Here is a 118,654-nt window from a genome sequence, read left to right on the forward strand (position 1 = left end):
ACGAAATGAGATATTGCCGTATTATGATTTTGTGTTTTATGTCTGGTGGAGAAAAAAAAAAAAAAAAGAGAAAAGAGAAGAAAAGAAAACGAAGTGCAATGTGGGCAACTAGCTCGAGAGAGGGCGACGTCACATTTCAACTTTGTAGCCGATAGTGCAGCTCGCTCTCGAGTGGTGGTGCACTATTGTATCACTGTCTGTACAATAAAGTGCCGGTATGCTGTGAATGGTATGGTGTGTAAAGTGTATGGAGTTGGAGCTGTATATATTGTGTGGGGAGACGTAACAAAAACAGGTCAGCCGGCGATCCAGATCTCGTGACAATGGTAAACACAATTGTTTGTTTAGAAATTGTGTAAGTCGAGAATTCCTCGTGAGGAGGGTAGGCGGCGACACACGATGAAAACGAAGTACAAGAAATTACCAGAAGACTGCAACGACGATTCAGTGGACAAACCAAAGACGAGGAGCTGCCTTAGAAAGATGTTCAAGTGTGGAGCTGTCATCGTCATAACTGCCATCTTTGTGGCATTATGCAGTAGCCTGTTCGTGGACGGTTTTACGCTAACTTACCCCCTTCATGCATCATGTAAAATTGACTGGTAAGTAATGGGAGTTAATCAACATTACTGTAGAACACTCGAAGCAAGTAGGGCGGATCCTTCACTTGTCAGCGTGTGCACAGCGGTGAATGCTACAAGTATGAGTGATGCAATTTGCTCGTGTTTTTGTCTGAGTAACAAAGTTAGGACGTTTGGTCTGCTGCAGCTCGTGATTCCAAATCAACAAGGCCAATTAACGGTTATCACTAACGTTAGGGTTAGAGTTCAGGGATGTATCCAGGATTTTTTCGGGGGGGGGGGGGGGCTCGTAATCACAATTTTCAGTATCTGTTTTTGCCTTTGCGAGGGAGCGGAGCGACCGAGAGAGGCCGGGGGAGGGTGTGGGAGGGGGGTGTCCCCCTCCCTCCCACAGTAAACTGTTAGGGAGTTTTTGAATTCTAGTGGTTATATCTTAAAATGGGGCCATTTGGTGCATACAACAGTGACTTTTTCGGCATACTCGTGAAATAAGCCCCACCACTGCGTGTCCGTACTAATACTACGGCGGCTCGCCTATTTATATGGTAGGGGTCCAACCCACCGGCCGGGTCCATAACGACCGGCCGCGCATTATAATGGCATTGCGCGTACAGAAAGAAAATGTACGCATGGGACTACGCGCAACGGTGTTCGATTCTTCACTGGGCTACGCTACCGAGTAAAATGTGGCGAAAACAACTAAGTATTCCCTCTAAATTACCGAAATTTAGCAAAATCGAATAAGGTTTATCGTGTAACTACATATAACTAGGCCTACCTTTGCTGACTCGTTGTTAGATGTAGAGGCGTATCCTTCCGTAATAAATTTGACGATTTTGACCGCAAAATTGTCACCGCCGCTTGTACGATCGTGCACAGTACGTTACACATACACATGACATAAACATTTTGTCGCCTGCTTGCGCTACGACCGTACGAGTTGATGCAGAAACGAGAAATGAATACCGTGAAAAAACAAACCGACTCATCTAATTTATTTCAATTACGATGAAAAGTTTCCTAATGAAAGTCAAGTCAAATTCATCAAACAGTCCTTCAAAAGTAATATCGAAGGATTCAAAATGTATTCAAATATTATTGGGGAAAAAATTACGACTAGAAAAAAACAGCAGCTTGTCGAAAAAACGCGTTTTAAGTACGCTTTATACGTATTGTCAATAGAGGGCGGGGTGGTCGGTCGATATGAGCCGGGCAACTGAGTGCGGAAAAAATGACACCCCACGCGTTCGAAGCCGCCATCTAGAGCGCGTACCTCAGATCGCATTTTCAGTGCGCGCTTGTGAATCCGGAGTATTTTCTCCACATGTGAGTAAAATTTCAGGCAAATTGTGAGATTTTTCACGTTTCTATTGATAGAAAAACGTTAGGTGTCCGATATTATGGACACCCAACCATACTCGTGAATTCAGCCCCACCGTCCGTGTGGCATTCATCGGTAGGTAAGCACGGCGGTGGGGCTTCCTTCCACAGTATAATACTCGTGAATGCGGCCCCACCAAACGGCGTTTACGCGAAATTGATAGTAGCGGTGGGGCCGATTTCCACAGCATAGCATCTTTCGTCCTCCCTTTCTTCTCAAAAGGACTCCCTAATGTCCCTTGACTAATTTAACGGCCAATTTAACCATAAATACAACCCTACCTAACCCTAAACCCTAACCCTAACCCTAACCCTAACCCTAGGACCTACCCTTGCTTGCTGACGCACGGGTGCACGCGCACTGCGGTGGGGCCTATTTCACGATTTCATCATAACATGTTACTTTATTTAAAAAAAAAAACCGTTATGTTAATTAAAATTGGTGATAAAACCTGTGTTTGGTCACTGACAAGTTCGTTAATCGGTAAGTAAGTTGAAAACTGCATGGAAGTGCATTTAAAAAGAGTTGCTGACTACAGACTAGATTCTATAGCTAGCTGAGACCTTACACCTTCCTAAAGTACTCTAGACCCCAGGGTAAAAAGCCCTCGGAAAAACAAAAATTGTCTTACAAAAAGTGGACCTTTTGAAAATTTGGGGGGTCGTACGACCCTCCCGACCCCCCCTTGGCCTGCCCTTGCATACACCCATGGAGTTTCGCCTTCCACTGTGACCAAGTAAAATTTAAAGCACAAATCTAACAATACATGTTGCAGGAAAAAAAAAAAAGGAAGAAAAGGGTAAGCCCTTTAAAAGATGTCCCACTCCTCCCACTGAGTCCTACTCTTACTAGAAGAAAGCTAGTCCAGGTGAACGAACCCAGTTAACCCTAACTGTGTTTTAATCAGGCTGGGCTTTTTCGGCCATGCCAATAAATCCCAGAGCAGAGGGGAGTTGGGGGGGGGGGGGGAATTCCACGAGGGCCATAGTGCATCACGCACCAGCAAAAATCTCCGCTGAAAATATTGAGTTGCATGCGTGGTTTCAATTACATGTACTTTCATGTACGTTGCACAACCGATTGCCCTCCGTACGGCCGTGCGAGGGGTCACCCCTCGCACGGCCGTACAGAGGGCTGGCAATCGGTTGTGCAACGTACATGAAAGTAATTGAAACCGTGCATGCAACTCATATTTTCGGCGGAGATTTATTTAGTATTTGCAAACTCATTTTCAGACAATTTTATAGTATTTGGAAGGTAAGAAAATGCTTTGATATTGATGTACTTTGTACAAACCTTGCTGAGCTCGAGTGTGAGATTGATGAGAGTTTACACTGTATTCCAATTGTCGATCGCTGAGCTAGCATACTAGAATTCTGTTCCATCATGCCTTGTGACGCAAGAACCGTAAATGCATGTATTGTGCACTTTATACGGCCCTACCTCATTTCACTGTACGCCAAGGTGATATCCCATGAACCACCACACACTTAGAAGCAGCTGCCGAGCTTCTCTTGCTGTATGGAACGCCGTTTGACGAGTGATAAGGTCACTAAAAGAAAGCCCACCTCACTCACACAGTGCTTCTGCGGTACGGTACATAAAGAGATCAATATGGATATTGGCAGTAACAATTATTGATGATTTGACTAACTATGTGATTAAATGTCCAGGTACCGGTATTTAACTTTGTTGACAAGTCATTGTGATCACTTGTTCTTCAGTACTTGTCCCACTTTCTGCATTTTAATTATCCTTCCTCATTTTCTTTCAGGACCTTTGATGTGAACTGTTCAACAGTGGGAGAGGATCTCGTGAAACAAATGAAAATATGGGAATCTGAGGCAAATTGCCAGGATGGGGGTGAAAAATGTCTTTATAGCGTAAGTGTACAATGCAGTTCTGTAAGTTGAAATAAGATATATAAATTTATCTATTGAAGTACCGGTACCGGTACCGAGGCCATATATTAAAAAAAAAAAAAAAAATATGTTAGGGAAGAGAAGCTTAAAGAAATCTAATGGCCAGTATTTAGATATCTCTGACTTAAACAATTATGTTCTTGTTGGTGATTGTCATGAACATGAAGATTCGATTTCATGGTCAAAGGAAGAGAATCAGTGTGTGCTCATACATCTAGCAACAAGTTGCATAGAACTTGCCTTTGGGGTCTAAATGTTTTCAAAGCAACGTTTGCATCATGCAACAACGTACAGGCTCTGCTATTTTCTACATTTTCAGTCTTGCAAATTTCTGACTCTTCTGAGCCAGTAACTTATGGAATGGTACCTAAATGCCAAAAATCTGCAAACACATTATCAGAATTTTGATGTTGAGAAGTTAGTGAGATACGTCGCAAGTGTAGACAAGGCGTAAACTATTAGTACAATGTAATTTGCGGGTACAGTGTATGATAATAATGAGCAATACAGCATTGCCATCAATCTGATGGGCTATTCAGTATTCGTAGGTGTAGAGAGATATTTGATTTTAGTAAGCATCTAAAAATCATTCAACTGATTTTAATTTCCTTTCAGGTGATATATCAGAATGAGACGTATATCAATGGCACGCACATGACCCCCGTGAAGCATTACGTAGATGACATCTCATTTCAGCTCACATCGAAAAAGTCTGGTTGTGCAGTATTTGTAAGTACACACCACACTTGATATCATTTCAGACTCTTACTTACTGTATACGCCATATACTGTATATGCCATATATTTCACGAGTTGAAATTTTCGCTAATCGGAACTTCCCGACAATATTGCGAGTGGTTAAATTTGCAATTGTGAAATACTGTACTGAACGGAGAAATGCGTCACATTCATATTGGGATCACAGTCATTATTTTTGCGTGTCTTTAATTTCGCGAATACAATGTAGCACCTGACTCGCAAAATTCATGAAAATAAAAACCTTGCAAAATATTTGGTGTATACAGTAATGACCCTATTGTGTGAAAGTGTGCAATATATGTTTTTTCCACTTAGCAATACACTTTGATAAAAGATGTCATTTGAGGTACAGGTTAATGTGTGTGTAGGAATGTGTTTCTTTTTTCTGAATTTGTGTCACTGGCTGTGAGAATATGAAGCTTCTTTTTAGTAGTGTAAAACCTAGGTTTATGTAAATGTCAGTTCATTTGTTTGTAAATACACATTTGGATTTCACCCCTGAATGACATGGTTTGTTGGGTGTCTTCTTATAATCTTTAATGAAAAGCATCATATACCACTGTGCTACCGTAGTACTATTCCAGTAACAAATCTCATTATACATGCCCATGATAATGTTACAAAATTCAGTCACAAAGGCAGGCACTATAAAAGCCAATGTGTGGTCTTGAGTGAACCAACAGTCAAGGCACTTTTTTGTTGTTTCTCCATTTTTCTTTTGTCCTTGTATGTGTTAAAATATCTAATCAAAAGTTATTATAAGTTCTGTGGGACGACGTTCCAGTGATTATTGCAGACTGCTCCAAGTTAGTTTGTCCATTCTGTCAATGCATAATTGTAACCAAATGAATGTAGCAATAAATGCAAATTTGAAACAGGAACATACATTAGATTAAGTCATCATCTTGTGTGAACTGCAAATTTAAGGATTAAACTGTAGTTGTAAACTTAGCAATTACGATGATTTTGAAGAGTATGTGACCGTGACTGAGACAAATATTAGTTAAGTACTCAGACAATACTAGAGCTTTTTTTTTTTTTTTTTTTTACCTTCTACAAAATACTAACAAACAGAAATAAGGTTTCTGGGAATTAGTATGGATTGAATAGTAGATATTTGTTTCTCCTGTAATTCAACCAACTTTACCTCTACAACTCGTAGGGCTTCTCCACTTCGGAAACCTGGTATGCGTACTTGGACTACGGCACCAACTACTGCAATCTTCACAACCTTATCACTGGTAAGACAACCTTGAACTACCACTTCATTCAAACCTTTCAGCATTTTCACATTTTGTTGATGCTTGGATGATACTTGCCTGGCATGTTTTAATTATCTTCAGTTTCTGTGAATGTGGTGCATGCTGCCTGTCATAGAAAAGAAAAAGAAAAAATGCAGCAATGAGAAAATTGCTAACAAATATACTTTTTACAGGCATATATTATTTCCTTTTTCAATAAGTCCAATTTATCATAACATTATCTACTAAATATCAACTTTTTTTGACCAACCGGAATTCCATTCCCCCGTAGCCAATGTTTTGCTATTGCTCGTTATTCCTTAGAGCACAAAAGCGTATTGTTTTTGTAACCCAGTTCATTCTGATTCCATCTGCATTGCAGTTTGTGCTATACATTTTATCTCCAAAAGATGAAAGCATGCATGCGCCTTAAAACAAGACGGTTGACGAGATGAAATATTTTTTGATGCAAGTTGTTCTGGGAATGGTGTTCATATGGTCAAATACACAGATTGATATGTTAGAATCAGTTTATTGAGGTATGAGTATATATGAGAGTATTTTGTCCTAAACAGGTGTTTTTTTTTTTTTTTTTTTTTTTTGTAAATCAAAATATAGTTATATTGTGTCATGGAGCCCATGAAGCAATACAGCCTTCCAAGGATTAATAAAGCAAGTTTAATAGGCACGTTGGTAGGGAGGGGAGGGGAGAGGGGTATGGTGGCATTTTTGTGAATTAGTTTCAAGCCTGTTATCATTTATTGAGGAAAAATGAAATGTTACCGTGTAATTTCATTTTGATTGAAATCCAGGGAGTGGACTTGACAAGGCCCCGGGCTATTCCGAGAAAACCGACGACAGCATATGCACCCAGTATACCTCGGCCGATTGTGAGAAGTACTGACTAACCACATAAAGTGACTGGCAAGTCTGCCCTCAACTATAGTTTAATTTCTGAATAATGTTGGCAGAGTCCTAGGCTAAGTCCTCACATATTATCCTTGAAGAAGAGCATTCTTGGATTCTCTATGAAGGTTCAAATGTAGATAGTAGCAGCTGCTTGAAGCTACTTGTATTTTTAAGTTTTAAGCATTGATCGAAATGAAATGATAAGTTGAGAAATCATATGAAGATGCATAATATCCTCAAAGGAATTCAAAGTAAGATTACACTCCCATTAGTTTGAAACATTTGTGATGATTCAAACAGTTGTCCTAGTGTAAAAATGTGTAATAGTCTGCTGAAAGGTGTTTCATCAACTGTCAAATTCAAAGTTATTATAGTTATAGTGACACATGTAGCTGCTCTTATATTTCATACACAGTATGCGGTTCAAAGTTAATGGGCTGATATTATCTTGATATGCATTATAAATACAATAGACTGTGTATATGACATCAAAATCTGTTTTATGATTGTACGACTGTTCTCACTTGATAAATTTATTTTCAGATGATACTGTAGTAGGTATTTGAATAGAAGATGAAAGAATCCAAGGAACCACTTGTTTGTTCATTACGACTGTGAGGTGAAATTGAAGTATCATGTAAACTTGGATCATAACCCATTGTTGGTCAGGAATGCTATGAATTCCAATGTAAAGGCTTGCAAGAGAAAACTACCTGTACTATGCAAGATAGAGTGTGAGAATCATTATTCAAACATCTGACTGTAGAGTAACGTAGTGACTGTACTTAATATCAAGAAGAGAAGTGTGTCTAGAACACTGTGTTGTTGTGTGCAGGATGCTTCTTGGAAAACACCAAAAAGTAGCTTATTTATGAAGATGATATCCATTATTTATACTTTCATATTCTGCTTTGAATCCTAGTATGTGTACAGTCTTCCAGTGATGCAATGCAAACGTGCAGAAAATGTATCATGGTCCTATTTCACAAAGGCATTTAAACCCAGGGTACATGATTATGAGTGAAGGTAGTATCAAACAGCTAAAATTCTTTTAAAAGATAAGTCGTGACCTTGCACAGTGAGATCAGGAAGGAAAACTCATTGAGTTATCTATGACGGTGTTCTTGCCAGTGATCACTTTCTGGTAATGCTGCACATTTTGCATAATTGTGAGCTGTAGCTATGTTTGATAATGACATTGTTAAAAGACAATGGTTTTGCATGGTAAGAAATTGTCTCTTGGCAATAAAAATTGCCATTTGATTATGAGAAAAAGGCATGTACGACTAAACATTCACGTATCACACTTGCATAGATATCGATAACCTTATCTAAACGAGTATTTGGCAATTGCTCATTCTCCATTCTCAAACACTTCACCAACAGGATTTTAACTGTAACTGTGTCAAAAGAAAAAAAAAAATCTGAAACAAACAAAAACCACAAACAAATCAGGTTGCGCACAAAGAGAATTTATGCATTTATCATTCCATCTTTTTTTTTTTCTGGGTATCATTTATTGTGCAGACGCCCATAATGACGATGTAAGTTAAGTTTATCTTGTTTACTATAATTATCAAAGTCAATCTGAAATTTTGATTGTGAGAGAGATAAAGAGTGAGAGAGGGAAATAGAAATGTATCGTATAGATTATTGTGCAATGCAAGAAAATGATGTGAGATGGCTTTACCTGTATCTGCATATTATATGTGGGGTTTCCTGGGTTGTCAGTGATGGTCAGATTTCATAGTTTTACTGGTATTGTCCAAGGTAGGGTAATCCCCATTGGTTTTTTACATGGTACATCTAGTTCCCAGAAGTAATGCATTTAAATACAGTATTTGAATGGGATTAGATGAAGCATCATATATAGGCCTAATACAGTTAGGATTCAGTGTTGGAACATCACATCAAACTCTAAATTCAGTATGGGAACATACAAAGTACCTCCAGCAGGCAATATGACCAAGGCTAATAAATCAGCCCAAAGTGGTATGCTGCGACTATGACATTACATGCATAACAATTACCAGTGATGTTGTAGAATGGCATTCCTCATGTTATGCCTTGACCACCCGACCTTTAGACGGGGCGTACTCTGTTGTGTGGCTTCATGGTCTCATCCTTGGCCTCTTTGATCATGTGATCGCGGTTGTTCCGCCCATGTGCTAAGACAATCTCCCACTGGCAAAGTACTGTATTTGCTACGATTAGAGTCGGACTGGACTAATATTGCACCCTTGTCATTCATTTGTATTAAAGCCTTGCTTGCTGGTTTGTCAGATAACGGTCAAGACCCTAGTGATACGCCAACCATTTAAGTAGATGACTGCCATGTGTATGTTATCTTTATGAACTTTGAGCTTGTGTTCTGACTGACATGCCTTTGTTGTTGTTGTTTTTTTTTTATAGCAACATTGTATGCATGGCAAGCTTATTGTTACTTGTAGAGAAAATACTGCAGGCAATGATAGCCATCTTGCTTTGATTTACGGTATTATACAAGGACACAGGGTAGTGAATATAACAGCAATTTGAATACTGTTTGATGGTAGGCAAGTTGGTTGTGCCACGTGGTGACCGAGTGGATGCTGTGCAAAGTCCAAGAATTAAAGGAGTCTTGAGAGAAAAATTTTAAGGAGACCTCCGGATGATTTTCAGACTTTCACATTTGAACAACTATAAATTGATTATGAGTACATGTACAGAGTTTCTGAATTTATAGTGTTCGGGATGAGAAATAAGAATGTTTTCAAAATTTTTAACAAATCACAATGAACAATGATGACATGGCAGGTTCACAGTAAAAATGTGTAAGTTGGGGCTCAAGGAAGCAGAACAAAAGAAGAAAGCATGCATGAATTCTACACCGCCTGACAGGTGAAGTTGTAAGTAAGTGGTATTGTAATGAATTACGTTGCTACATTTTGGAAATATGTGAGCCTCCTACATGTATGTCATCATCCTTGTTCAGTGTGATTTGTTCAAGGTTTTTCAGAGTACTGTATCGGTTTCTGCGCTCAAGGACCACAATAAATTCGACAAATCTATACATGGCACTATCGATTTATGTGTTACACGTACATGATGTGAAATTCTGAAAGTCGTCTGGAATGCCCCTTTAACCCTTTGTGCACTTTGAGTGTGACTTCACTAAGAAAACCCTGTAATGTTTATACTTATGTTTATGTAATACTGTCCAAAGTTCCAGATTCAGAAAGCCAGTTTCATGATTTTTGTGTGATGATCATCGTATTGATTCTTGTTGTCTATACTCTCCGTATTGCATACACTGTATCATGATATGTAATAAAACGGCTATCGATTCCTTGCGCAGTTGAATTTTAGGTTATCAATGGTGTATGTATGCAATAGAATAGAGTTACAGTGTATATGCATTACATTTCTGGTATGTTTCTATATTAAAGGCAACGAGTGTACATTGTTTTGATATCAACTGAAATTAATGCTCACCAGCTAACGCACACTTCCATGTTTATGCATTACTTTACACACACTGAATATTGTCATTTGTATCTTAAAGGGTATTTCATCACTATAAAGAATATGTCTAGTGTGTTCACTTTTATACCCAATAGTGGATAAACTGGTTTCTTCATGAAGATGTGATTGAACATCAATGCTATCAACTTGTGGAAAAGCCTACCACACTTCATAGGGAATGTGAAATTCCCTTTTAAATTAGAACATAATTTCTAGTCAATTCACTTATCTCATGCTGAAAAGTGTATTTGATTCTACTGTGGAAGTTGATAAATCAGTCATTGACTCTAGCAAACCATACATATTTGCCAGATATTGCTTTGTACATGTGGGATATGGCTGTCCATTATACATGTATTGACTTTGTAAGTTTGTAAAACAGAATGTATGTACTTAATGAATTATATGAAGAATAAAAACTTTCACATAGTGAAACATAAGTGCAACAAAAGCGTTTGCTTGGTTGTTTGTTTGTTTTTTTGTCTTATAATATAACATTCACTAATGCAATTTATGTTGTACATAAACAAATGAATGCTGGCAGTGGCTTTTGATGATAGCGTATCTTACAGTTGACTGTTGATGTATGGAATTTTGGTAGTACAGTATAAAAGGCTTGTCAAAACAAAATACCTCTTGCTTACAAAGTGCAAATTTTTTTTGTATTTTTCATTTTTTTTTTAAATCCCAGATATAATTCCTCTTGATGCGAAAAAAGTGCTTTTATTAGCCATATGGAGTTTCATATTTTGATATTCCACTGTTATCAAACTCTTGTTCTGCTCGTCTGTACTGGTAGCATGAACACAAAATTTCACTTATCAAACTCAGCACGCCATGTTGTGTCTACCTAGGGAATATCGAGGCATTTGTGCATACATTGTCGAAGCCATCAAAACGTTTTCCACAGGATGAGGGTCAAAAGTCACACGCGACATTATGTGACACTGAGAAGCATGTTGATTTTCCTGTAGACATAGCATTGATTAAACCAATCTTTGAGGTATGTATTCGGGTAACTTCAAAATGGTTCAAGTGCGTAAATAGCAACAGTCTCAGTGGAGAGCGGTGGGGGGACAAAAAAAAATCTCTGAATTCAGAAATACAACTTGTAGATTTAGGCATAGCTTTGGTAATTTTCTGTCCACTATGCACTACTTGCCATGGAAACCTCCCGAGAATACTAGGTACAGACATTAACAAACAAAGTGAAGAACAAAAAGAACAGGCACAAAGTTATACAACAGAATCTTACAACCATTATCATAGGCCACATAACCAGACAAGATTAGATGAAAAAGAGGTGTGTCAAGAAATAATGAAGAAAAGGGGAATTTGCTGATAATTTATTATGTGTACTGTATTCATTATTTTGGGGGTCTTAACCCATTGACGACAGACTGATTTTGTTACAACATGCTTTACTCATAGACATCTGCCTGAATATTCTCGGGAATCATCTTCAACGGGTTAATAACATGGATGTGCAACTTTACATAAGAAATTTGGAAAGCATTCCACATATTCCATAGACAAAACTTTTACACTTTGCTGCATTATTTTAATGCAAATCTCATGGTAGTAACCCATAGAATTCTTGCCCCAAAACAACAAAAACAAGAACAACAACAAAAACATTCTCTGATCCTTTGTTCACTTCATTTTATTCATTATTTTCATTCTTTACACTTGATGAACCCTATATCTCTGGCCTTGAAGGAAAATTCTATCAGAAATATAGCCAATTCTGATTAACAAAACAGACTAACTCTGCAACATTTTCTTTCCAAACATATTCAGAGTAACGGAATGACCCTCTGGACACATACATCGTGTAGAATTTGAATATACGGTGTAATGGGTTTCTGGCATTTTATGGATCACGGGTGACAATGTTTGGTCCAGTCAGCCATATGCCTGGATGAGTTGGAAAGGATCATAGATAAATATAAATCCACAGCATTCCTCACAGTATATTCCTGGTATTATAACAATATCTCCTTGAAAACTGAGTTGCATGTGATTAGTTTATCATGAAACATTTTAGTTACGTTCACATGCCATTGGCAAACTTGAAGTTTAGGTCGAAAAACTTAACTGTCGATGATTAGTTCCACTCGTGAATTCACGACACAGGTTCACACACACACGTCAACTTTAAGATACAACTTACCAGCGAATCCCACTTGATGATTACACCGGAAGTGCAGAGTCTTTTCTTGATGACTTTATGCCCATACAAAATAGCACAACTGGGGGTTGACCCGGATGCGAACGAGAAGCGAGGTTCACACTAACTCACAAGCTCATTGATTATTGTGTCCACACAGAGCGAAACTATGAGTGGGGACCCCCTGTGGCTCGTGGAGAGCATAAACCCTAAGATGTTTTGTGGTTCTAATCATCAACTAAACTTTAAGATTGCTAACTTTTGAGTGTGTCCACACAGTGCTAAAATTACAAGTTATTCATTGAGAGTTCAGTTTTTGACCTAAACTTAAAGTTTAGGAACAGCGTGTGAACCTAACTTTTGGTGCTAGCTTTGGGTTAACAGATGCACTGGCAATAATTTGTGTGACATCCTATGAGATACTAGTACCAGGAGAGTTAGTCTTGGTGCCGTTTCACTTAACATTTATGAGGAGAATGTATACTACATGTAGTACCACAGAATGAAATGCATATTGCAAGTATCAGACATGGTCAGTTTAGTTTTAGCCATGGCATGGTCTTGCAAAAATACGACACAATTCACTAAAACTTCACAAAATTTATTCCAGGCTGCTGTAGGGGTCATGTCCACTCATTTCCATTCAAACAAATCTTACACAAATGAGATTTTATGATTATTGCTGCACTACTATTTGGATCAAACACTGAATTGTCTTTATTTCAGTCCCTTTGTACTTAGCTTTCTATCTACTTGTCCATCAACCTACTTTAAAATGTGTTCATTACATGGAACAGCACCATTTATCTCTTTGTCTAGTACAGTGCACTCCCGTTATAACGAACACGGTTATAACGAAATTCTGCTTACAATGAAGTAAAATTCGGGTCCCAATGTTATCCACTCAATGTATTTTTATTGTTTATTTGTTTGATTATAACGAAATTTTGATATACAGTATACACCTAGCAAAAGAAAACTGCTGGTCCTGAGAACTTTGTTATTACGGGAGTCCACTGTATCTGCTCACACTCATGCTATCAATATTGTAAAGAGCATAGGGACTTCAGTTCTTTTGTGCAAAAAAAAAAAAAGGAAAAACAGACCTTGACCATGTATGTCAGAAGTATTATCATCATGAGTAAATATGTTTGCACAATTGAGAGTCATGGAGTCGGCCTACTTGGATGAAAATTGCACATTTTCACTCTGCCAGCTGTCCATGTTCTCCTTGAATGCATGAATTCAAGTCAACAAAACAAAATAACAAAATATCTACATGCTCTCTACCTCTGCACATATATCCCACAGAGCAAAAGTTTCTTCATGTACTTGGAAAAATATCATATTTTTTATCTACCTTTCTTTCTCTTTCATTTCCAAGAGAGATAGAACTATTTGATTGACCTGGGTTTTGAGCTTGGATGTGACTGGAACCGGCCTCTACAAAACTACTGCATAAGCTGGTATTTTTCGTGAGGGTTTCATTTTCAAAAATTTTGCAAATCACTGTTGAGCCACAAGTACAATAACACACTTAAATAATGCCCCATGACTATGATCGTACAAAATTTACGGACAGGCATTAGTGCACTTACGATAGCCTCAGAGTCAAATCGCGAAAACACCATCTTATGAAAATGTCTGTAACCTCCTCATTTGTGAAAATATCCGTATGCAAAAATAACAGCTTTTACAGTAACTGCAAATTGAAGAGTCTTAGTGGATGAAGCCTTTTTACATGTCACATTCAAATGAAAAGCCAGATTGCCACCAAATTTGAAAGTAGTAGTTCTTTCATCACCGTCAAGGCAAAAGGCACTGTTCTAGACTTTGAAAATTATGTAACCTATCATGGAAGAGACTTAGGGTGAATCAATATCGAGGGTAGTAACCATCTTTTGCAACTTCCCTTCACTCTGTTTCTTTTGCCACAGTCTCACAGATCATTTGATCCGCAGTGTAGAACAGCAATGCAGTGGGGTAATGACCACATCATCACATACTGATTACTCGGTGATGAAGTGAACTCCCAGCTGTGCTGTGCAAACAGATTTGCCTCACTCTAAGATGTACACGCCAACAGTGATGCAACTGCCGAACAAATGAAAATACAGAGAGTCTTCAATGTTTCGGTAATCTCCAATTCTCCACTGTTGCTTGAACGGCAATCGTGTGTCACACGACAAGAAGGAATGCTGCCTTTGAAGGAGATCATCGTCGCAAAATCGTGCAACATGTGGCATTCCATAATTATGTCCTTTTGCACTGAAGTGTCCGTACAATGAGAAATGCTGTGGCTATAATAGCGTGTCCTCGTTCCTGAGGTACTCCCCGATGTCGGACTGGTGGAAGACCACGATGCCCATGGGATCTGCATGCCGACATTCCTGGGTTGACTTTGCAGCCACTCCAAAGCCCTTGGAAGATATCAGGAAATAAAAAGAGCGTGTCAAATTTGACATTGCCAGGTCTGAAGAAGCATACAGTACACTTGATTATGGGATGATCTAAATCTGACTCTTTCTAATCAATTTGTTGCTGTGTTTATCTAAAATGATAACTGTTAGCTTTGTGATAGAGGAGTGGCATCATCTACAAAGTACTCTTTTGTATGCATATATGCAATTTCTTTTTCGCTGCCAATTACACAGTCACACAAGTCAAATTACAGTCAACTTACAGCATCATTTTGCAGTATGTAGTAATATGCTTCCACCACTTCATATTTTTTTTTTTTTTTTTTGCAGTGCTGATATACTTATGACCATCCCACATTTATAGCTGAGCTAATAGATATCTTAATTTTCATTAATTAACCAAAAGCAGTTTGAGGAAGCAACTGCCATCAAGGCCATAGGGTAAACTATTACATGCTAAAAAACTGTACATGCAAACTCGAAAAAAACAAAAACAAAATTGGAATCATGATCAAGGTCCTAGTAAGCATCCACAACTCCTCTTCAATAATGATTCCTGCCACAGTGAAAAATCACTATCCTTACATCATCATCAAAATTCCATTACTACAACTTGCAAACAAATGCTGGCAAAAACATTACCTCCTTGGTCGAGTCAACAAATCATTTCCAAGAGAAATGGCTGATACTCACCAGTGGAACATCACTCATGGAGTAGATGATGACTCCTTGGTATTTCTCCGTATTCTCTGTGATCCTACCCAGCCCAGACTTGAGGACGTGGTTGCCATAGAGGAAGGACTGCTCCGCACCAGGCTTCACCCATACTTTACACTGTTGGGATGTGTGGGAAGGCAATATTATGAAATCAGGACAGACGTTTGATCAGAAGCACAAAAACAAGCAAAAAAAAAAAACCAAACAAACCCCAAATACCAACAAGAACAACAAAACAAACAACAGATTATACAGACAGTCAAGATGTAATGCTGCAAGCTATTGCTTGTTTACAGAAAAATAAATGTGTCAACAACTTTGTAGCTTTTACAGTGAACTAAAACACACTATGAACAAATACACACAACTTTCCATACACTGTTCATTATGAAACCAATATCTGAATTCCACAAATCTAGATCATCCCTCAAAAACATACAGTCAACCTTGTTTAAGTCAACCTCGCATAAGTCGAATAGTCACCTAAGTCAAAGGTCTTTTTAAGTCCTCTTCTCTTTATATTCTATATTGATTTCAATCCTTCATAAGTTGATTTTTCTCAAAGTCGAAGCTATTTCTTAGTCCAAATAGATTTTGACTGCATCTGCATTAAATAAAGGAGTGATCCATGCTTTGTAAAAATGAAACATACTTTGGCATAGGGAGCAAGATAATCCAGAGCAGTGATGTGCAGTCGGAACTTCTTGGTCTTGGTGAACTTCCCAAAGCAAGTGCCAAAACTGATGAGGTGGTCCCTGCCCACACTGGCTGCTCTTCTCATGATCTCCTCACTTTGAAGAGAATGTACAGACATCAGAGGTGAAAAGGAATTAAAGTTAAAGGCATAATTTACCATTTGCAGATGAAACAAACACCCAGCATTAGTGCTTTAAAATACAATGTACTTCTAAAATGTGAGTTAGAATTAACCACTGTAAAAATTTGTATCCGAATAATCAATGTTAAGTACACGTATTTCAATACACAAAATGTGAACAATAGTTATAATAAAATTTTTCCAGATTAAACCGTATAGCGTTATGGTTTATTGAGAAAGTCAATCTCCTTATATTTTAGGCTTTATTGCGAAAATCTATATCGTCGCTGGGGTGACAAGACCTTGTATCTCAAATTTTGGTGAAAATGACTTTTTTGCATTAGTGGTCAAATAATCGGTTAAGTGATGTCCTGTCCAAATCCCAGCTGTCTTACCCCAAAAATGAAGCCGCCACGGCATGTCAAAGGAACGGCTATCCCATTCAGTATAGTGCTTTGGCCGCCATGTTTTTTGGCTCTCCTGAACATTTGACATTTTTGAGATACGAGGTCTTGTCGCCCCAGCGACGATATGGTAGGATGTTTTGTGATACAACAGACCTACACATAATGCATCAAAAGTGATACCTTGAACATTTTCTAAATCACTGCTCCCAAAGGTAAACAAGACCTTTAAGTAATTTGGAGCCTCAAACTTTTGGTGTCATGCTTGGCTTTCTTTAGTAATCAGATAATCAGTAAGCAGTTGACGCAGATATCCTACTTACCATAATAGCAGATGTTGAGGACAGGCTGATTTTGCTATAACACATATTTCCTACAGACACTTGCCTGAGTATACTTGGGACTCGTCCTCAACGGGTTAATCACATTCTGGGGCTTTAGTAAGATCATTGATGAATTCTGTTGAGCTAGTGATTTCATTGACTCATGGTATCCTGTAATACTTGCGATCTTTGGGTATCATGCTTGGGTATCACACTTGGCTTTCTTTACTAATCAGATACAAGGTGATGCATATGTCTTATTTACCATAAAAGTAGAAGCTTCTGTGTGATTACATTCTGGTGCTCTAGTGAGTTAGATCATAGATTAATGCTGTTATGTTTTTATTTCATTGACTGTTAAAGGACAAGTTCACCTTCATAGACACATGGGTTGAGAGAATGCAACAATATTACTAGAACACATCAGTGAGAGTTTGAGGAAACTTGGACAATCCATTCAAATGATACAAATTTTTGAAGTTCCTGCTAAGTCACGTCTGGATGAGAAGACTACTATAGCTTGTGATATCACATGTGTACAACGATATAAAGAAAGAATAAAGAAAATTCAACATATTTTCACTTTTCTCACATAATAAAAGAATACTCAAACTTCTCTCTTTCAGAAGGCAAGGGGGAATTTAATATTACCCTTAACATATGTCAGTAACAAGTCGAAGAAATGTGCACTTTACCAAAAAAGTAAAGTTTTGTGAAATTCTTTTTTTTCCCTTATGAAATTCTTTTTTTTCCCTTATCATTGTATGCATGTGACATCATACACTGTTGTAGTCTTCTCATCCAGCAGTGACTGCGCAGATACTTTAAAAATTCATAACTTTTGAACACATTGTCTGATTTTCCCCAAACTTTCACTGATGTGTTCTACTAATATTGTTGCATTCACTCAAACCACATGTATGTGAAGGTGGACTTGTCCTTTAATATCAATGCTGTAATACTGGTAATCTCTAATAATCTGCAATCTCACCAAAATTTTGCATGTTCACATTCTGCACTTCAAACTGTGCAGAAAATTTTCCATCACAGTGAAATATCCAACATTTACGGTAAATGCATATCATTTCCTTCATGTTTTGTGGGTATCGTACTGCCATCATCTGTATTGTAGCATCATCAATCATCAATCATCACAGCCACTACAGCTATTTCTCAGTCTATCACGGTTATTTCATTCAAAGGTAACAAGTCGGAATTTGACCAATGCCCAGACACTGATTATTTTAGGGGCATATAAAATTCTTACTTGTGCTAGTATACTGGGTCGATTCTATCATATATACTTCATGAAACATGCATGCAAGTACCTTTGAAACACCATTTAGTGACATTATTTTAGCCAATACATGGGTAAGGCAGTAATTTATTAAATCTGTAGACATAAGTACAGTGTAAACATGCATACACTCTAAAATTCAAAGTTGAAGTAAAGGTCACTATGTTTGGCAGATAATAATTCCAGATTGAGAAATTAACAAATCTTAAAAAAAAAAAAAAAAAAATAACTAACCCAATATTAAACAAAAGCTGGTTATTTGGCAAACTACAGGATGCATAATTTCTTTCTTTCTGGATTTTCTGAGCACTTAAAGGCATAATTTACCATTTGCAGACGAAACAAAAACCCAGCATTAGTGCTAAAATGTGAGTACCTGTTAGGGATAGAAACAACCACTGTAAAAATTTGACTCAGTAAAATCGATGTGAAGTATTGTTAAATATACAAAATGTGAACAATAGTTGTAATAAAAATGTTTCCAGACTAAACCGTCTAGTGTTACGGTTTATTGAGAAAAATACAGATATCTCCTTACATTTTAGGCGTTATCGCGAAAATGTTATATGATAGGATGTTTTGTGGTACAACAGACCTACACATACATGTATGCATCAAATGCCGTATCTTGAACATTTTTTGTAAAATCACTGTTCCCAAAGGTAAACAGGACCTTTAACTGAATACACTTTGTTCCAGAATGACCATAAAGATTAAAAGGAGGCCCACAAGGCAGACAGGTCTTACCTGACATAGAACACTCTGTCCTTGTGGTATCTGAAGCAGTACATGCCATCTGATCTGTCAATCAGGAGCTTGATGTTCTCACCAATACTGAGAGAGTAAGAATATCAAAAAACAAAACAAAACAAAATTACAGTCATCTGAGGTATGACATAATTTGAAGTCACAAATCATCATAAACTCTTCAAATACCCTTTTAAAAATGCATGCTTTCTGGTTATTGCTGTTGGGGTTGTTATTGTTGTCGTTTTGTTTTGTTTTGTTGTTTTTTTTTTTTTTTGGGGGGGGGGGCGGTTGTTTGTTTGCCTTCAATTTGCCCATGGACATGCTCCACACGAGACAAAGGTACTATTTAAAACAAAAACATAAGGTCTCCAGCGACACTTCGTGGCGGAGGCATAAAAAGATGAAGAGGTAGCTTACTTCTACTGTAAATTTCATATGACTCACAAGGCTGAGAAAACAAGTGAGGGTGTACGTAGTCAATTGATCAGTAGAATACTAGCTACAAGTATTCTAATTAATTCTGACTTGACTGATCATGGCTACTGTCTACAGACTATTACACAGAATTATGAGCTAGGCAGCCTGTGGGGGTTTGCTGAGCTGCAGCCCACCTCTGCACTTCACAGCCCCCACCACACTTTTTGGCTTTAAAAAATGAATGAAATAAGGTGGGGGGGGGGGCACTACCAGTGACCCCCATCGGCCTGAAGGAAATATGCAGCTGCATGCGCATACCTGTGTTGTCAGAGTTGGCATAGTTATGCTTTCTGGCATGATTTTAGACGCTTCAGCATCTAGCATTTATATGCTAGGCATAATTTGTCTGGGTTTAGCATAATTACAGCAAAATCTCTCTGAGTATGTGTTTGTGTACTGTGGTGGTACTTTTTTTTGCTTGTTAATTTTTCAGCTGATTTGAGGACAAACTTGACAATAAAAAGTTATGAAGACCTGTGTTTGGAGACCATTTTTGTTTTGTTTTTGTTTTTGTTTTTTGTTCTGATTGCCAGCTGATATGAGAGCGCCAATAGTTTGGCATGTAGTATTTGAGGACCCTTTTTCCTGAACTTTCTTTCATTTGCATTTCAGCTGCTTGGGAATTGGGCTCCATAATTTGTAATTGAAATAATTTGCACAATTGTAGCAAAAAAAAAAAAAAAATGCGAGGACAATTGGGCACCACAATATGATTGCTGCACAATTTATTATTATCATAATTATCATTATTAAGATTATTTTGCATTTCTAAATAGCCATTTAATTGGTACCACAATTTGTGTCAAAAAAAGAAAGAAAGAAACAAACACGATTTTCTTTTTATTTGCTTGTCAGCTGATGATGTGACACAATTTCATGGCAATTCAGAATGATTTTAGGTCGCCTCAAGCACAATCCCATTTTCTACGCTGGTCATCGTGGTCATACGGCATACTGCAGCTGGCCTGGCGCATACACATCTACAGACTGCATCGACCATGTCGACTGTAGTGAAAGTGAAAAACGTTCTGCTGCATCTACGAAAATTATTCTATAAACCCTTGTAAATTTAAAACTAGAGATTGTATCATTAAAAGTTCAATTTAATTTACATTAGCAGTAGGCATAAAACTTACTAACTTAACGTTACACTTCAATTGTAAATTTTATGTCTGATGAACGTTAACCGTTATTGATATTAAAACGTAAAATTTTTATGCGTGCCGTTAACCGTTAGTGGTTAGGCAGTTCCACATCCAGCCTGGTTTGTTTCAGTCTCATACTTAAAATACATTGTGGTAATGACGTTAGTTTTAACATAATCATAAAGTCAGCCTGCCGACCGTCGTTAAATATTAGATCTATGTATCATCTAGAGGTCTAAGGTTAAAACTTTACATGTTTATTTTGTTGACGTGCACGTGTACGGTGTAGGGTGTGTAGGCCTAACTGTTAGGGATTTTATTAGGTGATCTGAGTATTCTCTCGGATCACCTTCTGTTTCTGTACGGATTCTTTCTTCTTCTTTTTCTTATTTCTCCCCAAAAATTGTGTATCGATTAGCTCAGAAAGTCCTCTTCCTATCAATTTCAAACTTATACCATATATGTATCGTCTCCCAAAGACGGCAATCGAACTAAAATCAAAGTGATCAGTCGACCGTGACGTCACTATGACGTCATTATATGAAAACACATTCTCAATCATATCTCATCAATGGAATGGAATTTTTCAATGAAATTTACGTCACATATATTTCAAGTCAAGGGCATTCTACTCATATTCTCAAAATTCATCTATACCTTAAAACATGCGCGTACGCGCGCGTTGAAATATTTGTATGCTTAAATCGAGCTCAAATTTTTTTTGCACACGTTTCAGACCATTTAGAGCATTTTTTGAAAAATTGAAAAAAAATTGCAGAAGCGTACGCGCACGCGCATATATGCACGCACAGCTCATATGCAATAGAAATTTCCCGTTTTTTCACACTTATCGGCTGCCTGAAATGTCAAGGAATATGTCTACCAAGTTTCAAGTCAATCCGACTCAATATGACGTCATACGGGCCCGTCAAAGTTGAAATTCCGCGCGCGCGTCAATGGCGATATACAGTGCAACAATGCCAAAAAACCGCCAATTTTAAATCCGATTTTACTCGTCAGGATGGACGGTGACCCCCAATTTTCTTTACATATTCTGAAAGCTGATGAGTTGTACATGTCATTTCATGGATTGGCGATGCTGGAAAAATGATTAAAAGATATCAAATTTCTTAATAAAATAAAAAGAGTAAATTTTCAAAATGACGTCATCAAATTACAAGTTCACTCGAGCGTATCTCACTTATCCTTTGCCCATTTTCACCCAGATTTCGATATGTTGTAGCTTATTAAATGTTCTTTCATTAATGTTCAAACAACATTTTAATTGGATGACGTTATCGCCTCGTAAAAATGGATTGAAAGTATCCTTGTAAGATTTGACCAGTTTACGTGTTATCTCTATGGGAGAGCAGTTTTTCTGGCAGTGAAAATTGACATGACTCTCTTTTTCGAGCACTAGCTCACTTATGCTTCGGTGAATTTCTCCCAGATTTTAGTATGTTGTAGCTGAGACTTTGGGCTATCGTAAATGTGCCCTCCATTTCTTCATACAATGTCGGCATCACGTCAAAAAACTTGGTTGAAAATGGCACGAGGCTTCGATGCAGCGTCATTTTGCTTAATACACAGGGCCTATGGAGAATGAAATAGGTCATTGCGTAGCGCATTCGACTCGTAATCCTAAGGTCCCTGGTTCGAGGCTCACCCCTGCCAATATTCTTTTTTTAATCTTTTTTAACACTTTTTTCTTCTTTTTCTTTAGTTAATCTTAATCTCCCTTTCCTTACTTTATCTTTTTCTGATTTTTTTCTGCTTCTCCTTCAAATTTCTATAAAATAACATAATTTTTGCTTTATTTTTCTTTCTTTCTACTACTTTTTGTGCAATAGATGAACAACAACAATGGCTATCAATCCCATATTTTGCACATGTTTAGTACATGTCACGTACATTATTTCATAAAATAACAACTACTTGATCGGACACCACCTTGGGTATGTAAATTAGGGTCAAAGGTCATAAATGTTTCATCCTGTATCTTGGTGAATACGTGTCCTATCTTTCCCATATTTTGCACACGCAAAAACCATGTTACAAGAATCATTTCATAAAATAATTACTTTTTGCTTAGACGCCATCTTGGGTGTGCAAAGTGAGGTCAAAGGTCAAATATACTTCATTCTGTATTTCCGTTAGTGTATACGGAATTCGGTACCAAAGATGACAGGTCTCACTCCCTTTTCTAAATGAGAATCCAAACATCACACGGCCAATGTCCCGTCAACACAGATGAAACCTGTATGGTCATGAATATTGATGGCAGACCTGACTCCCTTTTCAAAATCATTATCCAAACATCACACAGCCAATATCCCTAAACACACATGAAACATGTATAGTCATGCCTATATTGGGATCAAAACTCAAATCATTGATTTTCAAAAGATCGGATCACCTAATTTGTCAGTCTTGACAAATTCCGGGTCTAGTTTTATTTTTTATCTGGCAAACACAGAAAATAAGGTATGGGACCGAAAAGAAACAAGCATGTTTCACTTTGACATCAAACAACGCAACACTTTTGAATTACTTTGGAGATATGAATACTTACTATTTTGACATCTTTTCGAACAGTAATTTTGTCTCTTCTTCTGTCAACGGACGCATATTGCTGTTTTGGACGTGTAATGCTGCTGAAGAAGTTTGTTTATTACCGATACCCCGTGCTCGGTTCGTGATGCCTCGAGAGTCGCGTGTTGCAAATTCGTGACCTTTGGCAGAATGCTTACTTCCGTTTCCGGTGTGCACTTATGTTGCCCAGCGACGCTACGCTTGTTTCCGGTAAATCATATGCGCTGCGCTGCATTGCATATAGCATGCATGCTGCTAGCTGCATGCTAGCAAGGTGGATACTGTACAAACTTCGAACGGGCCAGAGGTCGCCCGGGATGCTGGCGCTGAACAGGGTGCAGTGTGGTGGTGGGGGTGCAGGCTAGCGAACCAACATCTAAACATCTATCAGTGGGGAAAATCGCATGCCTGCGTGACGACACGTAGGCAGCAGTCTGTGCTAGATTGCAGAGAGCTGTCCTTTTATTCCCCCTTTTTACACCTTGGCAGGGAGCACAAAACATTCAAGATGAAACCCATATAGGTTCTAAATAAACAGGAAGATATTTACGACGAGTCAACCGCGTGATCTCGACATTTTGATACATATTTCGTGCCGACACAGGGCGGGTAAGCGAAGCCGTGTTTTTCCAATTTCGGATTGAATGTTTGTACAAAACCATTACTCAATTTACTGTTAGCATTTTGATACTCTGAAACAAAGCACTTAAAAAAAAAAAAAAAACCAAACCCAGGAGATCTGATATCTTAGGTTTTATACATGGACCTACCACTGGTAGGGTTGGACCTACTACTAATCGACCGCGTAATGTTTATTTGCTTGATAAGAATATTTAACACTGAAATTCACGTAAAAAACTTGACCTACGTGATTGAGAAAATCCAGCTCTATCAAATGCCGTTATTCCCTTTTCGATTCGAAGTTTCAGCGCAAAAATATCGCCGACGAACTTGCGTGGCCTCGTTTCGGCTCCCCGCGGTAAATCGCGTTTTTAGGATCGACCGCTGATTTTGCATTGACAATGCACGTAAACCGAGTTGTATTGAACACCGTGTTGTACCAAGCTTTTTAGAAGCCTTTTAGAAACTTCCATAGACATTACATTGTGCTGTCATTACGATTCGGTGAAAATATTCATTCGAAATTTTGTCCTTGATTAAAACCATTAATGAACAGTGAATTATCGCGTTTTCCCACACCATCCTAATCTACATTCAAAGCCAATCCATTTTTATGTACTTTGCGCGCAGAGAAGTGCGTACTAAGTGTTCAGTGCGCGAATTATACGCGGTCGGTTTCAATAAGGGTGGTCGATATGTAGTAGGGCTACTATACCACTCATTGACTACTTTTTGAATGAATTTTAATCTGAATACCGTATCTTGTATCTTTGATTTTAATTGAAAATATCCCTCATTTTCACCTTAATTTCATTCGTCCACTCGAGGCAGAAAATACCGCAGATTCATATCCCGGGATCAGATTGCTGACTTGTTGTACCGTACGCGCAGAGTTCTCGGCAGCAAACGCAAGTGATATTTTTCACTGTAGATATCTACACCAGTGCAAGCTCATCATTTTAATTGACTGCATTAAAAGCATGTAACGTTAGGCCTAAATCCAGTGGATGGGCAGATATGTGTTAACATTAAAAAAAATAATTAGGCCCTACGTGTATTACTATTACTAATGAGGATTTTCTTCAATTCTTTTTCCTCCTGTTTCCTCAGGTTACTACCTGTATATCCCCGCCCCTAATTTTTCTTTATTTATATTCATGTTCAAATGTTCCAGCATATTGCGCCCTGTCCTACGCATAGTTTTGATTTTATAGTTATACACGAGAAAGCTTTTGCGCGAGGGTGGTCGATCCAAAAATAGGTGGTCGATGAGTAGTAGACTTACAACTATACAAGGCGAGGTATCCTCTATTTTCTTTAGGATGTATGTTTATGACTGCCCTACAACATGTGTGTCACCAACCCCGGGGCGCTCCTTCAGTACCTTGTACACAGTTTAACTGTGGGAGCTTTGCGTTCCGCGTTCGGGCTGTGTTTCGCAGTTAGTGTGTCACATACAGTGTACGTGTATTATTAATTGCAGTCGCAGACTTCAAGAGTGCTCTTATTTTGATTCCCTTATGCATGCATATTCACTTTGAGTAACATCTCCTATTTTTGTGTGTGTGCTTTAATACAGCATTGGACTGAGGTATATAACCATGATGAAGGAACCTACAATGTAGTTCTATATGATGTCAGCAACACTCGTCCAGCAGAACTCTACCCTCACAGATGTTTTGACCCCTGGTTCCCCATCGGTCAGCATCATTTCCCCGGTCATGGCCGTGTCCGTCTGCCGTCCAGCCCTGGCAGAAGGACTCCCTTCTCATCGAGGGGGCAGTGGCTCTCAGCGATCCAGAGCGTCTTCGGCCAGATCCCTCCCGAGCCACATCCACTTCAAGGGGCACAACAACGAGGCCGAACAGACGTCGCTCAGTCTTTCATCTTCCGTCCTGCAACCGTATCCGCCCATTAACTGCCTCCCCAGCGGGAAGGATATCCTGACGCTTCCCAAGATTGCAAGTTCGTCCAAGATATACAGCTCAGAGTCCCTGGGTGGCACCACTACCATCGATGCAGCTGATGCCAGTCACGCGGGAGGCTCCGCCCTTCTAGACACACCCAACCCTCCAAGCATCTTCCCAAACTTCCGCGCCCTCCAGCGCCTGGCTGCAAGTGCGAAGCTGAGAATCAGCAGCCTCAAGTCCAAGGAGGCAAAGGCAGTCACTGCGATGCTGATCCAAGAGAAAAACACTGGTATGAGTAGCGAGGATGCATCCCCCGGTGATCAGTCACATGGATGCATTCTTCAGGACAGTGCAGCCCAGAGCAAATTGCATGATTTATCACGGTCTTCACAACAGGAAGATTCCGTCCAGTACACATTGAGCGATATCAATTCTACAGCTCAGAATGACAATGATAGTCCAAGTAAGTATATTTGGTATAAAAATATTACTCTGTTTACCCTTAATTCTGACCATAACCTTATTAGTGTTTCCTGTCTTGTTAGCTTATAGTAGTATGTGACAGTCACTAATTACAACAGTGGCTTTTGAATAAAAAGAAAACATTCAGACTTGAACGAATCCAAATTCATATCTATACTTATGCTCAACTTGTTGGGAAAAGAAACCTCAGCAAGCTTCAACAGAATGGACAGCTCTAGGGATGTGTCATGCAATGGTTGAAAAATATGTGAGGAAAGTAAGTTTAGAAAAAAAAGAGAAAAAAATCATGAGAGAAAAGACATGTACATACCTACAATGTCCCACGTATTGTTGAACTATAATGCGCTGGCCATCAGTTAAAGACTTTAGTGGCCTTTTGTAGTTTTAAAATGCTCTTTTGAAAATGTATGTTGTTCATAGACATGTGCCATCTCATATGTTTCTCCATGCGTATTAATAGCATATTCCTTCTCTTTAAAGGACTTTTACGTACATCAAGTCTGATAATACATTGACATAAATAACTATTGTGGATTATATGCATTATGAAGTCCTACAAAATATTCCTCCAGACAAATAGCAAAATTATATTGCATTTGTACCATTACACAGGCATCTCGGGAACTAAAGTCACACGCTTTAAGAGGAGTAGATCTCGAAGGAGAGGTAGGAAAACCCCCGCAAGAAAGAAGAAATCCTCGCCTTCTCCAGTACACGACGAAGACGATGTGTTGGGAAACTTCAACATGGTTTCGACTGTCACCCTGAACAATCGTTGGGAGAACAAGAAATTTCAGACATTTAGTACAAAGTACAACAAGAAATTCACCAGCAAGGCCAAGGTGAAGAATCATGCGAAGAATTCCAATAAGAGTGGCAAAGGAATGGCTCCAGTTGAAGTGGCCGAGATGACAAATGTGATAGACTCCAAAACCACCCCTTCTAATGAGCAGCAAAAATCGGCTAACAATGGATTTGTTGTCGGAGGAGCTCCAACCACCAGGATGGTCTTGGAACAAGCAGCTTCCATCTACAGCTCTAAAAACCATGTGAGCATGCGGTTGAGCAACCCCAAGAATTCCGGTGCAGACAATCTCATCAAGAAGGTGTTCCTCTCGGAAAAGCAGTCGGGGACGCTGAGGGATTGTGGGAGGCTTGTTCCCTGTGCCCCGCCCACCTCCCCCACCCAGGAGCAGTTGGAGCAGTATGAGTATGTGCCGTCACTTACTGATTTAAGGGTAAGAGAAGTTTTTGGGTCACACCTATCCTTTTCCTCTTTCAATTGCTCTTCACCATAAAGCCATAATGAAGATCATATGTTTCTATCAAATGAAAATCGTAATAAACTTTTGCAAATGATAAACTTATAACAGCACAATTGCTAGGTAATTTTAGTACTTCTGTGAATTGTTTGCCATTAAAAACCTGATAGACAATTCAAATGTGCACATCACAAATATTTAACAAGGTAGATTCAAAGGATCCGACATATGTATAAACACTTCACAGAAGTGCTTATAGCCTAAGAAACTTGTGCACTACAACTGTGTACATTTCACTGACTCAAATTGGACACATATATATGAGCCTCCGTACACATCCCAGGTATATAAATTGATCTTTTGACGTAACGTAAAATTCCAAATCAAGTAATCATTCAGTTTAGATGAAAGATATTTCAAGATTAGCTCTGTTTTATCTCACTTGGGAAGGGTCATTGCAAAGCTTTGGATCTGCATATGACAGAGATTGTTTTCTTATCATACTTGAATCACTTTTGACTACTGTAAAAGTGGAAATTTTTGTGGTGTTGAAATTTTTGCGCATTTTGCATGAGCAGAAACAAACGCAAAAATAGCTAGCATGTGAATATTTTTGCTTGCCATCTGTTCCAGCAGCTGATGTCTTGATTCCTCGGAATTAAAAACATGTGTAACTCTTTTCTTTTTTTTGCCCGGCTGAGCGTGAAAAATTAGTCACGCGAAAATATCCACTTTTACAGTATGTGGTATTTAAAGGTTCTGTTTATGGTAAAAAGTTCTCCCCCTGTCATGTGCCACCCACAGAGTCAGCGATCCCTCAAGGAGAAGCTGACGGTGATGGACTCGGAGGAGAAGAAGAAGCGTCAGAAGCAGCGGGAGGAGCGAGCGAGGCAGGAGAAGCAGATGATGCGCTCCAACATCTGCGCCCTGAGGCAGCGGCAGCGGCTGGAGATCTACGCCCTCAACAAGGTCATGACCCAGCTGGAGCACAGCCAGTTTGAGAAGTTCTGCGAGAGCATGAAGAAGGACAAGAAGTGAGCCATGCCAACCTCACGGTTCAGGGAGCGCCTCATCATCTCCGTCGGAAGAGAGATTTGTGATACTGCCGCGTGTGTCCTCGAGAGTTCAGATACGTACATATATGTTTATGTCGATCATGATGTCAATCAATCTGTAAACAGACAGATCTGCAGGTCAGTCTGTCGACGAAGGACACATTTTGGATAGCATGAAATGTGTCATTTTGGATACAATATATATGCCTCAGTTGCCAATGTTTTAATTTCATATATATTCCTAGTATCATTTCCCCTTTCAAAAGTTTGTGTACACCAAACTCTCCTATAAAGTAGTATCAAGTCCATGCTCAAAATTGGCTGTTAAAATAAAGAATAAAAATGCCATTTCCTCTGCTTCCCTTTATAGTTCTTCCTTGTCCCTCATCTCCCCCCCCCCCCCAAAAAAAAAGAAAGAAAGAAAGAAAGAAAGAAAGAAAATAGTGTGTATTAGCACAGAATACTTTGAATTTAAATGGTAGATTTTTTTTTCCCAGCCCATTGCAGTTATTCTACACTTTCTTGTTGCATATTCTAGCAATTTTGTATCATAGAAAGGGTTTTTGTGTAGTTTCCAAGCAAATGGGCATCCACACTACAGACAGACTCATCAAACACACATTCATTGAAATTGTCTCCATAGAGCATGCCTTAGAGAAAGTGCTATCATATGGCACCTCAATAATTGATTAATGTCTGAAATGTGAGTAGAATTAGTAGAATCAATAATTGATTAATGTCTGAAATGTGAGTAAAATTAGTGAAAATGCTTTATTAGAAATGTTTGAATACCTTTTTCTTTGTATGTTTAGTTTTTATGGTCCCAGAGAATTTTGTAGAATTCTGTATACCCCACCCCTTGAAACGTATAGGCTTACTACACTGCCGACGCCAGCGCCACTTCTGGGTTTCATCAGCTAACAACCAAAAAAACAAAAACAAAAAAGGCTTCAGCGCTAAAACAAAGCCTTGCCACACTCAAGCAAACCCGGTAAGGTAACACACAAAGGCTGTTTGCTGTAACTTTGGTTCATGATGTCATAATCTATTATGGATGCTGGCACTCCTGTGCTTTGTTTCTGTGTTTAGAAGAGAAGAAAATTCTAAATTCTAGATGGTTGAAAACTTTGACCGTCATAAAATTTCTTTATACGTAAATATATGTCATATCATGTTAGAAACAAATTCTTCAGATACATCTACTGCACATTTTTCTGTCTTTGGCCTGTTTTATATACTTCGTGTGAAATGATCAAATATCAATATGCATTGTATTTGTATCATATTAACAGTACTTCACAGTTTTTGTGGTATATACTGACCAAGCTAATTAATATTTGGCGTATACAGTATACACAATAATTGTGTACCATTCTGGTACTCATATACTGCTGCCTCAGATGGTGCAAGTGTATTCTTAAATATTAGAATCATGTTCACTGTAGCAGGTGGTTGATAACTAAGACAAGATACAAACTGAGCAGAAATAAGATGGTAAGGATGAGTCCGCATTCTGAATCTCTAATTTTCTATACTGCTTACTGACAAAATGTATTCTTTGCTGTAGAACTTATTTTGCTTTCATAGATTGTGGTGCTGTTTGTATAGAGAAAAAATGTAAACATTTTTATATATGAAAATCACTATTTTTCATCATGTTTGCCAAATTCCAATGCCATCATTCTGATTCTTTGCACTTTATACTGGTTTCAATCGCTTAATTGGATGTGATGCATAAGAAAAAAAAAATAGACTAGATAAACCATGAGTCTGGAATTTGAGAGAATTTTTTATTTTTTTTTTCTGCAGGTACATTATACCAAATACATCCTATTGTATACAACATATATTTTATCAGCACTATCATTTATCATTTCAGAAAATGCACGGGACTTACAGACACTTCGAAAGTGGTTGAATTTGCTATTGAGAACAAAAGTGACAGAATAATAAATATGTATTATCCCTTTTTAACCAGCAAAACTAGCAGCTGCTCACCTTGGAGAAGATATTCATTATGGCATTCAAGGGAGGCAATATTTTCTTGTATTAATGTTTATCACCTTGCTACAGCCAGTTGACTCAAAAGCTTCATGAAAATAGACCCATTATTATGATAGAAGTCACATACAGTATTGTGAACTTGAAAAATATCAGATTTTTATTTTCATAAAAACTTCTGCAAGCAATATTCATTATCCTGGAAAATTCTGTGAACAGATACAGGAATGGTATTTCCACTATTAAAAGCCAGGGCAGCATACAAACCTACTGCACCTATAGTTGATAAAGATGAAAAATTATACCTACATCTGTACTGTTCAGCAGCTAACTTTAAAATATGAATTTTACACATGCACTTGATTATTTGCTGCCTGTTCATGCTCCTTTAATTGAACAAGCAAAATAAACATTACTCAATTTCAAGGATTGAACAAAAAAAAAAAGAGAAAAAGATTCAAAGGTCAACCCAATTGAATGGTGAGAATCAAATGCAATATTGCAATAAAAAGGCAAGAAATCATAGTTGTGACTTGATTATAAGACAAACTTACTATGCATACTTAATATTTAAATTACTCATTGCATACACTGTACTATTGATGGAATGCATCAACACCGTAATGGCGTTTGTTTTTACACAGTGCAATAGATATTAGATTTGCTACGGATTATCTCCCTCTGTCTGTGTTCCTAAAATCGTGTTAAAATCTCATATCACGTAACAGTTGTACATTTCTTTGTGTGCTTGAAAACAAAATGATCTCTTTAAATAATCTCTTTTTCAATCCACTAGAGGTACAAAATCCTTTAAAGACTGTTATTTCTGATGAGAACTGTGTCTGTTTCCAAAAATGAAGTATGCTGTGGTAATAAGTATTGTACACATGAACAATTGACAAATTGGTATGATTTTTTATTTATTTATTAATTTTTTGTTGTTGTTGAAAGGGACCTTCAAGAGGTGGGAGTTTTGACCAGTATTTGCACTCCTTCCAGTCATTGAGCTATGATTTTTTCCCCCTGGAATGGTATTAAAGTGAACGTTTTAGAATACCAAATGTCTACGTAGATTGAAATTCTTGCTACACTTAAATGGGTTGTCTAGTGTTATTACATTTAGAGGTGTTTTTTTTTTTTTCCCTAATACCATAACTTTTTTTTTTCAATAAAAATTTAATCTTTTAACATCTAATATGATGGTCTGGCAAATGACAGCTAAAAGCAGACAAAATGAGTATGTAGGCAACAACTTGAATGAGTGGTCTAACTTCCATGCCAGTCAAGGATAAAATTAATTTACAAAACTCTAATATGATGGCCTATGAGTGCATTATGAATTAGAAATGAAGTGGTGAATGATGGATTGTTCTCATACATATCTATTATCCTCAATGTCACACAGAACCAGTTTCCTTTCTCTGGGGGCCTTTGCAATTATTGTGACATTCAATTATGGCTGCTGCTATCATGACAAGTGATTGTGTCCTGGCTGCTGCCATGGCAACCGCTATTGTTAATACTTTGCAGTTATGCTATTACCATTTTTATGATCAGAAATGAGCTTTCGAGCCATCGTTGATATTTTGCAAACTTTATATACACATATAAGCTGCTGTATACAATGTATACTGTTGGAATTTAGATGATCAGTATTTTTTTTCTGTGTGCTAGGTCAGATTCAGATGAATTTTGCATTTTTTTAATTTGCCTGTTGACATAATGTTACTACCAATTCAGTGTGTAGATTCATGTGGATAAGTGGACAAAATATTAGTATGTGTGTATTTCTGTGATAGTAGCATTTGTGCAAATATTTGAACGCTATTAAGCATAAAAAAAATGTTTTAATGGCTTGTAGATTCGATGCTTCAGAAGAATCTTCCAGTTTCAACCTTAATCCTTTTCACAGGACTCCTGCTTATGTGGGCCAATTGTTGTACTGTAAAAGTGGAAATTTTCGCGTATTTCATGCAACCAGAAACATGTGCGTGATGTCTTGATTCCGTGGAATTAAAAACAAGCGAAACTCTTCTTATCTAGCCAAGTGCGAAAAATTAGTCGCGTGAAAATATCCACTTTCACAGTATTCCCACGTGAAATTTTGCTGCTTGCAAAAATAAAGCTCAGTTAAATCTGGACTAAGATGTTTCTGTGGTAATCATGCATGATTAAAGAGAACAAAATTAATGTATTTTGAAATCGATGAGGAAAGACATGACATGGACCTTAGAAATCACTTGTTCTAAGAACTGATGCTGAACAATAAACCACTCGAAGCATACTGTTGGTGTTCTGTCCTGAGGATGCATGGGTCTTCCGTGACAGATTGGCGATGTGGAAATATGCTCTCTTGATACATTATTCTGTTTTCTTTTTATGTTTGCTATCAAAGGGAACTCACAGCCAGAAAGTATTCATTCACATTTTCACAATTGTCTGCCCTCCATTGTATGCCATGAAAGATACATGTAGGTGAAATTTTCATTTTACTGTATAAGGTGTTATTTTCATGAGGGCTTAATTTTCGCAAACTTCGCAAATCACTATTGGATCACGATTTTAACAGCACACAAAAATGTTGCCATGCATTTATGATAGCTTCGGTGTTGCTTCGCGAAAACAACATGTCACGAAAATGTCTGTGACCTCCTAATTCGTGAAAATATTTGTATGCCAAAATAACAGCTTATACAGTAGCTTATTAGTGCCAACATCAGTAGGCATACAAACTACTGATTCAGAAGTTAACACAGTAAGCCTACTTCTTCCTGTAAGTTACGCTCCTCCATGACAGTTATGGAATCATGAAAATTATATACAAGTGAATATGATTTCTCTTTTGTTATTGCAGCGCAATATTTCAGCGATTTACTTTGAATATCAGAGATTGGCCAAATGTTTGTTTTTCCAGCAAGTTTTATCACACATTGTCAATGTATGTGTTCCTGACACGAAGCTGCCATCTTGAATGGACATTTCATAGTTTCTGCATACCCATTTGTCTTTCATGTTGGCCTTGTTTGAACACTATATGCAGCTTTTTTTTTTCTCCTTTGTTTCCTTTTTTAAATGTGGTGATGTGTCATGAAATAAATACATCATTAATCTAAATAAAAACCAAAATAAACAAAGCTGCCATTCTTCTGGTGTCTATATTGTGTGTTTGTGGGTGTCTTGAGCTTGTAAGTTTTGAAGTTTGAAACTTCAAATATGTCATGGAAAAATTTTTCCAACATGCTACTGTAGCATCAGTCATTCTGATCAGGATTCAAACTTGCGATTTGACAAAATTTCACACACTCTCCCGCAGTAAAGACATACACAAAAGGTCTTTTGTATGTTTGTGTGTGAGACACAACTCATGTACCACTTACACAAATAAAGGTCCCACTTTGGATCTTGCACAGATCAAGTTGTAAAACCCAGTGAATTGTTCAGCCCCGGAATGGTGACCGTGTGTGTGCACACTGTATGTATAAGTGTGTGTGTGTGTGGGGGGGGGGGGGGGTATTGCCTCTTACATGATATACAGTGTATGATATATCAATAAATACACAAGACATCAATTTAACATTGAATTTTATTTTAGTCATTTATTAGATTCAACAGATATCAGCATACCATGTTGGAAAGATGTGATTTAGTTACATATTTTTGCAGCAGTTACAAACTCGCATAATATCGTCAGTATCTGTCAGCACCAGAACAGCTCACAGTGAGTTGCCCTTCTCTAAAATCATCAATCTGCCTACAGCCACTTCACTTGTGCATAGTGTGTATGTGTGTGTGTGTGGGGGGGGGGGGGAGGGGGAGGGAGGGGTGTTGGTGTGCAGAAATAATGTGTGATTCCTCACCTGGATAATGTGATCCCTGTTCCTCCCTACTATAGAATTTAATCTCAAATAATACATGAAGTGTGCAAAAATTGCTCATGCCACACCAGCACCTTGGAACTCCCTACCAAATCCACAAAGAGGTTAGACGACACTTGACGGTTTTAAAGGGACTGTACAGTACTGGTTGAGGTAGGGATTCATGTTTTGAACATTCCTAGGTGAGATAATGAAAAGCCTTCTATGAAATATGAAAGAGCATGTAATTTTAAGAAGGATTCAACGTTTATTTGATGAAAATTGGTTTTCAAATGGCTGAGATATCCAAAAAAGTGCTAATAATAAAAGGCGACATGCCCCAACTTTATTAGTATCTCTTTGTTTCACCTTGTTTTTGGATATCTCAGCCATTTCAAAACCAATTTTCATCGAATAAACTTTTGATACCCCTTGGAACTGCATGCTCTTTGACATCTCATAGAGTGATTTCTGAATATCTCACAAAATGTTAAAAGCTAAATCTTCACTTCGACCAGAACTGTACACACCCTTTAATGTACAAAATTTCATATATGTATTCACTAAATTTGAATAAACCCACATAGATATGCTGACATATTAAAAATTCTAAGCTGTCATGAACACGCAGAGTAATCATTGTAAGTCTTTATATTGTAAGTGCATTATAATTTTCACTGATCTACTTTGTATCATTTCATAATTTGCGTTTGTCATGTGCATTGCAATTCTTTACAAGTGTAAAATGCGCTATACAACATACGAAGTACCGGTACTTGCAATAATCATTACTGTAAATTTTACTCTTTCCGACAGTGATTAGAGATCGGGATCGTATAAAACCTCTAGGAGCCAAAGAATCTAAACAACTCTTTATTGTCATAATACTGTTTTGCATGAACACATTATTGCATCATATTTAAAACTAGAGCATTTGAAAGCTGAACAATACTAACGCATCTTGATAATCATTTCTTGAGTCTTTGTGCACAAGAAGTAGGTTTCACTGTGTGTAATGTGGTTACGTAAACTGAGCTATTTTAACATACTTTGAATGATTGTGCTTGGCTTTAGAATTATGCTCAGTTATACACAACATGAAGTCATTATCATAGTGAGTAAATATTCTTTTTTTTTTTTTTTTTTTTTTTGTCAGTGCCTCTTGAAGTACCAGAAATATGTACCGTATTTTGTAAAATATGGGCTACAGTGTAGGCAATGTGATACACATTGAAAGCATGTACACCCTGGCCATATCGTATTCACACACAAAAGTCATCAACCCGACATTTTGTTGAAAGCACACAGCTGGAATATTTACGACTTGAGTGACACAGAGTGTATCACGACATACAACATTAAATATTCTTCATCTCACTTGAAACATATGCAATGAAATCAGCACAATATTGTATACTTCACTGTATCTCGCAAGGTCTTCATTTTCGCCAATTTCGCTAGTCAGGTGATAAACACAAATTGATATCCCAACACGCTATTTATATGGGCTCTGAACCTGACATGAACGTGAATGCACACATAGATTTCTCTGTTCATTACTGCATTCCATGATCGCAAATTTAACCACTACCAAAGGTAGCAAAATTGTTGGGAAGTCTCGATTTGCGAAAAACTAGACTCGCTAGATATATGCAGTATACAGTAATCATCGTATCACTACTATCATTATCATCATCATCATCTGGAATGCAAGCTGCAACATAAAATTAAAATAATGCGTATAAAATAATCTTTACATGATTGTACAAATGTAGACAATACAAAAATATAGAATATATAAAAGTCCCCTTCGAAAGGGAGCGCACACTTAATGTATGCCTGCATCTTTCTTTGGCGAAGCTATCAAGGCTTGACGTACAGATAGATTGTACCCTCAGCTTTCACTTGGCCTCTCTGGTGAAGATTCACGACGATGGAGTTCCTCCACCTTCTCCTCCAAGAATTCCTCCGTCAAATTGTGTCTTGTGATGATGCCAAGGATCTTGGATAAAACATGACGAACAAAAAATGATAAAAACACCACAAATATTCTAACTTTGGGCACTTTCTAAAACTGCTCTTTGGTACTAGTACCGGAAACAGAAAATCATTAGAAAAAAAGAAATGCGTAAGTAGCAGGTAACTATTTGATGTCAATGTTTAACTTGGCATGACAGCACACTGGATGAACTTGATAGATCTCGGCCCTGTTTTATCAAGTGAGAGTTATCATTGATTTACATGTTCAGTGGACTCCTGTTATAACTAAGTCCTCGGGACCAGCAGTTTTCTTTTGTTACATAGAAATTTCGTTATAACCGAACAAATAACCAATGAAAAACTAGAGCTGATAATGTTGCGGTCTGAAATTTTACTTCGTTGTAACCGGAATTTCATTATAACCGTGTTCGTTATAATGGGAGTGCATTGTATGGATTAACAACTGATTTGAGAATGTTATCACTGATTTCCGGGGACTTATAATCAATTATAGGTTTTAATGAAATGGGGCCCTGATTCAGTTTAGCATTTCTGTAGTGGCTTCTATTATTCAAAAGGCAAAAGTAAAGGCACAGGAATTCATTTTTGTGCCTGAAGTCCAGCATGATTACTGAGCTAGAACTATCATCAAGAAGGATATCTATAGTAGCAAAGTATGCATTACATATTTGCACACTGCTAAATGTAAAGCAGGGGATGGGTTAAACTCACCTCTCCTAGGCAGTTGACCACAGGCAAGTGCCTCAGACCCATTGTACGGAAGAGGTTGAAGACTTTTGGTGCAGGAGTGTCGGGGAAGACGGTGTAAGGACATGGCGTCATGTACTTAGTCACATCCTAAAAGAAAGGAAGAAAGAAAACAAACGATGCAAGCAGTCAACATAAACATTCGATACTTCCTGATGAAATTAGTTGCACAAATCTGGAGCACAGGAGACGTGGCAGATACATTCAATGTATTTTGACAGTACACCTTGGGGGCAGATAATGCAAGAACGCAATGTCACATACTTTTTCATATACTACCACAGATGCTAACTAGAAATGTCGCTACAGCGACTGGTTATACCCCCGCCAAACAACATTTCATAAGCTTTGGTCAAAAAACTGAGGAAGTAGTTAAATCCGCAAGATCTTTCCTTGATCTTCTGCCATTAATATGCCGTTACCATGGCAACTTTCGGGTACTGTCGAAAAATGCGTCTTGCACATCTACAACCAAAGGCACACATCTGTACCAAGTTTCATGGAAATTGGGCAAAAACTGAGGAAATAGTTTGCAACACAAAATTTTCCATCATTTTGGCTCATAATATGTGAGCTGTTACCATGGCAACATACTTTTTGTCACCGTCAAGAAATGTGTCATGCTGACCTATATCCTAAGACAAACATTCAATATGAATTCCATGAGAATTGGAAGAACACTGATGAAGCAGTTTTGCCATGAAGCATTTTGCCCTATATTTTACCAATAACATGCCGTTACCATGGCAACGCACTTTTTGCCACTGCGGAAATATGTGTCTTGCACATTAACATATTCAGATGAACATCTGTACCTAATTTCATAAAAATTGATCAAAAATTGTGGGAGGAGTTCGGGACGCAAGATTTGTACCCATTTTTGCCCATAATATGCCGTTACCATGGCAACGTATTTTTGGGTACTGTCAAAAAATACGTCTTGCACATCTACAACCCAAGGCACACATCTGTGCAAAGTTTTATGGGAATCGGTTCAAAACTGAGGAAGTAGTTCGCGACGCAAGATTTGCAACGGACCGACCGCCCAACCGACCGACCGCCCGCCTGACCGACCGCCCGACCGCCCGCCCGACCGCCCGACCGTCCGCTGATTCCTATATACCCCCTTCAAACTTCATTTGGCGGGGGTATAATAAATACCGTACAAAAAGTGACAAATTCTGCTTGATCATAAATTTGTGTTCAATGTTCTCCTCCATTAACCAAAAAAGGAAAAAATAAATGAATGTAAATTTTGGTGTCTGTCACATCAAGAAATACCAGCTTTGGTGAACAAAACTACAATGTAATCAATGTAATCACCACAGTATTTTACAAACCAAGGATGACAAAAACTAGGACAGGTATGTGCAGAGGATGACAGAACATATATCTGATATCTGCTCCATGATAGTGCAACTCACCATAATCATGCTTCCATCAATATCAGCGCAGCTGATGTCATAGATGTCCGGATATCTTGGGTAGTCAGCCACCAACTTCTCATAGGACACATGAGGTTGTGAGAAACCCTGAAGATGTAAACATACCACACCAGCATGTTAATGTCATAGTCAAGAGGAGGAGAGGGGGAGGAGAGATCAAGATGAAGAAAGAAGAAGAAGAAGAAGAAGAAGAAGAAGAAGAAGAAGAAGAAGAAGAAGAAGAAGAAGAAGAAGAAGAAGAAGAAGAAGAAGAAGAAGAAGAAGAGGAAGAAGGAGGAGGAGGAGGAGGAAAAAAAGAAGATGATGAAATAAGAAGAATTGAAGATGACAACGAAGAAGGACGAGGAGGAGAATAAGATGAAGAAGAAAAAGATTTAAGAAGATAACGAAGAGAAGAAAGAGGAGAGGAGTAGAAGCAGAGAAAGGAAAAAAAAAATTGAGAGGAGGAAGGGAAGGAGGAGGAGAAAGAAGGACAAGATTAACATGGAGTGGACAGAGAGCTGAAGGAAGCAATAAAAGCAATCTTATGTCAAAAACAAAAGAATACTGCACAAAGTTTGCTACCCTAAAGAGCACTCACTTGTAAGTTTTCAGGGTAACAGGCCTTGTGTCTCAGCAGAGTCACCAGGTTGTCTCTCATGAGCAGGCCATGAAAGGTCAAAGGTCGGTCTTCATCCCGTACCTCCTCGTCCGAGTCAGGGGGTGTCTCGCCATCTCGTACGGGTCCATTGATACTTGCTGCGTGACTGTAATCGTGGAAACATGTAATGAGGTGCAAGTAATCACGCAACTTGAAATGTTGGAAAGAGAGTGAAGGAGTGTTCCATCCTTATCCTTTAACAAGTACCACAAAAGCCAATAAGTACCACGCTCCTCCAGAAATTGAGAAGAATTGTTGTAGTGCATCCCATGCTACAGACATCCAAGTCATGGTGATGTGGGACAGTTGGTGTTCGTTGCATACAATAGAGTAGTAAGATATGTCTATATGTCTAGAAGTCTATCATTCATTTGTATAGTACACAAATGAGTGAGAAGTTAAAGGGTTAGTACAGTATTGGTGGAGATGAAAATTGGGCTTTTAACTTTTTGCAAGTACCAAGAAAACACTTACGATATAATACAGAGCATACCATTTTAAGAGGAATTCAAAGTTTATTTGATGAAAATTGGGTTTGGAATGACTGAAACATCCAAAAACAAAGTAAAACAAAGCGATCGTAATAAAGTGTGGGTCCCACACTTTATTACAATCGCTCCTTTTTGGATATCTTAGCCATTTCAAAAACAATTTTCATCAAATAAACTTTGAATTCCTCACAGAATTACATGCTCTTTCATATTTCATAAGAGGTTTTTCATTATCTCACCCAAAAATGTTAGAAACCTGAAATTAGGTCTCAACCAAAACTATACGATCCCTTTAATATAACAGTCTGTCAGTTACACACCATGCACGTAGCCTACCTCTGAAGATGCTGGTAAATGAAAGCTTTAACTACCTGGGTGCGTGACTCGCTGATTCGGAGTGATGACGTTGCTGGGTGTGACTACCAGACATGAGACTCGAGGCCTCGGCGTCGCTGAGCAGCACAGACTGTCCTCTCAGTTTCCTCTCCTCTGCTCTCGTTAAGGTAGAGGCCTGTAAGGAGGAGGGAGTGGACACGTCTGAAACAGCACCACCACATGAGGAACACACAAAACAGATGCACTGTTTATGCACCAAAAACTACATGAGTTTAAATACTGAACATTCCATAAATTCCACAAGTGTAATACTTTGCACCATAGGACTTTATACATGTATGAGACAATTTTGCATGTAGTTGAATTCACCATGGAGAAACACACTGGTGATATGAGAAAGCAGTATCTTCATTTTTTTTTCCCAGCTTAGTACAATGCACAACGCTGCACACTGGCACTGGTCTGACAGTCCCGGACCAGTAGAAATCACCACTGGACCAGTAACTTTTTCAGGAATTCACCAGTACAAAATGGATAGACTGGATACCTACTGGTACAACAAACATGTCGGACCGGTAGAAGAAATGGGTTAGTGTGCAGCCCTGCAATGCATATGCAGTGTAGGAGGCAACATTTTTGTGAGTTGCCAATTTGGCAAATATTGATCTTCTGGCCAAATTTGTGAGACCAAAAGCACTGTGAAACATGCAGCATATGAAATCTACAAACTCATCTAAAAATACCTTGAACATCATATTCTTGCTGGTGACTGCATCGATGGGCCGCCTGGGCTTCTGCCGTGGTGCGGTTTCCGTGACGACGGGAAAGGCGTGGTGGGTGGTGGTTCGGAGGATGTTGATGAGCGAGAGGACGCGGGTGTGAGGGTAGATATATACAAGGTCTGTTTCCATCACATCATGAGCTCTAAGCCTGAGAGGACATATGAAATGGGGTAAGAAGGAGGAGGGGATAGAGAGGTACGTTTAAAGCAACAGTGTTTAATCATGACCGTGAGTACAGCTTTCAAAACTCATATTTTCACCTTTAAAGGCATAAAAACCCGGTATTAGTGCTTCAAAATAGTTCTACAATGTGAGTTAGGCAGGGCTGCACACTGGCGCCGGTCCGACGGTCAAAGACCGGTAAAAGTCACTGTCGGACCGGTAACTTTTCAGGAAATCCACAAGTTACCGGTCCGACATGACCAGTAAAAAAAAAAAGCATTGGTGGGGTCAGTAGAAAGAAAAAGAGCAGCCCCGATCAGGGAGAAACAGAATGCAAGATATCGCACTGTTCAACAAGTTTTACGCAAGTTTTCGTTTATGTCTACCGGTGCACTTTGTACAGTAAACATACATATTAGTTTTGAGCACCAGCAGTCGACCAGTTATTCGCCCTCGCTTGCGCATTTGGCGCTGCTCACGCACTGCCATGCAATGCAATACATGCAGAGCATGTACAGTGTAACTGCTTTTCGTTTGCTTGCGATCGGCGGTCATGCCAGACAAGAAGCATTGATAGAAGAGCACGCATTTCTGGGTCATTTTACTCATGATTTTTTTAACGCAAGATCGATCCGATCCCGGCTTCGCAGCAGCGTGGCAGTTATGTTAGAACTAATTTACTTGTGTCGATTTTTAGAAAAAGTAAAAACACATTCGATATTCAGCGATACAGTAAATGGATCTGATTGCGTTCATTGATTTTTCATTTTACACAGTCATTTCACGAATGAATATTTTCATTCGCTCAGAATGGTCTCATAATGAAGATAGGCGCAAAAAGGATCTCGAAATCGGCTCTTCCGTGTACTTTTTAAGAACGCATGCACAAAATGTGAATAGATAATACTAGGGAGGAAAAAAAAATCATGAAATCATGGCAGTCCCGCTTACATATTTGAGGTAGAAATCGTCCCAAAAAGGATCATGAATTCGACCGGCTGCGTCGTATCTTTCAAAAGCTTATGTACGAAATGCGAAGAGATTTATAGAGGAGGAAAAAAAAAAATAAAGGACACATTTTGGTGAGTGCATCATAAAAGATTACAGCCGAATAACAATTCATGAAATCAACGCAATCCCGTTGAAATTTGAGGAAATAATATAGGCGCAAAAAGGATCTTGAATTCAGTCCTGCATGCCGTGTTGGTTATCAAAAACGCATGCACAAACGCGACGAGATTATCGGGAGAAAAATAAAAAACACATTTTACCCTTCTGGTGCGTGCATTATAAGAAATTACATCTGAAGTAATTCATGAAATCGCCACAATCCCGCTGATATTTGAGGTAGAAATACTGTAGGCGCAAAAAGGATCGTGAATTCGACCGTGTCGTATACCTTTTAAGAACGCATAGTTTACGAAATGGGAAAAGATTAGCGGGAGAAAAATAAAGGACACATTTTCACCCCTTTTGGCGCTTGCATCATATAGATTACAGCCGAGTAGTAATTCATGAAAATTTCGCAATCCCGTTGGAATTTGAGTAAACAATAATAGGCGCAAAAAGAATATCGAATTCGGCCCTGCATGCAATGTATAATTTTGAAAACGCATGCATAAATGCGAAGAAATTATCGGGAGAAAAATAAAGAACTCATTTTCAACCCTTCTGGTGAATGTATCACAAAAGATTTCAGCCGAAATAATTCATGACATATAGCAATCCCGCTGATATTTGATGTAGAAATAGGCGCTAAAAGGATCGTGAATTCGGCCGTGACGTATAGGCATGTACGCAATAGGAAGTGATTTTGGGTGTAAAATACAGGACACATTTTCAAACCCTTTTGGCCCGTGCATCATAAAGATTACAGCCGAATAATAATTCATAAAGTCATCGCAATCCCGTTGAAGTTTGAGGAAACGATAGGCGCAAAAGAATCATGATTTTTGGCCGTGTCGTGTATCTTTTAAGAACGCATTTATACGAAATGCGAAGAGTTTATCGGGGAAAAATAAAGGATACATTTTCAACCCCTTTTGGCGCGTGTATCATAAAAGATTGCATCCGAAGTCATACATGAAATCATCGCAATCCCGCTGATATTTTAGGTAGAAATAGACGCAAAAAGGATCGTGAATTCTGCCGTGTCGTATACCTTTCAAGAACGCATGTACGGAATGTGAAGAAATTGTGGGGAGAAAAATAAAGAACGCATTTTCAACCATTCTCGCCGGTGCGTGCATCACAAAAGATTACATCAGAAGTAATTCATGAAATTACCACAATTCGGCTGATATTTGATGTAGAAATAGGCAATAAAAGGATCGTGAATTCAGCCGTGTCGTATACGCATGTACGAAATGCGAAGAGATTATTGGGAGAAAAATACAGGACACATTTTCAACCCCTTTTGGCCCGTGCATCATAAAGATTACAGCCGAATAATAATTCATGAAATCATCGCAATCTCGTTGAAGTTTGAGGAAACAATAGGCGCAAAAAGAATCATGATTTTTGGCCGTGTCGTATATCTTTTAAGCACGCATTTACGAAATGCGAAGAGTTTATATATCCGGGAAAAATAAAGGACACATTTTCAACCCATTTTGACGCGTTATCATAAAAGATAACAGCCGAAGTTATTCATAAAATCATCGCAATCCCGCTGATATTTTAGGTAGAAATAGGCGCAAAAAGGATCGTGAATTCTGCCGTGTCAAATACCTTTCAAGAACGCATGTACGGAATGCGAAGAGATATGGGGAGAAAAATAAAGAACGCATTTTCAACCATTCTCGCCGGTGCGTGCATCACAAAAAGTTACATCCGAAGTAATTCATGAAATCGCCACAATTCCGCTGATATTTGAGGTAGAAATAGGCGCAAAAACTATCATGAATTCGGCCATGTGGTGCATCTTTTTAAGAACGCACTTACGAAATTCGAAGAGTTTATCGGGAAAAATAAAGGACACATTTTCAACCTCTTTTGGCGCTTGCATCATGAAAGATTACAGCCGAAGTAATTTATGAAATCGTCACAATCCCGCTGATATTTGAGGTAGAAATAGGCGCAAAAAGTATCATGAATTCGGCCATGTGGTGCATCTTTTTTTAAGAACGCACTTACGAAATTCGAAGAGTTTATCGGGAAAAATAAAGGACACATTTTCAACCTCTTTTGGCGCTTGCATCTGAAAATATTACAGCCGAAGTAATTTATGAAATCGTCACAATCCCGCTAATATTTGAGGTGGAAATGGGCGCAAAAAGGATTGCGAATTCGGCCCTGCATGTCGTGTACCTTTCAAGAACGCATGCACAATGCGAATAGATTATCGGGAGAAAAATAAAGAACCCCTTGAAGCGCGTGCATCAGAAAATATCACAGCTAAAATAATTCATTAAATCGTCGCAATCCAACTGACCACCAAGAGCAGGTTACGCAGCAAGTTCGTGCGCCGATGCTTAGAAAAAGTAACAAACGCATTTGATACAATCTGATTTTGTTCATTATCATTTTACACTGTAATTCACAAACAAACATTCTATTTTTTCCTATCTTTTTTTAAATTTCTTGTGCAATAAATAATGCAAGTTTAAGAAAAACTATTAATCTGTAAAATGTACATGGGTAAGGGGGTACGTCCATAAAAAACAAGAAAATAAGTTTGCAAGTCATTTAATGTTTTTTTAGGTTGTCGTTGTTGACCGGTAAATTTTCTGTTCGGACCGGTAAAAAATGGTAAAACGGGGCATTTACCGGTCCGACAGAGACAGGTTGGACCGGCAGAAAAAATGGGTTAGTGTGCAGCCCTGAGTTAGGGATAGAAACTATTAATAATGTAAAAATTTGAACCAGTATAATTGATGTTCAGTATTGTTAAATATACAAAATGTGAACAATAGTTATAGTAAAAATGATTCCAGACTAAACTGTCTACAGTTATGGTTTAATGAGAAAAATAGTGATATCTCCTTATATTTTAGGCATTATTGCAAAACTGCTTTTTATATGGTAGGGTGTTTTATGATACAACTGACCTATGCATATGCATCAAAAGTGATATCTTGAGCATTTTTTAAATCACTGCTCCCAAAGGTAAACAGGACCTTTAAAGGTGAATAACATCCAAGTACACTGTATGTCTGGATTGCATGAACGCAGCAGAACTCATTTGTGAAGTTTGAGGTAAGCTGGAAAGTATGTTGAATGTAGGCACAGGGTTAATTTCTGTGGCCAGGGAAGTTATACATTTAGATATTGAGAAGTGCCACTAGCAATAGTAATGTGGAGGAAAAGTGTTACACAAAAAGAAATAAAATCAGCTAATGTATCTACTGTTATCATTCCTGGAAAAGATCCTACCAAGGGGGGAAAGTGATAGACGTACCTCTCTATACTCCGGTTTGCCTCCCATTCTAAGAGTGGCACCCCTCTGAGCTTGATGTGAATATCATACAGCCCTTGGTTAAACAGGTCTCCTGACCACTTGGCAACCTAAGAATTAAAACAAAACACAAAACAACAGGAAAGAGCATAAGTAGACAAGGTAAACCCTGAAGAGGTTGGTTTCTTCTTTTTTTTCCTCATCAAAACTCTCTCAATAATTGTTAAATTTGATGAACATCTTTTAAAATCTTAAATCCTTTGAAGCTATGGTAATTCAAGCATTGCGAGAAAAGGTGTAAGGGTAATTTTCTCTCAGATCTAATGACATGATTACCTATCTTATGCCAAGGTCTCCTGTATAAAAAGAACAAAAACAAACAAACAAACAAACCAAAAAAAAAAAATGTAATCTATATTTTATATTGTCATACCATGGACCTACAGGTCTATGGTCATAATGCGTATCACAAGTATCATTTCATGATCATGTCAGGCAATTCCTGTTTAAGTCACCAGATAGTGCACTATCATACAAAATATTAATTCTACAAAGTACATTTGAATTCAGATGCAACATTTCTACATTTCTGTTTCTATAGAATAGGTAAAGACAGCATATTCTAAATAAACAACCAAAAAGTGTATTTGGCTGACAACCCGTGCCAAAATGAAGTCACAACTGCACTATGAATGCTTTCTGTCCAAAATGACAATAAAAAGAAGAGCCAACTGAATATAAATCAAGCATATCAACGTCAATACCCTAAAAGAGAAAAAAAAAAACACAAACAGATGTGACTACATCCTACCATGAGTGTCACCATGATGGGAAGGCCGTAACTGATCTCGTTGGTTGATTCAATCAGGATGACTGTCAGACTGATCGTCATGCGGACCACGCCCCCTAAAAACGCTGCAGCGCCCACCAGAGCAAACGATCCTGTGTAGATTGCTCGGGTTGGAAAGAGGCTGCCGAAAACACACAAACACAAAAGACATAACTGTAATCACTCACAAACATATAAAGTGTCATATTTTTTTTCTTACAGAAAGTTGCATACCATAGCCTGCAGTACAAGAGTCACATACTGTTGTTCAATACGCAAAATTGTGCACTTTTGTTGCCGTTATTGCTATGCAAAGGCATACATGCATGAAGGGCCATGGCAAAAGACAGTCCTTAACTTTGACCTTAAAACTGGAACGCTATCAAAGAGTTTGTAACAATTACAAGGAGCAAATCCAAGGATGCTTTGCATAAAAAGTACACGAGGAATCATGTACATATGTAGGATTTTCCAGTTCCTGCCGATTAGTCTGACGATTGTCTCAGTGTCAGAACAATGGCATGTGTCAACTCTAATCTCAGGAAACAGCAGGGCTCAAAGGGCAATGAGCTGGGTCACTCAGAAGTGCATCTGCCTTCAAACAATCAAGAACTGATCATCATCATGATAGCACAACAGACGTTTTGGTCATGATTCGTCGTTCAACTGTGTGAGCCTGCATCCTGAGCTCAAGTCAGACAATCCTCCCTCGAGATATTTTAAGGTGTTGCAAGGGGAGTCCACTGACAGCTAGAAGATTATGCCTACCACTAGTTAAACACACCTGTGTAAAACATTTCCAACGAATCGGCCGTACGCAGCTCCACACAGCAGAGAAGGCACAAAGAGACCACTTGGTACGGCTGCTCCGTACGTCCAGCAGGCCAAGAAAAAGAAGTACATGAAGAAGAGGCCAAGGGACTGAAGACTGAATGTTCCTGAGAAGATAATATGATGAAAGAGATGAGCTTTCAAGAAAAATTCACAAAATGCAATTTTCAAGGATTTTTCATGGTAATAAAACAAATCTATTTCAACATATCTTCACAGGAATCAATAATCACTGCTACTATTGTCATCAACACTTACATTGTCATTGTCATCATGATCATAATCATTAGTGTTATCACCTTCATCATAAACATTAGCACAACATCATCATCATCATCATGTTAGCATAATCATCATCATCATCATCACCATCAACATCATCACCATCATCACCATCACCATCATCATTAGCAGCAACATCATCAACATCCTTTTCCATTTTGCCTTTGCCAAGACTGAGTAGTAAAACACTATAAGAGGGGCAAGGACGGGGGTTTTTGTTCAAGTTGCATTACCTCGTTATGAGTCTCTCTCAAAGTGCTAAAGAGGTCAACTTTTGAAGTCAAAGTCCCTATTCCGTCTCTTCTGCACTTTCTGCGCATTCTTCAGAATTGGATATCTTTACTTGACTGGGATTTCCTACATGCTCTATATTCGGCACTTGCAATCTGACATGATGTGGAAGATTTGAACTTTGACCTCCAGTATCTGTCCTCCTACCTTCCTGGTGGAAGAGCTGCTTGATGGCCTCCTCCTGGGGGTTAAAGAACAGTGTGGCCATGTCGTTGTAGTAGCCTTCCGGACAGAAGTATGTCCGCACTGATGACGTAATACTCTCTGGTGTGGTGGTATTCTGTATGAATTGGAACGAAGAATAGTGGTGCACACCCATCTCATTGTTAACCCATTAAGGATGGGCTGATTTTGCTACAACGAACATTTCCCATAAACACTTGCCCAAGTATACTCAGGACTCGTCTTCAACATGTTAAGCTCATTGTGTGACGAAATGTAAAATCCCTCTGTGCTACATTATTCTCAAACCATGTTGCCATGGCCGTTAATGGCTTGGACAGCAAATACTACTGTAAAAGGTACTTGGTCCACATTGTTGCTGCCCATTTACTTATGCTGCGGAAAGAGCAAACATGAAGAAAACTAAGGTATGTATAAAATAATAGCAAAACAAACAAAATATTTGGCGTACTAGTACTTTTGTTTTCATGCTAGTTTCATATCTGCGAGATGCACAAAAATTACCGCTCATCAAAAATTTCTACTTTTATCTTGCGTCACTGAAGTTAAGATGATCTCACCTGGTGATGCAATTCCTTACACACCCCCATCGTCATGGCTGCCAGAAATGCAACAAGTGTTGTTACTATGGCAACAAGAATTGCCTCAGCAACCCTGTTAGAGAGACAGAAAGAGAGAGAATCTGGTAAATTGCATTTTCCCTTTCCAGTAGACTACTGTCATATAAATTAATAAAGTGTAATTACAGTGCTTTATTGCATGGAAAAAACAAGAAACAACTAGAAATGTCGCTATGGCGACTGATGCCTCCGCCATAATGCATGATTCTCCCAATAGGCGTATAGTACAATGTCTTCACAATGTGTGATCCATGACAGTTTCACATAACTGGCAAAATATTGAAATGACAGGTTTGTCAGAAATGTCTTGAACTGGGTTTGCTATAATTTTCTAAAAGTGCAGGTACACATATTTGGGGAATTTTGGGGAAGTTTATGCATTGAGTAATTTCCAAGGTATGAAGAAAGAGTGTGATGACGGTACAAAATAGATTTTTTTTTTTTTTTTTTTTTGAGGGGGGGGGGGGATTGAAACCTGGCCTTTGACCCTTAACCTTAGACCTTTGACCTTCTGGCTGGAAATTTCCCGGAGAATCTCCATTAGGTAATGCATGTATTAAGTTTTGAAACTAATAATGCAAGCATTGCATATACTAGTATATGAGGGAGATAGTAAAATTTTGAGGAGTCGACCTTGACCTTTGACCCCTGACTACTGACCCATGACCCCTAAATTCCCTAGATAAGCCCTGCCAGACAGTACATGCGTATGTACCAAGTTCCACGAAGATACATTGAACCATTTGCGAGAAAAGTGATATTGCAACATTTTCACCTAACCTTTGACCTTTTGACCTTTGACCTTATGACATGAAACTCTCTCTGGAGAATCTTTACGCAGTAGTACATGTCCACACCAAGTTTCAAGAAAATACCTTCGGGCATTGCATAGATATGGGGGAAATTGCAACATTTGTAGCATTTGACCTTGACCTTTTGACCTTTGACCTCTTGCCAATGTCACTAAAATCTACTCAACGAATTGTCCCATCATACATCATCCTTGGACCAAGTTTGGTGAAAGCTGCTTCATCCAGTTTTGAGTTATCACGTAAACAGATAAATTTTAGGATTTGACCTTGATCTTTGACCTTTGACCTCTGTCCGATTTCACTGAAAAACTAATTAAGTAATTGTCCCATCATACATCATCCTCAAACAAAGTTTGGTGAAATTTGCTCCATCCAGTCTTGAGTTATCGCGTAAACGGATACAATTTCATGATTTGACCTTGACCTTTGACCTTTGACCTTTAACCGAATTCAACCAAAATCTAATCAAATAATTGCCCCATCATACTTCATACTTAGACCAAGTTTGGTAAAATTCCAGTAAATATTACTCAAGTTATCGCGCAAACGAAAGCGGACGGACATACGTACGGACGTACAGACGTACAGACGTACGGACGTACGGACGTACGGACGGACGGACGGACGGACGGACGGACAACCCGAAAACATAATGCCTCCGGCACCACTTCGTGGCGGAGGCATAAAAATCAAGAGACAAAACCTTTCACATGACATTAAAGAACAGAGCACAATTCATTATGGATAGTTCCTGATGGCAAATTAGACATACTTTTTGGAGTCTTTTTTATAGGGGAAGGGGCCTCGGGGAAGGGGCCTCAGGGAAGATATTTTAGAATTTCTGACCTAAAACACTCATGACTCAACTAAAGCCACAGTCCTAAACTGAGTTACTATGGAATAGATAGAAAAGATCTTTCCTCAACTGACATTAACACGTTGAGGATGAAGCCCGAGTATGCTTGAGCAGGTACGTGTCTATGGGAAATGCGTGTTGAAGCAAAATCAGCCCGTCCTCAACGGGTTACAGTTTGTCGGGGTAGCTAATCTCTCCTCTACGTTAAGAGGGAGCATGGACACATTAAAACCAACGACAAATCCATTTATACAATGCCCACCATGCCTTCCTTGCAAGGAAATACTTCTTCCACATGCTACATTTTCGCTGTATTTTCTTTCTTCACATACATTGTACCCTACACCTTATTTCAACTATATGAGGTTTTTAGCAGACAGTAGGTAGGGCGACGTTTGGTATACATGTATTTGAATATCTAAATTACCATTTCGAAGAAAGTATCAAAGTCAAACCAAACAATTCACTGTTTGCATCCATGACAGTGTGTTTGTGTGACAGTGCAACCACTGAGATACTAAAAAAGAATCGGTCTCCACGTTGTTGCATTGCCATCATTTCTGTATCATGTGAAAAGCTCGAATGGGTCATTGACCTCTTTGTACAGCACAATCTGCAAAGACAACAAAAGTCCTCTAAAACATACTTTCTGGAAATATGCACATTTACAAATATAACAGCAAGGCCAATAATTTGACCTTGAAAATCAGCACACCTTGATGTTCTTACAAACAGAAATTATTTATGTGAAAGTCCTGTCCTGACTACACAGGGCAACTGTTTACCTCGCTGATTTGTGTCTCATTATCGGGTTCTGCAGACGGCAAATTGTGATAAACGTGTTGATGGCATTGAACAGCGCCCCCAGGAGTCCTCCGACGAAGCCCATAGCGATGAAAATGAGCAGATCTACTGCTGTCCACAGGTTGCACTTCCCTGGATGATCACCACACTATGGATAAACAGCAATCATGAAATGAAACGCTACTGTCCAAGCATAACAAACTCACACACACACACACCAGACATAAATAGGGAATAACAAAATGTATGCCCATGTGCACTGCACTCTGGCATTTAATCCTGTAAACTGGAGGTAAGGTATTTGAGGAATTCTTTCACCAGCAAAATTATTTCCGAATACAACTGTTCAAAGTAGGATTTCCCCTTGAAAACCTTGAATACTTGATGTGCATTTGGCAGAGACAAGGAAACAAAAAAAAATCTGTAAAAAAACAACAACAAACAAGCATCAAATTGCTATGTAGCATGCACACCTATTTGGATAACAAGGACATCATAAACACCTTTCATGAGTTAAGTTTTCAAGCATATTATACGTGTTGCAGAATTGAGGGCAATCATTTCCATGATGCGAGAAACATTATTAAGACATGTTTTCAATTCAACCTGAATGTAAAATTGATTGACAATTTTTTTCACCACCCTGAAAGAGAAATCCAGGTTCTCTTTCAAATAAAGGCTATGTCATTCCTTTGCAGTGCATTACATGATACATACATTCTGAAAAGATAAATACATTCATTGAAGCGCAGACAGCTGAAATATGCAAACAGTACCTCAAGATTGGACACATGCTATGAAGTGATGCTGAAGGGAAAAATGAAAGCTTGTACTGTATCCTTCAAATAAAAATTAAAGAAAAATATCTTTAAAACAAACAAAATAAAAATCAAAGAAAAATATATTCAAAACAAACAAAATAAAATCATATTTCATCAAACACTGTTCTCAGTGGGCATTGCAAGAAAGTCTAGTTGCAATCGATTGCAAATATAAATTGAAAATTTTGCAATCTATTGCAAGACTTACAAATGCAACACCCCCTTAAACATTGACACTTGTCATTTGGATTCATACTGGAAATATCTTCCAAATTTGTGTTATAGCATGATCACTGTGTTATGTCAAGATGCACCTACCGTGAATACCCCAAAGTCAATCAAACCAGGCTGGCTGAGCCCTCCCCAGTCATTGTAATCTATTCCCGACATCAGGAAGTTGAGGGCGAAGGTCGCACACATGGCGCAGAAAAACTGGGAGGAAATTACAAACATTGTACATTACCACAATTTACAGCATTGAGCATTGTTCTGTGGAACAAGATTTTCAGAAAAGTTTAATTGAAAATCATGAGTAAACATGAAGCAAAATAGACAGTCACATAATATTGAGAGAAAATGTTTCCTACATCAAATCAGTTACTCAAATTCAAACAGGAGAGCTTGTTTCAGGTGACAGCATTATTTATCAATAACACCTACTCCTTCATCAGTCAGGAATTGATTACATTAATCAGGAAATTAAGATTTTGAGTTGTACCTTATGATGGTTTTTACTTGTTAGCAAGTGCTGCAGTCTTTGTGCAAGTAGAAAAGTATTGATAGCTTATATTCCAGATGATTGTCCATTAATGCTATTGCTTGTTGGTGTTTACATATACACACAACTGTCTATGACACCTATCTTCTTTTTTTTAATGAATCTACTAGTGTCATTTCATATTTCTAAAACTGGAATTCAGTTGCTGATTTGGAGAAAACATTTGAATGTAAGATCGAGATGAACTGTCACTTACCGTCCGCCATGTCAAAGCTTGGTTCCAAAAGGATGACCCTTCCTCCAAGCTAAAGAGAACTCCACCAATGGGGGCACCAAAGGCAGCTGTACAAAAAAAGTGGAAATACTTCAAAATAATAACTGTGATTTCTATTATTCAGAAGGGTATAATAAGTAAAGTGGGATACAAAATAATTTGCTAATTTGGAAATGGTGACATGATATATATAAATATTTGCCCAACACCCTTTGAAAAAAAAAAAACAACATTGATATTACATGAAAGGAATATGATGAGTCACAATTTGCTGCAAAGAAGTAGTTGAGATTATTAACATGATACTCCTGTTGGACTTGGAGGTATGTCTTACCGTCATTATTCATTCAACATTCCAACAGAATGCACACATTTATATTCAGATAAGTTTCTTCTAAAAAATGTAGCAGTGAAAGTGAATGAGTTTGAAGAGAGCAGCTTCACCTATTTGACTCAGCTTTGCAAGGTGACCATGTCAGCTGTAATCAGTTGAGATATCACTTACAATGTATTTACAATTTAATAAAAAACTGCAGGACACATGATATATGAAGAGTTTGAAATCATTTCTGAGAAACATTTTTTTTTTTTAATTCAAGCCAAACATATGATGACAAACTGGCAAACCATTTAAATACATGAAACATTGTCTCTGCTAGACTGCCCTAAGGGCCATTATACCAAAGTTTATTATAACACCAGGGGACCGTTTTATGAAGAGTTTACATAGTTGATATCTATTGTAAGTCTATGGCAGCCTGTGTGGTATAAAGAAAATTTATAATCAATTATATCTTTTAATAAAATGGGGCCCAGGGACTTTGAATTTTGTCTCGTGAGTGTGTAGGTGGAGGGGGGGGGGGGGAGGGGGGGGGGGGATAAGGGCAAAAAGAGATGATGTCATACCTGCTACCCCAGCTGCAGCTCCACCCGAAACAAAGTCCCTCTTGTCTCTGGGAGTAAGGATGGAAGACAATGCAAAAATGGGAACATTGAAATGGCTGATTGGTCATCTGGAAACAATGATTTTCAAGGAATGTGTGTATGTCATGACTTTTAAATGCATGGGCATATGAATATAAGGATTGCTGAACTAAGTTATACTGCAGAATTCAGCAAGATATCTTTTGTCTACATTAAACAGGTTTACCAAATTCCTAATTCAAGTTCATCACATCTACAGCTATTGATATCTTATCAATAATTCTTGAGAATGACCCAGCTCAATTACTGAGCTGGATTGCTCACTCAAACAATATTTATTCTCTTGGTAGCCCACCATCCCTGAAACCTTTAACCCATTAAGGATGAACTGATTTTGCTATTACACACATTTTCCATACACAACTGCTCGAGTATACTCGGGACTAGTCTTCAACGGGTTAATAATCTTCCTGTCAGAAGAGTAGGATGGGCAGAGAGCGCTCTAACCTGTCTGTTCTGAAGTAAGGAAAGTCGAAGTTGAGCCTGCGGAATGTGATGCTCTGGAATTGTGGGATGCCTGCCCCAACGATGGCACCGCTATGGATCATGGGCCCTTCTTTCCCGACAAAGAGACCTGCAGTAAACGAAAAGAACAAACTCATTTCAATTCAATGCTGAAGTCAGGAAGGATCAAGGTGTCAAGGATTCAAAGCCAGATGCCAAATGAACTGTGGTGATGAATGCAGTTACATACACATAGAAAGTATGAGATTAACTCATAACATGCCACATTCACATACTGTATACGCTGAATAGTTCGCGAGGTTTTTATTTTCGTGAATCTCGCGAGTCAGGTGCTATTCGCGAACTTAAAGACACGCGAAAATATTGACTCTGATCCCGATGTGAATGTGACAGTACGCATGTACACTTCTCCGTTTAGTACAAGACTCCACGATCACGAATTCAACCACTCGCGACATTGTTGGGAATTCCCGGTTGGCGAAAATTTAGACTCGCGAAATATATGGTATATACAGTACATTGTAAATCTGCCTTTGATATTTGGATTCCCCCACTCATGTTTAATTTCACAAAGCATATTGCATTTGACAAATCAGCATGTAGTCACCATTATTTCCCTCTTGACCTAAAAGGATAGTGGGCAAGACAAATTCTGTGTGTTGTGGTTGTTGTTCTTCTTCTTTTCTTTTTTTTTTTTGCATAGGTAATGCCAAGAATCCATTGTTCTGCCTGTCAAGAGAGCTTTTGTCAGATACAGCTACTGTTACTTACCAGAACTCTCCAAATATGTTTTATTATTCAAATTAGTTTTAGTATTTGGCAGTGGAGGATAAGCATATAACAGGCACTGGCTGTAAACTCCATGGAGACATTATGAGTTCAACAAATCTCTTGAACATTTCAAATTGAAAGAATGCATACATTGATGACAGAAAACATGAATGAATGAATGACATAAATTTTGAAATGAATAAAGGACTGCAAAAGGGAATAAAACAGTACAATCACAGGTAATAAAATTTAATCCATGTTTACTAAAAACGGTTCTAAATTTGATCAAAAGAAAACTTGTGAGATATCAATGCCCACCTCCCGCCACACTGAAGAGTACACCAATTGCCTTGGAGACCAGTGTCTTGAGGCGGACCACATGAGGTACCTTGACTCCATTGAGGTAGCACTTGATCTCCGGTATGCCTGATCCACCTGCTATTGGCTAAATGAGGAGATATAATATTTGTATATCATAATGCATAGTATTCACCATAATATCATGCTGCATATATATGAACCTGTAGTAATCACTGAGTGAAACTTTGACAATGGTAAACACAATCGAAATGCATTGCATCAACTTAACACTGCACATAAAAAATGTGCATTATTTGCTTTATATGACCGATCAAATATGCAAATTGTACATTGTGATCTGATTGACTGTCTAATTAAACCGAGTTGTCAAGATTTAATTGATGCAGAATGTTTCACCGACAAGGTCCTACATTCAAACCCTTTCATGGCAATTAAGGTCTATTTCTGCACTACTCTGTACAAGCAGAAAGGTACTACACATTATCCACCAGTCTGACTGTACAATGCATGTTTCCAATGTTTCAGATTCTATGCATGTGTGTGTTTAATGTGTAACTTTCTCCTTCTGAATGCACTGATGTTTACCACATGCTATCAGCAAGTTATCACACTCCTTCCGCATGCAACAGCTGCTGATTAAAAATGGCTGATATGCGAGAATGGCACACTATGGTCAATGACAATGCCATTTATTAGTCACCAGGTCAAGGAATAAGCTCATTGTTATCTCAAATTAAAGAATAGTATGTGGGGTGGTGAAGGTCTGCAAAATACAAGCTTGGCTTACTGGCTACATTTACAACTTCACTCTGTGCTAAGTTCCCATCACTAACAGTAATACACAAATATGTATAATGACATAAACGGAATCAGGAAATTAAACAAGATGAAACATGACCTTTGGATAAACTTGGATTTCATCTTCCTTTGTTGCATTAAAACTATATAATTGTTTCATATTCAATTGTCTGCCATTATTCTACAACAAATTGTGTACATGATGTGCACAGGAAACAAGGGTGTCAAAACTGGGCCCCATTTCATAAAGATGTTAAGAGTGCAACCCTTGCTGGGCCCAGTTTTATGAAGAGATAAAATTGATTTTATAGTTGATTTCAACTGTAAGTCTATGGTAGCCTGTGTGGTAAGGAAATTTAAAATCGATTTTATCTTTTGATAAAACGGGGCCCTGGAATGGCAACTTCCAATGGCAACAGCCAATCAGGAAGCTGGATTCTTTGCATTACAACAACAATTGCCATTCCAGGTTGAGCTGCTATCCTATTAACTCTTTACAAAATGGTGCCCGGTACTCCAATCACACCTACCTCCATGGCGACCAAGAGAGAAGCTATCAGGACAAAGGATGCATTGAAGGCCATCAGAACAAGAAGAGGGAGACCAATACAGCTGTACACAGTACAGCCCTGCAGGACTACATGGGCATGTGAGTCAGGGAAACTTAATGACAACACCAAGCACAATTAAAGTTTATATCAGTATGCTACAAACAGGTTTATTATTATCATTCATATTATCATTATCATAATTATTATTATTATTATTATTATTATTATTATTATTATTATTATTATTATTATTATTATTATTATTATTATTATTATTATTATTATTATCATTATCAATATTAATATCATATCAACGTTAACATTAATATCAATATCATCATCATCATTTTTTTTTTGAAGATACAGTTGTATTCTCACCATATCTTTGTGGTCAACCTCATTTGGTGGCCAGGACAACAGAAAAATTACAACACAGCCCAATATGTATTCACAAGATTTACTATAAGATGACAATAAAGGGGAAATTTCTGGAATAGTGTAGGCAGCAATGACTGACTGCCTGGTCAGTGTATAAGCATGATATTATGTGAATATATATTACAAAACTGCTAAAAATAAAGAAAAGTCAGATTATAGCAAAGGGTCAAGTTTGGTTGTCTTCATCTTTTTTTCATCTACCCTTTGCACTTACAGCCTTCCTACAGTATAACATTACCACTGAACATTCCTTGCTGAAATTATGGCTCAATATGAAATCTTGAGTGAATAACAAGATAAATGAGAAAATAAAAGACAGCTAAGTCATAACAGGCACATCTGTATCTTAATGATACATTGTCTGACAGGTGAACAAAAACATTGATGACTATATTTGGGATTGTATCTTAGATTAAGATTTATCAGGGTATAATCTGCAAAGGATACAATTGTCCACTGTGCCCAGTTTCCAGTCACTGAGTAAATCAACAAAGTAGTTGATGAAGACAGCTACCTGAAAAAACAAGCAAACAAACAAACAAACAAAAAAGGATCACAAGATATCCAAACTATCAGAGATGACATTATATCATAATTTGTCTCTTTGAGTACAATTGATGAGAAAATAAGCAACACTGCACTGTATCCCTGTGAAATGCAGGACCACTACTACACCAACTTCTCACTTCCTGAGATTTAATCTGTGAGGGAGGACAGCACTAGTGTAATGATTGGGTTGCCCCCAAAAAAACACAATATTCAATCGTAATTGTAAGCTCACAGCAGCACAATTATGACACAATAGATGTGCAGATGAAGAGGTCTATACTCACAGGCATAATGTGTAACTCAATATGTATGAAAAGAGCACAAAATCAACTGGTAAGGTATATTCTTTGAAAAAAAAAAATCCTCCATAAAATGACAAAACACTGCTGTCATGTCATAATGAAGTGAATTTTGAAGACTCTCTCACCACACCTCCCCAAAACGGTCACAGTTGTAACATTTAATGTGCCAGTCACACCTACCAGACCAGTGAGAATGCCGATAGCCGCTGTCATGATCCAGCGGAAGACCTCAAGGTGACGGCTGGCCCAAGATTTCTTCCCCTCCAGCATCTCAGTGTAGACCTCACTGTAGCAGGTGTCATAGTCCAGGCTCTGTTAGAATTGGGGCCACAAGAAGCAGCACCCACAATGAAATTAATGTACAGTAAAACCTGCCTTAGCACTCACCTGTCTATAGCAGCCACCAGTCTATAGCAACCACCTATCTAGTCATTCACCAATTCTCCCACTTATTGATAATGGCCACAATTTTTGTGTCCTTGGGTGGCCACTAAAGATAGGTTTGACTGTAGTAGCAAATATTTCCCTGTAAGAATTGTGAGCAATCTGAGTATGTAATGTAGATTTTTGGGATCACACTTACATGTATATAGATGCGCTGAACGTAGTGACATCTGCGCATGCGCATGAGCGGAATCTCTCACATGAATTCTCGAAAGCGAGAATTACGAAATAAAATGTGGAAAATATGCTCATTCTTCTACACGGCTCAGGGTTGCCTCCATACCAAATGCACCGTTAGGGTCAAGTTCATGCATATTTGAGTTTGCAATTCGAGCATAAAAATTATGACCTATAATACACTTTGGATGCTAATTTTGTTTGCATAAAAGCCTTAAACTGAAATTTCCCAAAAGAGATTGCCATTTATTGGGTAGACATACAAATCCCAGTAATGAAATGGCCTGTTCAATTAAAAACCCTTAACCCGTTGAGGATGGACTGATTTTGCTAAAACGCGCATTTCCCATAGACACCTGCCCTAGTATACTTGGGACTTGTCTCCAACCCGGTTTAATTTGGACAAGGCATCTGACTTCATTCCAACACAAAGGTGATGCAAAGAAAACTAGTACCCAGGTAATAAAGGAATGTTGTGATAGAGGGTCAAGGGGAGCTAGAACAGAGTGGATTCTAGTTTCATGATGAATATATTCCAAAGATTGACAGGATATCATACATTAGAGGCTCTCACAATTTGATGATAATATATCAACACTCTTGGGGTTTCTGATCTAGAGCCATCTTTAAAGCCCATTGTGCCAATTCAATGCAGATATGCAAAAACTCACATCATAGTCTTTCCGTGGTAGCTGGAGGTGTTGCCTCTGACTGTTTGATGCAAGAAAATCCTGCTGATAGAAAAAATGAAAAAGGTCAAACTTAGAGAAGGATCATGAATACCTTCTTCAATGTTCGAGTGTGTGTGTGTACACACACATTGATACAAACACACATAGTCTCTATTTATGTATACAGAGATAGAGAGAGAGAGAGAACAAGCAAATTATGAGAAAGCTATGCAGCTATGTAGTACAAGTAGATACGCCTAGGCTAGGCTATCTGCTTGTAATTTTATACTACTTTATATTAAACATTTTGAACACATAATAACAGCAATACAGTCACAAATAAACACAACCTGTGTCACTGTCTGTGTCGACTCAGAAACAGAGCATCTAGAATCTAATTCAAATTTACCAGAGTTGTGTATTTCTACATGCAAAGATTACCAAAATTATCTTGTGATATAACAGCAAAACGGTGCTGACAGTGACAGTTCTAATGTTAGTTCCGTGATTTGATTCATTTATGGTCCACAAATGCTTCATCTGATCTTTAGATAGAAACTGTAGAAGGGTCTAGATCTTGGTCTAACCGTTAATTTTTGTGTCTCTCAACACGTCTCAGTCTCATCGCTTAAACTTAATCCAGATTATTGTTTATAGCAGCTCATCCAGCCAGGTGACTAGCAAGAACTGTGTAAAATACGTAGAGAAAAGCAGTACACTTAGATCTACAACTAACTAGACAGTCCAGTCGCTGAAAAACCGCGTTTGTGTATAGTTTATCTACAGCTAACGCAAAACGCAACATCTGGGACTGACGTGCGTTACAACTATACAATAAACTCGGTGATGATGTTGGGAATAAACAGCTTATCATGCCATATTTTGAAGCTAGCGTGGTTAGGAATTGCCCTGGACACTTACCAGCTCTTCCCCATCTCTTCTTCTCGTTGGAATACAGCAGACACAGGAAGCCAAACAGCATTTATGGGACCTCCCTGCCATACTTGTGTAGGCCCTGTCAGAGGTGTATCTGTATCACCGTACACCACGTTAATGAGCTCTGATGGTCCTGTCGCGCAATCAATCGCGGGGGGGGGGGGGGGGGGGGGGGGGCACACGGAACCAGTGGGTAAACATACGAATCACGGCGTTGCAGCAGGCAGCGCCAGCAGGCATGAAATGGCAGGTTAGACCTCTCAAGGGGTGTTTCACTTACCTATAAAAAGTTTGTACTGTACACTGTCTTGAAGTCTCTAAGTGAACGCGCCGAGCTTAATTCCTGTTTTACAAAGGATTCTTTATGCATAAGTCATGCGCAAAGGGATTAGTATACAATATCTTAGTGTAGGCGTATTACCCCCCCCCCCCGGGGGCCCCGCCCCCTGGCCTTTATGGGCTCTGAGTTTGTGGGTTTTATTATCATTATTTATTTTTTTTTTGGGGGGGGGGGGGGGGGGGGGGGAGGCAGGAGGTTAAAACCCCCTTGGGCTGTTTGTTTGTTTGTTTTTTGCTTGTCATGACCCGTCTTCATTGAGTCAAGCCAATGATCACCCCATTAAAGAAGAAAAAAAAGAATTAAAGTGGATCCGACCCTGCACCTGCGCAAGATGATGAATTGAAACTCCTGGGAAATTTCAGCAAATTGTGCAAAGGAAGGAAAAAAGAAAATCATTCTTGTTTGATTTCTTCTGTGAGCGACTTTAGCCCTATTGAGTAATGCATCAAAGGGGAAAAGTAACGATAGGCTAAATAATTCATTCGAGAGGAATTTCTTTGCCCAATCAAGGCTTCAATGAGTTTAACGATTTATTAAAAGATATGCATCATTTTGCATGTTACACATCAAAATCAAAAGTAATTCTAGCTCTTCTTTTAAATTCTTTTCACTTCTCAGTACGTGCTACAATAAATTATTTTGCAGTGCATGACTTTCGGATTCGTTATTGGAAGAAACAGGCAAGACATAAAACAATAACAAATGCATCAATTCGGGAGTGCAGTTTGTATTTTGCTCACTTATATTATGTTGCACATTGGGATACCTCTTTCAGGCAATAATGTGTTCCACGTATAACCACACCCACAACACACCAATTATTAGAAATGGACGCTATACTAAATTATGCTCTTACAGTAAATCACTTGAATTTGCACTATAATGGCGTCACCGGGGACGTCAACCTTAACCTGTTCTATACGGGAACCCGGTCGCCTGTGTATTAAGTCTAGGATTTCAGAATTCAGTATGGAGCGGGTTAAACTATGCAGGAATCGACACTAGTTAGTGTAGCGGTGGCCCCCGCCCCGGAGCCCCTAATTGAAGTCGGGCCACCAAACTTCTATAAAAAGCGTTTATCTATCTGGTGGTCTCATCAAGCAACTAAGATTATTTTATTATTCTAAATAACAATAGATTGTCATTATTTTCAGTTTATTTCAGGTCACTAGGCCTACAGATTTCTTGTTTTTAAGGGCCACTAAAACTACATAAGATTTAAGTGGTCCTATTTAGCTGCCTAAGAGGAAAAGAGAAGAGGTAGAGTCGAGTCCTGCTAAATGGTACGGCTATGATATGGCCGGCGGCGGAACGGGGGGGGGGGGGGGGGTGTAACCACTTTGGGCCCCTACTTTTTTTCTTTTTTTTTTAAACCCCGGAAGTGACACCAGGATTAAAAAATGCAAGGTGTACCAGAGCGATTTTTCCCCTTTGTCAGTGAGAGCGGGTTAAAGGTCTTTTTTTTCACCTTTTTTTTTTTTTGGGGGGGGGGGGGGGCTGTTGTAGCTGATGAAACCCGGAAGTGGCACCAGACATTTAATATAAACTGGGCCCCATTTTAAAAACGTGGTGAATAATATATTGACTCTAAATGGCAAATTTCGTCACTGCACCAACTTCCCAAGTGCAATACCTGGTACTTTAAAAAGTTTAATGATCTGTTCTCACGTTAGATGGAAACTTCAATGGACAGTAACAACCTATAAGAATAACATTTTCATAACAAAAAAAAAAAAGAATTCACTAGATGAAGTACACGTCTATAAAGATAAACTTATATAATGTTGTGGATGATGAAATTATATATCATCCACAACATCCATGTAAATTATGTAAAAACTGATATCAAGAATTTTCAAGGAAAACTGTTAAGATGTTTTTTTTTTTCGTTTTTTGTTTGTTTGTGTGTGTGGTGTATTTATTTATCTATTTATTAATATTATTTTTTTTTTTGGGGGGGGGGGTGGCCAGGGGCTTACCGGTATGGAAAGCGATTCCCCCCCCCCCCCCCCCCCCCAATGTTGTACTGTTTTGAGAGGACACTTCCACCTCCCTGGTACCACCCTTGTTGCACACATTCACACACACACACACGTTATACACACGTACGCACGGAAGCCGTGCATTACACAAGAACGGCACAGGTACGGTGTACGCAATACAAGCGGCGCGGTGGCATATACCAGGGAGGTGAGAGGAGGCTCACCTCCCTGCATATACACTGCATGCATAACACAGTGCGTTGGTGCAGTATGGTGGTGGATGGAGCATGCAATCAGCGCAGGTGCTATCTAGTCAGACTCGGAGCTATCAGTGGAGTAGGACATCTACAGGCAAGGCAAGAGGAGGCTGGCTGACTGTCATCACACTAGTAGTATCTACCAACTGCGAAATTTAGGTAGGATCTTAATTGAAATAAAGGATCCGATTGTAGGATTGAAGAAATATAGGGAAAAGTTTGTAAATAGACCATGGCATGAGTACAACTTACAAGTTAACTACACGCAGCCGCTGTCGATGTCGCGCACAGCGGTCTGGTCAGGCTAGCGAGTACAAGTATGAGTGACCATGCATAGAGTCTAACCAGTTATGCATGTCACTTCTTGTCTTGCTCTTATTTAGTCTTGAGATCTTGCCTGGCCTGGCAATCCCCAGGCCTCAGGGCAGAATGATGTCCATCATGTTGGGAAAATTTCTACAGAATAATTAACATATCAAGATACAACAACGCTCGGACTTACTTTCATGTTTTAAATGATAGCAAGCTTGTTGATGAATGACCTGACAAGTAACATTTGGTTTGGGTCATTGTGACGTATACTATTATGTATTACTACACTCTAGATTGGTTGCCTCAGAAACATCGAAGCAACAACTAGCCATCAGTCGCCATGGCGATGAGAGACATGGTGGAGGGCGAGTGTGGGACGGCCAACCCCCTGATGCGCCTGGCCACCCACTTCACTCAGGACAAGTCCCTACAGCAGGAGGGACTGCAGCACCTGCCGAGACCTGGGGAGGTGGTTCACGGAGCAAGGCCCTTTCTGGAGACCCCTGATCAGGAGGTTAGTGCCCCATGGCCCCAGCCAACCCCTGAACAAATTCAAACAAGATTGTCCCAGGCTGGTCATTAAACTCTCTTAATTGTGTTACCATAATGTCTTCTATGATGTACAGTGAAACCTGTGTACAGAGGTGACCCAGGAGAGCGAGAGATAGAAAAACAAGAACCCTTAAAGGGGAAGGCTAGTAACTGATCAGTGGGAATCAGTGGAAATGCTGGGAGATGATTGTTCCAATCCTTATGGGATTCATTCAAGAGTTCATTGTATATCTATTGTTGTGTGAAAATGATTTGCTTCAGAACGGTCTCATATTCAAGTAATGTGCAGATTAATGCTCCGTCACTGACCAGGGATGCTAACCTGGAAGCATTAAACTGCACATTACTTGAATATGAGACCATTCTGAAGCAAATCATTTTCACACAACAATAGATATACAATGAACTCTTGAATGAATCCCATAAGGATTGGAACAATCGTCTCCCAGCATTTCCACTGATCCCCACTGATCAGTTGCTAGCCTTCCCCTTTAACCCCCCCCCCCCCCCCCCGAGACTTTAAATATTCATCATTTGAATCTTTCATGGCTGTGATTTGCCAGTACAAGCAGATGATTGGTATCTCACTCCCCTTTAAAATGAGATGGAAAAACAAGCAGAAATGCAGTGATATCCATATTCTAAGGTTCTACCAATAGAACAGAATTTAGGACTCTAACATTAATCTATTCAAAACTTTTATTATAAATTTGTGAGGTGGTACAGTTATTAACTACACAATATTACGTGGTATAAAATATCAATGAACTATTATAAATGTGTGAGTTGTGCGGATACAAGGCTGGCTTTAATTTTAGGAGTGAAAAGCTGCTATTGTAAACCACAGGTTTCAGTGAATTGTGCTTTATCTTCTCCTTACCAAAATTTTATTTGAAAAATATATGTCAGCAATGGCATATTATACAATTTCCTACTATAAAGTAGCTTCTAAGATTGCATTTATAAGTTTCTTTTCAAACCTGCACGGTATGGACAAGGTTTTACATTCACCTGCCCCATTGTGGAAAATGTGATTTTCAGACCAGAGCAGTCATATTTTCTCATTTCTGCATTTCGCTTTTTGAAACGCATGTATACAGCGTACCATGTATCAAAGGTGTCACAGAAAAGCTTACATTGTGATTAAACATGGTTGCGAAGCAATAATTGTACAAATTAATTGTAATTTTAATTTAAAGTGTCTTTTGTGTGAAATAATGAATTTGCTTTTATACAATATGACAATTCAGTTTATCTTACAAATCAGAAAAATAGAAACAAAGAAAGTGGAGATTATCACAATCAAATGTAGGCAGGAATAGTTGCTTGGAAGCAGAATACCAGAAATTCTCTTTAAAATTAGATATATATATTTTTTATGCCTCCGCCAACGAAGTGGCCGGAGGCATTATGTTTTCGGGTCGTCCGTCCGTCCGTACGTCCGTACTTCCGTACGTCCGTCCGTCCCGTTTTGTTTTTGTCGATATCTCAAGAACCGTGTGGTGGTTTTGCATCAAACTTGGTATGAGGGTATATCCTTGGGGGATGATACTTTGTGTGGATTTTAGGGTCACAGGGTCAAAGGTCAAAGGTCACAGGTTATTTTGTGAAAAAAAAATTGAAATTTCATGTTTTTCTCCATATCTCGCAAATGGTTCAAGGTATCTTCATGGAACTTAGTATATATGCTTGTACCGATGGGCAGTGATTATCTAGGGAAGTTGGGGGTCATGGGTCAAAGGTCAGGGGTCAAAGGTCAAGGTCAACTCCTCAAAATATAACTACTTTCCTTATATTTATGCAGTGCCTGAAGGATTTTTTTAAAACTTGATGTATGCATGTATAACCCAATATATATTCTGTGGGAAGTTTCTTGCCAAAAGGTCAAAGGTCAAAAGGTCAAAGGTCAAGTGAAAGTGCTAAATTGCACTTTTTCCTCCATATCTCAAAAATAACTCAAGGTATTGTCATGAAACTTACATATTTATGCATGTTCTACCTAACAGTGATTCTCTTTGGAACTGTGGGGTCAAAGGTCAAAGGCCAGGTTTTGATAATACTATTTTACCATTTGAACTGAAATTATACTTTTTCTCAATACCTTGAAAATTACTCAATGCATAAACTTGTAAAAGGGTCAAAAGTCAAGTGAAAATCATCAGTTCCCCCAAATACCTGCACTCTTGATGTTTTAATCATTCATCCAATTGAACCTAGTTCTAGGAAAGTGAACATTCAGCACATTTGTGGCAAACCTGTCATTTTAATATTTTGCCAATTGTGTGAAACTGTCATCACACATTGTCAAGACATTGTACTATAGACCTATTAGGAGAACCATGTATTATGGCGGAGGCATACACCAGTCGCCGTAGCGACATTTCTAGTTTTTTTGTAAGTCATCTTTATTATGAACCTTTCTCTTTCATGGATAATCAGTATTGTCCATACTCATTTACAATATGAGTAAAGCTTTCATAGAGCTCTGTCTGTCTTGTCAATATACAAATGCATGAATTCTCTTGCTTATGTTATTGATCACTAAACACCACTCTCTATTTTGTTTTCCTGCCATACAATTGTGTAGCTGGTGCATGAGTTTCTGGCAGACCAGCATCGTCATGTTGGGCCTCCCCAGACTTTTCGTATGGATGCCCTGCTACATGAGATGCAGGAAATAGAAAGTCTTCATAGCAGACAGGCTCTCTCCCAAGGTATGTTTTCCAGGCAATCTAGATGTAGACATAAATAATACTTTCAGATCAGGGGGCCCGTTTTATGAAAAGATATAATCGATTATAAATTTCCTTACCACACAGGCTGCCATCTATGATTAAAATCAACTATAACAATCAATTATATAACTCTTCATAAAACAGTGCCCAGTAATGCCTTCTGTGATTCCGTTTGTAGAATACTGTGTGCAGTTAAACAAAAGAAGTGGCAGGTTGAGAGTTTCATGTTATACTTGTACATCATTTATTTCATTATGATTGCAAGAATGGTTGCAGGTTTAACTACAGAAAGTGACATTTCATGCCTCAAGAAGTTACTAAATATTATTTCACCATTTGAAAGACTTTTCAAGTGAATGATCAAACAAGAGACAAACAAAACAAAACAAGCGCAATACAAGAGCACAAGAAGTCAGGCTTTCCCTGATGTGCTTCCCTAAGTTGCTGGGTTGGGAGAAAGCAATCAAAATTACTTTGGCCCTCAGGCCAGCCTTTGAAACCAACCAACAATGAGCTGTTTCTCACTCGGGGGTTATTTACATCCTCGTTCTCCTTAAAGTTCGTGTTTACCTTTGGGAGCAGTGATTCAAAAAAATCTTCCAGATATCACTTTTGATGCATATGTGTAGGTCAGTTGTATCACCAAACATCCTACCATATAAAATTATTTTTTTTTCCATATAAAATAGCCTAAAATATAAGGAGATATATCACAGTTTTTCTCATTACACCATAACTGTAGATGGTTTAGTCTGGAAACATTTTTATTATAACTATTGTTCACATTTTGTATATTTAACAATGCTTGACATTAATTATATTGGTTCACATTTTTACATTGGTTGTTTCTATGCCTAACTCACATTTTAGAACTATCTTAAAGCACTAATGCTAGGTTTTTGTTTCATCTGCAAATGGTAAATTATGCCTTTAACTGCGAGGGCCTTTACATGAAAATGTCCATGTACATTTGTCTATTGTAGATTTAGCAAGTGATGAGAAAACCATTTAGGTAATGTAATGTTACACACTTTATGTGGCTCATTGGAAGTACCATTGCACAAGAATCTTTGCAAGAATCTGCTGGAGATGAGACACCATTAGGTCTTACTATGATGCATTTACCAAGGACTAGTTTCATTAAAATGCTCAAGGATAGCCACAGATGAGATAAGAATTCAAAAGATATGATGTTATATTACATTATTACTGTTGTTTTGCTATTCGTAATGTTTTTCTTTTCTGCTGGATGATGGAGTGGGAGGAGGGGGAGGGAAAAAAAAATTTGACTGAGTGCATTGAAAGCTGATGAATTGAAAGGAGAGGCATTTGAGCAATATGTTGTATGATATGGTTGCCATAGCACCAGGCGTGGCGCATCTCGCCTCGCAGCCAGACTGGGCGGCAGAGTTCCTTGAGGCGGAGCAGCAGAGAGCTGGCGAGATCGTCGACGACACTGACCTGGACTGGACAAAGGATTTCCTCGATTCGCAGAGAGATGCTGGTATGTTGTTGAGTTTTGATTTATTTCCGGCCATTATTTTTTTTTCCGTCCCCTGCTTGGCATTTTCAAGTGCTGTGTGTTCGTGTGTAATCAGATACACATCGTTTGGCTTACTTTTCATCTGGATATTTCAATAATTTTGTGTGTGCGTGGTTTGATTTCATATTCTTGTAGAATTTTTTTGTTGATTCCATTGTGATATTCTGTTTGTTTGTGTTATTGTAGGAAGAAGTTTACTGATATGGCAATGCCATATATTTGGCAAATTTGCAAATGGAGACTTCCCGACAGTTTTGCAAGTAGACTTCGAATTTGTGAATGTGGCATGCTCTAATGAACAGAGAAATGTACACGTGCACATTTCATTCATGTTGGGGTCAGATTTAACGGTTTTCTTTTGGTACATGTAAATTCGCAAATTATAGCACTTGACTTGCAAAATTCAGAAAAATAAAAACCTGGCGACATATGATGACATACATGTAAATGGTATCCCGGGGTACCAAATAAAAATCAGCCATTTTGTTGAATGATTTATTTTGTTAAAAAGGTTGTACCCTGGGTTGCCAAAAAGTGGAAATTATTTTGGTGCTGGAGCTAGCATGCGCTAGCCACTGCACTGCACTGCACTGAAGTACACGCTATTGCTAGCACAGCGTGCCACGCATGCATGGTATAACATGCAGTGGCATGGGAATGACTATGTACACGCACACACAGTGCATGCATTTCTCTGCGCCTGTCCTTGAGTGGACGTGAGGTGGCGCTACACAACGTGGTACCCGGGATAACGCGTGATACGTCATATATGGCATACTGGGTATGTAGTGTATTATAAACTTAATTTGTCTTCTTTTGATGTAATCATGAGTCAAAAACTCTGCGAGGTACTTTGAATTTTAGAAACTTTCCAAATAACTTTATGACTCCTCAGGCATGCCTGTGCTGATTCAGTGGTGACACGTTGCACAGATTTAAATTGAGAATGGGCAAAAGGGAATATTGCTCCAGCCTGAACACTTCACTATTGCCATGAATAATGAATAATGAATGAATAATATATGTCAAAAAATACTCAAGAGCTGCTAACATGTTTTTCCTTCATCTAAAGAAAGAATGTTTTGAAGTGACTTTTATTCTCTCAATTTTGATTGAGCATATTTGAAGATATATTCAGTTTTCCATTTTTTAACCAAAATATAATTTTTGCCTGTAAGACTTGTTTTTGTTTGTTTGTTTATTTGTTTTTTATTTGTGCATCACTCAGTATGGTTTTTGATCTGCAGAGGTTTGCAGCCATGAGTACCAATTAACTCAAGTTATTTATAAATACCAATGTGGATCCTCATTTTTGTCTTATTATGACCTACAGTTGGCCCAGACATAATTCCTACAACCTCCAACACCAAATGGGCAGAAGAGTACCTAGAGCAAAGTGAACACAAACTGTGGTGAGTTTTTTATGCCTCTGCCACGAAGTGGTGCCGGAGGCATTATGTTTTCGGGTTGTCCGTCCGTCCGTCCTTCCGTCCGTCCGTCCTTCCGTCCGTCCGTAATGAATTTTGTGGACAAGGTAACTATCGAAACCTGTTGAGGTATCCTAATGAAACTTGGCATGTATGTGTATTAGGGGGTGAAGTTGTGCCTATCAACTTTTGGGTGCACATGCTCAAGGTCAAAGGTCAAAAGGTCAAGGTCAAATACATAAAATTTCACTATTTCCACCATATCTATTGAATGCCTGAAGATATTTTCTTGAAACTTAGTGTATACATGTATTACCCAATTAAGATTCTCTGGTGAAAGTTTGGGTCATGAGGTCAAAGGTCAAAGGTCAAAAGGTCAGGGTCAAATACATAAAATTTCACTATTTCCACCATATCTATTGAATGCCTGAAGATATTTTCTTGAAACTTAGTGTATACGTGTATTACCCAATTAAGATTCTCTGGTGAAAGTTTGGGTCATGAGGTCAAAGGTCAAAAGGTCAAGTAGAAATATTAAAACTTCTTTTTTTTCTCCGTACCTTGGAAAATTGTTCAAGGTATCTTCATGGAAGATAGTATATACATGTACTGACTGGAAGTGATTATCTAGAGAATGTAGGGTTCATGGGGTCAAAGGTCAGGGGTCAAAGGTCAAGTGCAAGACTTCAAAATTTTACTATTACCCTCATATTTATGCAATGCCAGCAGGGTTATTTTTTTACACTTGGTGTATGCGTGTGTAACCTAATAGAGATTTTCTGGAAAGTTTTTTTTTCTCTTTTTGCCTCAAAGGTCAAAAGGTCAAAGATCAAGTGAAAGTGCTGTACTAACTTTTTCCTCCATATCTCGGAAGTGGCTCAAGTTACCTTGAAACTTAGTACATATTATGCATGTTCTACCTGAAAGTAATTATCTTATGAATTTTAGGGTCAAGGGCCAGATGAAAATGGTAACAATTTACTATTCAATTCAGAAATTACACTTTTTCTCCACACCTGTACCTTGTAAATTACTCAATGCCTAAATGTATGAATGGGTCAAAGTCAAGTTAAAGTCCTTAAATCCCTAGATACATGCTCTCCTATTCATCCAATTAAACCTATGTCAAGGAAGGTGAACATTCAACACATTTGTGACAAACTTGTCATTCCAATATTTTGCCAATTTTGTGAATATGTAATCACACAGTGTCCACATGTACTATCTAGACCTATTGGGAAATTCATGCATTATGGCGGAGGCATACCAGTCGCCAAAGCGACATTTCTAGTTTTTTTTTGTCTTCTTTTACATAAATAATACTCATAATTATTATTTTCTATTAATTTACTTGAGTTATTGTTTGCGCATGTTTTTAATCGGGCACAAAATACAATGTGGTGGTAACATCAAATGATCAAAGCAGCATTGCAGATGTGACAAAGCTACAGTAAAGATGAACAAAACACTAATATCTATCTACAGAGCACTTTATAATCACTAATTACTAAGTGCTGTATGTAAAAACAGTTCAACATAAGCAGACTACTAGTAACAGACATATAGACCTGTACAAGATAGACTGATACAAGATAATACACAAAGCGAGATCTTTGAATGGGAGTAATGCATGATGTGGTAGGTACATATAGAAAGATATAGAATGATAGGTATACGTTTATGGAATTATAGATGGATAGATAGGTTTATAGATGCATATACATTGCTGTGTAAATAAGTAGCTCGCAAGTTGCTAGAATAGATCTCTAGAGCATAGACTTGTAGGCAGATACACTGACAGCAGGGGCAGCTGAATGGGGAGGGGGTGAGGTGCTGCAGAACTCTTACTCTTTTGGTTTTAATAGTAAGAAAGAAAAGAAAACTGAGGTAGATATGGAGCATTGACCCTTGACCCAAACAACCATGATCACTAGCACCCTCCCCCCCCCCTCCCTTTTGCGACTTGCTATACAGACAAAGGTGAAAATGAGCTAGCATCTATGTACACCAGTTGGGATAGATTTGTTAATCAGCTATGACATTGAAACTGCAATATGTTATTGCTTCATGGTTCAGTGCTCTGCAGATGGTAATGAAATGGCACAGCCTCAATTTGTGTTATTTGGCAGTCTCAATACTTAAGCCACTTAATGAATTGAGTGCTAATGAGGCATGCAAGGTTCAATTAATGCAGTTAATATACAGCTGTAGAGTATTCAGTGTTTTGTATTGGACAAAATATGTAATCCTTAATAGTGCTGTTTGCAGTGTTAAAGGAAATATACTTTTTCTGTCATCCTTTTCCCTGTTAATGCTTCCATTTTATATTTTGATTATTCTTTTTTTTTCTCCTGTGTTTGAAATCTTGATTGAAATCATCTAGAAATCCTAATGCTATCTTTTTGATTTATAGTACAAACAATGATGATGATATTAATGACAATAGTAATCATTATGATAAACGGTCTTTATATATCACATTTCTAATCAATGCAAAGTACATAGTAACATCATCTCAATGATGAGGTCAAAATGAACATAAAAACTTGTAAGATTCTTTTTGTCTTTTTGCAAATTGATCAATGAGCAGAGTTCTTTTGGTGAATGTATTCCATACTTATGTACATTCCACAAAATGAGAAGTTATGTTCAGCATCCTTTGTTTTTAAATTTTTTCCTTCTGTTTCTGCGTAATAACTTTAAAATGACCTTCGTGTTCCACTTCTGTCTATAGGACTATTATCTAGTTATCAGATCTTCTTCCAGCTTTTTTTTTCTCTCATATCTTTATGTATCCTTTTTTTTTTCCTCCTGTTTCTCTTTTGTGTTTTAGTTTTCCTTACCATGTTTTTTCTCATATCCTTATTCATCCAGGTCAGAAGAATTTGCCGAGAATGAAGATGCAAGATGGTATGTAGACTTCAAACATATTGACATTTTCTCTTTTTTTTTCTCACTAATACTTTAATACCCTCATCATCATTTAAACAATTCAATTCAACATGTACTTCACACCAATATGTTAAAGGACAAGTTCACCTTCATAAACATAAGGATTGAGACAATGTAGCAATATTAGTAGAACAAATCAGTGAAAGTTTGAGGAAAATTGGACAATCGATGCAAAAGTTATGAATTTTTAAAATTTTTGTGTTGGAACCGCTGGATGAGGAGACTACTAAGGCTCATGATGTCATATGAGTACAACAGTATAAAGAAAATGTAAAGAAAATTCAACATATTTTCACTTTTTTCGCATAATAAAAGAGCACTTGACTTGCCTCTTTCTAAAGGCAGTGGGAATAATATTACCCATAACATATGTCAGTAACGAGTCAAGGGAATGTGTACTTTTTTTTAAAGATGAAATTTTGTGAAATTCTCTTTATATTTTCCTTATATTGTTGTACGCATGTGACATCATACACTGCAGTAGTCTTCTCATCCAGCGGTGACTGCACAAAAACTTCAAAAATTCATAACTTTTGAACGGATTGTCCGATTTTCCTCAAACTTTCAATGATGTGTTCTACTAATATTGCTACATTCTCTCAATCCTTATGTTAATGAAGGTGAACTTGTCCTTTAAGCACATGTAACATGTTGAGACCGAGCATTCGCTTGCAGCCCTTAAACTGGGGATTAACTGACCATTGCAGATGAGAAAATCCCAAACTGGACCATTATTTCAATTAAGACATGAACCACCTTTCAAATTGATTGTTTACCATTGTTGAGTTCATCAGTAGATCATGCAGGGCAGAATATGTACATAGATTCTGCTCTCAGTAAATTGATATATTTTTATTACCATTTTATTGTCCCCGCCGAACGAGTTCGAGCAGGGGACTATGAAATGGGCTCCGTACGTGTGTGTGTCCGTGTGTCCGTCCGTCCGTCCGTCCGTCCGTCCGTCCGTCCGTCCGTCCGTCCGTCCGTCCGTCCGTCCGTGTGTCCGTGTGTGCGTCCGTGTGTGATCAAAATGTTCAAAATGCTACTCCTTCGCCATTTCTAACCTGATTTTGATTCTGTTTGCTTTATATGATAGCACTACATGGGAGCTTTGAAACTTCTATACAAAATTTCAGTTGTGACCTTTGACCTTGACCTTTGACCTATATTGTACATTTTGCTTCAAAATGCTACTCCTTCGCCATTTCTAACCCGATTTTGATTCCGTTTGCTTTATATGATGGCACTAGGTGAGGGCTTCAAAACCTCTACACAGAATTTTGACCTTTGACTTCTTTGACCTTTGACCTTGATTTTTGACCTATATTGTACATTGCCTACAAAATGCTACTCCTTCGCCATTTGTAACCCGATTACAATTCCGTTTGCTTTAAGTGATGGCACTAGGTGAGGGCTTCAAAACTTCTACACAGAATTTTGACCTTTGACTTCTTTGACCTTTGACCTTGATTTTTGACCTGTATTGTACATTTTCCTACCAAATGCTACTCCTTCGCCATTTCTGACCCGATTTCGATTCCGTTTGCTTTATGTGATGGCACTAGGTGAGGGCTTCAAAACTTCTACACAGAATTTTGACCTTTGACTTCTTTGACCTTTGACCTTGATTTTTTTACCTATATTGTACATTGGCTACAAAATGCTACTCCTTCGCCATTTCTAACCCGATTTCGATTCCTTTTGCTTTATGTGATGGCACTAGGTGAGGGCTTCAAAACTTCTACATAGAATTTTGACCTTTGACTTCTTTGACCTTTGACCTTCATCTTTTTACCTATATTGTACATTTTGCTACTAAATGCTACTTCCGGCGGGGACATATATTACGCACCGCGTAATTTCTACTTTTCCTTGTTTTTATTTGAACACTAGAGGCATTGTTGTCTGATCTCCTTTTTATTCTGCCTGAACCATTAAATTTTGTTCCAAGACTTGTATACATGCAAGTTTACAGTGTTACTATTTAAGTTTTGTTGCACAATGTGATAAGTATAGAAATCATTTGTTCATTAAAGTTTTGTTTCGTACTTTGTGCGACTGTTATATATTATTATCAAAAGTGATAGTAGTATAGTAGTAGTAGTAGTAGTAGTTGTAGTAGTAGTAGCAGAGGAGGTAGTAGGTAGTAGTAGGGTAGGTAGTAGTACACTGTAGCTTAGTAGTAGTAGTTACCGTAGTAGTTGTAGTAGTAGTAGTAGTAGTAAAAATAGTAGTGGTAGTAGTAGGGTAGGTAGTAGTACACTGTAGCTTAGTAGTAGTAGTTACCGTAGTAGTTGTAGTAGTAGTAGTAGTAGTAAAAATAGTAGTGGTAGTAGTAGTAGTAGTAGTAGTAGTTACCGTAGTAGTAGTAGTAGTGGTGGTAGTAGTAGTAGTAGTTACTGCAGTAGTAGTAGTGGTAGTAGCAGTAGCAATACGCGTTAGTCAGTGGTATTGTTATTATGTCATGCATTTGTTTTTGTCCCTCATAACAGGATCGATGAATTTAAAGGGGAAGATCAGTCCAAGAGTGAGTTGGCCCAGACTGCCACTCAACTCCTCGGGTCAATGGAGGATCCAAAGTTCCAGAGCTCAGAGGTAGGTGTGACCCCAGCTCATTCCCTCCTTCTTATCATTTTCCAGATGCAACATGCTTTGCGCCCATTCAACCCTCATCGCCAGAGTCCAGACTGCATTAAATCCTCATCGCCTACGAGCTTTAATAACTGTGTCATATGCTTATGTTTACATCATATAGTATTAATCATTTGTATTATTTGATAATTGTCAAATCCCCACATTTAGCTCTCATTGTTGTATTGCATTAGTGACACTCGGCGTGTATGCTTCATGGCTAATCAAATAAAAACCAGCTAGCTTGAGGGGGGGGGGGGGGGGAGGCACCTTAGTCCACTTCTCTAGAGATTGGACTTTGTCATGTAAAGGTCAGATTATGGCTCAGAGTCCGTTGACACATACAGCTGTAAGAGCTACCTTGAGTCTGGCCTTTGTGTGTCTTGCACATTTGCAGTGTAAACTGTCGCACTGCAAAGTGTGGCTGCACTTAGACCTTAGACAAAAAATTGTAGCTGTTTAGACAAGGGCTAGCTGCAGTTTGACTGCCCATGCTCTGCCCTTTGATCGGTCTGTGTAAACAGCTCAGTGTTACCTGGATAGACTGTGTGATATCACAATGGCAGAATAAAATGTTACAATGTGTTTGGACGGATAGTCCAGGTCTTATTGCTGTTACACTTACAGCAGGAGTTAGTCTTGTGCTGTTATCAGACCCCCCACTTATAGTTTGCTGAAATTATTCCAGTCCTAGTAACCATTAAGAAGAAATGGTAAAGTTTTGTGGCACATGAAAGAGAGAGCCCATACTCCCAAAAGAGGACATTTGCCATGTTTAATGCATGAAAGTGGAATGGACATTATATGATAAAAGTAAGTTATTGTATGATTTTTACCCTGAAAATATTTTCCCACAACTTTAATAGAGAAAGAAATATTTACTCCGTGGAAATCTTATATTGAAAAAAGAAAAGAATTTAAATCAAACAGTGCGAATGAAGCAATATCTGCTACATTTCTTTCCAGTTCATGAAATTTATCAAGAAGTTGAGTGACGGTGAGATAACGGTGGACGGCAATGAGGTCAAGAGTAAAGATGGATCGGTGGTCGATGCCACGGCCGATGCCTGGTCCTCAGAGTTTGCCTCCCAACAGGTGCGTGAATTCTACATCAGTGTCTGTCTTGCGTCTTTTTCTTCTTTACGGTTTGCGTGTAGACCAAAGTTTAACACGGTCTATAGCTTGTGGATGTGCAATGTGGCACTTAAGCAATTAACCCGTTCCTTGCGGGAACCTTGCGGCCTGTGTATTATGTCTATGGGGATTTCAGAATTCTGTAGAAAACAGGTTAAAACTGCTCATCAAGTGATTAAGTTAAATCTTCCAACACCTCACATACCAGGTAGTCACTAATCCTGGCTATAGCCAGATTTGAAAGACCCACACACTGATTGACTACGAAAAGCACCCCCAAGGTGATCCACAAATGATTTGAATACTCTTGAATACAAATTTGAATGTCTCACTGGTAATGCCGATGGGAAGGGATGGGCTGTGTATTAATGCTAAGATTGGAAAATGTAATGTTCCATAGAGAGCAAGTTCCTGCAAGAGTCTTGTAATTGTGGCTCAAATGAATTCATTGTGGCTGGTGATATGGTTTCAAATGTGATGTTGTAATAAATCACTCTCTCTGAAATCTGAAGTAAGGAAACTTCTATTGCATGAGTGATAACATAATTATGTTAAGTTTTGCCATCATGCAACTCATTTTGAAAGAGTGCCATTCATGGCATATGCCCAATGTTAAAGTCTACTTCTTTGTACACTGTGGGTGTTTGTGATTTGTACTTTGCTGTTCTTCTGTGACTAAATGTGTTGGTTGATGTTGTGATGCATAACATGTCTGCACTGTGTTGCTGCCAATCAGTGTGAATGTGTTAGTTTCACTGTTAGTTTTTCACTTTGCTAAAACTCTTGTCTTCACCATTTATAACATATTGTCTGTATGTTTGATCAGCATTTTCTGTGCATCCAGTGTATTTCTTTTTAATCCTTAATTTCTGGTTATGACACAATTTGTTTAAGTGATTAGAATTTGTGTTCAGAATTCCATAACATTTTTTGTCCCTTTCATTGTCAACATTTAACCCGTTGAAGACGAGTTGAAGACGACAGCCAAGAAAAAAACCCCAAAAAACAACAACAAGGAGAATTATAATCAACAACAGCTACAAATTGCAACCACCAAATCCTAATCTGAAGTTTGACCCCTTCCAAGTCTGCTGTTTTGTAATCTATGTACATTGTGTAATGTACGTCCACTCTGAATGCCTGTGATGACTAACCCTTTTATGTGCTATCTTTCTCCCAACATTTCTGCCACCCCCTAAAATGACAACAAGAAAAGAAACACAAGTTGAATGTGAAAGGCATGTTGACAACAAATTTGGGTGAAATGATAAAAAAAAAAAAAAACGTCCTCAGCTCATCTCTCCCCTTCCACTTCCGGGTTTCTTCGGCTGACAAGCAAAAAAAAAAAAAAAAAAAAAAAAAAGGGTCTTCAGCGGAAAAAACATAACCTTACCATAATCACACTTAAGATCTCTATCTATTTCTTTTTAGTGCCACTTATGTCCGGGTTAAAAAAAGTGGGGGGATGGCCCAAAGTAATGACACCTTATGTATTCCTTTGTATGGTGCACAAAAAGTGTGGGGGCCTGAGCCCCCATGCCCCCCCCCCCCAGTTCCGCTGACCATGTAAGTCTATGTCTTACAAGTATAACTATCTTTTAACATGAGAGCTGTTCAGGAAATGCTCATATTTTTCACCAAATGGGAGATGAGATAAACCTTGCAAAGGAAGATAGCATTTAAAAGGTTAAACGTCGAACCCTTTGAGCTCCATCCCCTGTGTGTCTTAAACCCTTTGCTTCCCAATTTCTGCCATTGCACTGCATAGGAGATTACGGAGGAGAAGGAGGAAGAGGAGGCGGATCCTGTTTCAGTAAGCGATGGGTTAAAGCTTGGGCTTGCCATCACCACCGAAGCTTGCGTAGATGCTATATAGCTCATTGTCATTCACTACCCTTTCTCCACACAGTGCTAGCCATATCTCCCCTCCCCAAATCACCAATGCCTTGATGTTTCAGTAGCTGCATGTATCAAGCTTACCAGTAGAAAATTGCAATGTTACCCCCAGTTACATTGAAACTGTGAAGTAGTCATAGCTTTTGTGATATATGAGTTGCTGCATTGTCTTTGAATAATCTGCTATCAATATTTTATGCTTATTTCTGTTTGATGTCATTTAATATTTTGTTTTGTCTGTTTGTTTCCTCCAGTTAGTATATTTTTGTTTTCTTGGTTGGCAGAATGTTTGAGTTTTTTCAGGGGCATTTCTTTGAGTTTCTCTGGGGCATTTCTTGTTTGGTGCTTAAATTTCACTATGCTATTGCTATACAGCTTTTGATGACGTACACACAACATAAAATGCTTAACTTGTATTTACATTGTAGCATACTCTAGATTTAGATCTAGTCATGATTTTCATAGCTTCTTGCTTCATGCATTAATTTGGGTGTTTATACCTGCTTATGAGTTTCTTTGCATACTGTATCACTTGCCTGCTTTCAGAATTATTTTGAAATTTAATTTTGTTTTGTAGTGGGCTATTTCACTTAGGTTTGATATATTAAAAAAAAGAAAGAAAGAGATCATTATTGTAGAAGTTATATTATGAGTTATGATATCAACAACTGAAATTCAAGGAAATAGTGCCCCAAAATTCTAGTTAAAACAGACATGTGAGTAATGGCAAATTTTCAAACAGTGTTATCGAAGGATCTCCTCCCATCCGCATTAAATCAGGTGCACTATTTCACTAAACCTGTACCACACATACAATTTTTTTGTGATACTATTATATGTGCCCACAGATTATGTCAGAAATTATGCCACTTCAAGCCCTTGTCTTGTAATAGAGAGCCCAGATGTTCATGTGCTCTGTAGAGTGGAGTGCAGTTTCATGATCTTTGCAATAAAAAAGTTTGAAAGAGGTAGTCTTAGCATCTACCTGTAATTAGGGATCTACAAACTGACACTTGTGAGAACACAGATACTAGCCTTGTGAAAACAGATATCTACGTGTAGTGTAGTCCTCTTATCAAACAGGTTTAGTTAAAAACTTGCTTTGCATCATATTGAAATATTCGTATAGTTCACATTTCAAGCTTTGGGCAAATCAGTGGAAACAGTTTATTGTAGATTTCTTGTAGTTGCTGTAGTTGGCAGTTTTATATTTTTCAACGTGCAATTTATATAGCAATCGCATTGATGTTGAATGAGTCAGTGCAGTTATCATTTGCTGAATATTACTCCTCTTACTATCAAACTTAAGAAGTGATGGCTAGTAACTGATCAGTGGGAATCAGTGGAAATGCTGGGAGATGATTGTTCCAATCATTATGGGATTCATTCAAGAGTTCATTGTATATATATTGTTGTGTGAAAATGATTTGCTTCAGAACGGTTTCATATTCAAGTAATGTGCAGACTAATGCTCCGTCACTGACCAGGGATGCTAACCTGGAAGCATTAAACTGCACATTACTTGAATATGAAACCGTTCTGAAGCAAATCATTTTCACACAACAATAGATATACAATGAACTCTTGAATGAATCCCATAATGATTGGAACAATCATCTCCCAGCATTTCCACTGATTCCCACTGATCAGTTACTAGCCTTCCCCTTTAAGAAGTGATAAGCAGTAATCTATTTTGTAATCAATGAAATGGTAAAAAAAAAAAAAATAGCCATATATGAGGTTCAGGTGAAAAAATTACACTAACAAAAATTCAGTTTTGCTCTTGATATATCCCGGGTACGGAAAGTGAGAAATTTTTGCAGTCTTGAAATTTGTGTACAATACTTTGGTGAAACTTAAAATGTTTTGATATTTTGATTAGCAACTCTTTGTCCACTTGTAGCTACACTTATTAGCTAAGTGCTGACAGTCAGTGAAAACAAAAACATGAAATTCTTTTTCGTACAAGATGCATGAAGAAATATGATTGTGCAAAAAAATGTGACAGTCACGATATTGGTTACAGAAGCACCAAAAGTGATATGTCTGATGGGCCAGAAAAGTTTATGGCACAAAGACTTCTACTTTTACAATACCGGGCAGAGTGGCGGCAAAAGTGACATCTTTAATTTGCCCTAACATGTATATGTATGCAAATATTTAGTTGCTAGTGGTCAGGTCCATATGCTGGCCGTACACTACGTGCGTATGAATGCGGCAATCTTGTGCACCACATGCAACATGCGGTGGTCAAGTGGGGTCACACTTTTTGTGTTCACTTGTGTACTTCTGATGATGCAGAAATACTGCAGCAGGCATGGGCAGAGCGTATACGCAGTAAACTATACTCACATCAGTCTACTTTTTCCCTTTTTATTGTGCCTAAAACATTGCCACTTCACAATAGAAATGCATTTTCAGAGCTTACAATATATATCTTGATATTTCTCTTCCCAGCGTGTAAAATAGCTGAGAAAATCAACAAAAATATGGAAGTTTTGAGATTATGTTTTTCGGGTACTATCAGCATAATAAAAGTGAGCTTGCGCTGTGCACTGGCACTGCCTTGTCAACACATTATATGTGATTTTAAGGAGAATTATCTGATCTTTGTCACAGGAGTACACGGCCGAGGAGTGGGTTAGGGACTTTGATCAGGAGAGGACGATGCCAGCCGACCAGGAATTCTGGGATAGGCTCCAGGCGGAGTGGGAGAGCATGGCGGGGTCTGAGAGGGAAGAACACCAGTGGCTCGATGAATTCAAGACCGCTGAAATGCAAGATCAGGTGACTGCTCTTTCACACAAGCAGAAATGCAAACTGCCACTTTTTTTTTATTTTTTTTTTTAGCATTTTGTATGGTTGACAAAAGTTTTCCAGGTTTTGTAAAACGTACTATTTCCTTTCAAATTGTATCATTGCACATTCCTTTTGCAGGAAAGGTAAAAATGCAATGCTGTTTTTCCACCAAAAAAAATATAGCTTACTTTTCAGCCAGCAGAATACTAAAGTACTGTCTATAAGGCTCTGAATGTTTATTCATATGCCCTTCAGGGGCCTGTTTCATAAAACTTGTTATCAGTGACAACTGCCACATTTCTATGACAAATTTGCTCTCAGCCAATCAGATGCAAGAATTTCAGTAGCTTGTCACATCTATGACAACTTGTCACTGATGACAAGTTTTATGAAATGGGCCCCAGGACCAGCCAGTATATTTGTAAACATGTAAATTTGTATGTAACTTTGACACTTTGTAGATGAACGTGGCTATATTTCAATTCTTTTATATTTTTTTGTTTTGTTTTGAGTTGACCTGTGTGCAATTGTATTCCTGACTTCTTGCAGCCTTACTCATTTGAGGAGGACAACCCCCTCCGTAACCACCCGTCCCCGTTTGAGGAAGGCCTCAAGAAGTTAAAAGAGGGCGACCTTGCCAATGCTGTCCTCCTCTTTGAGGCCGAGGTCCAGAAAGATCCGGAGCACATGGAAGTAAGAAAAAGCCTGATCCTTACAATAAGTGTGTTTGAACGATGGCTTCGATTAATGTGAGTGCTATGTATGTGTCAGACTTCAACCCACAGTGTCTTTTCAGGTCAACATCTAACAGTTTATTTATACTGGGCACAATTTCATTGTCTTCAGGAGCATCGGAAATAGCTGATTTGGCAGAGGCAATCCAGTCCAGTGTTTCAAACCAATTCTTTAGATGTAGTTTACAAGCTCTTCATGCTCTTTCAAGCTCAGTATAAGAACACTGTATTCATCAGATGAAGCTGATTTATCAGTGTCAGCAAATGCTTAGTTTTGTAGTACTAAAAATTCCTTACCGTCTACTGCACTTTAATATGTGCAGCAAGCAGATAAAGGGAACACTTGATGAAATTAAACTGATACCCATGATTGATCTTAGAGGCACACTGTCAGTGGAGGTAGATTCTTGTAGAGATGTGTAAACAGTATGAACAGACCAGCCACCATATTTTTAAAGACAGTTCAAAGTCGCTTTGCAGGTGAGTTAGGCTGCTGTATAAATAAGATATTAGGTGATGACTGTGTTTGCCAAAAATTTAGCATCAGTTAAAAGTGTTTGTGGAGATTTTGTGAGTATCGGTTGACTGGCAAAACTTTGGTAAAAAACCACCACAAAGTGTAATTTCCAAACAGTAATCAGACACAATATAAAAGATGTGGGAGAGTGTAAACGTTATTAGCAAGACTGATATATCACCGATATGGCACCATGTATCCTTGGTTTTAGAATTGTTAAGGTGGATTCGAACTTTGACTGCACTGATTGTTTATTATTATTGTCATTTTATCTTTATTTTTTATTTATTTATCTATTTTTTATGCAGGCATGGCAGTATTTAGGCACAACACAGGCAGAGAATGAGCAGGAGCAGGCAGCTATATCAGCACTTAAAAGGTTAGTCAAGCCTGTATTATTGTGGTTTTGATGATGATGATGATGATGATGATGATGATGATGATGATGATGATAATGATAGCAATAATAGAAATCAAGCCTTGATATTGAAAATGATGTCAAATATCTGTTCCTTTTGTTGACTCCAGTTACTGAAACAGACATTTTGTTTTTCAAGCTGTGATATCACAGACTTTATCAGGGTTCCATTTCATTAAACTCGTTATCAGCAACAACTGTCACATTTCTATGACAAATTTGCCAATTAGATGCAAGGATTTCAGTTGCTTTACAATAATCATAACTTGTTATTGATAACAAGTTTTATGAAACAGGGCCCAGTTTTATGCTGTGGCGAGTCACACATACGCCAAATGCACACTGTTGTTTTGCCAAGAAGTTCTTGCCTGCATGGGTTTTACTAAACCCAAGGCAGTTCTTACATAGAATTGACTCTTGAACTGTATTAAAGGTAGGGAATCCCATTTGCATGCCTTAAATGAAGAGTTGTATAAATACAGTGGTATGTTGAAGAGAGTATCATTTTAGAAACTCCCATAAAAGTATTGAAAGTGGAAGGTAACATTTAGTACATTTTTATTGACCGTTAGATTTTGAATTGATTTTTTTTGAGGGGCTCACCGTAAATTCCAGTACATTACTAGGCTACCTTTGCAGACCCATGCACTGCATGTGTGTCCATCATGTATATTTTGTGAAGAAAGTTCATCAAAACTTACAAACATTTCTATATACATTCTTGCCACACACTCTATATGTTATTACATCAGCTCTTATACTTTTAGATTTGTGTTTATAGATAAAATAATACAGAAGACTGCAACAAAAATGCTTAAGTGTGGCTGACACACAGAACTACTGAGTAGTTGAGTTTTGTGCATTATTCAAATTGTAGATAACTGTTGACTTCCAAATTTCTCAGCAGTGGCCTAAACAAGTCCCCTGAGGTTTATGTTTAATGTTTTGCTGCATTTTGGGAGGTATGTAAAAGGTATCAACTACCTTTAAATCTGCTTTGGCTGCATTGACCGTCAGGTGTCTGGAGCTCAGCCCAGATAACAAAGTGGCCCTCATGGCCCTTGCCGTCAGCTACACCAACGAGGCCTACCACAACAAGGCACTGGACATCCTGAAGAGGTGGCTCAAGTCCAACAACAAGTACTCCAGCCTCATCAAAGGGGATGGGGCGGGGCCTGAGGGGGCCTCCGCCGAGGAGGCCAGGACCAACCTCTCACCCATGATGTCAGTGTGAGTGAATCTCCGTCTTAATGCCAAAAGTGTTTTCTTTTTCTCTTTTTCTCTTTTTCCATTCCACATAAAAACAAGAAAATTAACGAGATATGAAACTCGTCAGACTGACGAGTTAGGTGATACGCTTGGGGTCATCAGATGTCGGTCATCTGCGATCGACAAAGAAAAGAATGTGATATAGGCACATTGAAGTTATATTGAGCGTGCATGCAAAACCGTTTCTCTAACCTCTCGGCCACGGGACATCCACGGAAATGGTAAGGCAAAAAAGAAATGTATAGATATTACAGGGAGAAAAGTCAATGCCCACTCAACCAACGTGGCCGCGTGAACATGTATTGCATTGCTAGACGGAAATGCGGCCTTGTAACTACTGATGTCGCTATGCCATTTCTGGCAACTTGGGAAAAATACGTGCCGTAAACATAAAACCTATAATCGGCTGGATTTGATACCTTGCCTTTAGGCTTTAATCACAATTTTCAGTGTGATGACGTCATCAAAGTACAAAACAATGACATGGTCTTGAAAGACAATTGTTCAAAGTACAACACCTCCGTCGTCGTCATTACATACTATGATCGGTTTGACAAAGTCAGCCTGCAAAATTTTGCAGCAGTCGAAGCAATATGGTCTCCAACACAAAAAAGAGGGATATGGTTCGTGTGTGTGTGTGTGTGTCTGTGTGTGTGTATAGGTGCGTTTATATACGAATGTGATTTCCATTTCCTCTGTAACTTAAGCTCTTGTAAAATATAGGGTCAACGGACGATTTAAAGAGCTATGACGAAATAAACAAAGACATGTTTTTTCACTATATTTGCAGAAAGACGCGCGTGCGGAATTTCAACTTTGACGCCTGTGCATTCCTTTGTTATGGGTCGAAATCGATCGGAAATCAATGGATATTGTTACTCAAAGTATCAGGAATCCAAATCAGTCAAAAAAAATTGCATTTTCATGTTGCTGACGCGCTCTGCGCGCGAAATTGCGCGGACGGACGCGCACGCGAGAAAATGTTTGAAATGCTTAAAATTGTCTGAAACTTCGAGATTTCCCATTGGGAAGTCGTTTTGAGCCTTTTAAAATTTTGACGCGCGCTTACGCGCGCCTAATGATGACCTGGGTAACTAGCGTTAAAAAGTAAGATAGAGCGTGACCTGAACTTTATGTCCAGCGAAAATGATACAGAAATGACATCTAGTTATGAAGTTATGATCGATCATGTGACATGGTCCGAAAATCACAAAATGGCGCCTAGATGACGTCATAGATATGTTACTGTCATGAAAACCTTATTGTGGCTAGATTTTGTCATGAGACATGTTGACTGAAAATGTCATGTTATTCCGTAATGTCATTGTTGAGATATTGACGACACAAAATTGTCCAGAAAGAAAGAAGAATAAAAAACGAGATATGAAACTCGTCAGACTGACGAGTTAGGTGATACGCTTGGGGTTATCAGATGTCGGTCATCTGTGATCGACAAAGAAAAGAATGTGATATAGACACCTTGAAGTTATAATTGAGTTTGCATGCAAAACCGTTTCCCTAACCTCTCGGCCACGGGACATCCACGGAAATGGTAAGGCAAAAAAGAAATGTATAGATATTACAGGGAGAAAAGTCAATGCCCACTCAACCAACGTGGCCGCGTGAACATGTATTGCATTGCTAGACGGAAATGCGGCCTTGTAACTACTGATGTCGCTATGCCATTTCTGGCAACTTGGGAAAAATACGTGCCGTAAACATAAAACCTATAATCGGCTGGTTTTGATACCTTGCCTTTAATCACAATTTTCAGTGTGATGACGTCATCAAAGTACAAAACAATGATGTGGTCTTGAAAGACAATTGTTCAAAGTACAACACCTTCGTCGTCGTCATTACATATTATGATCGGTTTGACAAAGTCAGCCTGCAAAATTTTGCAGCAGTCGAAGCAATATGGTCTCCAACACAAAAAAGAGGGATATGGTGTGTGTGTGTGTCTGTGTGTGTGTATAGGTGCGTTTATATACGAATGTGATTTCTACATGGACGATATATGTAATACAAAATTGAAGAAAAAAAAAGTAAAATAGCTAAGTAATTTGTTTCGTGATCTTGTGGGGTTCGAACCCGCACGTGTGCAACCTCACGTCTCTGAGACGTCGCCTTTAACCACTCGGCCATACGTCTCGACGAGAAAAAAAAGAGGAACGTAAAGTTATGTATGTGAAAGATGAATCAGGAATCGTTTTGTCCACATTCCATTCTCATTTTCAGTTTTAAACTGCAAAATTGTCAAACTAATAAGGAGATTTCAAAGAATAACATGCATGATTACTGCAGCTTATTGTCTCAGTTACCACACACTTAAGTTACAGAGGAAATGGAGCAAAATCATCTGAGATAAAGGTGCTTAAACGTTGTCAAGTTAATACACATAAAAAAAAAAAATCACCTCCCATAGAGATAACACGTAAACTTGTCTGATTTTGAGTCTTTACCTTTAATAACAATTTGAAGTATGATGGTAAGTCTTCTTGAACCAAGAGTGTGGAACGCAAGCTTCTACGTGAAAGATGAATCATGACGATCACCCGTGACCGACACATCTTCAAAGGGATCAGTTATTAGAAGTGGAAGCCCTCGTGCCAAGCATATTGTCTCAGCAATTCCAAAGCAATGATACCCTTACATTTATGCATACCATAATTTCCCTCTGAAATCAATGGTAGGTATATTCATGTACAATTGCTTGCCTTGTCCATAAACTTTGCTTTACAAACTTTCAGTGAAACGTGTCATAACATAATTCTGTAACTCCATTAGCAGGGATTGACTTCATAAAGAAAGATATATCAAATTGAACGCTTAGCGCGTATAACTAAGGGGGATTTTAGCCTGATGCTCTGTTCTTCACTGCTCAGATACCAACAACACTCATTACCTACGGCTACGTATAGAGAAACAGCCATGACGAAAATAAGTTATTCCTTTTCTTTGGCAGATAGACACACAACCCCTTTAAACCACACTATAATTGACATGGAGGGACATGAAAAAGTTCATTACTACTACTGAACAGTGATGCCTTCTACTCATGTGGCACAAGATACCTCTATAGCAACATAAAACCTGTCTACAACTCCGTTATTGCGTCAAACAATAACATCCTGGAATTTCAAAGAGATGAGTGAGACGCCATACACCTGGCCTAGAGTTAATTCATTCAGTTGCCATTCCTGCTCCAGTTGAGTTATGCAAATTATTTTCCGACCTGTCTTGTGACAATATAACAGGAACAAACGTAGAGAAAAGGAAAGGGAAAAGGAAAGGTGGCAAGCGGGGCACTGTACCAAGGGCAATTTAAACAATACGTATGATAAATGAAGCAAATCCAACCTAGAGCCTCCGACAAAAAAAAAGAGGAACTTGAGCGACTGTGTGTCGTGGGGTAGTATAATTGATAAGATAATACGATAAATGACATCGATCGGAATAAAGCTGAACTGCCAAAAGAAACACAAAGAAAGAGAGAGAAAAAATGATAGCGTCCTGCGGGTCTCGAACATCTCGTCCTAAGGTAGTGCATAATGACCATGCAGCGCGCTAAGTGACTATAAAGCCACACGGCTGTACCGAAGATTGGATGTGAAATTTATCTTTAATCTTTTTTTATTTATATATATATATATATATCTATATATATATATATATATATATATATATATATATATCTTAAATATTTATACCATATACAACATGAAAAAGTTCATTACTACTACTAAACAGTGATGCTTTCCATTCATGTGGCACAAGATACCTCTATAACAACATAAAACCTGTCCACAACTTCGTTATTGGGTCAAACAATAACAACCTGGAATTTCAAAGAGATGAGCGAGACGCCATACACCTGGACTAGAGTTAATCAATTCAGCTCCCATTCCTGCAAGTTATTTAAACATACATGTTCCTACCTATCCTGTTACAGTATAACAATAACCAATGAAGAGAAAAGGAAAGAGCAAACGAAAGGTGGCAAGCGGGACACTGTAACAAGGGGCAATTTACAACATTAAGTGTGACAAAATTAATGAAGCAAACCCAATCTCCAAACTCCAATACAAAACAAGGGAAATAGAGCAGCCGTGTTCACGGGTTACGTACACTTGATAAAGTAATACGATAAATGACATCGGAGTAAAGCTGAACTGCCGAAAAAAAAAGAGAAAAAAAAAGAAAGAACGGATAAAAGTCCTGCGGGAGTCGAACCTCTCGCCTTCCGGTATGGCGTTATGAACAACCAGCGCGCTAACCGATTATGCCACATGGCTGTCCTGAAGATCGAGTGCGAAACTTAAATCTAAATACTATCGTGACAGTGTTGACTTGTGATGGCGCTATTCAACTTCCCACAAGTGGCAGCGTGGATTCGATCAATATACAGTTGCAAAGAAAAATTGGGAATCGTTCCGTACAGATTGCATTCTCATTTTCAGTTTTAAATTGCAAAATTGTCAACCTGATGAGGAGATTTGAAAACATAAAATGCATGATTACTAAAGCTTGTTGTCTCAGCTACAACATATTTATGTTTCAGAGGAAATGGAGTAAAATCAGATGAGGTAAAGGTGCTTAAACGTTGTCAAGTCAATGCATGGTTTAAAAAAAATCACCTCCCATAGACATAACACGTAAACTTGTCTGATTTTGAGTCTTTACCTTTAATCACAATTTCTAGCATGATGACGTCATCATATTTCAAAACCATCACATGGCCTTGAAAGGCAAATGTTCAAAGTACAACATATCTGAATTTGGGGTAATATTGAGCTTAAACAACAGAGATACGAGCAAATGAATGTCTGAAAGAGTACCTGAAAAAAATCAATTCCACTTTTTTTATTTAAAATGACGATATGATGACGTCATCGCGTATTCCTGGCAATATTGATACTTGGAATGTTATTTACAATTCATATACTTTTGTAATATGCAATAGAAATATAGGGTCAACGGACGATTTAAAGAGCTATGGCGAAATAAACAAAGACATGTTTTTTCACTATATTTGCAGAAAGACGCGCACGCGGAATTACAACTTTGACGCCAGTGCATTCCTTTGTTATAGGTCGAAATCGATCGGAAATCAATGGATATTGTTACTCCAAGTATAAGGAATCCAAATCAGTCAAAAAAAATTGCATTTTCATGTTGCTTACGGGCTCTGCGCGCGAAATTGCGCGGACGGACGCGCACGCGAGAAAATGTTTGAAACGCTTAAAATTGTCTGAAACTTCGAGATTTCCCATTGGGAAGTCGTTTCGAGTCTTTTAAAATTTTGACGCGCGCTTACGCGCGCGTAATGATGACCTGTGTAACTAGCGTTAAAAAGTAAGATAGAGCGTGACCTGAACTTCATGTCCACCGAAAATGATACAGAAATAACATCTAGTTATGAAGTTATGATCGATCACGTGACAAGGTCCGAAAATCACAAAATGGCGCCTAGATGACGTCATAGATATGTTACTGTCATGAAAACCTTATTGTGGCTAGATTTTGTCATGAGACATGTTGACTGAAAATGTCATGTCATTCCGTAATGTCATTATTGAGATATTGACGACACAAAATGTGGCAGAAAGAAAGAAGAATAAAAAAAAAGAGAAATTTTGACAATCACAATAGGTGATACGCTGATAGCGTATCACCTAAAAATAAAGAGAGATTTTGACAATCACAATAGGTGATACGCTGATAGCGTATCACCTAATTAAAAAAACACCCCACTATAATCAGCAATTCAGGATGTTACAAAACTGCTCCTGCTAAGAAAAGACTTTGTATGCAAATGGCTGAATCATAACAAGCAAAAGAAGGCTTGTCGACAATGATTATGTAATAATTAGGATTTTAGCAACTTACTAAGAAAAGATAATCAATATTAGTTTTTTGTTTGTTTGTTTGCTTGTTTTTTACATTTTTATAGAGCACCTTTCCACCATGTCGTAGGGCTATTTAAAAGTGTCTTACAATTCAAATGTGCACTTCCAATACATGCAGTCCACTTCCTCGGGGTAATCCAACAAGGCTGCCAGTTATTAAAGGGTACATACATACTAAAGCCAGCCACACAGCTTCCAAGGGGGTACCCTGTCATATGCTTTGGTGGAGAGCACCAATGTAATTAATAGATTATTCTGCTCAACTGTGCACAGCATACCTCACTTTACGCTTTTTCCCTCCTTGCAACACTGGCACATGACTTTTCGACATATTCAAATCACATTCCTGTTTTGTAAAATATTGACTATGGATACTACAGTATCTTTGGCAGGTAGGTGATGGTATGTTGTTGTTGTTTTTTTGTTTGTTTTTTTTCGATATAAGTGATATAGACTAGTTTTTGTGGATGTTCTTTGAAATTTTCACAGATCATTACACAAGGAAGTGCAGAACATGTACATGGAATCTGCGAGAATGTCGCCCGAGTCCATCGACCCCGACATCCAGAACGGCCTTGGTGTCCTCTTCAATCTCTCTCAGGAGTACGACAAGGCAGTTGACTGCTTCAAGACTGCCCTCTCAGTCAGACCCGATGTTAGTCGTTTACTGTATAACAGATCTGAAAGTTGAAGATGCAAATGTATTTGTGTGTAAACTTATGTAAATTCAGACAAAATATAAATGTGTATGTGAATATGTGATAATAGTAGGGATTTTCCAAAACCTACAAAGGAAAATGATTTGATATTAGTGCACAAAGCTAGAGATGAAAATGTATATTCACCCGGCGTTCAGACGATCACCCTCTTCGCGGGGAAAGAGGGAGAGATAGTATCTTTTTTACGATTGACCGTCCACACGTGTCTTGAAATCCCCCGCTGAACGGGGGACAAATCACGGCTGGTGGTTTCTGCTGTGTCGTAGGTCACCGTACAAAATGGCATTTTGAGCATGCGCACTTACGAGGAAAACAGCTGCGCGCTCTGTCCCCCACCAGAATTTGTTGCCGGGCTCTACAAGCTTTCCGGGGGACAGGGGAATGTCCCACCGAGCGTCCACACGATGGGATTGCCGGGGGATGTCCTGGCAAACGGGAGATTCCCTTCGAAGCGGGGGATCGTCTGAACGCAGGGATAGAAGAATATTTCTTTTTATCATGCTGTTCTCTTTATTAGAGTCAAGTCATTTCTTGCATAGGATGTAAAAAAGAGGTCACATGTGTAGGAGAGTCACTGTTGAATTTCACTTGGCAATTAGGCAAGCTCCAAAATTCTGATACTGCTATGTTGATTAGTCCAAGGCAGACAAGGCATTAATGACAGCAAGAGAATATTAATCAGAGGGGTGAAGGTTGAGGTCTGAATTTCTTTCAGTTTGTCTCCCTCTACAAATGAAATTTGTATGATAGCAACTGCTGATGTGTAATCTAACAAACATGTTGGTTCTATAACAGGACGCCCACCTGTGGAACCGACTGGGAGCTACCCTGGCCAACAGCGGCCGGAGCGAGGAGGCTGTGGACGCTTACCACAGAGCACTGGAGATTGCTCCTGGCTTCGTTCGGTCCAGATACAACCTGGGCATCAGCTGCGTCAATCTAGGAGCGCACAAGTAAGACCCACCTTCTGCATCTCCTCTGACCCTTGTGTATCTCCACAGCAGATTTTGCTATCAGGAACTTGACTAAAACTGTCATAGAATTTGCTCGTCCCCTTGGTACCGGCATGGTGCAAGCATGCTGCACAAGGTGAAATTGTGCTGATTGGATTTTAGGGCAAAATCTGCCAAGATGAAATGTCAGGTATATTGCTGAACTTTGCCTGAACTTATAGTTTTCAGCCGTGACTTTCAGCTGCTCATGTTTTATGATTATATTACTTGGTAGAAATGATGGGAATGAAAGGTTAAAGGGTAAAGGTTGCTGACCTTTGGCTAAAATTGTCCTTATCGGGCCATCATTACAGCTAGGAATGTCTGTCAATGTGATTGTGATTTTGTAAGGGAGATAAAAATGGATAGAGAGATAGTTCCTACATTCAAAGGGATTAGAGGTATAATATGCTCAAGGTCAAAGGTCATGATCAATGTATTTCCTCCAGCTGTAACAAGAGGTCACTCCTTTGATGTAATGTCAACATGCAAAAAGGTGAGGCAATACAACAGCCTTTGTATAGTGATCACATTGCTAGTTTATTTGTATGTACTTTTATTCAGCTTTCAAGCTGTGGAACATTTCATCGAGGAATTTGATCTTTAAGGTAGCAGCCAACATCTTCTCCATCACAAGTCCCATTTTTTTTTTTTTTTTTGGGGGGGTGGGGGAGGGAGGGTCATGCAAATGATGCTAGATGTCATTCATAAATCTGCTGTGAGATCTCACTTTTTATCTCTCTGTCCTTTCATTATTGTTGTTTTCTGCTTCAGACAAGCTGTAGAACACTTCCTGGAAGCGCTAAACCTCCAACGTAGCGGCCACGGCCCGCAGGGTCAGAAGTCGCAGATGTCGGACAACATCTGGAGTACACTGCGCATGGCCATCTCCTTGATGGGACGCATCCAGCTCTACGAAGCCGCTGACCGACACGACCTGGATCTCCTCAACGCCGAGTTCAACATCGTGCCGAAGTGACGGCACGACCGGCGCGCTACGCCATCCCCACTGCACAGGTGGAACGAATGGATCCACTGGCGGAAAGAAGAATGTTGCCGTAGTTACCAGTGCACCCACGCGGACTGCATCCGGGTCACGATTCCGCACGATGCCAGGTGGCTGTGATGACCTCAGTGATTTGTGGTTGCCCTGTGAAAATGAATCTGCCAAAATATCATTTTGAAGGAAACTGCTCTACACGGTGGAAACTGCGTGATGTTCGTGTGAGACGGATCTTTTCAAAATTACAGTGATGCTGCTGAAATCTTTGGAATGAATGAAAATCGCTCGTAGTATCACAGTGTTGTAAGCGATGAAATTCTGATGCATTCGAGACTAATGTCACAGGAAGACACTTTTTACACAGACCAGGGCCATTCCTACATACATCGTATAAGACTCCTCTACATATATCTTTAAAAATGCCTACCTTGTGCACTGTATCCTGACACAACGGTAGAAAGGGAATCCCCATGGATTAAATGTGAGAGGTCCCCGTTTTTATATTCAGTTCGAAAAGTTTCTAAGGACCATGAAAAAATAAGTATACAAGAGTGGGTATGTATTGCAGTGTGTTACCATTATTTTACCCTATTACATGCATCTTTATTTGTGTATCTAGAGGTAATTTCCAAAATGCAATCAATTTGATAAGAAAATGGGGAAAAAGGAACATAAGAATTGCATCTCAATTGACCTGTGGGAATGAAGACATTTTCAATCTATGAAGTGTTCAAAATGCTACGATCGTTATTATGGAGCGTTGATATCAGTTGATATCTCATATGATGTGGGCAAGGACAGGAGCAACTCAAAATCTGTGAGAGTGACCCAACTTGGGTAATCCTCTCCTACGTAATTTGTGGGAGAAATGCTTCCAATTTGAAGTTTTGTCTAAGACAGAGAAATGCACATTCATCATAGCCGAGATCGCAATCATGAAATATAGCTAAGGAGCGTGCACACTGCCGTATTTTACATAGAAGTGCTCACTCATGGTGCATAAATGATTTTTTTTTTTTAGATTTCCACCTTGACAAGCAGCTGTGGAATGACTGTAGTTTGATTTGTTCTCTTATCTGTCTAAGGTGACGCTACAGTAAGGAAGTTAAGATGGCCAGTATACTTGGTGTAATGGATGTAGGAATAAGCAGATTTGGAAGATGTAACTCTGTGCTCTTAGGCCTGAATTCACGAAGGTGGTACAATCTTATCCATGGTTTAAACCATGGACAAGATTGTACCACCTTCGTGAATTCGGGCCTATGTGTACGAGATTCAGCAAGCGTCGCCATGAGACCTTCTGCAGCCAAATCTTGCGATAAGCAAAGCACAGTGGAGTTGAGTCCTACTGACAGAAAACACTCAAGGAATGATTATCCCCAGAAAAAAAGTTCTTTTTCATCTAAAGTTTGTAATATTGGTTTTCCCTTTGCATGGCACAAACGTAGGACCATTTTGCGAGGTGCCAGCTGTTGAGAAGGGGCATTCAGAAATTTATCCAAAAATATTTGTTTTTGCAGAATTTTTAAAAATTTTGTACGATGCCATGAATTGTGAATCATTGGAAAAGCAAGTTGTATAACCTCATCATTGCAATGCTATTTTTGTTTAATGGTTTTCAATGGTGTACGCGTATCCCTGTAATACAACCCCCCCCCCCCACACACACACACACACACACACACACTGAAAGATTATAAATCATCCCTTCTTGCCATACTGGGAAATGAAATTAAGAAGAAAAAAGCAATAAGAAAAGAAATCACAGGATATGCACTGAAATAGACATATTCCATGCCCATACCAAGTGCAAGTGTGTCTGTGGGACTAGCAGAGTACAATGCATAACATCAAGTTAACCAATAGTGTCGCTGTAAATATGAAATTGTGTATCTTTGATAGAATATCCTATTTTTATATCTCGTAGCACTATCTGGGAATACAATCATGTTTGCACAGTTAGGTATGAAATATTTTGCAACGTGACTGAAACTTACACCTATAAAGAAATGTGGGAGGGGTTTTAGTCTGCTACATCATTGAAAAGTCAAGCCTGAAGAAGCCAGAAGAAGGTAAGGATATAAAAGTGACGGTTTCTTCCATTATTTTATTCCTGTTGCTAATCTTTCCCTTTTCTAAAAGTGAATGGTTGTAACACAGGTGTGTTATGTAAATTATTAATTGATGCCATGCCAGTAGAAATACCAGGAGGATGTCGCCGACTACTAACCTTGATTTCCTGTAACCCTACAGTATTTTGATTTTCTTTAACCCTACCCCCCCCCCCCCCCCCCCCCCCCAGTCGACATTTCGTGCCAAGATTCCGCAGTGGGCAAAGATTTTGCCGTGCCATTTCATGATTTTTTGTCATGAAACTTTTTCAGTCTCCTGCATCTTTCATTTGAAGTCTCCTGTTCTGTCAGGAGACTTTGAAGTCTCCTGCATATTGTGAGACCAAATTTGCGACGTCCAGGTACACCATTTAAAGTTACGTAATGTTTCGCATATGCATGTATGCATGTCAGCCTTACAACTGCTCAAATTTGTGATATTGTGTGTAAATCCAATGCAAATTATGTGGGTTTTTTTAGATTGATATAGATTAGATTTGTTTCAACCTTTAAGAAATTAACAGAACAATAAAAAAGATGTGAATTTTTGTGTACAAAGTATTAACAGCTGCTCAACACATACAATGTACAAGTGAAGGGTTTGTTTGCAAAAACCGATAAGTCCATTTTTGAAGATTTTGAAGTACGATATCTGTCATAAAGTACAAAATAACACCTTTTAAATGATATATTGATCACTACATATAAAGGTATATTTTTGAAGTTATGGTCAAAAGAAGCAAAAATGTTCTTATTATTCTCTTTATTTTTCTTGACCTTTAATCGCAAATATCTCCATTTGGCAAATATGGACTTATTGGTTTTTGCAAACAAACTCTTCAAGTGTAGATCAAACAAAGTTGCCAATGTACCCTACAGTTTTCCCCATATTTTCACCGACTTACTTATCTGATTTTTCTGTTTTCCTACAAAGCAGCATAATAACATGACTGGAATTCCCTTTAAATTCCACTTACACGGCCACCCTAAACCTGGTGTGTCCTGTATAGAGCCAATGGAAATTTCAATATTGTGCTACGCGAGTTTGAACTTTTAAATAGGTTGCAGTAAATTACAATGGATAAGTTGAAGTACCAGTATCGCTGAAGTTCATGAGTATCTTCTTGTGTCCTGATAGTATGCCTTCATGCCTTATTGACTGCAGATTATGTAACGTTTTATGTAATGAGTTAATTTGTAAATCTTTGTGCGATTTTTCCTTTGTAGATATCACTATTATGTGCAATCATTTACTCATTGCCAACGATGAGAGAATACATCATTTCAAATAACCTGCTGGAAAAATAATGTCCGGTTGTCCACAAATAATTTGACAAGATCAAATTCATTTTGTTCTTTTAATCCAGTGTGTATCATTGTATATATATATCAGGGCTCACTCTGATGGCCTGTTTGGGCCACTAAAATCTTTGAATTTGAGATTTTGGTGGCTCGAAATAAAGAGAAACACAACAATCCATTTTGAATCTCAGTTGCCAACAGTATCTCAGTAGGACAGCAATAGTTTGGCTTAAAACAAAACAAAACAAAACAAAACAAAACAAAACAAAACAACAACAGCAACCATACCAAAAACGCTCTGCATGATACTGAATGTTTTGACTTTCCCAAAGCAATTCTGCCTTCATTAAGACTTTTGTAGACAAGCATCTTGCTAATGGTAGTGTGGAAACTCTGCAAAACAAAAGGAAAAACAAAAATCTGACATGAGAAAAAGCAAACCACCTTCTTTTCCTTGGTCAAAATTTAAGATTCCTGCTGTGTTTCTTTTTATTTTTAGTTTGTGCTACTGATATAAGATACCAGATATACAGTAGTTAAAATTATTCAGTGTGAGAAACATCCGCATACCAAGTTCCCCAACAGTGTAATTTTTGCTCCTTGTGTAGCGTTTCATAATCTTTGTTCAGCATTTCTGTTGGAATTTTATGTGTTAAGTGGCATTCATTTTAGTTTTGATCATTGTATGATTGCTATCCTTGTGATTTGTTTTGTGTAAAATGTGGTACAGAGAGATTTAAGCTTTTAGAACTCTATTCTTGCCAGAAATATTTTGCTGTAATTATGGTGTGGAGCATTACTAATTTTTGAATGAGTTTCTTCAAGGATCAGGAATTTGTTGTTGAATGTTTTAAATTGTGTTTGGTTTTCCTGGCTAAGCAGATGCAACAAATATAAATGAAACAGTTCTTTCTTCTTCTTTTTTTCATTGATGGTAGCTGATTGTAATCAAACATCATGATTATAACTCTGACCACAACATCTGGCATCCTTTTGTAACAAGAGGAGTGACTGTCTGCTAATGAATGCATGTACAGATAAACATGATTGGTCCAAGCCTGCAGAGAGTGTGCCACAGGATTTACGAAGTTCTGATAATTGACTACACCAATCAGGGTAGGAACATTAAATGATTTTCTAGCCATTTATATGGTTGTGCTTTGGTGCTTACCCACTTAATTCCAACTACGCTGTACTTAGCTTAAAACCCATTACCAATGCACACATTTCTTCTTTGAACACCTGGACATCACATCTGCACTCCTCTTGTATCATTCAGTATTGTGTAATCCCCATGCAGTGCATGTCACATGTGTTCGTTGCCCAATTCTGTGATTATTCCTTCATATGTCATGCAGTGTTACATTTGAAAGTTACAATAAAAACTAGATAGCACAAGTGACTACCACTACTGCAAGATCTCTCTACAATTAAATTACAGTGAACTCCATGATCCCATCCTGGGTCCAATGCCCTTTGACCCCAAAGGTCATGTGCAAGAGGAATGTTAGTTTGAGAATGTAGTCCCTGAGGTCAACGTGCACTTCCTGTCCATGTTCAGGTCAGCTCCAATAAATGAAGTCAAACAAAAAGTAAGGCCATAGAACAACAAAATGATCCAAATTTTAGATTCAGATAGAAAAGATGAAAACTATATTTTCATTGTTGTTAACGTGTCCGATGCACCATTGGGTTGTCTTGTGATTGGAATAAAGTAAATTGTTAACTTATCTGAAGTTCTATTTTTTCTGCTGCAGCCTATTCAATCCAAGTACAGGCGACTTCAGTTATAAAAAAAGTCCTTGGGACCGGCAATGCTTTTTTGTTATAATTATCGAAATTTCATTACAGCCAAATAAAGTTTATAAACATATATAGACGACAGTTTTGTGACCTTAGTTTTGCTTTGGCATATCTGACATTTTATTTTTTAACCATGTTCATTGTAACAGAAGTGCATTGTATAAATCTTGATATGTTCTCCTTTTTTTTTTTTGCTAGAAGCTCACCCCTTGCTTTCTTTATTCAAAAAGGATCATTGTATATTTTTATGAATCTATTGTGAAGTTAATATATATGTTATTCCCACACAGAAACGTACAATATACACATATCCTATTTGCCGCATCATGTAATTTTTGTTATGATTTTGATTGACTATTGTATGGAAATATTGAATGCACTGCTTATTTTTTTTTTTTCTACCCGAAATGCCACACAAGTATTATTCATGTATTCCCACGGAGAAAGGTGCACATGAAAGATAAGAATGCCAAGTTATTTTGTGCCAGCTTACGGTATATTGAGCTCGCTGTTGCAGGTAAATATTTGCGAAGCCCCTTGTGGTGGAATGTACATGTATTATGATTATTATGTTGAAGGAAAGCACTGTCTAATGACTTCATATTACATGTACAAAGAAAATGCTATCAGCAATTGTTTTCATTAAAAAAAACATACACAGAGCTACAAGAATATTATGATGGTGTTCAGACACACAAAAAAATGTTACAGCAAACCAAATAGCTATATGATGGATTTATGTGTTTGAACACTAGTGAAAGGTCGTATATCAAAACATTGTAAATGAAGGGAGTGTGAGGGCAATGTTTTGAACTACCGGCATAGAACTTGACGATGAATCACCTTTTCGTGTGTGTCTGAACGTATGGCGACCACAGAATGGTATAACTTGGCGGGGCTTAGTGTTAGCATGTGCAAAAGGTAACCTTGCCCCTCATTTCCACAGGAACTAGCAGCGACCATTACAACATAGGCAGTTTTATACATGTACAACTATACAATTGAGATATGTGTCTGAACGGTCCGTAGGCCATATATGTACTTTATGTACAATGACAATTATATACAAAATTTCTTTGAGTTTCAGTATAAATGTTTTGTGTCTGAACAGGGGATATGTCTGTTTCTGCAATGAAAATGCAGGTTATAAAGTAAGCCACATATTTTTTGTTTTTCCTTGACCTGCACAGTATTATTGATGGCCATGCTGTGGAATGTGAAATGCAAATAAGGGACAAAGTCCATTAATTTTTCTTGCTTTCTCTCAACACGCACATTGAATGTGACCATTTGAAATGACAGTCATTCTTAGAGATGAATGTGAAGATTGAAATCTGATAATATGAAGCTGTGCATCATTAAAGTACTCCAAGTTCAAATGATTGGAGAGATGATGTGATTACTGTATAGCTTGTGGTTGTTTCTTTACCGAAAGAAACCAAAGATGATAAAAAAAATCTGATGATGACAAAGTAATATGATATCAAATCACATTTGCTATTTAATCACTGATGAAAACAGCATGGGTGAATGAGTGAAATCATTGTACCACCAAGACAATTCATTAGCTGTGGTTTATGTATGAAAGGAAACATCTAAACACACACTATAATGTGGGCAGAGTTTCAAGAAAACTTACATGATAGCAACACAATCCAGTAGAGTTAGTGTGTGTGCTTGTGTGAAGGTGACATTGATTATGTCATGCCCAGACATAAGTTTGGCATACATCTCAATGAAAGAAAAATGACCATAACGTCTGTCGAGAATGATAAGGGCGTTAAGCTGCCACAAAAGCCATATTGTTTGAGGCACCTTAATGCCCTTCTCATTCTCAACTGACAAAAGTTATGAGAATGTCCAAAATTGCCAACAAAATATCCATTGCACTGTAGTACAAAGGTAGAGTAGAATAGATTGACCAAAATTTACACCCTGCTCTACGAAACTATGATATCCCAATACAGAAGAACACCTGTCGAAGTTAAAGAATGGCTGCACCAATATGGCACTTATCATATACCTTTGGATACAAGTACACCAAATCTGCAGATCCGTTTGTTTCATTTTTTCACCGCTTCCACAAACCCAAACCTCATACAGTGCACTCCCGTTATAACGAACACGGATATAACGAAATTCCGGTTACAACGAAGTAAAAATTCAGGCTGTAACATTATCCACTCTTTGTATTTTCATTGTTTATTTGTACGGTTATAACAAAATTTTGATATAAAGAAAGAAAACTGCCGGTCCTGAGGACTTAGTTATACAACAGGAGTCCACTGTACAAGGATGCCCCACATATCAACAAAATCAGTGATGCTCTGATGAGCAACTGCCGAGGTATCTGTACCCGTGTGCTGCATAGAAGCCACGTGGGCAAAAATGAATTCTATATCACAGAGACTCTCTATCTCGTCATGTTAACATGAAAAAGTGTTCAATTTTTTTTAGGTTTATTAATTTTTTTCCCCTCCTGCAGGATCACGGAAACTTTGCAGATTTGCTCATAACAAACTTGAAATCTCCTGATACATTGTACATGTGCTTGACTTTTGTAAAACGGCAGGTTTACATGTACTTCGGACAAGCACACAGTTAAACTCCAAGTCCAGTATACACTTTGTACTTGTGCACGAGGGAAACATACAATGTACAGGTATGTACATACTTGTAATCTTGACACAACCGTTTCTGAATTACCAATTAAGCGTTCAAATTACTGTGCACACACAAACAAGCCCACTAAAAATAATGATTCCTTGCCAACTGTCCTTTTTGGTAGACTAGCAATATCTATAATGTTGGTTCTGAATTGATCACTTGTTTTTCGCTTCCTGAAAAACCTGACACAGGGATAGATATCAAGGAATATAGATAGATATAAACAACCATACATCTGTCAAGGTACAACCAACAATATCTATCATTGAGTGGAATTTTATTCCTCGGGTGTTGCCAACGCATCTTTCTCCAGTGACCACCACTTTATTTTAAGCCCAGTAGAGAGGAGACTGATCCTACAGCTCATGGTAAGTGACCCTCACGACGGGACATAAAGATATGGTGTGAAAAGCACGGGTCAATGTTGGACAGGTAAACTGGCTCACATGATACTGGCAAAATACTACAGGGTGTAAAAGTTCCATTTTGTTTTTCACAGTGTTCCGGGTCAGCTCTTGTTCTCCCAGATGTCCGACTCGGGGAACCGCTTCTTCAGGTTCTGGAGCTGGCGGCGTTTTTTCCTCTTCTCCTTGGCCGCTCGTCTGATTCGCTGTTCGTACCACAGGGACAGGTAGCGTCCCATTGATGGGTCATACCAGGTCCTCCTCGTAGCATACTGTCGAGAAAAATTTGAGAGATAAAGTTGCATAGTCAATTTAAAGTCAAAGAACTGCAATTTATAACCAAAGAAAAAAACCTCCAGATGACTTTAAGACTTTTACATTTGAACATCTACAAATTGGTTATACTGGGTACAGAGTTTAAGAACTTATAGTGATTGGGATGATGAGAAGAAGATTTCAAAATTTATAACAAATCACAATGAAAGAGGATGATCATATAAGAGCTACACATAAGAATGCAAGACTGGGTGCTGTGTAAGAAGAACAGAGGAAGAAAGCACGCATAAATTCTAAACAGGTGAACTTGTTAGTGAAGTGGTATTGTAACAGAATGACATTGCTACAATACTGGAATATGTGAGCCCCTATGTCACCATCTTTGTTCAGTGTGCAGGTTTGTATTATGTATTTGGTTTTGAGAGTATTGATTTATCTGCTCAAGGACCACAAAAAAATTCCACAAACATGTACATGTGTACATGGCACTGTCGATTTATGTACTACATGATGTTAAATTAAATCATCCGACAGCCCCATTTATAATTCGATACCTCATTGAAGGAGATAATGTAGATTACACATTGCAGAGTTTGACAATTTACTCTTGCCTATTTGCATGAATGAGGATTTAGGCAAGTACTTATTCATTTGACATGCCTAAAAGCGAATTTTAGCTGCCATGGGCAAAATGGTAAGAGGGTTTAGTAGTCCCCTACTACTGGTGAGGTCGTACTCTGTAGAGCTCATGTAAACTGCAGTGGCACACTATATTGGGCAAAGATGTCATGTACAATAACAAGAGACCCGGGGGTCACGCGCTCACCTGAGTATCGCAACTTCACCTTCCATGCATTCTTGCAGACTCTTACCTGAGAACATTGGAAACTTATGGTGGAGGTAGCTTTGAGAGTGGGGGCATGGTGTCCATTTACATATTCCATCACACTGGTAAAAAAATACCTACCAAGTACACTGTACTTTATAGAATGTTGGATTACGCAGCTTGGGCAAAAAAAATGACTTAAAGCTCTATCACTTTTGATTAGAACTAGAGAAAAATATTACTGAATATTCATTGATTTAGGAGGTTTGGACCCCCTGGGGCCCCCAAGGAAAGCATGGTGCCTATTCAAATACTATGAAATCTTATCCCCATGGGACTACCTGCCAAGTTTGGTGAAAATTTGTAATAGGGTTTTCAAGAAAAAGATGAAAATTTACAATTTCGGTCCAAATTTAGGCCCCCTGGGGCCCCCCAGGTGAGGCATGGTGCCCATTTGATAGAATTGAGATTCTATCCCCCTAGGGATGCTACCTGCCAAGTTCAGTAAAAATTTGTGATAGGGTTTTTAAGAAAAAGATGAAAATTTACAATTTTGGTCCAAATTTAGGCCCCCTGGGGCCCCCCAGGTGGGGCATGGTGCCCATTTGATGGAATTGAGATTTTATCCCCCTAGGGATGCTACCTGCCAAGTTTGGTGAAAATCGGTCAAGGGGTTCTCAAGAAGAAGATGAAAATGTGAAAAGTTTACGCACAACGCACGACGGATGCCGGACGAAGAGCGATCGCAATAGCTCACTTGAGCCTTCGGCTCAGGTGAGCTAAAAAGTGAGGCCTGGAAAACAGCTGTATCAATTGCTACGTGGATCACCGAAACTACTTTCTGTGTTTCTGCCTCCGTATTTTCTGTAGTGAGGGTCTCACCCCCTCTGACTCAAAGGGTGTGGGGAACAGTCATGAAAATTATATATTGACCAAGCAAAGGAATAGTGGAGGAGGCTAAAGACTGAGAAAAAAAAAAAAATAGGTTCGGGGGGGGGGGGGGATGTGGTGAAATGTAAAGTAACATTGCTTTCTTGTTTCTAGGCAGTCAAAACTCTCAGCACGGGCAGTAATGTTCACACTTTCAGAAACAGATTAGGAGCAGAAGTTACAACTGATCAGAGGGACTTCATATGGCATTCGGTGTATATGCCTGCGGGTTGGTGCTGGGAAGAGAAATTTGTTTGCAGGCTATATTCACACTGTATAGTTTTGGGATTACACTTGGGAACAAGTATATTGTAAGCCTAAAAAGTGCAAGTTATCATTGATATTATACCTCTTTTAGACAAGTGAACACCCTAACTTACGGTGCATATACAGTCAAACCTGCCTTAGCGGCCACCTGTCTATAGCGACCACCTGTCTATAGCGGCCACTGAAAAATCCCCCCGAGAGAAAAGCAGTGTTAAAGACCCTGTGTATAGCGACCACCTGTCTAACGCGGCCAGCGGCCACAAATTTTGTTTCCCGCGGTAGATTTTAACCTGTCTATAGCGGCCAAAAACCTAATGGAGCCGTAGCCGAGCCGATAATTTAGTGTTTTTCTGCTTTGTAGCCGTGCGGGCAAGGTTCAGTAATCGCCACCGCTGCATTCATCCCTCATTCAGTCATAATAATGCACTAGTGTTAAGCTTCCTTCACGATAGTACACATACTACTGTGCAACAATTACATATACACTGGCATGGTTAATTGCATGAAACGCACGTGTGCATACGTACACACATACATTTACATGTACATGTAAGCAATGCACACAAAGATGGATTACCCGTCTATAGCGGCCACCTGTCTATAACGGTCACTTTTCCCGTCTCCCTTGGGTGGCCGCTATAGACAGGTTTGACTGTATATGCAAATCTTTGCTACAGAGCATTTGATAGTGACAAATGTCGCTACTGAGTTACTGGGCACTCTTCTTTGCACTTCAAACTTTTTCTAAATTTGCTCCAAGACAATAGTAAAAAATAATGTCTAGACTGCTCACTTGTGACCTCATGCATGTAATTTCATCAGAGCACGAGGTCTTTGCTGCTTGATATTAAGATTGTGTATCCCCAAAACTCTTGTCAATGCCAAACTGACAAAATAATGGCAAAGTGGGCCACCAACTGCCATGAAAAATGGACATCTATTGGGCATATTACAGAGCTACACTCTAACTGGCACTGCCCTAATTGAAGATCAAAGAAGTGACCTCCAAACACAAAGGAAACTGGTGACACAACACTCACAAATTTGTTCATGTATTTTGGGACGGCATGTTCCCTAGGTTTGACCCATCTCTTGTAGCCGAATGGTGTGTACTTGGGTTCTGCCGGATGCTCATCCTTCAAACCGGTCTCAAGTTCAGTCAGCGCCTCTTTCCGCTCCTTCAGCACAGCTTGCAGGTTTTCCATGGAAACCTCCACCTGGTAGAGTGAGCACAAGGAAAGGAAGCATCTTTTTCAAAAATTTCTCTTCTGTCAGATACTGTCAGATCTATCAATCTAGTCATATTTATCTACATGTAGTCTCATCTTTGTACATCTGTATGAATATAATGGTGCATCCTCACATTATCCATATAAAGATGGAGATCATAAAAGGAAGAAAAATATGCATAAGGCCAACTTTGGCTATAAAACCTTCACAGGCTTCAAAGTTTTTAAATTTTTTTAATGTTTTCCTTGCAATGAAGTAGGCCAATTATAAATGGATTCAAAGCTTAAGATCTGATGCATTCATACAATATCTGTCAAAAACCACAAAAATTATACTGTAAAACGAGGAATGTTCGCGTGCATTTTAATTTCGCGAATTTCGCGAGTGCGGAGATTCACGAAATTAAAATGCATGCGAAAGTTCATTTCTACACTATATGCGTTAAATGCCAGTGGCAGTTCGCGAAAATTTCATGCCGCAAAAAAGGCCGTCGGCTCCAATTCACGAAAAATTCATGCCACGAATATATCATGTTTTACAGTATTCACATCATTTTCACAACATGATATCAAGGCTTTTGTGATTACCCTTCACATGTGTTCCCCTTGTTTATACTCAGAAAAATGGGTTCAGTGTGAAAGGTTTACTGGGATAAACTAAAACATGTGACCTATCATGTGTTTGAAAGTGAAAGATAAGTGTGCTGTCCTGGATGACTATCTATGAACACAACGATGGGAGACATACCAATGTGTAGAAATGGAGTGTGGGTGACACAATTTGGTTTGTGTTGACCACTTTATCCCCTCCCACGCCGCACATTACTCAGCCCTGTTTGATCTGCCTCTAGCATATAGTGGTGAAAAGGATCCACAATAACCTCAGTCTTGTGGCAATCAACAATACTTCCTTTATCTGTATCAATAATGGCACAAATGCCTAAGCATGGGGACCACAAAAAATTCTTGACAAGGGCAACCTTCTGTCACTCCATTCCAGGCTGTTTGATGACAAAGTGACCAATAATCTCAGCTCTTTTTCTCCTCAACAAACACTATGCTTTGAGTTGCACATTGCTCATTCTCTCAAATCATTTCGCCCAAAATGTGGGAACTAAAATTTACTTGACCTCTTAAGTACCAATAGTTTCAAACTGCTTGTCCAGTAATACCTATCATGTATATAAGTATCTGTGATGGTAACTATGTTGTAATTGGTTTTAATCAAAAGCAGAATATGTCGTGCATTTGTAGAGATCATGTCATAATCATATATGTCTGGTATTCCTTGCCATGACAGGCAAGCCTGACCTTGCTGATCCTCTCGGGATTAGGGAGGAACTTCTCTTGTCTGTCCGCCTCAGCCTGCATGGTGAGTAGCATGTTGCGCTCCTTGAGCAAGACATACCAGAGCTTGTGAAGGGTGACATAGTCCTTTAACCTCAGCTCATCTTTGCTCCACGCCCGACCTGAGTAAAACAAAATATTTCTTTTCACCGATATATATATTTTTTGACATATTTTTGTCTTTTTGTGTGTGTGTATGTGTTGATTTTTCCCTTGATTTTTCTTTGACATATTTTTATGGCAATGTAGATTTTAGTTTGATAGCACAAATGGTGAATCATATAAATGGATTCAAATGTCTACAGAAATCTGAAATACCAGTAACTTGATGCAAGGACTCATTCCATCAAAGAAATCAAGAGAAAAGGGGCAGGAATTTCATATGAAAAATGCCATGCATAGACTTATCACCACTTCTGTCAAGACCATACCTAATGTAATGAAATCATGGTATACGTGTACATGTATGCAATTGCTCTCCATAAATAAGCAAAAAATCATATCAAAATGTGCATCTATTGATTCAAATTTTGAGGCATGAAATTAACTTATTTTAATGAAATATGTGAGAAGTCTTTAATACAGAAAACAGATGCATTTTCAGCTCTACATCAATGTATGTTTCGCCAGTAGAGCTTCAGACATGAGCCTTTGGACATTGGACACAAAAGGATTTGTAAACATGTTTGCAATTCAATTCATAAATGCTATTAGTGAATATTGCCACACCGTGAGGTTTGCAGCCGTAAATTCTTTATGACTGGTCAGTTACAGAACCGTGTTCCTGAATACTTTGATTTTAAGATATTCAGAGATACAGTTCTGCATTCACTCTTGCAGCCCATATCTGGTAGCCTGATTTTAGCAGCTCCAAGTAAAGCTTGCATAGGTCACAGCCACATACTGTATGTTCCAGTGTGCTAGATAGGGTGGCAGTAACAACATGAAGTGCCAATTACACCCTAGTTGTGGAAATGACTGAGCATTGATATAATTGTTACAGACATGAAACAGTCTGAAAAAGATATGTCATTGTCAACATTCTACCATCCACTGATATCTTTGAATAAACACCATAGGGAATGCGAGTGAATGAGAGAGGGAGAGAGCAAGTAATTACCTGCTTTGACTGTAGGCTGACCCCAGTTTTTTTCATCATCAAAGAATTCCTCCAGCCCTCGCAAAGTTGCTGATGAGTGGAACATTGACACGACAGCTGGCCTACTTGAGGGCTGCCTGGATAGCAGGTCTGGATTGCAAACTGATTTGATGGTTGTACAGCTGTCACTGCGTCTGAAGAACAACAAATTCAATGGCAAAAAATATATCTTCAGTGTTTTGATACACAGTTCTGTACATGTAAAACACAACATGTACATTACCTCACAGGCTACAAATTCAAACTTACAGTACCTGACCTAGATTTACTAACATTAGGGATGCCAACCAGCATTGTAACACACATTTTTTGAGGGCTGACAAGGCATATCTTTGGTCTTTGGTGAAAAACATTTTTTTACCCCAGTGAATTGACGAGGGACCAAACTTCCTGTGCAACGTAAGTACTAGGTATATTCAAATCTAAAATAAATCAAATTTGAAGGAAAAAACACCATGTATGAGACACCAAATTCTTACATCTGCAGCCCAAACATGCTTTGTGTTCCGGCTGGTTGCAGCAAACTGTGTAGCTGTACACATGTAAATAAACTCACGGCATGGCACCCACAGGCACCAAGGTTCAACCGGGGTCATCCCACTAGATCGACACCCACGAGTCATACAGCCCACAAGTTCGACATTGAAAACAGGCCCACGGGTCATAGGGTAACATCCCCAGTATTCGGTCACTTACTGGGGTTTTTTTGCAGTATTTTTCAAACTAAATTAATACATACATACATCATATCTACAGCTACCGGTATGTATGTGAAATATATCAAATTTCTTTAATCTCAACTTTCATTTTGTTAAATATCTCACAGAATTGCACAAAATCCCGAAATATTTCACCTTGAAAATTCCCCAGTATACGGTCACCGGCACCAGTATTCGGTCACGTGATGTGCGCGTTCAAAGTCAATGTGTGTTCAAGGCAGCTGAAAAATGCGCGCGCGCGCTACCTTGTTGGCGCAAAATTGCATTGGGGACGTTGCAACGACCGTTAGTGTCCGAATACTGGGGCCCTGGCACTTGCATTTAACCCTTGTACATTGGGACACTGTATCGGCACGTATGGATATTTTGTTTTTCTTTTGCGTTTTTGAGGATACCATTATACTCCAAGCTTGCGATAAGCAAAAGAATCCTGTGAGAGAACAGCGTATTTCTCAATTTTTTAGCGCTTTTTCGGCAACCCGTACTCTTAAATCTGGGCCTTACCCGTGCGCGCTTTTGGAAAGTAGCGCCGATTCTGCACTTTTGATGGTAAAATTTGGGATTTTGGATGGATTTTTGGAGGGGGCTATAAAGGGAGTTTCCTGTTGCGAATGAGTGTGCAAGTATGTGAATTAATGTGATTTGCGTGTGTTGTGACAGTTGAACTTACTGGGTGGTGACTAGTGATAAGTGACTGAATACCGGGGGCTGACTGAATACTGGTGCCCTTACCCTACAGCTCACGAGTCATACAACTGAAAGCCCATGAGTTTGACACTAGGCAAATAAAGCCCACGAGTTCGAAAGATACAACAACACAGGGCTTAATGTGTCAGTCTCATGGGCCTTGGCCTTGTTGAATGTTAGCTTTAGTGTCGAACTAATGAGCTGTATGACTTGTGAGCTGTATGACCATAACTCATGGGCCGTATAACCGTATGACTTGTGAGCTGTAATGCCTAGGTATAAGTCGTGGGTGTCGGTCTGGTGACGTGCACCCGGTTTGACCTCGCATGCGTGCCAAGGTTCGACCGTGCGCAAACACTGGCAAATAAAAGCATATGTCACGTGACAGGTTTCTACAATCTACATGTAGCACTAGCACTAGCAGGCAGTCTAATTTTTGACAGTCTTGTGGTTTAATTATGGGTGGCTTGCGTTATGACTATGTTACTCATTCTAATTCTTTCACAGGACAGCAGTGGATTAAGGCCTCACACACAGTCTGCAAGAATCTTCAGCTTTCTTTAATGTTAACACCTGGTTATGAAGGCAGACTTTATACAGCTGTAAATAAGAAGAACCTGTGATGTGTCACGTGACTGTGTACGTAACCAGCTAGTGTAAATTAGATCTAGAAATATTAGAATTCTACTTGAGAAAGAAACAGTCATGTCTACTGTACTAGTACTAGTAATTTTAATGTTTCTAGATCTAACCTTAGGCCCTATATACCGACGCGACGCAACCATAAACAGTGCAGAGTAGTAAGTTTAGTCAAACACAAATACCATTTAACAGAAACAGAAACAGAAACTTGTTGGTTAATCGGCAAACATGAATGTCTATAGTTGGGACTACACTGCGACGTAATTTTTCTTCCACATGCACATGCATGCAACGTGTGCATACACATCACACACAAAATCCTTTTGTCAAATTGACTTACACAAACCCGGGAGACAAGCAGGCCAGACCTTTTTGCTTGAACATAACCAGTCCTCTCTTACTTTCTGTGGTGACACTCTGGGTTACCTTCCTTCCAAATAACCCACAAACCATCGCAAGCCTGGACACACATTTTTGTAAGGAGGCCGCCATCTTGCGTAAACCATGTGTGTGTATGACTCACCTTAACTCAATCAACAACAAAAGAAGTAAAGAGTGCTATGACCTTTTGACGGGGATGAAGGGGGAGAGGCAGTTAGTGCTCTATCAGTATCATGTCTTGTGTGAATGGGAAAACAAGTAAGCAACATGATAGGTGGTCGACTGTGACAGAAAAAGAAAATCCCTTTTTGAATTGTTGAAATATTACGTCAACACTCCCACTTCTAGTAACCCATTTCTCGCTTTTCCCCCTCTCTGAGCTCTCCCTTGATAGCTGATTTTACGAATGAGGCTCGAAGGCTTTAAAAGTGCCTTATAAATATCCGATCACATGAAGGCCTTAACTTGCTGTCATCGAGTCTCCGTATGGTGAAAAGTTGTCATGAGCACGGACCGCCTCAATGCCAAAAGCAACTTTTTTTTTTGGGTCTTATTGTTGCGTTTATATACGATGGATCGATAGTCATAAAAAAAAAACCTCTATAAATTTAGTAAGATTTGTTAAGTCCCATAATAATACTTATTGTATCATTTCTATCCATGACATGTATTTCAATTTACTATCGTGCTTCCTTGATTAGACTATAATTGTATAGATCACCATGAAGTCAACTTGAACGTGAAATGGAAGAGATGCAAATCTCTCAAAATGCTTGTTTAGGTTGGACCTGTTGGAACCCAAGAGCCTACTGCTGACTCGATCTTAAATGTTAAAAAAGACCCTAAAAGTTAGATTAGAAAGAAATCTTAAAGCACAATGTTAGTGATATTTTGATAAAAATCGGATAAAGTTAAGAGAAGTTGCTGTTTTGAATTGGAAAGTATCGCTATTTTTGTGCAAATGTGCTCTCGAACAGTTGGTAAGAATATGTTAGCTATACATACTAGCTGGAAGACCATCTACTGAGGCTGAATATGGGCCATGATCCAGCCATCTTCTAGAAGATCTGAAAGTGAAACAAGCAAACCAAAAACAAACAAACAAACAAACAAACAAACAAACAAACAAACAAACAATATAGATAAATATTCAGTGAGTGACTTGATGATGTCATTACTTCATAATTTGCCAATAATCGTTCACCAAAACAAAACTGAGGAAATTTCAAATTTCTTCTAAGTATCTTGGAGCTTCGATATAATGATTCCACTCCTCCCATCTCCATCCTCTAATTCATTTATAATTAAAATTCCTATTTCTGTAATCCCCATTTAAAGTATGATGTACCCCCTTTTCGCTGATTACTGTCTTGCAGTGATTCTTTCGTGGGCATTGTGATTATAATTATGGAGAAACAAAAAAACAAAACAAAAACAAAACAAAACTTGAACGGCTTGAACAGCGAAAGCCTAAAACATAATGTTATTCCTGGTTGAATAACTTCAGAATAATGATCAGTTTGGTATATTTTAGGATTTGAGACTGATGGAGCATAATTGCATTTGAGCAAAAACAGAACAAAACAGAACAACAAAGAACAAAAACAGAACAAGAACAAAGCAAATAAATTGGAAAATGTCAAGAATTTATGTAGATAATGTGTGACGACCTCATCACCTCTGTCATTTGCATATCCATTATACTGACTGTTCAAGAACTGTTTTGTGGGAATCAGGAAAACTTTACAATCCTCTAACTTCAATAATAATGTGTCCGATACTGATCAAATTTCACTCTTTGAGATTTCTTTTCAGACCAACTTTCAACTTGTCCGAAGCGCTTTGAGCCAAACACAAAAAGTTTCACTAACGTTGGAGAGAGAGAGAGGGTAGATAATCATGAAAGTTCTGCTTTTATCTTGTTTTCCATTCATTCCCTTTAAAGGGACTGTACAGTACTGGTTGAGGTGGGGATTCATGTTTTGAACATCCCTAAGTGAGATAACGAAAAGCCTCTTATGAAATATGAAAGAGCATGTAATTTTAAGAAGGATTCAACGTTTATTTGATGAAAAATGGTTTTCAAAAGGCTGAGATATCCCAAAAAGTGCTAATAATAAAAGGTGACATGCCACAACTTTATTAGGATCTCTTTGTTTCACCTTGTTTTTGGATATCTCAGCCATTTCAAAACCGATTTTCATCGAATAAACTTTTGATACCCCTTAGAACTGCATGCTTTTTGACATCTCATAGAGTGGTTTCTGAATATCTCGCAAAACGTTAAAAGCTAAATCCTCACCTCGACCTGAACTGTACACACCCTTTAATATCTTCAATTTCGTTCATATTCATTCACTCAGCTATTCAATATAACAGGCATCTGCACAATAATATTCTTTTTTTCCTCCCGCGACAACGTTGTATGGCATCCACTATGACAGTTCGTTAAAGGGAAGGTAAACCCAAAGAGCAATGTGGATTGAGTGAAAGCAGCAACATTAGTAGAACACATCAGTGAAAGTTTGAGAAAAATCGGACAATCGATGCAAAAGTTATGAATTTTTAAAGTTTTGGTGTTGGAACCGCTGGATGAGGAGACTACTAGAGGATATGACGTATGAGTGGACAACAATACAAAGAAAATATAAAGGATATTCAACAAAAATTCACTTTTCTAGAATTATGAAAGAGCAGTGGACCAACCGCTTTCAGAAAGCAGGGGGAATAATTGCTACCCTTAACATATGTCAATATCAAGTTGATGGAATTTGTAATTTTCATGAAAAATGGATTTTTGTAGTATTTTCTTTATATTTTCTTGATATTGTAGTCCACTCATACGTCATAACCTCTAGTAGTCTCCTCATCCAGCGGTTCCAACACCAAAACTTTAAAAATTCATAACTTTTGCATCGATTGTCCGATTTTCTTCAAACTTTCACTGATGTGTTCTACTAATGTTGCTGCTTTCACTCAATCCACACTGTTCTTGGGGTTTATCTTCCCTTTAACTAGTCTCGGTTCTAGATAAACAGCATCAGGCAGTGTCAGGAGAGATTCCAGCTCTCCCGCTTTATGCCTATTTGTCTAGACATCTCCGGCTATATAATTTTTCTCAAAATCCTCCTCTTGAGTTTGGATTTCTCCTATGCTCCAGCTGCGCGTACTCTCGCTTTAAAATCTATAGTTTTCTACCTCCCATTAATTAATTTTTTGACTGTCGATGCTGATGTTCAAAAAGCGTATAAGATAAAATAGCACGAGGATCATTAATAACCCGCAAAAGACATGACGTGAGCTCAGATTTCTCAAGTTTGCTATCTTAGGCCACATACACTTGCTATAGGCAAGATAGGCGGGATACTCTCCAAGTAGCAATTCGCGAAAATATCTGTACGCGAAAATTTCAGCTCGTACAGTAATCTCCCGTGTAAAAGACTATACCGTAGGCCTAGAGTCTATACTGGTATGCGGAAGAAGAAAAAGAAGGAGAAAATGCGAATGAACACCAGCCTATATACAATGATATATGCGAATAGTTATCAATTAAACATTAACTTGTTGTCGGGCACGTATATTAGGCATTAATAATGTAAAGACTGAAAAAAAAAAAAAAACAACACACACACAACAAAACAAAGTGAGCACGCATGTACAAAGCCATGCCAATTTCCTACAATAAGAAACAGTTCCAAAGATGTCTGAAAATAAGACTATTCAAAACCAGACAAACGGTAGAAAGACCAATCCTCAGCTGGGGGGTTTTCGATCTGCGCAGGCGTACGGGATTCCCCGCTCATCGCAGAAACCCCAGTTCTCCTGTTGTTGCAGGAAGTTTGCAAATATAAGCCCGTGGTATATTATGTGGTATATCCTGCACATTACGTGGATGATATTATTTATGCTGTATTATAGAACTGTGACAGTTTGGTAGTCGTGATTGTCGGCTTGTAGTTTGGAGATGAGGCTCTTTACACACTAAAGTGAACTTTAATCGACAGTTTTGGCGAGCTAATAGTACACCATTGTCGGAAGCAGGTATGTTTCTATTATTTGTTATTTCACGCGGGATTTTCACATGAGGTATAGTCAAAGAGCACCTGCCTCGTGTATTGTGAATCGTATGTAGGCGTGTTTAGTGTCTCACATACACAACACTTCGATCACACTTGCTGTATACTAGTACTCGCACGGATGAAAATTCCATGCAGGTGCACATTTCATGTAGGCCCTAGGTGCTTTGTTGTGCTGATCCTAATTAATTTCTAGCTGATTTGAATATACAGACATTTGTATCTCGTATTGTCATGTTAATGACCCATCTACTGAGCACGACTGTGATGCATAATAACAGTCTATTAAAGAGACAATTATTAGTGCAGTGCTCGGCCGCTTCCCAGTAGTTCCCAGGTAACGGCGGAAATTACTACGTACACTCCCCATATTACGTTGCCAGTACGCGACCTTGAATATTCACTCCCCATTACACGTTAAAACGAGCTAGGCCCTAATATGAATATTGGTTGAGGTGAGAATTCAGCTTTTGACTTGGCCAGGTACTTAAAAATTACTTTATGAAATGTTTACAATCATACAATTCTTCGAGGAATTCAATGTTTACTTTGATGGAAATCGGTTTTGAAATGGCTGAGATATCAAAAAAAAAAAAAAAACAAAGTAAAACAAAGTAAAGCAAAGTGATCCTAGTAAACGTTGGGTCTCACCTTTTATTAGGATCTCTTTGTTTTGAATATCTCGGCCATTTCAAAAACTGATTTTTCATCAAATAAACTTTGAAATTCTTTTAGAATTTTACGCTCTGTTATATTTCATGAAAGGTCTCAAATATCTTACAAAATCATCATCAAAAGACGTTAGGGCAATTCCACGATGAAGTGGACATGGCCATCAAATTTTCAAAATGGTCTAATGCCAGTCATTTTGGTATCAAATTAAAGTTTAACTACTAAATTTTTCATATCCGACCATCTTGTTTGAAAATTACAAAATTAACTTTGTTAAATATGCGCATAAATTCAGCATGATTAAATTTCAGATAAATATCTGAAAGCTATAATGAAGTTAAATGGATGTAGCATGAGAAAATGAAAAAGAAGGTAAAAATTTTGCCATTGTTTTCAGAGTTTTAGGGTTGAACATCGTTACAAATTGATCAAAGTTTAAGATTTGGGCAATTCCACGATAAAGTGGACATGACCATCAAATATGTGCATAAAATCAGCATAATTAAATTTGACATAATTATCTGAAAAATATAATGAAGTTAAATGAATGTAGCATGAGAAAATGAAAAGGGAGGTAAAAACTTTGCCTTTGTTTTCAGAGTTTAAGGGTTGAACATCATTACCAAATCATCAAAGTGCAAGTTTTTCTATGTGTTAAGCTTCAGCGAACATCGCAAATACGATCATCAATATGTCACAGTGTTACGGTAAAACTGATGTTTTTAGTATTGTTTGAAAATTACAAACACAAAAGGGTTTATTTTGATAGCCCAAATCATGACCACATGTAGCTACCATATACAAGTACTAAAATGATGGTAACTCATTTTGTTAATTATAATTAAAGCTTATTAAAATGTGTCACGGTGTTACAGCAACTGTAACACCGTGACTATAACACCGTGACTTGCATTGCAATAACACAGGACACATACCGGATTACACATGATAATGAACTGTTGAAGTGACCATCTGATTTCTCTTTCACATTTACTCAAAGGATAGAGGTTTTTCAAGGATTGTTCATAATGGGTCAAGCTATATCCACAAAGATTATCCCTTGTACTTGTTGCCAGCATCATGCAATTTTAACCCTTTCTGTGCCAAAAATCAAGAACTGTGTTTACAATGCAGTGGGGTTTGATATGCCAATCAACACTCAGAGCACATGGTGGGTTAAAATGGAAGCAATCCACTTACAGTGTGCCACCTACCAGATTCATAACTATCCAGAGCAAACATTTCTGAAGGTTTTGACCTTTTAATTACGGTAAAGGCAACAGTTTCAGTTGAGTTGATACCCTTTGTTTAATGTTTTTATCAGAATTGACCATTTTATCACATGGTTTGACTCTTCTTTTGTAGACTCAAATGTGTTCCTAACATGATAAACAGTCTGAAATCTTGCTGCAGCTTCCCTGGGATCCTAAAGAATTACTTAGGGCATACTGAAGCTAGATTGATGAGTCCACAAAAAGTTAATCTCACTGGAATACTACTTTCCTGTGCATGGTGCTGTGCACAATCTTACAAGTTTCACCATTAAAAGAGCCACACTCACTAGGATTTATGTGTATGAATGAGAATTTGCATTGTAATCATTTTTATGTACATGTTCATTTTCCAGTACATCTTTGAAAAAGAAGAATAATTATGGTACATTTTGTACCACACAAATTGCTTGAATGATTCTTTGTATTGCTACTGAAATTGCTAAGTGGGTTCACCTGGCTTTGTGACCAAAGGTATTAAAATCAAAGTTTCAAATTTGTATGTCATCTTTAAATATACAATTGGACTTTTAAAGAGTAGTTGTAAACCCGAAAGTTCACTCAGAAATATTTAACGGGCTTTCAATGATGATAGAGTGAATTATGTCTCAAAACATAAAGTATATTTTACTGAAAGAGCAGTGTTCCTGACTGTAACGTGTACAAACGTATATGACATGTCACGGCGTTACAGTGCAAAGTATTTCTTTACTTTGTTTTTGTTAATCTGTTATGATTTCAATTATTTTCTGTTTTATCTGGAAGTGTTATACTGTGATGTCAAACATTCATCATGAATCATCATTTCATTCTACCTAATGGAGAAACACTATGAGCTGAAAGTAAGACAACAGGATTCTTTATAGGTTTTCTACACACATTTCAGAGGTCACGGTGTTACAGTCACGGTGTTACTGTGCACTTATTTAAAATCTATGTCATAGTTTTCCTGTCAATTGATTCTTTAATAAAATTTTACTTCATTATTATCTTTGAGTCTCTAGTACATCCAATGAACACATCCACTTATCAAAATGTTCATTAACTTCACAGAGTTTTGTCAGTAAACAAGGTGCACAAAAACCTATGTCCATTTTGCGTCACGGTGTTACAGTGGTCATTAATCATGCATAACTCATTTACCACGGCAGTTTTTCTTCCTTTCTTTTGTTTTCAAAATTGCTTATGACAATATGCATAGATATACAATAAAAAGTTTTTCTCAAGTGTTATATTTTGATTATCATTTACATTTGATCAGTGAAATTATACTCAAAAGTGTCACGGTGTTATCGTGGAATTGCCCATTTCTTATGTGTTATGCTTCAGTGAACATGTCATTCACCCTAATCAATAATGTCACCGTGTTACAGTAAAAGCTGACATTTTTAGAATTGTTTGAGAATTATTTTGATTGTCTAAATCATAAACACATATAGCTACCATATACAAGTACTGAAATGAAGGTTACTCATTTCGTTCATCAGTTAGAATTGATTAAAATGTGTGACTGTAACACCGCGAAATGCATTGCAATAACACAGGATACATACCGGATTACCAAATGACTTACTGTTGAAATGACCATCTGATTTCTCTGTCCCATTTACTCAAGAAAAAGAGGTGTTTCAAGGATTGTTCATAAATGAAAGGGCCAAGCTGTAACCACACAGAGAATCGATTGTACTTGTTTGCCAGCATCATTCAGATTCAACCCTTTCTATGCCAAAAATCTTGAGCTGTCATGTACAATGCAGACTAATTGCTATAAGGTTTGCTGTGCTAATATTGACGCTCAAAGCACATGAAGGATTAATGGCAGCAACCCATTCAAAATGTGGCATCACCTACCAGATTTAAAACTTGAACAAACATTTCTGAAGGTTTTGACTTAAGGCAACCGTTTCAGTTGAGTTCATAGCCTTTATTTCATATTTTATGTTATCATAATAAACATATTTATCATAATTTATGGTTTAATTCTACTTTCGTAGACTCAAAATAATAGTATACACAGTGTTGTAACTGTATGTACACTGTAATCACCAGAATTTGGTCCAATTTGTTTGTAAAAAGCATTATCAAAGGTACAATGAAAGTTTTAGATTTTTATGCCACCTTTCAATATTTACAAATTGTAATTTTAGAAAGTAGTTGTAAACCCTAAAAGTTCTCTGAGAAATATTTAACAAGCTTTTAATGAGGAAAAAGGGAATTGTACCTCAAAACCTACTTATATTTCAATGAAAGAGCAGCGTTCCTGACTGTCATGTGTACAAACATAATGACATGTCGCGGCGTTACGGTGCAAAGTTTCTGTTTATTATTTTTGTTTATTAATCTGTTATGATTATGATAATATTTTGTTTTCTCTTGAAGTGTTGTATATTTGAAGTCAAACATCCATTGTAAATGATCACTACATATCACCTAAAGAGAAATATTATGAGTTGAAAGTACGACAACAAGATTATACATATTATGTTTTCTACACATATTTCAAAAGTCACGGTGTGACAGTCTCGGTGTTACGGTGCATTTATTTATAATCTATGTCATAATTTCCCTGTAAATTGATTCTTTAACCAGATTTTACTTTTTCACTATCATTGAGCCTCTAGTACATCCAACGAACATATTCACTTTTCAAAATGTTGTAATTTCACAAGTTTGCTCTGCAAACAAAGTGCACGAAAACCCATGCCCATTTTCTGTCACGTACGGTGTTACAGTGGTAATTAATTAATTTGCATACCTCATTTACCGTAGCAAAGGTTTATATAAAATATTATTATTTTTTCTTTTTCTTTTCAAAGTTGCTTCTTGTGATTGGCATAGATATAGAATAAAAATTTGGTCTCAAACATTACATTTAGTTTGTTATACATTTAAGTGAAATTATACTCCACAGTGTCACGGTGTTATCGTGGAATTGCCCATTAGAAACCTCAGTCCCATCCCTTCAATGCAAAATTGGTTTTGTCCGCTTGGTACTGAGAGTCATCTTGTTTCACTGAAACTGGGGTTAGCTAACTGATACCAGGTTATACAACGACCACAGTTCCAATTATACCACCATACCAGCTCGAATAACCAACGGCACTTCCGCTACCTACCACATGAGATGCTACACCACAAACAACACTTCAATAGATTTTATTCCCGTGGAACTTTTTAAAGACTCTTGAGCTGGTCGTCTTTAAGCGTTTTTATATCGAGTCTTTCACTTATAAACTTTTAATTCCTTATTGTTTAGATGAATCCAAAATATGAGATTTTTTTTTTTGACACTTTTCCTCCCCGAATCGCCAAACCTACACTTCTACGGAGGAGGGAGGGGTGGGGGTGGGGGGTTGCTGCAGACCTCACTCCGCATTTTGTTGGCTCGCTCTTTCTGCTAAAAAGTAAAAATACAAAAGTTGGGGGTTGGATAGAGAGAAG

General features: G+C 38.3%; 6 protein-coding genes across 6 annotated transcripts; 3 read left to right on the forward strand and 3 right to left on the reverse strand.

The window, feature by feature from the left end:
- The first annotated feature begins 259 nt into the window (after positions 1-259).
- On the forward strand, positions 260-10,738 carry LOC140238859 (uncharacterized). Its single transcript, XM_072318757.1, has 5 exons — positions 260-602; positions 3,737-3,845; positions 4,500-4,613; positions 5,806-5,884; positions 6,697-10,738. Exons 1-5 carry the CDS (start codon positions 400-402, stop codon positions 6,786-6,788), a joined length of 597 nt encoding a protein of 198 aa, XP_072174858.1. The 5' UTR covers positions 260-399; the 3' UTR covers positions 6,789-10,738.
- A 3,612-nt stretch (positions 10,739-14,350) lies between these two features.
- On the reverse strand, positions 14,351-23,487 carry LOC140238967 (60S ribosome subunit biogenesis protein NIP7 homolog). Its single transcript, XM_072318863.1, has 5 exons — positions 23,390-23,487; positions 19,193-19,279; positions 16,257-16,395; positions 15,581-15,721; positions 14,351-14,887 (listed from the first exon to the last, which is right to left on the reverse strand). Exons 1-5 carry the CDS (start codon positions 23,443-23,445, stop codon positions 14,768-14,770), a joined length of 543 nt encoding a protein of 180 aa, XP_072174964.1. The 5' UTR covers positions 23,446-23,487; the 3' UTR covers positions 14,351-14,767.
- Positions 23,488-23,809: 322 nt separating this feature from the next.
- On the forward strand, positions 23,810-29,795 carry LOC140238817 (uncharacterized). The gene is made up of 4 exons (XM_072318716.1): positions 23,810-24,018; positions 25,610-26,403; positions 27,036-27,661; positions 28,490-29,795. Exons 2-4 carry the CDS (start codon positions 25,662-25,664, stop codon positions 28,721-28,723), a joined length of 1,602 nt encoding a protein of 533 aa, XP_072174817.1. The 5' UTR covers positions 23,810-24,018; positions 25,610-25,661; the 3' UTR covers positions 28,724-29,795.
- A 4,543-nt stretch (positions 29,796-34,338) lies between these two features.
- Positions 34,339-60,389, reverse strand: LOC140239283 (H(+)/Cl(-) exchange transporter 6-like). Its single transcript, XM_072319158.1, is given in 22 exon segments — positions 34,339-36,597; positions 37,308-37,433; positions 38,768-38,875; positions 39,369-39,534; positions 40,291-40,430; positions 40,999-41,185; positions 45,599-45,705; positions 46,407-46,566; positions 47,209-47,362; positions 47,976-48,108; positions 48,572-48,665; positions 51,085-51,224; positions 52,216-52,356; positions 52,899-52,984; positions 53,823-53,869; positions 54,348-54,474; positions 55,455-55,581; positions 56,786-56,892; positions 57,692-57,754; positions 58,272-58,407; positions 59,388-59,447; positions 60,309-60,389. Coding segments are annotated over 22 exon segments (2,598 nt in total). The 3' UTR covers positions 34,339-36,489.
- Positions 60,390-62,977: 2,588 nt separating this feature from the next.
- On the forward strand, positions 62,978-92,986 carry LOC140239259 (peroxisomal targeting signal 1 receptor-like). The gene is made up of 15 exons (XM_072319135.1): positions 62,978-63,061; positions 63,508-63,728; positions 66,354-66,480; positions 67,865-68,005; positions 69,378-69,456; positions 72,346-72,381; positions 74,916-75,018; positions 76,021-76,149; positions 80,704-80,871; positions 81,433-81,576; positions 82,443-82,513; positions 83,570-83,782; positions 90,220-90,385; positions 91,245-91,402; positions 92,216-92,986. Exons 2-15 carry the CDS (start codon positions 63,555-63,557, stop codon positions 92,418-92,420), a joined length of 1,914 nt encoding a protein of 637 aa, XP_072175236.1. The 5' UTR covers positions 62,978-63,061; positions 63,508-63,554; the 3' UTR covers positions 92,421-92,986.
- Positions 92,987-98,986: 6,000 nt separating this feature from the next.
- LOC140238437 (large ribosomal subunit protein uL29m-like) lies at positions 98,987-109,305 on the reverse strand. Its single transcript, XM_072318341.1, has 5 exons — positions 109,154-109,305; positions 106,727-106,899; positions 105,571-105,728; positions 104,071-104,247; positions 98,987-101,003 (listed from the first exon to the last, which is right to left on the reverse strand). The coding sequence occupies exons 1-5, from the start codon at positions 109,303-109,305 to the stop codon at positions 100,836-100,838; spliced, it is 828 nt and encodes a 275-aa protein (XP_072174442.1). The 3' UTR covers positions 98,987-100,835.
- Positions 109,306-118,654: the final 9,349 nt, after the last annotated feature.

The sequence above is a fragment of the Diadema setosum genome, chromosome 15 (assembly GCF_964275005.1).
Source record: "Diadema setosum chromosome 15, eeDiaSeto1, whole genome shotgun sequence".
Classification (NCBI taxonomy): Eukaryota; Metazoa; Echinodermata; class Echinoidea; order Diadematoida; family Diadematidae; genus Diadema; species Diadema setosum.

Excerpts from the sequence above, each read along its gene's own strand:
- LOC140238859 (XM_072318757.1), top strand. The coding sequence starts at position 400 with ATGAAAACGAAGTACAAGAAATTACCAGAAGACTGCAACGACGATTCA. Across the intron at positions 4,614-5,805 it reads AGTCTGGTTGTGCAGTATTT|GGCTTCTCCACTTCGGAAAC; the intron begins GTAAGTACACAC and ends TACAACTCGTAG. Across the intron at positions 5,885-6,696 it reads TCTTCACAACCTTATCACTG|GGAGTGGACTTGACAAGGCC; the intron begins GTAAGACAACCT and ends ATTGAAATCCAG.
- LOC140238967 (XM_072318863.1), bottom strand. The coding sequence starts at position 23,445 with ATGCGTCCGTTGACAGAAGAAGAGACAAAATTACTGTTCGAAAAGATG. Across the intron at positions 19,280-23,389 it reads TTCGAAAAGATGTCAAAATA|TATTGGTGAGAACATCAAGC; the intron begins GTAAGTATTCAT and ends TTACTCTCTCAG. Across the intron at positions 15,722-16,256 it reads ATCTTGCTCCCTATGCCAAA|TGTAAAGTATGGGTGAAGCC; the intron begins GTATGTTTCATT and ends ACATCCCAACAG.
- LOC140238817 (XM_072318716.1), top strand. The coding sequence starts at position 25,662 with ATGATGTCAGCAACACTCGTCCAGCAGAACTCTACCCTCACAGATGTT. Across the intron at positions 26,404-27,035 it reads GAATGACAATGATAGTCCAA|GCATCTCGGGAACTAAAGTC; the intron begins GTAAGTATATTT and ends ACCATTACACAG. Across the intron at positions 27,662-28,489 it reads CGTCACTTACTGATTTAAGG|AGTCAGCGATCCCTCAAGGA; the intron begins GTAAGAGAAGTT and ends TGCCACCCACAG.
- LOC140239259 (XM_072319135.1), top strand. The coding sequence starts at position 63,555 with ATGGCGATGAGAGACATGGTGGAGGGCGAGTGTGGGACGGCCAACCCC. Across the intron at positions 63,729-66,353 it reads TGGAGACCCCTGATCAGGAG|CTGGTGCATGAGTTTCTGGC; the intron begins GTTAGTGCCCCA and ends ACAATTGTGTAG. Across the intron at positions 91,403-92,215 it reads GTCAATCTAGGAGCGCACAA|ACAAGCTGTAGAACACTTCC; the intron begins GTAAGACCCACC and ends TTTCTGCTTCAG.
- LOC140238437 (XM_072318341.1), bottom strand. The coding sequence starts at position 109,305 with ATGGCGGCCTCCTTACAAAAATGTGTGTCCAGGCTTGCGATGGTTTGT. Across the intron at positions 105,729-106,726 it reads TCAGCCTACAGTCAAAGCAG|GTCGGGCGTGGAGCAAAGAT; the intron begins GTAATTACTTGC and ends TGTTTTACTCAG. Across the intron at positions 104,248-105,570 it reads ATCCCGAGAGGATCAGCAAG|GTGGAGGTTTCCATGGAAAA; the intron begins GTCAGGCTTGCC and ends TCACTCTACCAG.